We start from the raw sequence: 144179 nt of genomic DNA on the forward strand, positions 1-144179 counted from the left end.
GGAAGCTTGATGGAGGCAATGCTTTTCACCTGTCCTGAACAGTTAGATCAGCACATTTGGCCCCCTGGAGCTGCAGTATTTTTCCTGTCTTACTGCTTGGGACAACTCTTGTAACTGAGGAGGGAGGAAAAGGCTGGTCCACACCAGCTTCAGCCCTTTTGGACATCCAGTCACCTGCTGAAGCTCTCCTGTGCTGGCCCTGCAGTTCCCCTGAAGTGCTAGAAAGCATTACAAAAGTTATGCTTGGGGAAATATAGGAGGGGTGGACACCTTTTTTTTTTTAAAAGCATTCAACATTTGGGTGAATGTTGTTTAACTCAAAGTTCTTAGAATTCAGTTCTTTTTCCAAAATTACCTATGACTGTCCTAAAGGAATTAATTTACCACATAATTTTTAATAAAAGGCATTTTAAAAAAAGGCAGCTTGTAAGGAATTGCTGGCATAATTCTAAATAGAGTTCTTGCAGAATAATTACTGTTAAATGCTATGTACTCAAGGAACTGAAAATATAACTTGCAGGCCCAACAGTGTGCTTTGAAATATTAAAGTAATACTGTAAATGAGTGATAGACAAGGTCCAGTCTAGGGTAGTGCAAGGCTTAGGCTATGCATCTGGAAGTTTCAGAATCAACCCATGTAAAACATACAGCTGGAAACCTACATTAGTACAGCAGCATATTCCATCAGTTTTATGGCACATATTTAGCAAATGCTGAAGCATGTGAGCCTCCTATCCCCCCTAGCTGAGGTCCCTGGGAGTTCTCTTCATCTCCTGGGAAGTGTTTTTGGGCATCTTGCAGGAAAAAAATACAGTAAGGTGTGTTCCATCCTTGAGGAGTCCATAGCCTGACATTGGTGACATGCTCATTAAGGGTGGAGAAGGAAAGATATGGGAGAGGATAAAGGGTCACCATGAAATGATGGTCTGATAACACAGCCTGGGCACACTCACAGTTTGATGATTTATTCTCAATCCTGTAACTTGCAGCAATCCCCCCACTCACTGCTCCCAAAGTTCCAGAGGCTTCAGCAGTTTCCACAGTAGGCAGTCAATGTGATACATTTTTCAGGAAAATATTTTTGAAAGTAACAGCAGTGAAGATAATTGCTGTTGGAACCTCAGCTATTGCATTTCTTACCTTATAGTTTCCTTTAAAAATTATCTCCTAATCCTTTCCAGGGCTTCATCCTACCAACTAGCTTCTACATTCATCTTAGAAGTGCTCAGGGTATGCACTTTTTAAAATTTGAAATGCTCTTCTTAAATGTAGATATCTTAATGCCCCACCTCCTAGCAAGTACACTCTCTCACACAGGAGCATGCAAGAAAAGCTTTGAATTAAGCTCCTCACTCCAAATGAATCTTTAGTGTGTTTTTCTGGCAGAAAGGGAAGCTGTTGGCCTGTGAAAGGATGTCACGTGGTGGTGAAACATTCAGGGCACTGGTAGATTCAGCTGCATGCATGACTTGACACAGAATCCAAGATCTTAGAATTCTAGTGCTACTGTTTATATGGTTAACTACTCTTATAAAAACCTTATTATTGAAAATAGTAATAATTATTATTGAAAGAGAGCTGAATATGCCATTTTGTATTGCTCCCTCTTTAAAACAAAGCCTGTTTTTTCTTTGCCTGAAAGCATTTCTTTCTAAATAAATGTCATGAATCAGAGCAAGACTTTCTTAAAACCAGAAGTATAAGAGAATGGGAAATTACTTTTGCCAATAATGAAAAAACAGGTATTTTTTTATAATTTCCCTTTGCTTAAGAAATGTCTTTAGAGAAATGAGTTGGAAATTAAAGATCCAGCCAAGTGTGAGCACTGAAGTGCACACTTGTGTTCAAGCAGGAGTCATTATGGGAATTGCTCATGTACTTAAGATAGAGCGTTATGCTGCACAGCAAAGTGAGCCTGCCTTTCTAAATTCAAGACTATATTTATTTTCTTTATTCATTTCTTGTGGGTTTTTTCTCCTCTTATAATGTGAAATAGCTGCTTTTGAACCTGACTTAACTAGCACAGCCTTATGTACTGATGCAGGCACATGCACAAGCTCCTGTGTGCAGATGACCCTGAATCTTCTTGTGAAAATGGGGAGTAGGTCTACCCAAAATGTAACCTTTACCCAAATGCTCCATATATTGCCCCTTACTTGTTCTGTTCATGGAGGGATAAAGAAGGTATCACCTCTTCATGTCTGGCTAATGATCTGGCTAAAAGTGAATATCAACCCCATCACAGGAATGCAAAGGACTGAGATGCTGCTGGCACCTGTTCAAGACCAAATCTCCTCTGTGGCTGCTCCACCAAGGTCTTGCCAGTCCAATAGGGCTCTGCCAGCGGGGTTCATGTGTGCACCCTGAAAAGCAGCAAAACCACCTTGCTGGGTTAAGATTTAGGGCCTCCTGGAAAGCCTGAAAGCTGATGGCAGCTCTTCCATCAAAAGTACTGTGAAGTGGGCTGGTTTGCCTTGCTGCTGGTGTTAAGGGACCTATGGAAGGATCTCCCTCTTTGCTGAGAAATGTGAGTGATGTTGGGATGGACAGAACTCTGGCCCTTTTCATTCCTTGCACTTTTATCCATGCGTATTCCTTGTTCTGTTGTTTCTGCTGTGTGCAATGATAGGTACTTCCAAAGAGGCAAAAGGGCTTCTTTTCTTATGGATGTGATGCCTTAAGTTTCAGCTTTCCTATTTTCCAGAGTCTGTAGTGCATTGGTATATAACTCTGAAGTTCATATGAAGTGTTAGCAAGTTTTCTTCACAGTTAAGTTAGACAAAACAACCCTCTTTCAGCCTGAGAAACAAGGGCACTGTTGCAGCTTTGGGCCCAAAAACTATAAACAACAGCGAATTGAGCCGAGCAATGTGGGAGGATGGGACTTCATAACTTGAAGCTGTAATTGGACCATTAACCCCAATATGTAAATGGGGTTACAAAACTTACAAAAGTGTGAAAACTCATGACCCGTGGTCCATCTTGGGTGTAGCCTTGGCTGGGCTCTTGTACTGCCCAAGGTGTATCCTTTGGAGGCCTTTTTACATATGCCTACTTTATTCCTTTAACACTGTCTAGCCTCTGTTCTAGGTGGCCTCTCAAGGCATGAGCTGACTGAGAGACACTCCAACATAAAACAAACCCCGTGTGGTGTGGTACAAATGGTTAACAGCAGCCAACACTCTTACCTAGTCACAAACATATTGGTTACCCCGCACCAGAACTATCAAACCTCTTCATCTGACAGCCTCACACCAGAGCTCTTCTCTACTGCCTGATAGTCCATCTCTTAAACTGTTGATAAATAGCTACATGTCATAAACCCTTAACTAACATTTTTAACAGTAATAATTTAAAAAATTCATTGATTTCTTGAGTCTTTTGATCTGCTGTGGGCATGTGTCCTAAAGACACATTCCCTTGACCAATGTGGTTGTATTAAAGGTTCTTTAAAAAGTTTAATTGACAATTTTTCCATGCATTGAGGTTTGAGGATAAAGTGAATCAAATCTTGGTTGTCTGCAGAGAAAGGATTCATGACACAGAAGACAGCAATTCTAGGGGATGGATTTTTGTTGGAGAATATGTGTGCACTTCCTATTTTTGTAAAGGTGCTGTCTTCTTATTATTTACCACATATTCACATGATTTAAAAAAAACAACAACAACAACAAAAGGCAACCAAACAAAAAAAACCAAAAAAACAATCTACCTTCTACCGTATCAGTGTAGTTGTAGGAACTTTGATATTTTGGTGCTCTTGGAGTTAGTTGATATAAATTACTACTGGTGGGAATAAGACTTTAAATATTTTCTAAACAAGAGAGGTGTCTGTCTCTAAGGATGTGGGTGCACAGATGGTGTATGCAGAAGGCCAAGATGTGAGCACTGAGAGACTCCTGTCCTTCAATCCAGAGAAGTACTCAATGTCAGTGTCTCTTTTCCATGGCCTCAGCCAAAATACCCCAAGCTTTGGGGTAAACTGCAGAAGTTACCAAATCTGCTGATCTTCTGCCTAAAGTATCTTTGTGTGACCCCGTGCTAACAACGCTTTAGACTTGTGCAGAAAGTTTGGCATTTCGGTGGCAGGCAGGCTTGTAATGCCTTTTTTGGAATTGCTACAAGTAAGCCAAGGTTAGTATGTCTAATGAAACACAAATGAGGCCTGAAATCAAACACAGGGCAAAAATAAAGTTATAGGTACATTAAACAAATAAATAATGTTGAGGCATACTTGTGGGATTTCCATGGATTTCTTGGGTTACATATCAAACTGTAAAAGTAGGTTTAGGTTAGATATTAGGAAGAAATTCTTCACTGTGATGGTGGTGAGGCAGAGGAATGGGTTTCCCAGTGACGCTGTGGATGCCACATCCCTGGGAGTGTTCAAGGTCAGGTTGGATAAGGCTTTGAGCAACCTGGTCTAGGGGAAGGTGCCCCTGCCCATGGCAGGGGTGTTGGAACAAGATGATCTTTAAGGTCCCTTTCAACCCAAACCATCCTGTGACACCACTAACAGATGAAAATCATGGTATCTGTTCAAAGAGGTGTGGAGGAAGGAAATGCATATTTGTAGTGCAGTCTTACTTACTGAGCTAGAAGTATTTCTAGAAATATTTATATTGAATTCTTCCATGGCAGGAAATTCTGACCTATGGTAAATGCATTGAGTTCATTTATTGTGAGGTTGCTGAATTTAAAGGAGGCAAATGAGCAGCATCATGCATTCAGCCTTCCTCTGCCAGGCACTGGCAAAGGAGACTTATGCAAATAAATAAAGAAGAAAATGCCTTCTTATACTGTAGCCACATGCACTGGACACCTAACTTAATTTGTACCTTTGTATTAATGTTTTACAAGAGCAAAGGTTTAGTCTGTATTGCTGTTGGAAGCCATTGCTTTTAGACAGAGCCTCTGCATTTATAGTATTTATAAAGTTGGAAATAAAGTGAATTATGGAATTCACTATGATGGAATTAATCCATATCTCTGTCAGAATTTCTCAAGGTAATAAAAGTCTTTTGTAAAACTGTACCTGCTAACAGAGCATACAGACCAGTACTGTCTGTATGATCCATCAAACAGGCAGCATTCCCCTGCTGCCTGCTTGTGGAATTTGTGCTCCTGCAATGTAGTACATAGGTTTGATCTAATTCCCACTGCAGTCAACAAGAATGTTCTGACCTATTATTTTCATTTGATAGGTGGTTAAAGCTGCACTCCCTTAGTCCTACCATGATAAGTGGGTGATTGGGTAAGGAAACAAACTTGGAGGTAATCCTAAATTAGACAAGTTGAAAGAACAAAGGATTATTGTGATAAAGCATCAGTTGAAATTATTTTTTTCCATCTAGTTGGGCTTTTTTAACCTAAATTTAAATTAGATTTAAAAAAAGGTGATAGGGTGATGAAGATAATTTTAGAAGCTGAGGATTACAAGACAACTTGCAGAGACTGAGGGCCAGTTCCTCAGGCAGAGTAACTGGTATAATGTCTCTGAAGATTTCACCTGTTGCATCTTAACATTAGCTATGTTGATGACATGTAAGCATGGGTAACTCTGTATAAATCTATTTTTCCCCTATCTTGAATGGGAGGATGTGTGTGACAGATGTGCAACATGAAGCATATTAATGCAATGTAAAATTTGACAGGAAATAGTTAATGATTCATGAGTTCTGCAAACTGTGGTACCAAGTATTTAGATGCCTGTTTGTCTCTGTTTCAGTGCCTAAAAGACAGTACCAAAATGTACTGTAAACAAGAGATAACCTTCCATGAGACACCTGTGTTAAACTCCTCCTGGGAATTTGTCTTATTACCAAAAGCATTAAAAACAATATTCGAAGTGACAATCTGTCCTTCTAGGAAAATGCCAAATAATAAAGAAGTCTCTCCTTTCCCCCCATCTTCTTTTTTTTTTTTTTACTGATTAAAAAATACTTCCTGGTGCAGTTGGAGAACTTGGCAGGCAGTCTGCATTTCAATTGAGCACAACTGCTGCCTTTTCTTCCCTTGGATTCTCCTCTCAGCCCAGCTGTAGGAGCTTCCTCCCTCCGCTGGCTCTGCTCCTTGTGCATCCAGGACCAGGTGGAGTCTGGGGCTGTGGTTATTTATATCAAAGCTTTAATGCTCTTCTTCTGGCAAAATGTTATGGAATTTTTGCTTCCCAGATCTCAAGTCTTTTACATTTATGAAATGTTTATTAAGAGACAGTAATAATTATTAAGAGACTTTAATAACATAAAGACCCAAAATACACTGAATTTAAAAAGAAATAATAAATGATAGCCTGAATGGAAACCAGAACATGCCACATTACAATTGTACAGAGGGATGTGCTCCCTGCTGTGTTGGCTGGTGATGGGATTAGTCATAGCTAGAAAGTTATCATTGGGAGTTTTGTGGCAAAGGCACTCTGCAACCAGTTGTGAAGTCTCAGAGGCTGTGTTTGATCACCAGGAGGCAAGGTCCCCTCAGTGGTGTTGACATTACACCTACGTAAGTAAGTCCACTGGCACATGCTGCTTTCCTTGGAAACCAGCTTTTCAGTATTGCATTCTAAGGAAGAGTAAGCAATAAAGCAGGCAGGCACCTGACTGACAGCCCTAGCAAAGCAAACCAGGCAATTTCAACTTGGTTATTCCTGGGCTGTTATGATTTCAAGGTTAGGTTATCTCCTGCAGTTATTTCTAGCATTGTTCTCTCTTTGAAATTTGCCTTCCTGCCCACTCCAACACACACAACAGATTACTTGGTAAGGCTGCAAAGAACACTGACAGATCCTCCTGTCTGTGTGTACAGTTCTCCACCACACAGCTCACTTGAAGAGAAGCTAGAAGTTGTTAAGCACCTGTTTCAACATGGACAAAAAAGCACAAAGGAGCACAGCTCTTCTGATCCAGCACCAGTTCAGTGCCTCAGAAACTTCTTTTTATAACAGCCTCCATACAATTGTGCATTTCATATAGTAAAAATAAGCTGAATTTTATTTACATTATTTTTAGATTCCATAGGTCTGTAGCCCAATAAATTCTCTCCAAAAATTGCTGCTTGTAAAACAATAGGGGGAAAAGGCTTCCTTCGATATATTTGCTTGCTTTCAGAAAAACACAGGACAGTTTTTGCCAGTATGTGTGTGAAGATCCATGATAATTGATTCAATTGCCCTGAAGTGTATAAGGCTCCCTTCTTGTTTCTTATTTTGCTGTTTATTGGGATTTTTTTTCTTGTTTCTCCTCTCTGCTTTTTTTTTTTATCTGTAATATTTTACTTGTGTCATCTTTGCAAGTTTTTCTCTGGAACAGAGAGGTTTAGAAATCTGTTTTAATGAACAGATTAAAGCTGAGATTTTCTATCACTTCTAAAGCAAAAATTATCAACAGTAATGATATGAACAGTAGAACTAAATATTTCAGTGTTCTTGACTTCATAGGGGCATAGACTAAAAGAAACCTCCTGACTCACCTAAACTACTCCTTGTTACTGCACATGAATGTCATAAAATCTTTTTGAAAACATACCAAGTGGTATGTAAACTGTTTAGATGTTTCTTGCCAAATCCTTTTGCTATACAGCTATTTATGTTGTTACTCCATCAGGGACTGAGCTCATTCTTCCAGGTGTATACCTACCACTAGGGAGAGGAGATGATGCATGTTTGAAAATAGGTTCTGTAATTCCTCTTTTTTTATAAGATTAATAGAGGGGGAAAAAGTTTGTTTTAACTCTATTACATTCACACAAGTTTGTGAGCAGTGCCCTATACACCTCTTGCCAGTCTCATGCTGCTGAATCTCTGCCTTCCCATGCCAACTGCAAGGGAAAAAACAGGACCAGGACCAAAGGCAGCACCTCAAGAAAGGATCCACAGCTCACTCCTCCTATTAGTGATTACTAAAATCTAAGTCTACATAATTTAAGTCTCATAGAATTATAGAATTATTCAGGTTGGTAAGGACCATTATGACTGAGTCCAGCCATAAATCTAACACTGCCAAGTCCACCACTAAACCATGTCCCCAAATGCCACATTTGAATGATTTTCAAATACCTCCAGGGATGACAACTCCACCTCTACCCTGGGCAGTCTGTTCCACTGCTTGGTAACACTTTTGACAAAAAAAATTTTCCTAATATTCAATCTAAACCTTCTCTGCTGCATCTTGAGGTCATTTGCTCTTGCCCTATTGCATCTTGCTTGGGAGAAGACACCAATCCCCGTCTGGCTACACCCTCCCTTTAGATAGTTGTAGAGAGTGATAAGGCCTCTCCTGAGCCTCCTTTTCTCCAGACTAAACAACCTCAGCTCCCTCAGCCACTCTTTGGAAGACCTGTGTTCTAGAAATCTTAATCTCAGTTTTGCCCTTTGCCCAGCAGATGATGATTACCAGGTGATTACTTTCATTTTTGCCGAAGCTTTCTGATATTTAGGCACTTTGACCTCCGTGGCATTTGATGAGTTGATTGATGATCTGAAGTCATCGCTTGGTTTTTTTTCTTCAGACTTTCTTAAAAGAAGTTTTGATAGGTGTTCAAACCTACTTCAGGTAGCTGCAGTAAGGAAGCTGTCCATGCAGGCAGAATTGATGTAGATGAGGCTGTCAGTGATAGAGAACATGTAACAGAAGGAAATAAATGAAAATGGCCATTGGTGGAGCTGTGAATGGTAGAGCATAGGCTGCCTAGGGATTTAAAAATACAAATGAAGAAAATGTTATTAGTTCACTTGAATGTAAAAAGAGAAGAGTAAGTGGTGATGCTAAAGGGCTAAACATTTACATTTGTGCTTTGCATTGAGAGAAACCTAGTAATGTAGAAACTGCAGGATGAAATCAAGTGTTTCAGTATCTCTCATAAGAGAGCAGCATGCTAAAGAGGAGTTTCTTGACTTGCAAATTGACAGGCTGAAATGACTTACATCTAGGAGTTTCAGAAGAGTTGGCTGGATGGGTCTCTCAGACAGTAACTTCCTCCACAAATAGGTATCTGAAATCATGGAAGAGATGAAGAGATTTGACCTAAACTTAACATTGCAGCAGCATTTTTAGAAAGATAAATTATAGTCTAATTCTGGAGAAGAGAATGGAACAACTAATATAAAAACTGGTAAAGAATGAACAGGGCAACTTGGTACCACACAATAGTTCCCACTAGCCAAAACCTTTCTGGAAGTTTTCTTCCAGAAATCAGGAGTATTCAAGCAATGTGTTCTGAACATCATTTCAATTGATGCCATACACTGTTTACATTAGGACCTAGAATAACCTGATTTAATGCCAAATATGCTGAGTGTATTAAGACCTTGTGACTGACAGGTCCAAACCAGACCTCAGTATCAGGTATGTTTGTAACTGTAAATACCAATGTGATCCCTAAATTTATGAAGTAAAAAGTTTCAGGCAGTATCAATAGAACCTACCTTGCCCTGTATTTTACACCGGAGATGCTTTTATGGTACCTTCCAGCTGGTCCAAGAGATCTATCTGGGAATAATGAAAAGAGCCAAAAACTGCTTGTAATGTGTCATAGGGAGAAAATACCTGCCTGAAGAGTAAAGTAGGAGGATAGAAGGTGACTACACTGCAGGTCATTAATATCTCCCAGGCAAAAGGAAATAAAATTGAAAAAAATTCCTCTTGATTTTGAAAAATGTGTAGCATGTTATAGGAAATAGAAGTCAGGACATTTCATGTTTACTAGAGGCTTTTAACTGGGAGGATAAGATTGAGAGCTTTTAATGAGTTGTGATGGATTCTCGCCAAGAAATATCTTAAAGATACTATAAAACTTCTCTGTGATATGCTGGTTTATTGGCTTATATCTAGGGATTTATGACAACCAGATTTAATGACTCTGTTTAAATGGAGCATTTTGAGTAAAAGTGAACTGTCAGTTTCAGAAATGGATGAAGAGTGGCATGGGGAAACGCTGTGAATGGGGAGTCTGGGTGGGTCTGTGGGAGAAGACGGAGGGGAGGAGGAGAACCAGGGAGGACTGGAAGTCAGAAAGGAGCTGGAATTTCATCAGCAGACTCCTGCAGAACAACAAGCAGTTAGGAAACAACGCTGACAGTGTCAGACAGCAGACAAAAACATAGGAGCCTTTCAGTTTCACTGAAAGGGAGAAGTGCTGTGGTAATTCCTAAAGAGCACTTTGCTTCCTCCCAGCTTGGGTACAAACCCAAACTGCTGAAAATTCCACTTGCTTCTCTGTTACTCCACAATGGACATGTCAGACACTTCCCAAAATTACAGAACTAAATCTTTTGAAGGATGCTTTCATGGACATCTTCTAAAACATGAAGATTAAAATTAACTCTGACTTCACAGGGCAAAAAAGGGAAATTCCAAGAGAAAAAATAATCCCAAACCCATTTATAAGGTATGGAATCTCTTGGTCAGCCTGAACAGTACTTTGTGTTTTTCTTTTCTTTTGCCCACTCTTCTTCCTCCTTGTGACTGAACTTTTCATATCACAAAACAAGTGTTTCACAGCCCACTTTCTGTTTGAAGCTAGTAGGAACTAACCATTCCTGTTGTTGTTCACAGACCAAAAATCTCATCTAGAAAGTGAAAGTTATTCTAAGTGTGAGTGGAAAACACAGAGTAAGCTTTGAGCTCAGTACTTGTTAATCCTGCTTTGATTCTGACACTTGCCTGTAGCACTACATGCCTCATGACAGGAGCTGAGCAGCAGTTTCCAACCTCAGTACTTTCATATCGGTGCTTCATAATCTGTCTCTGTTATTTATTGAAGAAATTTAGGGTAATGACATAAATGACTTCTCTCAAGAGATTAATTCCCCCTTTTGTTTGCCAGGTTTCACTGGAAAAGAATTCAAAGCCTCCTTACAGAACTGATAGTTCAGGCTTGTCTCTGTTTTCATTCTTTAAAGTTGCATGGTAGGGATATTGGGTATTTTCTGGTGAGAATAACTTCTAAAAATATTCAGTATTTTTTAATGTGAACTAGCTTTTAATTTCAATAGAAACTCCTGTTGAATTTGCATGTACTCAGACTGCAAAAATTACTATTTCCATCAAAAAGCATTCATTCACAAGCACCTTTGCTTCCTGAACATTTTTAGGAGATAAAACTACAGAGCATAAACAGAGAAATGAAAAGTAAATAAAACTTGTAAACAAAAATATTTATGTACAAGGCAAATGCAATATTAGTAATGTGGACACTGAGTTAATTTAGCTTGTTGGAGAGCTCTGCTGAAGTAATTTATGAGCCTGTAACTATGTAAATATACCAGCATCCTATGTTAAGCCAAATCATGAGTATCCAGTCAATGAAGGACTTAGAAACTTAAGTTCTTTACTGTGTTGAGGACAAAACATGATTTATTTAAGTAGGACACAGAGTCCTTGTTGTTACCTTGCCTTTGAACATTGCTACAAATTATTAATGCCCTTGTATTTTGCTGACAACACGATATGTGCAGATTTTCCAATGTTTTGCTGAGGATCAGGTGCATTACATCACACAGGTGGAAAGACTTTTAATAAAGCATACAACTGTGTAACTAGATGAGTCTCTGTGCAATCAGTGTTTGGAAATGGGTAGGTTCCAGGAAAAGCTTTAATATCCAAGAGGGTTTTGAGATGCATTGTTGTGATAACAGCAATTGGTGTGATGATGATTTTATTGAAAACTGGTGTCATTGTGGACATTATGCTCAAAGATCACTGGTGGAAAATCCCATCAGTGATCATTAGGCATAATGAAAACAACTTGTGCTGATGGTGAGAAATTTCTCAAATTGACTGCTGTAGATACCTTTAGTGTTGATTGGGAGAGTGGGCAGGAGGGTCTGTTCTCAGTTTCATAATTTGCATGTGTGTTCTGCAGGACTCTTTCAGGAAAATGTCCACCTGCATCTCTGAAAATTGAACGGGGTGTTCTTGTGTCATTCATTTCTGATGCAAGGCTTGTCTGGGACTCTGCTGTTCTTGTCTCTGAGCTGGTGACACAATTCAGGGTGAAAACCTGCTGAGCCTGTCAGGCTGGCCAAGATTTTGGGCCTTACTGGTCTGACATGATCCACTATTTGAAAAATGTAATTGGATGTTTTAGCTGTGTTCCTGAAGCCCTGCTGTCTGAGGAGAAAAAGTTCTAAACACAGTTCTCTCCTTTTAGCTGCTGCCCTTACCTTGTCTATAGGACATATCACATAAAATCAGTAAGTCAACAACTCACACAGCTTAAGCAAACACTATTTTACAGCTGTTCTGAAGTAGAGGGTAGATGTAGACCTCTAATAAACTGGCTAGAGATGGAGATACAGAGGTTTTGGCACTTCCTGAAATTAATTTAGACTTTTGAAAGGCAGTGCAAAAGTTTGGACCAGTTCATTTGTGACTAGTAATGAAAGAAGAAAAAAAACCCAGCTATCTATAACAGTGTCTAAGATTCCATGTTGCCAAACAGGATTTTCAGATATTTGTAATCTTACTGTAGCTGTCTGTGGCAATGTAAAGAGTCATTTGGAATCAGTGACTGTATAAAGGTATTTGTATAGTCCCCACGTGAAAATTTACCTACCCTTGTTAGTGTGCTGCTGCTTAATATTGGTTTTGCATATGCAAAAATAGGATGATGCACTCTTATTTGAATGTATGTGTTGTGAGCAAACTCACTACTAGATTAAATGGTCTTGGGTTCATCATTAATGTTATTTTGGAGCAAACTGTAATGTTCCTTTTTAATTCTTATGACTACTGAAACCCAAGGGTCAAAGGTTTGGAGAATATTAAACCATTCCCATATCAAAGTAACTTGCAATTAAATTAAATCTGTTTCTCCACATAAGCCAATGATTTGGGATATAATAGTTGCAGTTTCTTCCTACTCTTCCTTTTCTTTTTCCTTGGTGAAATGACATGTTATAAATTATATATTACAGTATAATGACAAGTAGTATCCCTTAGTATGCACAGCCAGGGCCATAATGTATAACAGATGCCTCATGGAGCACAGAGACACAGAAGGAAAACACAAAATGCAACAATGGCTTTGAGGGAAGAAGGGGGATGACTCTCCAACTCCTTGTCTGTATGTGAATCACTGTACTGTTATCAATATTTCATCTTTTCTCTACTTAAGAGCCTATAAATACTTCCAGGAGCACATCTATTTGAGAAACCAGTGTGAGACCCCATGGCAAACGAATTTTGGACTAGTTCTCAGAAAAAGAACACGTTTCAGGGCAAAGAGGGAAAAAGGTGAAGTTCACCAGCACTGTAGGTAGTGGTACACGTGGTTTCTGTGACCTCTGGGCCTTCGAGAAGCCACTGGCGAGCAGCAGGAGTGTGCTGGGTGGGTGGAGGCTGTCCCAGGTGTCTCTGAGGACTGAGCTAGACTCATTGCTGCAGGTCACACCCTCAGGGAAGTTTTGTTTCCATCACTGACTGGGAGGGAGCAAAGGAAGACTTGGTTACAGTTATTCCCTGTCATATCTACGGCTGCCTCGGGTCACTTAAGGTTTCTGAGCACCAAGGGTATACTTGGGAGTGGTACAGCAGTTCCTTTGGGCTGGGATTTCAATTACCAAGAACTGCGCCTATTAAAAAACTAACCTTCCTTCAGGAGAAAAAATAACAAGTATCTTGAAGTCAGAGAGCTTCAGCAGTAATGTGTGATTATTTCAAAGGATGTAGTGATAAGGAAGTTATCTTTTCATGACAATTTTCTGCCCCCAGGAAAGGGATCCTTGGCAGGGATTTGGCATTTAGTATTGGAGTAGCTGAAGAATTTAGGTTTGCTCTGCATATTTACAATAATTTGTCACCTTCTTTAAGTAAGGAGTGTGCACAGGGTTAATGGGTTCAGTGGCTCTGTTGAACATTGGTAATTTAAGGACTGTTTAAAACAAACACTTTTCAAAACCTTTTGAAAAGTAAATTAGTCTTTGTCTAAGAATAAAAACAAGTCTTAAATCTATTCACCTGAATTAGGCTTAAATTAGATTTTAGTGTTAGGATTAAGAAGAGATCTCATTGCTTTAGTTTCATCCTAAATGAATTTTTATTGAGATTTTGATGTAAATTCAGTGCTCTACAGAATGTTACCATAAGTTTGAGCATCACTCATGTGCCCTGTAAACCCTCTAGAGGTAATTGCCAGAGATTAAAAGATTTAACTGCTGTGCTGTAGTAGTAATGGTTGTAAAATCAAATAAGAATTTTTTAAAACCCAAACACAAACCTAAAACAAACAAACACATAAACAAACACAGCAACAACAACAAAACAAAACACAACAAAATTAAAAGTAAAATAAAAAAACAATCCAAAACACAACCTCTTGTCTCTTTTTAAAAATCAGTGTTCTGCAACCGGCCTGTTACACTGCCTCCAAATAAATATTTGATGAGTGACTGAATGTTAACTACTAGGCATTGGTATCGGCTTCAGTATTGCAAAAATCTTCAATCACAATTTCCCTTCTCTCTGAACGTTCATCCAGCACTCAGCGCTTTTGCTCTTGTTGATAGGGCTCCTCTTCCTCCTTTGTGGTGATAACTTTCTTGGGGATAGGTGATAATGTGTACTAACAACATTGCTACAAATTTTGGCTTTTAAAATGCACCGAGAGGAACAAGAGGAACGTTTACCCTTCCCAAGAGGAACGTTTACCCTTCCCACCCTTCTAAATGTTCCCGTTACTGTTGCTGGCTTTGAGAAAGACATTCCTCTTCTAATCTTGCATCCACATTTCCTCCTCAGAGCTGCTGTCAGGGAGCAGCGAGAGGCTGCAGACCTCTTCTGCCCGGGGCTGCTGACAGCTCGTGTGGGTGATACAGAGGGGAAGGCAAATAGGTGGAAATGGAATAGGAGGCAATCATCAATATTACACCTGCAGGGTGCCTAACTTCCAGAAACATTGCAAAGGAATTGATGGAAATTAAGTGAAGGCTCCATCCACTTCACACTTCATTTTCATTAACTTGGACTTTACTGCATTTTATACCAAAAGTGTCCATTGATAGACTATATTCCTAGATCAACCTCATTCCTTTCAGGGTTTTTCTTAATATAGTGGAATCTTGTTTGCATTCTACACGATGAGACAGGGTCCTGCTTAGCAAATTTGTTCAGCTTTTACTGTGTATGGAACAATTTTTAAAAAGTCCACCTTGGAACCAGAGTATTTCTAATAATTAAGATATGGAAAGTCAAGAGGAAAACACAAAACAGAACCCTTCTCCATTTAACAAGCTGGATTGCATCTGTTTTCTCCCTGGTTTCTTGGTTGAACTTTCCCAAAATTTCAAAATTATATTTTCCAATATCATGACAGGAGTATTTCTGTGTACTTCATCTTGAGTTTTCTTTCTAATCTGATTGTATTGCAACACACTGCTGTGTGTATTAGACTTTGTTTGACCACCTTGCCTTGGGTTAGGCCTAAGATATCCTCAGTATGTCATTTTGAAAAAGGCAAAGAGATAAGAAGAGTAATTTTAAGCCTTTTAATATTTACAGGTACATTCCCAACATTTTGGCCATCATGTCTTTTTTTTGGTGAGAGTGTGATGGCTGAAACCTCTGGAATGTGTCTGTAAGTAATCAATGCCTCAAAATGCTGGGGCTTATCTGCAAGCCTTGCTTGAAGGTGTGCACTCAGTATTTGGAAGCTCTCAAAAACATCTTGACGTCTCATTCCCTCAAAACTACATTTTAGACTGACTGGTCCTGGATATGTATAGACTGTGTATTGCTTTCTGCCTAGGGCAGTGCTGCTGTAAGATATTCTTAATATCTGTTTATGTGTAAGGGCAATCTACATGTCCTGTTTTATAATACATATATGTATATTTTTATTGTTACTATTATTATTATTTTCCCCCACAGTTCAGGCATATTTTTCTTATATTTCCACCCGAGTAGTCCTTACTATCTCTTGTAGACCTTCTTTATTCTCTCTGTGTTTCATAGGCATCCCTTTTCCCCTGCTGACAAATCAACCTGAAGTTTGAAATTTTACTGTCTTGCTTGCTATTGTGCTTAATAAATGTTCTGTGGCTTTAACTTACTCTGGTATGAGTAAGCGAAGAATCCTGTCTCCTTCCTTCAAGGCATCAGCTGTGTTGAATAACAGGGCTCTCTTTTCTCCCCTTCCTTTCCCATCATGTCATTATTTGTTATTACAAGAATCAACTTTTTGCTTTTTCAGTATTGAAGAGCCAGAAAAAGAAAGAAATCAGACAGGGATTATCAATGAAGCTAAAACACTTTATCCTCTTAAAAAAAATAATCTGGTTTTAAGAGCTGCTTTTAATTTTAAAAATTATGCCTCCCCTGCAAGAGATGGAGTAGCCATGTTTTCTTCTGACTACTCTGGAGCATCAATTGCCGAGCAGTGTGAAATTTTTGTTTCACCAATACTCTTCAGACAGTACAGTGCCAGTAGCATGCATACATAAGTGGAGTACTGGAAGTGCTTTCACTTGGCTGATGAGGGCTATGCGCATCCAAACTGGTGTAAGTGCTGATTTGGATGGTGAATTACATCCATATGCATTTCCTTGGAAAAAACAATGCAGCATAACTGGTCCTAAATCACTGGTGTGTTTCAGAATAAGTGGCAGTAATCAGGAGCTTGCCAGCATCGTGTTTGGGTGATAAGGTGTTCCCCATGAGCACCAGGGACCCTGTCACTACCCTGTGCAGATTTCCTAGCTTGTCAATGTAGTTCAAACTTCAGTGTGGGCTGTGAAAGTTGCTCTCACACCACTGGGATTTTTTCCTAAGTCTCTCTTTTCCCCAGAGTTTAGTCCAGTCACTGCTGACATAAACTGATCCCCTCTAGACTTGAAGGACCGTTCAAGAGCCCATTTGGTACCAAGGCGGATGTCAGTGACTTTTCAAATACATCACCTGAAGCCTGCGTTTAGAAATTAAAAACTTTGTGTTCCTATAACATCTCTAGAATAATTCACATAGAAACAATGTGCGTCATCTTCTCTAATATTTTCCAGAACAGAATGGATAAGACACAGCAGCTTGTATTTTCCCTGACCAGCAAAAGTAAAGAAGTCCCATCTAGTATGTTGATCCTGCTGAAATCTTTGATGGAGGGAAAAAAAAAGAGGAGTTAACACCTGTTAAGTTCAGTTCATGACGTTTCCTGAGCACTTTTTCCTCTTCCGTGAGATTTTATCTGAGTTATATCTACTAAGCAAAGTGTAAAATGTAGCAAATTCAAGGTAAAATGGAAGGAGTAACATAGGAATATGAAATGGAAAGAGCCATTACAACAGTGATTAGTAATCAAGAGAACAAAGTGTGCTTACTGTCAGTTTAAGGCTTTGTTTGGCTTTTCTGGCAGCTGTATCTTCTGTGGTTAAATAGAGCAGATTTGTAGAGTAAATGTGCTCACTAATGGTGTAGTTCCTATCGAAGCTTCTGAGTAGTATAAGGTTAGAGAAAGTACACATTATGGTGAGTACTGTTAATAAATACTGACTCATCATAAAGGAAATTAAAGTAGTAATGAGATGCATTTGAAAATCCAATTATGTGATTCTCTCCGCTGTTATCCAGCAAGGAGAAACTCTAGCAAGCCTCCCTGAAGGTGCTGTCCCTTATCACCACAGAATGCATCTCGTAAATTGACCATGGTATTAAAGATACATTTGATCTTCCCCTCCCTGAACAGTCCTGGGAAAGAGAGTGAATTAATAACTAAACTCTAGAGGACAGGCCATTTTTTCCTTTCATATTCAAGATGGGGAGCTCATTTGCCAGAAATTATAGTATAGACAACTTCAAGAACTGAAGCTGTGAGGGAGCTGTAAGAATCATTCAGTCTTGCTTGCTTCAGCTTCCTAATGCAGCAGCAAGATCCCTGTTTTTCTGAGCACTGACCTATGCTGAAGTCCACCAACCTGTCTGTGCAGAGGACAGGACAGGTTCTTGAGTGGCACTCAGATGTGAATTCTCCTGTTGCCAAAGCACCTTCAGGCCCTGCTGGCCAAGAGAGCCAGAGATTTTCACTGTTAATCAACTACACCGTATCCATGTAGGCAGAGCCAACAGGAGTCTGGCCAATGAGCTAGATGTGAAATAATTAAAATTTACTGAGTGGTTTAGATTTAGTCAGTTTGAATGCTTTTCTTGTCTGATTTTTGAAGGCAAGTTGTTTATCCAAGTGAAGTGCTTTAAGATACAGCGAGGAGCATTGACATCAGCAGAGATCAATGAAGGACGAAGAGGTCTATTTAATCTAGGAAATGAGTGACTTGGGTCTTTGATCCTGTTGCATCCTCGTATTCCCAGAAGGTTAAATTTAGTCCTGCATACACAAATTCTGTTTGACTAAGTTTACTTAGGTTTTAAATATTTGTGGGTTTCTTTTGTTTAGGTTCTCTTGTATAACAAGAAAAAAACCCCAACTGTTACCACATAATTAGGCTGTTGCTGTGTAAGCATGTGTAGCTCCTTTCAGACTTGAGAGGAGAATATGCAAATTCAAACCCAAATGCATTTCTTTAAACTTTCATACTGTATAAAAGAAAAGGAAAACACCCTCTGACCCATTGTATACAAACCAGCCTCTGAAATGGCATGGGGGAAATGGCTCAAATTTGAATTAGCATGAAATAACTCTTGTTTGGCTCATGTTGCTGACATTACTTCCATTCTCCAGAAGTAAAGAAAACCTTGTGCAGCCTAATGCAAAGGCTTGCATTTGGTTCAAGATATAAAAATGTAAGGTAAGCCTTAGAGAGCATGAGGATAAGGCTGAAGTTTCTACCATGCTGAAAGACAAGATCAGGAAAAAATTTCATAATCCCTTGTCTAGGAATGTTAGTTGCTTTGGTGTAAAATAAACAAAAGTCAAAGCAAGAGGGTTTTTTTTATTATTTACATTTATCTTAACTGCAGCAAGCCATAGCAGGTGCTAGCATGAGATGAGCTTTGGCGCTTCTTGCCACAGACTCGCTTCACCGTGTGTCATCAACCACGAGTTTTAAAAGTGCCTGAATTGAAATATCCACTACGGCACAGAAAATAAAATCGAAAAAACAGGGAGAGGAAGGAAGTCCCATCAGGGAGGCAAAAGAACAGCCCTTGCTTCCTTGCACATCCCTCTGCCCCAAGCCGCCGCCACTCTCCCTCTCCTCCGTGCGCGACCCGGGCCGAGCTCAGCCGGGCCGGAGCAGGGCGGCCCCGCACGCCTGCGATTGCTCCGGGGCCTCGCCCCAAGTCCGCACCGTCCTTGCAGCTTTTATTTTCGTAATTTTAAATTTATTATTTCAACACCCCCGCCTCGGGCTGAACGGGGGGCGCTCCAGGGGCCGGGTGCGGGGCAGTCCCCGCTCGCGGGAGCAGCGCTCGGTGCCGGGGCAGCTCCGCAGCCGCTCTGCAGCCGCCGGGCAGGTGCCGCGGCGGGCCTCGGACCGCACCGGCGGGGAGAAACCGCTTCTGAGGGAAAAAAAAAAAAAAGTTAAAAAAAATAAGAAAGTTCAATAACCAAAAACTTAAATAACTAAAAAATAAGACGGCAGCGGAGGGGCCGGTGCCCGTGTGCGGGAGCCCGGCGCGGTGCCGGCGGGGCGGAGCAGCCCCGCTGACCCCCGGCCGGGCCGGTGCCGGGGGCGGGGAGCCCGGGGCGCCCCGGCGGCCCCCATTGGCGGGCGCGGCGGCGGCGGCGGGGCCGGGCCGTGCGGGCCGGGTCCCGGGCGGAGGGGGCCGGCCCTGCCCCCGCGGCCGGCGGCTGCCCAAGGTTTAAAGTGAGAACTTTCTGCGGGCGGCGCCGAGCTGCACAGCCCCGCCGCCGCGTCGCTCCTGTCCCGCCGCAGCAGCCGCCGCTACCACCGCCTCCCCCGGGCGGGCCGTACAATCCTCGGCAGTGTCCTGAGACTGTACGCCCGCCTCGGGGGCGACCCGGCCGAACCGGACCCCGCTCCCCGCCCGCCGGCGCCCGCGGAGCCCCGCGTCCCGCGGGCAGGTGCTGAGCGCGCCCCGGCCCGGGAGGCGGCGCAGGAGCCGGCAGCAGCCGCCGGGATGACAGCTGACAAGGAGAAGAAAAGGTGAGGGGCCGCGGGCGAGGCGCCGTGCTGCTCGGGCCGCTGTGTCCTCCTTCTGCGGCTGCCCCCTTGGGCCGCGGGACTCCCCGCTCCGGGGGCACTGCCGGCGGGACGGCGCGGCCTCGCCTCCCCCCGCCACCGCTCCTGTGCGAGGGCTCGACCCGGAGCCTTTGCGGGGACCGGCTGCGGCGCGAGTGAGTGTGAGTGAGTTAGTTGGCCCAGCCCGGGCGGGGAGAGGGGCCGGGGAGCAGCGCCGCGCCCGTTCGCGGTAACCGCGCTCCGTCCGGGCCGCCGCCGAGCCGGGGAGAGCCTGCCCGGGGAGCTGCCCCCGCCGGCGGCACCGCGGCCCAGAGCGCGCCCGGCCCCGGCCCGGCGGAGGCGGCCCCGGCCGTGCCGGCTGCGGGCAGGTGCACCTGGCAGGCAGGGCCAGCCGGCCGGTGTGCGGCCGCTGCCGTGTACGCCATGGCAGGGCTTGCTATCAGCCAGAGCAGAGGTAGTAGGAAACTATTTTTCAATTAAAGATAGTTGTACTATTTTTCAGCTGAAGGTAGCAGCACTCTTAGTAAAACGTGTTTTATAACTAAAGTCGCGTGGATGAAATTGCCAGGCTGTGTAAATATTTCGACACCTCCTCTCTCCAGTCCGAGGCGCTGGCCGCGGTGCATCTCCCGCGGGGCTCCTCAGCTGTCAGCGGGTTTTCCCGGAGGGCCGAGAGCTCCAGGAGTGCCCAGCGCCTCGTTTGCTGCTGCCCTTTGCGAGAGATATAAAGCCAGCCATTCCCACACTGCCAGAGCGACCCTTCCAGAGGGGATCAAAGTAACGCACTGGTAGTTTTGTAGTTCATCAAAGAGTGTTTTCTTGTTGGTTCTTGAGAACAAACGTCAAAATAAAACTCAGCGGTCGGTCCGTAACACAGAAGTTACAGGTGGAGATTAAGAGAAGAATTATCTACTTGTTGCTCCAAAGCTATAAACAATTCCTGTGGGTGCGAGAGGGCACGGACATGGGGAAAACTAAGCAAGTGAATGAAGGTCTATGAAGTCTTGTGAAAGGATATGTATTCAGTCTGTTTTCTACAGCAGGCAGGATCCGTCGATTATCAGCACAGGTTACTGTTCTGGCCATAGATTCTCTTTATAAGCAATGTGGTTTATAGACTAAGAATTTTATGTTGTTATTTGTCGTGTGTACTATCCAGTTACCATGCATTAAACTTTAAACCCTGGGTTTTTGTTTGTGTAATAGCTCCTTTTTTATTGAGTCACCCTATGACGATGTAGTAGGGGAGGTATAGCAGTGTAAATCATACCTTTTCCCTGTAGTTCTGTTTTCCTCAGTTTATCAGCAACTAACGTATTAAGGTTAAACAGTTGCTTCAAGTGTATTTTGTTCTAGGTAGAGTGCAGAGTACAAAATATACGTACGTTTTGTGTCTTTGGTTGAAAAAGTAAAAAATTATAGTACAGTACAATGTAGTTAAAAATGTGTTAGTTTATGAGGCAAGAGGATGAAATAGTGTGTATCTTGGAAATACACTGCATTCATTGTATCACCTCTTTTTAACGGGGCACTCTTAATCTCTTCAGTTTTAACCTCTTGCTTTCAAGCAGAGTGAGGGATTGAGCACTGTCTAATCTTGCAGGACAGCACACTGAAGTGGTTTGGGGAAATACTCTTCAGATACTACACAGGCTTCACAAGACTGAAGTCTGAACCCTGATCCTGACTCCCTCACTGCTTTTAAATATTGTGACATTCAGTGACAATTTTTCTGTTTCTCTCAGAAGTAGGCTAGTTGTTATCTGGTTCATGGGATTGTTGCGTAAATTCATGTTTGTGGAAGAACTGGGAGAGTGTCATAGGAGGGATTTCAGATAGCTGGTTTGTGCCTCTCTGTCAGTGTGCTGTGGATATCCCTACTGGGGATGTACCCTATGTAGCCTGTTGAAACAAGATAGTTTTGCTCTCTTAATTTTCCAGTACTGTTATAGAGTAGGTTTATTGCCTTGAGTTGGACAGTTAGTGTATTGTTTGCTTGATCTCTATCCAGATATGCAACTAGGATCTCTAACCTTACTTGCTAATAGCATTTATAAATCACTTTCACGGAGAAAAGGTGGGGCAGTGTTACCAGATTTCCAGGCAGCTCTGAAACTATGTTGAGGAGCAGATCTCTTACTGTTAAACAAATGTTCTAAGGAAGATAATCTTTGATTCTCTTAATGGTCCCTTTAAGTTGAAGAACATCCTCAGGTCCTCATTTGAAGCTCTGTTTGCTAGCAGAAAAGAGCAGTTGCTTTATTTGGAACAAATGTTATGGCACTTTCAGCAGGCTGATTTAAAGTTAGTCCAAGATTCAGAGCTGAAATTAATATGTTTATTCTTTTAACTTATTAAAAAAAATCTACACAATATTAGATACTCTCTTAGAATGCCAGAGGGAGAGGAGGAATCAAAGGGCATAACACATTTTAGCATACAATGAAAGCTAAGGGTAAAGTATCTGATCTGTACAGCTGTGCAGTACAACAACAATTAGTAGGTAAGTCCCAATGTAATTCGAGCAGTCTGATACAATATCTTGATGTGGTTTTTAATGATTTGCAAGACAGTTACTTTGTTAGGAGTGGATGTTGTGTTAAATGAACGCTTCTGGATGGACCACAGTGTCTGTTTGAGAAAAGTTTGAAGCCAGGCTCAGGACAAGTCAAGTACCACTGAGAAGGATGCATCATTTGGCTTCACCTTTTCAGTTGTGTTGTTACTTGGGAAATTCTGTTTGTTTTCCAGTTGTATGAAAAATAAACCAATTTTGCTCAGAGTGTTTCTGTGCTAGTGGTCCCCATGTAATTACACAGTATGTTTTGTGACCATAACCATGTAATGTTAAATAAATCTGTTTAACTTCTTCTGGCCCAGATAGTAAAGAAATGGGATTGCCCCCATTAATTGTCTAGTTAATAGACTGCTTTCGTTTACCCTTTTACTTTGGGCTTTATTTGATGTTGAGCCCCTCTAATGAGGTGCTTTGTGCCTCAAATTTTGCTGACCTTTTTCCTTCAGGAGAGTGGTTTTGCCAAGCTGAGGTCACTCTTGGCTGTTCCTCCTCAGGATGAGGAAACTGTCCTGACGGCACAGCTCTCCAGAGCTCAGGTAGTTGCTCGCTTGTAATGGATATAATTTGGATGTCAGGAAATGTGAGCATTTGAATGTGCCAAGGTGTTAAACTGCAGATTTCAAGAAACATACAGTCTCAGTTTTGTTCTCCCCAGTACATTTTCTGTGTGTCACTATTGCCAGGTATACTCCCTGTTGCCTGTTATTCTGTGATGGTGGTGACAGATCATCTTGTCCATTCTCTTGCCAACCCAAGTTTGTCCTTACACTCTTTTAAACCTCACTTTATGTACTTTAACTGATGGAGGTTAGAACACTTTCCTTTGCAGACTATTTCATAGATTACTCAGCTCCATAAAATTTTTTTTTTCAAGTTTTATTATTGCTCAACATCACCCCATGCATAGCCCACATATTTTAGTTACTTCTGTTTGCTTCTGTGTTCACATCTGCTCTTGCAGTTTTTCTTATTTGGAGTTACGAAAAAGAAATGTGATCTCCTGAATTCCTGGTGAACAATCTGTTGAAATTGGCTGTTTAGCACATATTTATGGTGTGTTAACATTAAGCAATTTGTATTTACGTTTCAGCACCACAAATTCAGACATTTCATAGCTTGCAGGACATCTTGAATGATCCTGGCCACTCATAGCCCTCCTACTTTGGCATTGCCCCTTCTGTTTCTGTACTCCCTGCCCCTTCTGATTTCTAGAGATGTCTGGCTTTTCTACCAGAGGGTGGCCCAAGGGTACAGGAATGAGGAGGGACAGGCTCACACCTGCCCCCGGTTCTGCCTTTGCCTGCAGTGACATGGAGCAGAGGTTGGGCTGAGCTCTGGCTTGGTGACCTGGCCTGCTTGGGAACTGCTGTCTTCTGCTGCCCAGCTCCTGTGGTTTCATCTCCACAGAGCCAAAGTATTTCAGCTTGATGAAGACTGAAAGGCTTTTGCTGTGGGAATGGTGTGCAGTGTGAGTGCCTCCCAGTGTGCACCGTCCTCCCAAAGTGATCTGAGCATCTGGGAATTTGTGTTTCGCAGGGTTGCTCCAAGGGCTTGCTCTGCTTGTGTTTAGTGCTTGGCCCTAGAGCAATTTAAAAATCTGTCAGCCCTTCATAAACACAATCTTTGTGTCATGCCCTTATCTCTGCATCTCTGTCACATTTGTCTTGTGTGGGTCATTAAGAATGTCTTGCATTTTAGAGATACTTTGCTAATAACCAGTTTTGCATTTATGCTGCGAATTCAGGAGATCCATCGTGAGTATCAAAATGGATCTCTCTATATCTTTCTGTAATACTTTTAACTATGATGGATTCATAAACATTAAGTATTATTGTTTTCAGGTTCCAAGCCGGAGCTGCTGTTAGGTGTGGTTTGAGCAGAACTCTTCAAGCATTAAACTTTTTGCTATTCTTAGGATAAACATTAGAGTAAGGAAATGAGCAATACAAAGGCAGATTGTATTTAAAAATAATTTAAATACTTGGAATGGTTTTATTCTGCTAAAGCTCTTTGTGAAATGCTATTGTGTTAATTACTCCAATATTCATAGTGACATGCATATCTTAATAGTTATAAATAGTTCTACTCCTAGTAACTGGCACAAGATGGACAGAACCCTTCTCTTAAATGAAGTGCAGGTATGAATATTAATGCATCTGGCAGGTTTTTTCTCATTTATCATTCTTGTGCTCAATTTGCTTAAAAGACAATATAATAAAGTAGTTATCTGGTGAGGATAAAACCTTGACTGCTTATATATAAAAAAAATAACTTCTTACATTTACAGACCTGCTTTTTATGAGACACTTTCTGAAGTGTGTAAAATGGGTAACTATTTTATTATGCATTTGGAAAGTAGCTTAATAAAGTACAGTAGGCCAATTGGCTGATAAATAAGTAGTGTTCCAAAGTAGCTCACTTAATTATGTTCTTCTTGAGATCAAATCTAATTATGATTTTGTTTTTTTCCTCTGTGACTTCATTTAGGTCTAGAAAATTTTGCTGAAACAAAATCTGCCATAATAAATTTTGATTAAATGGGCATATTTGGGCTGAAAACAGTTAGACATGTAATTTAATTTACTTGACTGTTATTACAAAGCATTTGGATTTGGATAGCATCTCTATTGTGCTTCTCTGTCCATTGCTTTATGTGACATAGCAAATATTCAGTATTTATTTTATAGAAACTCATCAAATGTTTTGCCAGACAAGGAGCAAAGTTGCTTTAGTTGAATCTTTATGTCTGATCTTCAGTCAAAGAGGTGCCCTGGTCTTGACCCTTTCTCTGTGTGCTAATATGTGGAATCAGCAGTTTTCTTTGATTTAGGGGAATGTTTAGGGTGTTGCCTCCAAGAAGTTCGAAAAATGCAGAAACTTTACACATACTTTGTGTTAGCCTATGGGTGGACGATTAATACTGGCTTATTGAAGCTTATAAACAAATTGTGTGCATTTGGGCAGGAGGAAAAAACACTTTTTTATTTTGTTTGTGCTCTCAAGTAGGACAAAACCAGGATAATACAGCTCCTCAGTGGTTTTTATTCCTAATGTAAATATGTTGAACCACCCCCCAAGTTACAAATGCTGCTTCGTTCTGCTGTGTATGTATTTATGCACTGATTTGCTTTCAAACAAACATTAAGCAGCATTATTAAGTAGTGTTTTAATCTCAAGTATTTGTGGAAAATCTGTAGAACCAAAGTGACTGTTTGCTCAAAGAGATTTCAGCAGCATATTGTGTTTCCAACGAGAAGTGTCTCTTAAACTCCGTCTTGCCAGTGCCTGGCTATTCCTCCAGTCCCTACTTCTTGAGCATCTCCCTAAATCCCAGCTCTGACCTGCATGAACAAAACCTCCAGGCCAGAATTTGGACAGACTGCAAAGTAGGACTTTGATGGAGAGAACAACCGGACTTTTATGGGATTTGGCTGGGATTTGTTTGCTTGTTTTTTTCATATATATGAGTGAACAGTGATGAGTGCAGGGTCCTACACTTCTCTCTGTTGCCTGCCTCATTCTTTAAATCCTCTCCCCCAAACAAACAAAACAAAACAAAACAAAAAGAAAAGAAAAAAAAAAGTAACTCCTAGTTGTTTTCACCTCCTTCTACACAGCCCTGGCAGAACAGAAGGCTGAAGCACAGAAACATCCCTTTATATTTGAATATGAAATATTGTGTGTATTAAACTACTTCTACAAATAACAATACTTTTGCAGTAACATTTTGGAGCTAGAAGAGTGTGAGCAGTCTCATTTTGTTTCGGGAAATTGTGTTATCTAAGGAAAAGCTAAAATTAGAAGTGATGTGAGGAGGATTGTGCATGGCAACTTTTTTTGGGGGGGGTGGTGTGGTTTGGTTTTGGTTTTGTTTTTTTTTTTTAAGCAGAGCAGCTCTCCTAATGGATGAATCATGTGGGTGTAACTTATGGCACTTGATAGCAGGCAGTCTGTCTGAAGGTATATGTGTAGTAACATTACTGGGATCATTTCAAAATTATTTGGAACTACTGAAACGTGAACTTAATCTATTGTAAATATTTGTTACTCATTGTCTAATATATCAAAATATATGTGGTTAGAGTTGGGCAAATGAAGGTAAGATATGAAGTGCAAATTTTGATCAATGGTACCAAGTGGTGGAAAAGCTGCAGATGCAGTTGGTAAATATTTTCTGTAAAAACAAATATTTTCTTGGAAAATAATTTTCCAGTGCACAAGGGAAACAAAAGCTAGTGTTCTAGTTTGAGCAAGACTAAAATGAAGGGACTGGGTTGTGAAATTGTCAAGACATATGGAGACTGCTGAAACATTTTAGATTTGGGTTCCTTTTTATAAGGTTTCCTGTGTTGCACTATGTTATTAATTGAAAACCAGATGTTCTAAATTCATTTGAATGAGACTTAAGTAATTATTAGTCTCTTGTTAATTTAAATATTTTTATTTTTTCTTTGTCTTTCTTTTCTGGTGTTAGACTTAATTGGGTTTTTTTCCAGATCTTTACTGTACTGAAGTCTACAACACACTGGTTTGGTGACTTGACCTCAATCAGATTCCTGTCTTCCTTTCAGGGGAAATCTTCAAATTTGTCTGCTAAACCAAAATATTAGGTATTCTTTTTACAGTATTTACAAGGCCCTCATCACTTAAAGCCTTGAATTCAAAACAGCCCCAGTCTTTCAAAAACTGCAATTGCTTAGACAAGTTACCAGGTCTGATGAAAATATTTAGTCCTCTTTGGCTTGGGTTAGGCAGGAAGTGTGACTTGGCAATGACAAAGGTCTTCTCTAGCTTTGGTTATGTGAACAGCTTTTTAAAGACTGTAGTATAATTGAGAACATAGCAATGAAGGCTCGCCATAACCCCTCACTGGCTCCTGACACAGCAGACAAGAAAGTCAAATTATGGGAGAGATGAAAACAGCATGTTTACAGAATTTCTAACTTGTTCTCAAGGGACTGATAATTTCAGAGCCGTGTTCTCAAAAACCTGCCTGCATATGCTGAGAGATAGACATGTTTGCCTTTCCCAGGAAAGCTATTGCTTTAGGTAGCAGATATTATTATATCTTGAAGTATAGTCATCCCAGGTGATACCAACCTTTGGCCTAGTACACGTGTTTTCTTTACATAGTCAGCTTCTGAATCCCTTATATGTCTAGTATTTAGTACACAGAAGGTGGTTTGCTGGTTGGTTTCAGTTTAAGAACCCAGTTCAGTGGCCTGATTAAGTTGCATGAAATCTTAAAAATGTGCCCTATTCTTCTCTTCTTAAAAGGGAAAACTGATGGTCATTTGTGGTGTCAGAGGACTTATGAACTTTTTTTTAATCTGCATGGGAAAATATCCATTAAGGGCTCATAATTTTGGTGCAAGTTGTCTTATGGTGTTCAAAAATTACTGTATAATTTTTTAAACTTTAGATCTATTCATGCTCTAGTAAGATAAATATTTGCTTAGGTAATAAGCTGAAGCAAGTATGAAGTGGGATTGGTATTAGGCAGTTTTTATAAAGGTGGTGAAAGTATACTTTAAAGAACATTCCTTGTATTTTGTTTCACCCTTAGCATATCTAAGGTATTTACTGCCATAAAAAGGTGCTTAAACTGCTTAAGCTCGTGGTATCACAGCTGTAGTCATTTGCACTTGCATTTGTATGATAAACTACAAAGCAATCCTATTCAGCCATTGTGTTTGGGACATTCTCTGGCTGCTGTTGGTCTTCAGGCCCTGTCTGTTCATTCACAATTGTATCACCCTCTCTGCCAGTAAATTCTAGGTATTATTGGGTACTTATTGTCAAAATACTTCAAAGATCTTTCAGACGTTAAGAAACCACCCCCTCTGTATTTCTACACTTGTAAATGGGGAATGTTGCTAGGAATGTGCCCAGCTTTTAGCTGTCTGTGCAATTTGTATCCAAAAGTCGTTGCAAATAGCAAAGTATCTTCTGAGATGATAAGCATTGTTGCTCCTGGTTAGATTTTTGTGTGGCATTATGATGAAATAAACTTGTTAGCTGATGGCAATGACACTGTCTTCAGACTCTCAGGTATTTATGGTGAGTATTGACTTAAAGCTGATAGGAAGTTTGCTTAGAACAAAAATGCCTTTTGAGTGATCTGTGGAATGTCAGCGTCATACGTGGATGTGTGAGAAGAAATTCAGCATTAAATGGCTTTATCATGCCACTACTCCTTAGGCAGTTTTTCTCTGGAGTACAAATCCAGTGACCAGTTAGAACTATACTACACTCCAGGTTATTTATTTTTTTTTAAGGTCTCAGTTGCCTCCCCTGTGTTTCATAACCTGTGAGAGAAGATTGCAAGTTGGTGAAAGTGCTTTTGGTATTTTCCTATAGTTTTTGCCAGATGATTCTTCTGGAAAAGCTGCATTTGTCTAATTCAGTGAAGGTGGAGAGCCTTTGGGAAGGGGTAAGCATTTTGGAATAGCCTCTGCATATTGCCTTCAGCATATGGTCTTGGAAGAACAGCGAGGCTTTGCCTACTGCTGGCTTTTTCTGTTCCTCCTCTGTCGCACAGGAAAACCATGACAAATGTGGCTCTTGGTTTACTGCTTCCAGTTATCCCCATATTGATCTGGGAGACAGTTCCTGTTGTCCTGTAAGGTTGTCTCGCACATTGAAGAGTGCAGAGAGTTTGAGTTGGGCAGTTCTTGCACATGGGATGGCTGAGTTTTGCTTGCAGAGCAGGAAACCAATGCCTCAAGACAGATAATTACGCTTGTTCTTAACAAAACTGTGTTATTTATGCTTTTTAGGGAAGGTATACATTTGGCGGTGTTGACCACCTTCATTGCATAATGCAGCACTTTTACATGCGTGGTTAGGTGGAAGATGTCACATTTCACTGAGGGAGCATAGCTTGCTTCAGCTGCGGGTGGGCTGGTTTTGTGCTGCAGCTGTAAGATTATCAGTTTGTGTTAATAAATCTGGTTCTTGGGTCTTCTCCCCTGTGAATGATTTGAAGGATGTGTTTATTGCCATTACTAATCAGAGGGACATTTTTATAGGAACATCCTTTCTGTGCTCAAGTTGCCTCAATGCTTCTACTGGCTTTTTTACGTAACAGCAAAGCCGTATTATGTTCCCAGTGATTCACAAAAGGGGACTATCCCGTTCTCTTAGGCATGTGCTGGCTTGAAAATGAAATAGAAGCAAGTGCAGATATCTTCAGGGAAACTTTATGCTGGTGTTTCGAAACAGCCATTACTTCCCATTTAGGAAAAACCAACCCCCCAACCCTACTTTTGTTTGTCAGCTGCATGACTGGCCCGAACAAAGACTCTGGCATGGGGACCTGGGCCAAAGCGCAGTGAAGCTGAATAAAATCATGTTTTAGATTCTGTTTCTTGAGCTTGTTCACCAGTCTTAGTAGAGCTGGCTGTGAAAGTCGAGTCTGGTTGTTGACCTGGCTGCTGAACAACAGCTTTAGCAAGTGGGTCTGGCCTCTGCTTCTTCTGTCTCCTTTCCCCTCCACATCCTCTCTAAAAGCCCCTTGCTCAGCCAAGCTCTTTGTTTTATGCTGCATACTCAGGGCATTGCATTGATAATGGACACACCACACTGGACAGTATGGTGTGGCTGCTCACTGTAGTTATCCTAGCTCCCCAGTCTGGAAAACTGGGATGGTAGCACATCCTTCCTTCCACCCTTTGTGTGTCTTATTTATTTAAACTGTAAACTTTTAAAAATGGAGCCTTTCTATTTCTATGCCTAACACAATGCTGTAGATATGCTGACAAGAAGCTTGTAGAATAAACCTAACTTGAAAATGCTTTAATAGGAGGTTGTCAAGTGGAAGGAGTTTGGTTATCTCTCACTCCTATATTACCAGGTTAATTGCTTTCTTTACTGCACCACTTCATATTATCCCTCAATATGTAGGTTACACCCACGTGCTGGCGGGTGACCTACGCCTTCGCTTGCTTCACCTTTGAATTTGTCCTCCTGTCATATAAGATCCATGTGCAATTTAGACGCCCCAAGCAATTGAGAAGGTGGGGGTGTTGGTGGCGGCAGCCGGGGATTGCAACATCCTGAAGCCTTTCAGGGATGATAAACCCCTTATTCTTTCAGATTTCATCATGGAGCAGGCAGGTGAGCAACCCACGGGGCAGTAAGAGTGAAAAGGAGGGTTTGGCCGCCACAACAAAACCGGTCTTTTCTGCAGATGGGGAGTTCAGCAGGGTTCCAGCAATCATTTGCTCTCAGTTTCTTTGAACAGAGAGCTGTAAGAAAGTAGAAGAGTGCTGACACACAGGGTTATTGGGACATGGGTTTAGAGGTCAGCATATACAATCTCATTCACAGAGACTGAAGCCTGTGGATCTTCATTCAGTTAAGGCTTCTCTTACATACGGGTGCCAGGGTGGGCCAGAAGACGGAGCCCCTGCAGTGTTTAGTGTAAAGAAGAGAGAGTGAGAAAAGCCTAATGTTTCAGACAGACTTGGCAGCTTTGCACACTGTGTGCAGGCCCTGAAGAAGGTAGTGCAAGAGGCTGTGTTATCTGTGTAACACTTCTTTCCCTTTGCCTACCAGATCTTAGGACAACATCTCCCTGCCCCTCAAACCTAAATGCCACTGTAAACATGGTGTAACTAAATTCCAGCTTCTCAAACAGTAAATATGAAGCAATGAACCAGAGTGACCAGCTCTATTGCTTTCTGACACCTTTAAAAAGAAGTATTTTAAAGGAAGCAGATGACAGCAAATGGTGCTTATTCAAATAGGAACTTTTCAGAGTTCTTCTAACGTGGGGAATAAAATAAGCAGGGAAGAAAGTCGGCATTGCAGGTCACAGTAGGGATTTTGGGTGCGGTGATGGCTAATGTGGAGCAGAAGTCCACCTAAAGGCAGAGCTGAAAGAGGAAGAGTGCCTGCCACCTGACCTGTTAAAACCTTTTGAGAAGAAGCACTGCCAATGTGAAGTCATTGCAGAGCATTCCTTCAGAGAGAGTCATGGGATGAATACAGTGCAACTGTAAAATTATTTCATGTTATATTGCATTTTGAGTAGGTTACAGCCAGGGATAGAGCCTACTGAGTCATTTGTTGACCTGTGTGCTCCTGTTGGTTTGGTTTCCTAAGTTTCTCTTTGTACCTTAATTAACAGTTGGAGTGCTCTGGCTTTTGTACCAAAAAACCTCCATATCCATAATATCTATAACCTTTATCAAAATGGAGTTCAGTTCCTGCCTCAGACCTCTGGGTATGGTTTCGTGAAAATACCTTTGAGGAAAATAAAATGTCAGCTGTGTGTGATAGAAACCTTCATCCCTCTTGAAAGAGGGTTTCATTATCATTTCACTTCAAGCCTTAGCTGGTGGATTAAGCAAATGAAATACCTTTGCAAGGTATGAGGAAAGTAAAACAAGCATCTGTTCTTATCTGTTACTTGTATAGGAAATCAGTTCTGATTTACACTTGTAAGAAGGAATATTTGGTGGGCAAATGTATTTCATTGTGCTCTGTTTGCCCACATACCAGGAGATGTTTTAGTGAAGCTGTGGAATATGAAATCAATATACTGAAGGAAAATAAAGAGAAGGCTTCAACCTAGAGGTATACTTGCTCCTGAGAGTCAAGACAATCTCCCTTTCCACCTCAGAGGAAGTAAATACCTTCTTGTGCTTGTGGTTGGAGGTATATTATAGTTTGCTGTTGCTGAATATAGATTGCATATAGGAAGTCTGGAGAAGGATTATGGCTCAGTGAACTACTTGGATATCAAAAGAAACTTTAATAGGTGATGAGACAGTGATTAGATGAATTATCCCCTTCTAGCTTGTTTCCTTAAGGGATCAAGGTTTACACGGTTATAGTGTCTCTGCCTCTATTTCTGACAGAGCTGTAGAGATCTCAAGGATACTAAATAACTGGAAGCAGGTGTTGTAATGGCTACAGGGAAACGTTGCAGCCACAAGTCCATTTCCCTGTACAGATGAAAGACTTGCTATGGCTGAAGAAGTCCAAGTGCCAGCCAGCTACCAGCTTGCAGCTTGCTGTGCTACAGGTTCCAGGATCCACCAGGAGTCTGCAGAATCTGGAGGAGTGTGTTTTTGCTAGAGCCCTTGTTGGCACAACAGCTTGTTGCTTTTGCAGCGTGGTTCACTAGTTAACCCTTGTGGTGTTTTAAAAACTTTCTGTGAGCTATTTGCCTTGCTATTGGGCAGAAATAGATACAGATAAAAGTCTGCTTCTTACTCTGGTCATTTCCAAGTGTTTCAGTGTGCTTAGACCTTACTGGTTTTGGATGAAGAAACTGCTGTGCTACTACGATTATTACTAACACTCAATACTGTGGGCTATGTAGACTGGCCACATTAAAACCACCAATGTATACTTCACTCAGGCCTTGAGAAGTGCAGCTAGACTTGTTTCTGCTGGATGGGAATCTCTGACTTCAGCTGGAGAAAAAACTGCACTTCTCAACAGCTTTAACTCTGGATCCGGCTGTAGAAAGATCTGTTTTGGTTGGAGAGGCCCAACTGTGTGTGCGTTGGTGTTGATTGTCGGGGTTGTGATTAATTTTGGGCATTGTTATACTGGCAGTAACAATGAAGGCATTGTCACCACTAACATTTTCACTTTCCTGTGTTGTTGCAGTGCTTGTTTAATTATTTTTGCAAGAGCAGTAGGCTATGGGAACCTTTTCATGTGCAAACCGCATTGAAGGCGGGAATCTCCTGTTAAGAGTTGCGTATTTTTGTTGTTCCCATAAGCAAAGGTAATGATGAAAACTTTTAAAATTGGTTCATTGGCTTTGGCAATCAGTATCTACTGAAGATCTCTTATACTTCTCAGAATCACTTCCCCCAGTCAAGGCAGTACTACTGCTTGGTTTTTGTTTGTATTATGTATTTGCTGGAAGGAGAGTGCTATTGTGTGTTTTTGAGGGTGATTACAAACATAAAATAGATTCTCTTGAGAACGCTTTGTCTACTCTCATCACAATTGGTAATTGTTTCTTGTTGTGTAAGACTCTGCATGCTGTGCTTCTTATTTGGCACTATGTGTGTGTGAACCTAAAACTGGATTTCCACCTCCAGCATTTTATCACTGATGTTTTAAAGGTGAATCCTGGAACAAAGCATAAAACCTCTCTGAACTCATGTACTGCTAGACAATGAATGTTTACCAAATTAAGGCCAATTTTTTCTGTCATATCAGAAATCAAGTTTGCTACATTTTAGTGGATGTCTTCTCCAACTAGGACCTGCGTGAGGTAGCTTTCAAAAATGAATAAAACCACCAAACCCCACTCCCAAAACAATTACTTTTGACATTGAAGCAGACTAAAATAGTACAGTTATGTGCAAGATGGGTGTCATCCTTTTGCACCAAGTGTATTTTCATAGGTCATTCCAAAATGCCAAAGGAAAAGGAATCCATAATCTTCATACATCCTATTAGCAGAGAGCCTTGAGGTAGAGATGGGCAAGATGTGTGGAAAAAATGAGGCTTCTGCCAAATGTTTTCTTTGTAGGCCACTTATTGTAGTTGAAATTACAGGGAGCATAAGAGCAAGTGATCTATTAGCAAAGCCATGAAAATAAACCATTTGCCACTTCTAAGAAGGGTTGGACCAAAATATGCCTCAAATTTTAAAAATAAGTGAAAACTTGGCCAAAAGTAAGACCCGGTTTTTATCTGCATTTCATCAGGTACATGGCGTCCTGGAACGCAGCCCACTGGCAAAAGCATGGGGAGTGTTATCCTTTGCAGCACTGGGAATGTTCTCTGCTGAATTTGGCGCCAATGACCGAGCTTTGCTTGTTAGCTGAAGTTCACACAGACTCCTTGCCAGGCCTGCCCAGAATGCTGTCTCCTCTGACTTCCTGTGGTCTTGCATAATATTTCCTTGCTTCTTGTATAACTGCGGCTCATTCTGGTCACTGCCCAGTTTATACGGTCGACTTTTTAAAAGGCCAGTCCTGCAAACGTGCGGCCGAGCCATGTCGGCGGCGGGAGGTGTCCCGGTGGTGACGCCAATGGAAGCACATGGAAGCACCCTTCCACGGGGAAACCTCCGGCAGCGGGGGCGTGTGTCAGCGCCGACATGGCTGAAGGCAATAAAGGTGGCTGCTGCAGCCTCGTGACGAGATAAGCGTGAGGCACAGCTTCAGATTGAGTGCACCTCTGAAATACGTGCCGCGGTGGCTCTGATTTCTGTGACATGCGCAGGCCTTTATTGAGGGTGGGGGAGGCAGCGCGCAATGAAAACGCATTTTCAGAGCGCTCTGAAATTGTTGGTGTTGCTGATGGTCCCTGAGTTAAACGTCCTTACATTTGCCTTGAAAACATGCTCCGGGTATCCAGAGTGTTAATGACAATGATAGGAATTTCAGAAAACAGTATTTTCATGCTGATGGTTTTTAATGCTTCCACACAAGTTGTTTCTGCAATTGTCTGTGGTTAAAATATACCTTAGTTTTGCACTGCTGTTGAAGCAAGTGTATTTAATAATGTTTACCATTTACTAGCCTGGATTATTTGCATGTGTTTTGAAAGTGTATTTCACAGCAGCTTGTGCCATGTCACTGCGTTTATGCTGATTATTTTCTAAATATTTCTGTTTGCACATGGAGCTATATGTAGAACACTGTGTGTACTTACAGAGCTTTGTCAGTAACTCATTTTCAGAAAGATGTTTGTCTAACTTGACACTTTCTACACAGTTTACACATAATTTTCAAACTGTTACTCATGTTCTTTGGCAGACCTGTTCCTGGCATGGCTTTGGAAAGCTGAAGAGTAGAGATGACAAAATAGTCACTTTACTATGTTTGTAAACTTACTCAATAGACTGTACTGATTTTTTTCTGTTCTAGTTCCTAGGTCATGTATGATCTTCCAGTTAAATACCATCTGCTTTGAAGAAACAGAAGAATCATTTTAAGGGAAAGCATTCATATTGACTTAGTCATCACAGTCATGTGAGATTGTGTTTAAATTGTCTCATACTATCACCTTTTCCGCGAATCCAGGTTGTCATAGAAAATGTCATGCTGCCTACACATGACTGACTTCTTGCATTACTGTCTTTTAATCTGATTAATTTATTATGGAAAACGAACTTTTACTGGTTAATGTGTGTTGTGATACAGCTTTTGTGGTCACTTCAAGGCTGTAGTCTGTAGTCTGGTTTGTTACCTTGTATTCTTAGGATCAACATTTTAATGGCTACAGTCCAGCTAATGCCATACTTGAAGAATTGACAGAGTAATAGAGTGGTGATACTGCTGACATCTAGGAAACCATTTTATAATATTGGGAATACGAGCACTTCTTGGGTGTGTGTATAACAGGTACTGCATTTTTGACAGATGGATGCAAAGCCAGAAATCCTGACTTGCATCCTGTTGGCTTGACCAAACAGCTCTAGCAGCATGGTTGCCAAATCAACCAGGTTAACTTCAACATGTTTTGACCAATGATGGAGGAAAGCAACAAGCTTGCTCCACAGCAATGGAGTTTGGAGTCCTGCATAAGCCATCCAAATATGAATTGTATGGTAAAAGTAGACTGATGATGGAGTTGGCCCTAAGATTAGGGAAGACACATGAGAATTGCAAAAGGTGATGGGCTGAGCAGTGTTCAACCAGCTGGAGAACACATTTCACTGTCAATAAAGATGGATTTTCTCTCCAAATGGAAGCAGTTAGAGAGATATTTTAGGACCTGACAGTCCATTTCTTTTAATAAGAAATATGTTCCTCTGATGTACATCATTTTAAGTGATTTCAAAAAAATTGTTTTGCCTTATAAAGTCAGAGCTAGAAATCTACTCTGCATATAGAATAAGAAAATTTAGAAACTCTTGTTCAAAAAACATGGGGTGATCCTTAGTCCTTTTTTTGGCAGTGTTAAAAAGGCACACGTGCTCTCTGAATCCAAATGTAGCCAAGTGTTGGAGAGATCCACGGTCACATGGGCATATTCGCTTTTCCTTTTTCTTTGATGAGATAGAAATGTGCACATGGGCATTGCAGAGGTTTGAGGGTTTAATCCTCAGCTGTGCAGGCAGGCAGATACCCACTGCAGTCAGTGGGAGTTTTGTCCCAGTAAACAGCTGGGGATTGTTCACTTGTGTACATGTCTAAATGTGGGTCTCAGTCAAGTAAACACGCGTGTAGCCGTGCGCGCTAATCTGCTCTCGGAGCCGGGAACACCCCGCGTCCCTCGCGTCACCGGGGACACGGCCACACCTGGAGCTTGGTGCAGCCTGGTGTTAAGGACACCCGTGGCCCCTCCAGTGTGTGTCCTGCCACAGGAGAGGAGCGATAGGTATCTCTGGGGGCACAGCAGCCTCCGTCACTCGGCTTTTGGCACACGGAGATACTGCTCTCCTTTGGAGGATGTGTTAGGGCAGATACTCGCTTCCAAAATGCCTGTGCTCACAGATAAAGCACAAGGGAGCAGCTCGCCTAGCACCGAGTGTTTTCAGCCTGCATGCCTGCTCCTCCCTGAAGCTGAAGAGCTTGCTTGGTGTTTCTCAGGCTGAACTTTTACATGAGCAGAAATAAATTTCTCATCTAGGGAAGAGCCTGTGTAAAGGCAAACTGGGAGCAGCAGAAATGCAGCTATGCTCACAGTGCCAAAGAGTGTTAGAGTGCTTCTCGTGAGCTGTATGCTGCAGCTGGCAAAGTGACAGCACCTGGCAGTGTGCAGGGGGAATGAGAGACTTCTCATACAGGTACTGCTGTGGAGAGAGAGGTGCTGATATTTATTTTAGCTTATTCTTATAATTTAGAGTTTTTTTAATGGCACTTGCCCAGAGGTTGTAGTCTGACAGCGGGGAAAGTGAACCTGGTGACATTACAGCAGAACACACTGTGTCTCATGCAGTGTGACTTGTATGCTGTCATTAGGGACCTGTGCACATGAGGGAATGCTGTAGGTGTGTAACAACAGTTGTAATACATACTATAAAATCCAGTCTCATTAAGTACTGAGGACCTCAGGAGTTTTGGAAGAGCTTCTTCTACTGCCTGATGTAGTAATTCAGCATACTTAGAGGATAGGTCTAATAACAACAATTAGTACATTTGTATGTTTAAGTATGCTTAAAAAGCTTAAATGAATGTGGTTTGAAAAAGTGAAATGAAAGAACAGTAAAATTAAGATTAAAGTCTAGCATATGCTATGGTGAGGAAGTATAGTCTTAGCCATACTCACAAAATATAGAGATCTGAAAACGTTTCTGGCTGACAGATCTGTCAGAACAAGCAGAAGTGAATAGTAAATGTTTACTGTTGCTTGTGGTGTATTGGGTTTTTTGTTTGAGTTTTACAAAGTTTTCGTTAGAAATGTGCTGTGCAATAAAAATTATTACCTTTTCAAAATGTTAACACAAAAGTCCTAGAAAGAACTATAACATCTTACAAAGTTTTCACACTTCAGTTTCTCTAAATAGGGGAGAAAAAAAACCCCAGATTTTTTTTTGTTTGTTTGCTTTAGCAAGTAAGTGTGGGAAAAATTTTGAAAGAAGAGCTTAATGCAAAGGGAGCTTTAAGAGAAGAGAAGAGGCGCTTTCCTGTTGCTGGTACTAGAGCCCCTGCAGGCTTGGTGAGGTTGTGTTTTTGGGTGGAGGTGGCAGCACCGATGCTGCCTGGGCGCTGTGGAGGAGCCGAGGGCTCTGCCCTTCCTGCGGAGGGAGCTCTGCTCAGCAGCATGGCTCTCTCCTGAAGGGACTGCTCCAGGCTGCCTGCCCAAAGGGAGGGCTGCAGGACAGGACCAGGAGCTGTGAAGGCAGTTCTTGTCTCTTGAGTGTCATGCTGGCTTACTGCAGCAGGAGTTTCAAAGGGTTCTGCTGAGGCTTGGGTGTGTGCTGGACTTCAGTCATCAAAAGCACCCGTAGGCACCGCTGAGGTTTAACCAAACAGACTTTCCTGGGGTCTGTGCTCAGGGGAAGGCTGAGAGGCACAGAGACTGGGAGAACATTTTGGGGAAGCATCTCTGCTTTCTGAGTCCTCCTTGAAGTGTCTGCTGATTGAAGTGGGCTGATGGGAAGATGCTGGGCTGCATCAGCCTTTCACCTTGCCTGCCAGGGATATTGCTGTGTATTCCTCTGTAGGAAAGGGTGCACCAAGAGGACAGAAAGGGTTGATGAAGGGGAAAACCAGATTTACTTTCATTCTATCCAAATCAACAAAAAAAACCCCTCCCACTGATTTCAGTAGCCATACATGCTTTTTTTGACCAGACATCTCATGGTTGTATATCTAATTTGTTAATATGTGTATGAACCAACTTTTAGTCTGATGTTTAATAGATAAGGGCTCTTACATAATTCTGGTTTGCCTTTTTTTTTTTCCCTGAGAAAACAAACATTGGTACTAGCAACTATAATTATTACATGCCACTTATTCAGGCTTTTCACCAAATTACATATGGTTGTTTCCACAGCAAAAGACATTTTTACATACCCTTAGTACATCACTAGCCTTGGCCTGACTCTGGGGGATTACAGAGATAAGATACCAACCATGGTTAGCATCATCATCTGATAAACTGGAGCATCAGTAGGGTGCAGAACTATGGCCATGAAGGCAGAGAAAATGGTATTTAGGGCTCTTTAAAAATCTTGGTTTAGGGATTGCATAGGAATGACAAACAGATTTTTGCAAGGTTTTATGGGGACACCATTGTTAACTTTTGCAATAATTATTGAACTGCTTTCTTGTTGCTTGAGAACTGGTACCCTCATTTGTTTGTCTCTGTTCAATCATTGGAGTGAAGCACTTGGTAACAAATTGCAGCATAGGGAAGTACTTAGGTTGTTTATTTCAAGCAACATTTGAATACTGAAAACATGTAAAATGAAAGGCGAAGGTTAATGATTTAATAACAAGGTCCCCAGGACCGTGCCTTATGTCTAGAAGGCAGTAATTTGTATTTATTTCCTGTAGGGTGACTTTACTGGGGAACAGCATCTGCACTTACATGCAGATGCTGAAACTCTTCCATGCATCTATTACTATTTAAAAGGTACAAAGTCTGTGGTGGAGACTTTAGAGATGTCAAAGGAGAAGGAGTGAGGCACTGACAGACAGGAGAGTGCTGGTGTAGGCAGGGAGTGACAAAGAGAGGAGATGGTTATGTGCCCTCCAAAAAGCTGGGGGGACACCAGGATGGTTAATGAAGGCAAATAGGCTCTGTTTAGGGGAGGGATGTTTATGTGTTTGATAGAATTGCATATACAGCAAATCGCCTTAAATACATTTTGTGGTTACAACTACTTGTATACAAAGCAAAACCATAATTACAAAGCTGTTCTTGTTTTTGAAACGTCATGTGCCAAACAAGTTGCAGATATTTGTAGGGCATGGTAATGTCAAAGATCACCTGAGTGTGAAAAAGATAGGCTTCTGGGTGGCAGCTGTACTCACAAACCAGCTGCGACTAAATTCTCATTTGTGTCACGTTGTGAAAGCTCCATTTTCCCCAAGTATTTGAGGCTGGCTTCTGCAGAACCTGCAGCAGATGTGGCGGGCGGTGGGTGGCTGTAGACAGGGCATCTGGTGGAGCAAGAGACTGGCGGCCTCAGGCTCTTCAACACTTCTCTGATGCTGGTCAGGCTGTGCAGTATGTGCAAGAGCATCATTAATGTCCCTTTGTTCTTCCCTAGTGCTGTATGAACAGCTTGGGGCAGAAAAAAAATCTCCTTATGTTGAGCTTGCTGCTGATGACAGTGTCTTGTGAAATTCAGTAGTTTGTTTTTGCCTCTTTGATCATGCTGATAGCTTCTTCTGGAACCACCTCCATTATATTGACTCTTTTACTTTTTTAAAGGATTTCAAACAGTTCAAGGAAAAGTGTTTTGTTGGGTTTTTGTTTGGGCTTTTTTTAAATTTTATTTTATTGGTTGGTTGGAGGCAGTATTAGAAGAGTGAGTCCTGAGTGCAGTTGGAATGGCAGGTTCCTAGACAGTTCAGCACACACATCCAGCAGCCTTCCCTCTCCCACTGATTTCCCTGATGTTGTTTGAAGATAAATTATAGGCATGAAATAGTGTACAGGTCAGATGCCGAGCACGAGAGCCAAGGGCTTCAGCTCTGGCCGAGTGGCCAAGCTCCCGCCAGGCGTCCCCCAGGTTAGCTGCAGGGTATTGAACTCGCTGCTCCAGTCCAGCTGGTAGAGCTCACAATCTCAAATTACACAAAATTCTTCACTGCATCTCTGCTCAAAACAAACAAAAAAAAGTGAGCACCCCCAAGTCCTTTTGTAAAGCTTGGTAATAGTTCACAAATAATCCTAATACATTAGGGGGAAAATACACTATTTATAGCAAAATATGTCCAATGTCTGCAGTAAGGGATTGGTTTTGTTGTGCTTTCTCAGCATGTTTTAAAGAGTGTAAGAGCAGTAAATGGTGCAGACATGAGTACTAGGACTAGCTGAAGATGTGGCCATTTTGTGCTTTTGCCTGCCCTGTGCATGCCCTGTTCAGTACTAATGGGACTGAATGGGATGTCACTGGCCACAGAACTTTTGCTGTTATATATAAACTAAATTTAGGGAACTTTTAGTGTTTGTTATGCACAGTGAACCTCTGGGAAAGCTTCAACCTTTGACCTCTGTAGTGGGTTATGACAGGGAAGATTCGTAAGAGCTTGATTTAGACTCATCTCTGGAAGGCTGGTTAAAAATACTCAACTACCATGTTCTTCCTCCTCCCCCAACTCAGTAAAGGTCCTCTTAAAATACATACTCTGACACTTCATTTTTGTCATTTCTTTGGGAGCCCTGTAGGGAAGGCTGCTTGTAAGGAAATGATTAAATTATATTCATGTTTGTGCTTTAAAATTGCCTTGGTGGTAGTCCAAGAAGTATTTTCTTGCTCTTCCAAATTTCCATGTGCTTTAATATTAATCTATTTTCATCAATGTGACCTGCCCCAGCAGTAACATTTGTAATTGGGCATGTAATGTTTGCTGAAGAGACAGAAAAACTAAGCTAAGTTTATCTGAGACTTTTAAAAAAATCTTATTCTGAGAAAAATGAGGGATTTTATTAGAAAATATAAAGACATTTGACAGTACTGGGGTAATGTGTCACAAACCTGAATAATCAATAAAGAAATTATGGTAGCAGAACTCATTCATTTTGCTTCTACAAAGTAGAATGTTCTTTCTTTGAAATACTTTGTTACCAGCTTTTAATTTTGTATTAGATGTTAATAAACATTTGTGCTTGGGTTATGGCAGCAATTTCAGACTGAACAACTGGTAATGGCATTATTTATTGCCTTTGAGAAAGAGCCCTTTTATGTGGGTTGTATATCATAAATTAGAACTATCCCAAATATCTAATATTAAAGAATATATGTATGTATGTATATTTAATGGTAACATGAGTGGTCTTCAGACCAAGTCAGAATATCTGGCTTTCAGTTTAGACTTTGAAATTCTGGTTTTCTAATATGGCTTTTTTGTTAAGTCCAAGTGAAAGGCTATTTCATAAAAGAACAGAAGTGACTGTATTACTTTTGTTAGAATGGTTATTAATAATGACTAATTACTTGCACTTTTAGAGCAGTCAATAATATTTTGTTGTTTTTCTTGCAAAGTTCTTTGTAATCAAAGCCATTAAACTATGGTTTAAATGGGGAGCCCGCTGTTTGCCCAGAGCAGCTGGCTCCCTACATTAGCTTCTATAAATAAATTTATTATTTTAGATGAAAGTTATAAAGCAATCTGTTTACCTCTACTGAAGTAAGTAGAATAGCTGAAAACATCGGTAAAAAAAGGATGAAGAGGAGCATTGGAAAAAAATAAAGTCCTCCAAGGGTTCTCTATGCTTATTTATTATTTTAATCAAGCACAACTTCTCTGTGGTTTTGTGGTCTTAAGAAAAATGGAAGGAGGGAAAGTGCTATTTCACTCTTCAGTTGACTGAAATGTAGTATTTTCCTTGTTTAAAATATTCATTCTCCCTGATTGTCCTGAGATGTTTTTGGAAACACACAGAACTGAATGGAGAAAAAATATATGAAATATGAAAAAATATATGAAATATGAAAAAATACAGAAACTTGCATTAAGTGTGTGGAGAGAATAAAAGCATTAGCATGAAATCTGTTCTCCTTTAGAAACACATATTGGTTAGAAACAGAGACCTCAGTGCTACATATGCTGAAAATGTGGCCTAAGAGCTTTAATTTACCTTGGTCTGTCAGTGTTAATGGACAGAGCAAGTGCTGGAGCTGTTGTAAAACAAATCTGTTTTCCTTTTGTCTGCTGTGCCAGATAATGAAATAAAAGCTAAATTATCACTGATAAAAGTAATTTGCAGAAAAGCATTGATAAAAATATAACAACAGAGCTTGCCATTAGCAGTTTAACTGGATAATGTTTACTTGTAGCCTACTTTTGTCCTCTGGTTTTTATTGTCTTCTCCCCCTTCCCCAGTGAGGAAGGGCCTTTTCAGTAGAGGCTTCAGGCAATAAAATTATGGGTATAGTGAATCCTGGCATTGGTTTCTGAGGGATAGCTCCTACTTTTTCCTCTTCTTTTTCTGTACTAGAGTATTGCCAAGTCAAAGTTTGTGCACAGTTTGAAGTGCAATTATTAGTATAATTTTATCCATCCCACCTTGAGGAATGTGTCTGCTAATGACAAAAACTGAGAAAATTATTTCTGTCATTGCAGCGCTGGTAGCTCCTACCATGAGTTACACAAAGCAGTTACTGTGAAGGTCTTCATTCTTGATGTTCAGGTGTGAGACACATACTTTCCTTTCTGTCTCTCTGTATGTCTGTGACTTTTTCTTTTTTTCTAAATATAATATTTTAAGATGGAGAAGTTTGAAGTTGTGTCCCAGTTGCTCACAAAAATTCAGGAATGGGAAGGCAACTACTTCTCACCCCCCTTTTGAGTTTGTGTGTGCATGGTGATTCTGATGTGTACATATATGAATGTGCACACACATCTACAAACATTTAAATTTTACCATTTTCTTGTAAACCAGACTTACCTCTTTTGCATTTTTTAAATGCTTGGACTTCTTATTACATTGGCAATGGGTAGCCAGTGTCCAGGGTAAAACATTAGCCACAGGGTATGTGAAGGATATTTAGTGTCTTGCAAAAGCTGGACATGCTCACTGGTACATTTGTAGTTTGTAAAAGTATTTATTTAAAGACATTGAGTTCTGAGTGACCAAATAGGGAACTGCTGCTAAACTCTAGCTGCAGTACTTAAAGTATTTTATAGTTGCAGCCTGGTCACTGCTGTACAGTGCTTGCCAGTTTGCAAATGTCAAGGACAGTTACCCTCTCACATGCCTAAATTACTTGCTCCTGACCATCCTTCAAAATACCTGCCCTTTCTCCAGCTCCTTCTCCAGCTATTGCTGCCAATTTCTGTTCCCCTGTGTGACTGCAAGGACTGTAATCCTTGGGAAGGCTGGGTCTTGTTGGTCCACACAATCTGTGAAGTATATTAACTCCCTCTCCTTACCCTAAAAACTAAGACAATGGCACCTGAAAAGGTGGGGAGAGTCTTTTCTTGTGTGTAGCTGTGCAGATTATTAGCTGGAGAACATAATCTTGGTCAGATAATTCTTTACAGGCCCAGGCTAATACAATGTGCAAAGATACTATTGTTTTAATATTTTATTATGCATTAATATCTTGATATTTTCATGTGTAATGTAGGAGAAAATATCATGTGTATCAACTTTCTAAAGTACTTTTATCTGACAAAAACCTTTCTGTTAATCTTGTAAGCGATATGGGGTCTGTATTGTACTGTAGTGCCTTAGCATTTATTGTGGCTGAAGCTGTTTTTAGAAATCTGTAATGTTATAGTACTTTGAGTGTTACTTCTTTATTATGCCCATTCTCTGGGTAATTCTTTATTCCCACTGCAGCTTCAAGGTGTTTGGAAAAAAGGGTAGGGTGCTATTAAAAATGTGTTTATGGCAGAGCAAGTTATTGAATTCTTTTTTGTCAATACTGGTCAAATACATGAAAGTTGTCTTCAAAGGTGAACTTAGTGGCATAATATTTAGATAGCAATACAATGGAGTAATAACAATGCCATACTGTGAGAAACCCTAAGTTCTAGTTGACTGATATAAATGCAAATTTAGGGCAATAACCTGAAGGTATGGTGGCAGAGGTCTGTTTGCAGTGTAGAGCAAGAGGCAGGCAGGATGTGATGCACAAAGTGATTCTGTTCATGGCATGTTAAACACACCTTCAGTGAAGTTAAACTTTGAGTAACATCAAAGCTGTATTACCATGGCTGGATAACAAAACAGTGTAATGTGTTGGCACTGTGCTTACACCTGAGAGAGAACAAAATGGAGCAGCAAAACTGAGGGAGTGTGAATGCCAATGTAGATACAGGGGAAACTCTGCTGTTTGTCATTTTTACTTACTTATTTGTGATCTTGTAGGTATGATTGGATGTTGAACAAAGCAGGTTTCACTGCAGAAAATGGTCCCCAGTTCCCTGATGACAGACTGAAATAGAGAGGTAGCTCCCCAAACTACTGAAACAGTAGCATGAAAGGAAATAGGAAAACAACACCTCTGGTGAAAATTCAGTGTAAAATACAGATGGAGACGCAGAATTAAATCCTCAGGACAGCTAGCTAGTCTTAGGCTAAGCTCTAGTTTGAACTTCCAATTCACCTTCAGGGAGGAGGACTCAAGGTCTCAACTCCTCCTGGCCTGTGATGGGAGTGCCAGAAGCACACTAGAAAATGAGCCCATTTAGGTTGTTTAGGTGAGCAGTTGGACCAGGGATAAAGCATGTAAGATCAGAGATATTTGGGCAGACAGCCATGAAAAGAAGTTTACTCAGGCCAAATTGGAAAAGGCTTTTCAATAAATGAAATGGACTCTGCTTCACAGGACAGGTGTTCTCACTAGGGGAGCACTTAGGAGGGCTGGCAGTGGCCTTGCAAAAATAAGGGGTAGCATGGGGCTCACTGAGCAGGTAGCCATGGGAACTTGCCATGGGTGAGGATACAGCAAGCTTGTGAGCAGAAACATGGGAAAAAATACTTGAGCATACAGAAAATAGGTCCTGACATAAGGTTTGTTTTAGTTTTTTGGATTGTAGGGTTGGTCTGGTGTTTTTTTGAGGGCTGAGTTGTATCTGCACAGTTGAAGGTATTGCTTAATAGAAGGTACATTTTCATCTTCCCTTTAAAGTTTTTATGCAATATCTTTTCCTCTTCTTTACTGAATCCCTGTGGGAATAAGAAGTGTATCTTTCTTGATGAAGCTACTGTGCGGGCTGAGCCCTTTTGTTCTTTAAATGTGTTATTCATGGAGTTAAACAGAATTAATCTTTGTCCTCCTGACAGTTCTCAAAGCCTGGTTAATTAAGATGATCAGTGCTTGCATAACTAGGACTTAACAAAGTCCAGATGTTCCTGTATTTCAGGCACACCTGCACCTTTTCCCCTTTGTGAAGCAAGACACTTAAGGTGAAAAGTTCTTGACTCCTCTCTTTATCTAATTCTAGGCCTGCACTTGGAAATGTTTTCCATATTCTTGAAGTTTTTCTGCACTCATGGGATTTTTTTTTTTTTGGTTGTGTGCTTTCCCTTTCCTCTCCCTAAATCTGCTGACGGCACTCCCAAATCTTTATCCCATTTTCTGAATTGTGTTATCTACTTCCTCCAGAGATGGTTTGATAAAAATCTGATTTCCAGTTCTCTCCATGTTTCAGGCTTCTGTGTGGAAGAGAACATAATTTAATGAACCTCTGTTTGTGGTGTTTCTTTGCTTTTTTATATGGTTTTCATTTCAAATGCTCCTCAATATTTTATTTCTTTTTCTCTACTGAAATAGATTTGTATTGAGACATTGGAAATTCTATATCACAGACCAGTTACAGATTCATTCTCTCATGGCCTCTGGAATTATGTGAAACTCCCAATGTTTTCTATAAAGATTTATAGGAAATTTTTTTTTTTTTCCTTGCAGAGCCCTTGTTTTGTTTAAACTTTTTCCAAAACTGTTGTTTCTACCTACTTTCTCTTTTAAATTTTTATCCCTCTTTCTTGGTAGCCAAGTAACTGATGTGGATACTTAGATGTTCCTTCCCATGCTGAACAGTCACTGCCTCTTAGTAGCTGATCTGGTGTAAGGAGTGTGACATGTCTCAGGAGAGTCTGAGAGAAAAGTATTTCCTGTTTATTGGCATTAAAACAACTCAAGAAATCATAAAACTTACTTTGAAGAGTTGTGTTCCAATCTCCCATTGGTGCAAGTCAGGATAACTCCATTGAAGTAAGTGTGATGAGGCAAGAATTGATCCCAGGACAGGTGTGATGTGATTCTTTCGAGAAACACTTGGGAGGGGAGACCTTGCCTTTGTAGTATCACAGGCTAGTCCTTCATCCTGAGCTCTGCTGTGCCCCTGTGTCCTCTTCCTTTGTACCACAAGTATCATTGTTTGGATGGAGTTTCAGGTGTTTTTTGCTGTTCCTCCTCTCCTCGGGTCCCCTGTTAGTGCCTGGGGAGGAGTGTAAGTATTGGATCCCTGCTCTGAGTGGGAGTCAGATGGGTCAGACATGGGACATCTCATGTCAAGTATGTTTTTCCCAGTGTTCTTGTTGCTGTTTTGTTTTTAATGCTAAAATGAGGAAGTGAGGAGTTTAATACTTCAAGATGATAATTTAAATAAATGCAGCTCCCAAAAACATGGGAAAGACATGTTTTGAGATTGGCTTTGCAAAGCTGTTTTAGTCAACTGTACCTCAGAGGGTATGTGGCATTCCATCCTTCCCATGTAAACACTGGGGAGGGAGAGGTCACAGAAACAGGCTTTGCAGCTGCTGCCTGTAAAACTCTTTGGGTTTTACTGTCCAGAGCAATCTGTCTGTAGAAATATTTGTGCCTGGCCCAGTGAGCGCCAACGGTGCGTGGCAGCGAGTCCGAGTGACAGCAGTGACTCTGGAAGCACCTGAGCAGTGTCTTGCTGTGTACTGTGGAAGCACCTGAGCAGTGTCTTGCTGTGTAGAGCTGCTGCCTGGGGAAGGCAGAAGGGGAAACAGCATTACCAGAGGCAAACACTGCATTTTCTGGTAACTGGGGTGGGGAGTGTTTGCGTGTGTGTGGGTTTTTTTCTCCCGAAACCCCACAGCTTATCTTGCTTGTTTCTCTGTCTCTCCTCTCCCCTCTGGCCAAAATCGACTCTGTAATTCTTTGCTCTTTCCTGCTTGGCCTGATGTTTTCTCATGTTAGATGTTGGGTTTGAATTTGTACCTAGTTTCTGAACAGAACACAGGAGTGATGCAAGACCTGTTGGTTACGAGGTTTTTCACAGTATGAACAGAGAAATGAAGTGGTATTGGGTTGCTACACCAGTGTGCCCAAAATAACTTAAGGCTTTTAAAAATAGGCAGTAAGAAATAAATTATAATGGAGGAAAAAGAAAATCTATACAAATATTTTGACAGTGAAGGTGACTGACCAGTAGAGCAAGTTTCTAAATGCTGCAGTGGGTTGGCTTTGGTTCTCCATCCTTGAAAGCTGCTTAAGTTGGTCAGATTGTTGTTTTAAAGAACTGCTCAGATTCAAATTGTATTAATTCAAGTGAATCGTGCCACCTCTGATCTACAGGTTAGACAAGTTGTTGGCATTCTTCGCTTCTGGGCTGATGAGGTTTGACGCTGTCATTCATCCTTCTCCCAGAGCTCTTAGCAAGCTGGAGCTTCAGAGAAACAAATCTTCATTCAGGTTTTTAATAAAACCTGCTGTAATCACAATGAACAAAATCCCTGTGTCTGCCGAGGTACAGACCTACGCCCTACCTCACTAGGAGTTGGAGTTTAATTGAAAATATAGCAAACAAAGTAAAGCCTCTTTCTTCTTACATCCACGTCTTACATGGTGGATTGGTTTTGTTCACTGTGTTTTTAGAAAGGTTTTGCCAGGCTTTGTTGGTTAAAGCTAAACAACCTGTTCTCAGCTGTGGTAAACATTTATTGGTAGATAACAAAACTTTATTTAGTATCAGTCATGAAAATCACCTGTTTGATTCTTAGTGATCTGAGAGATTGGTTTCCTCTTAAGTGGAGAAACTGTGGTTAAAATATTCATCCACATGCGTTTGTTCTGGTAATGGCTGTTGTCTTACAGTTCTTGAAGATTTTCCCAATGTTTTCTTGAAAATCAACAGAAATTGAAGTCCATTATCTGTATGAGCAAATGATAATAAGAACAAGGGAGAAAAGTTTATATAGATGATTTTTATATACAGTCATGAATAAAATGACTTTTAAATTTTTAAAATGTGTAATAAAATCAGTAGTATGTTCATGAAGTGTATTTCTCCAAGTATTTTTGCTTTATAAATGTACCATTGACTAAAAACTATGTTAAATCGAGTCATATTTGTACAACTTAGATTGTCCCCAATAGATGTTACTATACCTTGCTCTTTAATTATGACTTGTTTTCCATATGCCTCAGTCTTAAATGTATTTCACAGTAGCATAATGCTGTTCCAGTAAAAGAGTTATATATTTATTCATGTTCTGTATTCTGTACTAAAGGAGCTTTTTTTTTCCCTGTCTGTGAAGGGGTAGATGCATTTTTACAACTACCCTTGGCCACAGCACATGTTCTGTACAAAGGTAGCTAACTGCACTGGCAGACACACATAGTTCAAAAGAATACATTAGCGCAAGAAGCGCCGTTCCCTTTTGGATTCAGCTTCCATCAACATGCCTACGTGGTGCTCTCTCTGCGCCTGCCTCAGCCCTCCCCTGCCCTTCTGCTCCTCGTGGTTGTTTCTCAGCCTACCTCAGCTTTGGCCTCTATACCATCCCAGTTGTGTTTTCTAACAACAAAACCATGACTTTTTGCAGTGAGTGCAGCTTCTTTTCTTTTTTTTTCTTAATTTTTTTCCTTCTTTTTTTTCCATTTTCTGAGAAAGCGGTTAGGTTTTGGGAAATTATGCAGTTCAGTTGATTAAGTTACATAATTTAGGGAAAGGATGAGAAGAATAAAAATTTTATTTTCCAAGAACCACTGTAAGGAGGCACAAAGTATGTTTACAAAACACTGTTGGTAGTTACTGGGTTGAGAGCACCCTCACTCCTGACTTGGGAGATTCCATCTGTTTTGTGTAACTCCTGTGGCCACTTCTGTGTGTACTGATCCAGCTGCATGCATTTCAGCATGTGCATCTTGGACATTCTCATCAGAAAGTTGGTTGCTGTATAGTTAGAATCAAAACAGTGAATATTGAGGTACCACACCCTGACAGTTCTAATAGCCCTCCAGGACCTGCCTAGTTGGGATGTGTTGTTAAGCTTACAATTGTCAATGGCCTCATATGAAACAAAAAAGTCTTATTTCTTTTCTGGAAGAATTGAGTTCTTCCTACCTGTGTTTTTCATAAACAGAATTTCTTACAGCTGACTCCTGCCTCCTGCCCTCTTGAGGTGATGGGACCATGGTGGAGATGAGAATCAGGCCCAGTATATCCATATGTGCCTTGTTTGCTTAAACTTAAGGAGTGCAAAAGCTCCAACAGGAATAATGCCAAAATACTGATATGTTAATTCATAGTTCTGAAGTAAAACCCACAAAAAATGTGGCCATGTGAATTGACTTTTGTATATGTACATAATTTCTTCCTAGCTTTGCTGCTTCTCGTGTTCATATTTTTTTCCTTTTCCCAGAGTAACCATTTTTTAATTGTAGCTACGTAGAGGTTTAGGAATTAGTAGACAGTAGGAGCGGGGAAGCAATAAAACAAGAAACACCAGAAATGAAAGACTGCATCCAGTTATTTACCTTGTGTTACAATACAGAGTGCCTTTATATCAGTTCCCTTTGAAAGTTAGTGTTTAGTGAGTAATTCAGGGTGATGTGTCAGAGGAGCTAGTGGCCAATTCCCGACAGAACCAAGCCTTAATTTTTAAAATATTTTAAATACTGCAGTTGAGTGTTGAGGGGCCGCAACTGTTTCCTCCTCAAGTACTGGAGTTTCGATGTCCCTCATGGGTGTGGAGGGGCAGGTCAGCAGTGAGAAGGCTCCTCAGGACTTTGCCAGGAGCTGAAGGTGTGTGTTTTGGGGTTACTGATTGCCCCCAGGTTACATCACTCCAGGCTCTGATTTTAGCTGTAAATTTAAAGGAATTGCCTAACTTGGCTGAAGTGACTGCTGCTTTTCTGGCCGGGTAGCTGATGTGGTCTTACCCTTTGGTATCAATGCTTTTACCTTGTAGTAAGCAAAGAACAAAATTTACCCCAGCTCAAGCTACTAAATTTCGATTTTTATTGACTTAAACTAGTGGCAGACTTTTGAATACTAATGAGAACTCAAAATCACAGCACACAAAGTTATCACCGCTCCAGTTTATCCTGATTACTTAGTTAGGAGTAGAGAGACAATGAAAGAGCTGCTGTATAAAATAACAGCCCTCTGAAGAGAAAGCAGGGGCTGAGAATGAGCTGTGTCCCAGGATGTTTGTACAGACAAAACCCACACCCCAGAGGGCAAAAAATGTAGCCTGGCCCTCAAAATCTGCACTTGATCATTGTTGCAGGAAGCGGAGGAAGCTGTGTTACAAGGAATGATCAAAATTTAGAGCATCTGTATTGTTACTTTCAGGAATTATTATTCCCTGCTTGCCAAAGAAATGGCTGCTTAATCTGTCTTTCTGGATATCCATCATCTTGGATGGCTTACCATGGATGGCCAAGAGATAGAGAAGGAGAAATCATTAACTTCCGTCATTACCAAGTGCACATTAACATGGTTAAAATCCAAAAAGTAAAGAAGGGTCAGCATTATTTAATACAGATTTTATTGCAAGGGCTGTTTTCTTAACTTTAAAATTAGAAGATTTGACACTTCAGGAGGACAAAGCATGACTCATTAACAGACAATGCTGCAAAATAATTTTAGTGAGTGTTTTGAATGTTCTCTAAAGGAGACAAAACATTTTCATTGAGAGTTGGCCCCCTCTGGAGTCTTTAGAACATCCATCACAGAGACCTCATGCTTGAAACAAGGTGACACAAAGTGGGGGAATTTCTGTTGTGCTCTGCTGCATTTCTACACAAAACTTATGAGTAAGGGTGCTGTAGTGAGCATCATCAGAGAGCAGCACAAAGCCTCAGGAGAAGGAGCTATTCTTGTGCTCCCAAGGCTGGGGCTTCACCTGCTCAATCTTTGCTCTGTTGGAAACCTCCCTGACTGTGATGGAGACAAGCCTCTGTGAGACTGGCTTCCAGTTTACAGCTGTCTGCTGGTTTCAGAGACCCATTTAATTATGGATTGTTTATTGCTTCTTTTCCTCTGGCTGCTGTTTTACCTGAAATATTTTGTTAGTTCTAGATGAAAGTGGTAGGGAAAAAAATCACAGCTGAAATGCACTGTAGTGGACTGTTTAGCAATTTTTTCAATTGTGTCAATTGAAAAAATTTTTCAATCCCTATAAATGCTTGTTATCATGTCTTTACTAGCCAATACACTTTTAAATTTCAATTTTACTCTAAAAATTAGGATGTCTATTTGAGTCAGCTTACATAGAGAGCCTGGAGATGCGTAAGAAGAGTGGTGTGGAGAGGTTTTACTGGATGGCCTCTTACATGGCTCTTTTTGGTGAAGATTTCTCCATAGTTATGGCTTGCTGATTTCTTTTCAGGGGTTGGAGAACCTACCACATATTGAAGGGTGGGCTGTTTATTTTCCCTGTGTTGTTTTTATGTACTGAAATATTGTAGTGAAAATAGCTGGGTGGGGTGTAATGAATGTTTTCAAAGACCTTCCTTTGAAAGAGGCTTTTTTTCAGTCTTTGGTGGTCACCACCCATTTTCCTGTGCTGTGCAGGCCTCTCTCATTGTTCCTACCCACAAAGGCTCCTTGTGTGAACCTGTCAGCAAATGCCCCAGCACAGCGAGCTAAAATGTCATGAGATAGTGGTCCAAGCCTGCTGAAGCCCCAGGGTTTGCACCCACAAATGTTGGTGGGTATTGCCCAAGGGACAAGACAGAGTTAGATCATAAAACTTGGGATTTGTCAACAATGCTCTGTGTGACTCTCTGAAATGTTTACAGTTGAGAGGGTTTGGGGCTGAAGCGTAACTTCATACCATTGATAGCAAAGTCATGCCATGGCAATGTTTGTCCCTTAGGCTTGAAATCAAGCTTAATTGAAAAATTGTCCCTGTTTACCTGCAGTTGTGCCATCTTGTTAAATCATGCCAGTGGTGGTTTGGTATGGGCTGGGGATGTGGTCAGTGCCCCATTGAAAAATGAGGCTGGTTTTGAATTTAAGTGGGGCCCACCTCCCTCACCCCCCACCCCCAGCCTGCAAATTGCACTTCATTCACCTTTAGCTTTAACCCGCTGGTGAAGAGATAAAGCACATCCTTTCATATGTGTTTTTTAGAGTGGGTAAATAGTTGGGTTATCTGAAAACAGATCTTAGCAATACCTGCTGAGCCTTTGAGCAACAATGTGTATGGACCTCTAGATTAGCTGTCAAAATTGACTGATTACTACAAGTAATGCCCCAAGATAAGGATCTGTAATCTCTCAAACACAAATAATTGATAGCCATCTGGGGTTGTGCATTGTCATAACCTACCTTATCCCCACTGCTGCATGCGATTCCAGGAGAGAAAAGCAGAGTGATACATTTATCACCCACCAAAAAAATTTGGCTGATTTAAAAGGAGGTTCAGTTTTGGTCAATGTTGAAACAGACATTTCTGTTGTGTTGTTTAGAGTGGTTGGTGCTGGGCCTTCTTTAGTCTGCAGGTTATCTCTGAAGCTTGCCTTGTCTTGGCTGGTGTCAGGGTTGATTGCCACAGGGAAGGAATCTTGATGGAGCAGAGCAGTGCAAAACCAGTCTGGGGAGAGAAGACCTGAGCTGAGACGAATGGCTGGCCCACTGAGATTTGACTTTCCTCCTTGTTTCTCTCCAAATGTCTCTAATATTTTTGAGAAGATGGCGGATGTGTTTTGCTGGTCTGTTTTAAATGTGGGCTGCAGCAGCTTTACAAAGGTGACCCAGAGCTGTTTCTATGAGCAGCACTGGTGCTTTCTGAGCATGCAGGGACTTGGAGCAGGATACTGCACTTCCTGAAAGCTAAGCCAGAGTGAAGTCATCTAGCCCGAATATGGGCAAAAAGGCAATGCCACTATCTGCTCTAATAGCTGATCAGCAGCCTGGCATTCTCTCTGCATGCTGCGGGCCTCAGGTGGTTACATGGAGCTGTGCCTTGCCCTGACCACAAAGCATTTGGCACATCCTCTGAGGTACCAGGCCTGTGCTGCAGGACAGGCTGGCACTCTCAGCATCGTAAAATAATCCAGGAAGAGATTAATGGCTGCCGAAATCCTAATACTTATCTTTCTGGTCAAGGTACTCATAAAACCAGAGAAAAAAAGGAAGAACATAAATCCTTAGACATTGTTTTGCTTACTATGATTAAATTTATCAGACTCTGTTGACATATTTGAACCTAAATGCTTTTAAAAATGTCAGTGCTCCTGCAGGCTCAGTGAGGTTGCAGCAACAAGGTTTGCAACATTGAACTTCCAAAGTGCTACACAGTTGCTGTGATTACTTAAGTATTTACAGTGATACCTTAAACTGCACTTGCAAAGTGTTTTTCTTTTAGTGGCTGCATTTAATGCAGTTAGTGGTATAAAAAAGATGTCAGTGCTATAAACATTTTAAAACTGTATAGGTATAATGCTTTTTCTCTTAGCACCACATTTTTTTTCTTTTTTTTTTTTCACAAATCAGTGCCAAGAATGTTAATGAAAATAAATAAAACACAAACCCAATACATTTTAATTATTATTACTAAAGGTACAATCAGAACTTCAGACACTAGAGAAGTTATAATCTTATGTGTGCTTTTGAGGTACAAATAAATTTATCCCCTGTAAAGAAAACCTATTCCTGGCTGTGTTACTGTCAGCTGTGAGGGTCTTGGAGTGATATGGACTTAGTGAATCATAAATATGTTCAAAGGCACCAAAACTTTGGTATTCATTTAGGCCTCATCTCTTGATACTGTAATTGTAGTAGGCAAATTCTCTATTATAGTGCCAAACATCCTAATGAGAATGGAAATGAGTTCCTCACTCTTAATGCAGACTCTTCCCTCCTCTGTGCCTGAGACACTCAGATTTCTCATTTTCCTATCATCTCACCTTTGGTTTTAAACTCTGGTGAAGGAATTACGTCTATTGCTATGGCCGTGGGCGCCAAGCTTTGCTGAACTAGCAGGGATTTGTTATTTAATGAGTATGTACAGAAACACAAGAAATTCCTCACACAAGCCAAGGAACTCATGGTGAGTTACTGTAAGTTAGGGCAGTTTTAAAGGAAGGGTGGAAGATACTTCATTTCTTTTTTTTTGTAATAGCCCTTTCTGTTAGTAGCCTTTCTTGTTACCTTTGAACTTTCACTTCCTTTATTAAAAAATTCCCCTTTTGGCATCCTTTGAGTTTATTTTGTCTGTGTACTTGGTACTGTATCCCAGTGGGCAGCAATGCTGCTTTAGCACTTGCCCTCCATGAGCACTCCACGTATTTCCAACTGGTTTTGGGTTTTTTTCATCTACCTGAAAATAGCTCTGTGTCCTTTCCTTTCCTTTTGCTCTTCTGGTGTGCTGAACCTGGGCATCTGGTATCTTGTCAGGCCTTGGAAGTAGTGATTTTTACTGGAAAGAGGTATAAGGAGGGATCTGCATGGCACTGTGTATGGGTTTCCTTCACAGTTTTCATAGTTCAGCCTGAGTTCGTGGGGAGTGAGTAAATTGCTGCTTCTAGCACTTTTTATTTACTGAGGGTCATTTTTATTACTTTAACTGAGGGAGCTTTCAAAAGCACAGCATGCCCTCCAGAATAAACTGCTTGTCAGGTAGAATGGTTACAAATACTTTTTAAAGGAATTTTAAGGCTAAGTAAGCATGACTGCTGGCTGCTTGGTGTCTGCAAGCACATTTCTGGGGCAGTCAAGTGGCCTGGTTCTGAGATAGCTATGGAGTGCCTCACAGTCAGCTAAACTCCTTTTTTATTATTCTGGTTCAAATCAGTTAGGGATTTGCCAATCAAAAGTAATGCAAAATATTAACTCAGTAAAAAATGTATTTGCTAGTTTGAAATAAATATTTTTTGTTATCTAAGGTAGTACTGCCTGTTAAAATACTTTTATTGAGTTTTTACAGGTTTTAGTTTGAATTTTTTATGCTAAGCATCTGATTTTTCATTTATCTGTACTGTAAAGTATTTTCTTATCTTTGCATGTGCAGAATGTATTTTTCTTGTTCTGCAAGTTAGCATTTGATGCTTTAACTCTAAACCATTCAAAATGAGCATTTGCTAGAGAAATTACATGTGACAATTAACTGTGGATTCTTGACCTTTAAAGTGCTGAAGCTAGAAACATTTAATAACCAGCCATTGGATATAAAGTAATATGCTTGTTGTTTTACTAGTTTGCATACATGGCAGTTTGAAGCAAAGTCCAAGGGTCACCAAAATCATGAAGTAAACTCAAGCGGGTCTGTCTGAACTGCACAATTCAAAGTGCTGTCCGGATGTGTCACACAGAACGTAGGTACGAGTGAAGGCTACTGGCTTACTTGAGAGATATTTTTCTGCAAGGTGTGCATTTCAGTTTGTCTGAAAGCTTCTGTCATCTGGAGCCTGCACAGTGGGAGTGTAATTCAGTGCAGTTGCTGCACTGCTGAATCTTCAACAAGTGTGTGTGTGTACAACCTGAGTATCGACCCACATGGACTCGTGAAGAGCAGCGAAACCCCGAGCAGAAGATTGCTGTCCTGGCAAGTTTCCTTTGCCACCAAGGCCACCAATGTCCTTAAGAGAAGGGAGGACCCCTGATGCTGACTGCCTGGCACCCTCCTCAGCTGCGTGGGTACCGAGGGCTTTGGGGGGGTTGGAACAGCCTGTGGGAAGGACCAGGCAGATGGGTGGGTGGAGGTGGTGGGCAGGTGTTACTGGTGGAGATGAAGTACTGCTGGGATTTAAACTGCAGAGAGCAAATACACTCAGTGTATTTGCAGTGGAAACGCAGTGGAAACTCATTGTATACACAGTGGAAACAGGACTGAAACCTCAGCTCAGTCTCTGTCTCCTGGGCTGAGGAGGACTGTGTAGACACCTAACCAAACTTTGGATCAGTAAGTGACACTGTGTGCTGAAGCTCCCAGGCAGGGGATGATCTGTGTGCCCCATTGTTTGTGGGGCTGATCCTTCTTGTCTCTGGTCACAGGCACCTTCTGAGGATATGCTGCAGCAGGACAGTGGCAGCAGTGCAGCCTCTGGCTGAGGCAGGCTCCCTCAGCAGTTTTCCTGGCTGCTGGAGCCTGGAGCTGTCACAGCAGTGGGCACTGGGAAGGCAACTCCTAAGCTGACACAGTAGTTTTGCAAGATTGTTTAAAGCAGATGGGTTATGTGGGGCTTCAGGTTTTGCCAATAAGTTGCTGTCCCTGAAGTTTCCAGTCCTGCAGTAAGAGAGGCTTCAAAAAGTCAGATTATGATCTTCACCCCTGGTGTGCAAGACCTTTGTCTGCAGGCATTCCTGCTGATTTCAGTGAAGCTGTGTTGCAAGGGTCTGCAATGAGCAAAAGAGATAGGAATCTGGCTCCTGGGATCCATGAAGGCATTTCTATATCACCTGGGGTGTTTTCATTCAGTGGCTTCAAGAGGTCTGTTCCTGGGCATGGGTGTACCCTTGGGACTAGTTTGGTGTTTGGATTCTAGGAAGAAGCATGGAGAACTGCTTATGAAAATTTGGAAGCTTCACCTTGGGAGCGCAAACAGTTGCCAGTTGTTTGTCATCTTTTCTCACGTGCATTGGCCTATAAATTCTATTTTCAGAGTGCAAACTAAATCCACCAGGAAGGAGTGGGAAATCATGTAAACAGCTGTCCTGAAGATACAGTGCTGTACTTGTGTTCTGTGTCACAGAACTGCCTGTGCCTCTGGAACTCTTCCATTCCCAGTGGCTTGCACGCCCATAAGCAGTGCAGCACTGGCACATCATCCAGCAGCCCTGGGAGAGTCCTTGCTGGGAAGCAGCACCTCCCTGTTCCTTCTCAAGTCTCCTGACCACCATTTATGTAGCCAAGACCTGAATGGAGTCACCAGACCCATTCCTCAGCTTGGCTTCCCCATTTCCAAAAGAAATTTAAGCTTCTCCATTCCTTTCTTCATTTATTGGGACCAGTTATGCTTGTGATTGCAGTGAGAGTGCATGTGCAGCTCAGTGGAATCTTATCCTGCCTGATTCTGGGACTCCTGAAGGAGCAGGGGTCCAGGAACTCTCTGGAGGCTTACCTTGGAATACCCTGGGGCTTTGGACCAGTGTAGGGTGGCTTGATTACTGGTGGCTTTCTCTGCTCTTTCCTCTGCACCTTTGGAATTCTGTCGGAGCGAGCGAGGTTTCTGCTTGCGTTGCTTTCTCCAAGCGGTGACGTACGCGTGTGCTCTTTTTCTGCCACACAAGTGGGTGGTTTATGTGCTAGGAGGGAATGATTCATAAATTAGCTAGAGCCCAGGCCTTTTCTCTATTGCCTGGGTGATGTGTGAAGGGGATGGATTCAGCATCAGCCTTTCTTTCCTCCTGGCCTTCAGTCATGCAGGTCGCAGTCACTTTACCGCTCTCCAGCTATGGGTGGTCCAGCCTCAGCCAGGCTGAAATGCTAATCATGTGGGGGCTAACTGCAGAGAGAATTATTAATGGTCTGCAAACAAAAATAATGAAAATGCTGCTTTTTTCAGAATTCTGTGACTCAACTGCAGTTTTGGGAGTCTTTTGCAAGCAGGACAAGTAAAGGCAGAATGACCATCTTTGACATGGACATCCCTGGGAGGCACAGCAAGCAAGCTTAGATGGAGGTCTTGCGTGGGGAAGTGATATGAGGGTGTTTTGGGTCTTGGTGGGCCTATGCTACAACAGCAACACTACTTGAGGATGTCCTGTGTGAGGGGAGATGGGGAGGAAAATTGAGGTGCCACAAGGGGAAAATGCTTAATAGGCAAGTTATTTGTTTATTTAAAATTACAGTGGAAAATGCTTAATAGGCAAGTTATTTGTTTCTTTAAAATTGTAATGGATGAGCAGAAAAGTCTTTTGAAAGCAGCCAGGCAGGCTGATTCCTCCCGTTTTCTGATGTGAGAAAGCTCTTGTGTGGTGTGTATAGAATGGAGATGTCTCTCTGCAGAGGACCTTAGCAGGACAGTCTGAAGCAGTGTTGAGGGAAAGCATCTGTAACAGAGAGAGAGAAAATCTTTCTCTGCTTATAGTGTTAATTATTAGAAACTGTGAGCAATCCATGGTTATTGAAACCAGCTTGTCTCATTAGCCACACTTCAAAATTATATTTACAGAGGTTAGACAACTAAATATTTTTCTTTGTGGCTGCAGTGGTGTCATGAGAGACCCTCTCTTATACAACCTGTTTTTACTGTATAAATTGTGACCTGACTTTGGCCTTGTTTCCCAAAGTTTCATCATTCAATGAGGAGGGACTGGATCTTGTTTTGCCCAAGTTGGTTGTAATGTGAAAATTGTGGCCTCTAGATTTAGAACAGAGCTCAAACATTTATGGTTGAAGTTATATTTTTCCAGCAGCAATTGGAAATGCTCACAAATACTGCTACATAGTTTTTCTTCTGTTTTGTTTTGTTTTGCTTCTACTCTTTTATTTTCTTGGTATAATTAGAAACTGAGATTTGTTCCCAGTCTAGCATCTCTATGGGCACAGAGCAGGCACATTTTTCTTTAGAGAGCAAAATGTGTTTCTGAAAGTACCATTAGTTTATGTATTATACCTGACTCTCCTGTAGCCAGTGCCTGCCCCAGGAGAACGTGGGGCATTTTTTGTTGTATCTTCCCAGATACTTGTAAGAAGGGACTTTTTTTTTCCACATGCATGTAGCATGACTCTTACTTGGCAAGGAGAAAAGGATTATGTTAGTGTCACCCTATGAATTTTCTTTAGATTCAGACTTAGATGGGTTGGTGTTTGCTTCAGCAATACCCTTGAAGCAATTATTGAAGTTGGATCCTGCCATTATGTACTGAAATGTGTGTAGGTCTCCTCCAGCACACGCCTCCTGTAACAGAGACCATGTTACAGAATATTCACCTTGGGCAAAATAATTGTGAAAGAAATTTGCTGAGGGCTGATCACGGATCTTGAGAAGATACTGTAAGAATCTGAGCCCCTTGCCCTGTTAGCACAGCCCCTAGTGAACACCTGTCTGATCCCACATATGTGCCCAGCTTTGTGTGTTTGGCAGCACAAGGGCTTTGCTGATGTGTTGTGAGCTCCCTCCTGCTTTAAATGACGATGTTGAGTGCCCAGCCTCCTTGAGTCCAGCAAACACCTTATTGTGACTTTACTCTTGGCATTTAATGCACGTCCTGGCTGGTTTTCCTTCTTACTAATTTATGAAGCTTCCTGTGGTTTCAGTGCTAGAAGCTTTTGGAGACTTTCTAGGTCTTCAAGAAGCAGTAATCTTCTTTAGAATACTCTGCTATGGATTAATACTCCTTTTCTATTTTAGGCAGTTTAGCATGAGACCAATCGTGATTGAAACAGTTTCTAGAATTAAGTACTGAGATTAATACTTGTTTTCCTCATAATCTTCATGTAACAGAATATATTTATTTGAACTCCTGGTTTTGATAGGGTGGGGTTTTTTTGGTTGGTCTATTTTTAGTTTACAGGTTCATTATTTTATATTGATGTTGGAAAAAACAAGTTATAAGCTGCTTTGTTTTTGGGAGCCTCGCTAGTGGAGAGAGGTGCTGCTGGTGATTCTAGAAATGAATGTGCAGCCAAAACAGCAAAAAGCAGTGGAACTGTTCTGCTTATCACCCTGTTCTGTGCTCAGTCAAGTGGCACTGGTGAAGTGTTGCAAGAGTCAGCTTGAAAAGAAATGTATTTTGTGTTGGTATGACTGTGATCCTCAACTGCAAAAACCTCAAGTCATGTAGGAACCTGTAGTATCAGCAGAGCTATGTGGGGTTGAAATAGCTCATGGTTTTAAATGGATTCAGATGCTTCATGTTCTGAAATATAATGAAATTGTACTTCATTAAAGAACCTTACAGTCATTAGAGCTCGCTCTTAAAATGCCCTAACCCAGAACCATTATAAATTTATTCCTTGTGCTTCTCACATGTTCAATTTAGCTTTATGTCCCTTAATGGCTTAAATTTGCATACTTGCTTCATAAAATGTCTTCCCCTTTATTTCCTGCCCCTGTTTTTTACATGGAGCTCTAATGGTTATGGTATTTTACTCAAGTAGGAATCTATTTTCATAGACACTGGAGAAATGGTGATTTCATTAGAACAGCTTCTCCAAAGGAGGGCTATCTTGCAAGCAACCGTATTTTCCATTTTGTGCCCTTCATGGTCCAAGAAAGATGGCTTTCTGGACAAGTTTTGGATTAAGAGCTGAGACAATTCTATAGACTAACACAATTTGATACTCTACTACTACTTTTATTTTAATGTGGAGTGCAGCTATTGAAAAACTCCACAACATTGTTGTATCTATGTCACTGCCATATTCACTGTAATTATTCTAGCTTTAAAAATGGATTTCCACCCTGTCCCAAAGTAAGTAAATTTATATTGAACAAACAAAAAAATTATTTTTAATGTTTCCTGAATGCAAAAGTAGTACTTTACTATTTCCTGAATGCAAAAGTAGTACTTTACTATTTCATTTTGAATCTCTTGCCTAAAGCAGATCTCAATTCTGTTGTACTGTGTGGGGATTCAGGGCATTCAAAGGCTGACTCATGTACAGTCTGAGCCCTTTCCAGCTGTGGCAGTCCTCTCCTAATTCCCATTCAAAAGGGCACAAATAGGTATTAAATCTTGGCCAGTTGATTTCAAACACTTGACAGAATGGATTCATTGCTGAGAAGATACACTCTTGTAAATGCCTCACAAGTTGGGAATTGCATTTCAATAAATGCTCTTCCCTTTCTCTTCTTTCCCTATCAGGAGCAGTTCCGAACGGAGGAAGGAGAAGTCAAGAGATGCAGCAAGATGCAGAAGAAGCAAAGAGACCGAGGTTTTCTATGAGCTGGCACATGAGCTGCCCCTGCCCCACAACATCAGTTCCCACCTGGACAAGGCATCCATAATGCGCCTGGCAATCAGTTTCCTACGGACTCATAAGCTTTTGTCTTCAGGTAAGATCTGGCTAAAAGAACTTAGGTGTCCAGGCTGCATAATCTTGGTAAGATTGTGCATGCTCTTCTCTGACTACAGGGTTACCAAAATTACAGTTAGTGCAGGTTTTTTGCCTCTCTAAATAAAACCCCTGAGAACTCTTGAATGTGGTTTCTTAATCTCAGTTATGAGATTTTGAGCTTTTAAGAGTTTAATCAGAATTCAAACATATGCCTTAAGCTTCCATGCTGAAACAAATAATTTTCATTTTGGCATGACAAGCATGTTTGTGCCTGCACATTCAAAGAGCAGCTGGGATGCTCTGAAGGTCCAATACTGTGTTTGAAAGGAGTAATTGTGCTATCCACTGGCAAAGAGTAGTAGGTAGGTTGCTTAAAACAAGCTATACTAAGATAGCTAAAACAACTGCTAAATACTTGATGTGAGTGGATTCTGCACAATCAGTTTTGCTCATGTTGGACTAGTAGGAAACGTGAACAAGCAAAATTCTTATACCCTGTGAAAACTGATAAAATTAGGAACATTCTTATTTGCCCCCTATACTTGAATAAACACTTTGATAGAAATATGTGGCTTGAGTAGCTTGTAAGATCAATGAAAACAACTGATGTTTCCAGAACTTGTACACGGTGACCTATGAGTTTCAGAATACGTTAAGAAAACAATGCCTGCATTGTTTGTGAATGGTAACCCCAGAATTTTGTCTTTTCCTTCATTAATGGCAAGACTCCCAATAAGGTCACAATTGCACTTCCTCTACTCAGAAAAGTTGAGTCATACAACAGCAATTACTTTAATAAATGTTATTAGGAAGCATCTCACTTTGTGGTCGAATTTGCTGTTGGTTTATTGTTGGTTAGCCTGAAAGATATGGCAAATTCCATTCTGCTTCTTTGGGCTCTGTAATTTCTTTAGCACTTTTGGCTTTTGCTGAATCCTACTGTATAAATGTAGCTATTTTTATCTTAGCTTATAGAATGTGGTTTCATCATGTACTCCTGTGAAAAGTTTATATGTGCTGAACAGTGTTTGGAAATCATCTCTGATTTTGTCATGTAACTAATACTTGAAGAAGTTGCGTAAATAGGTAAATGTTCTTAAACAAAGCCAATTTGTTAGTAACTTTCTCATAAAAACACAGCCTCAGCTTTTCAAATATTTATATGGCAGGAACTGAAGACTGACACACCATAGGAAAAGTAAACTTCTGAGAGGGTGTAACCAATAATATTAAGTAATGTGCATTCCTGTAAAAATTGACATGAAATAGTCAGATGCAGTCATCATCGGAAGAATACATTTGCTAAACTGCTAAGATTAAAGTGAACTTTTCAAATGAATTTACATTTCTCAGTAAGAAAAAGAAAATCTACTCACAAATACATTTATTTTGATGATTCTATAGCATTAAGGCTTAGACTCATTTGATAGTGATGACAATTCAGTATATGTGTATAATATTCATACATACACACAAAGATATTATATTTCTGAGACATATTTCTGTGACAGTGTTTGAAAAATAATGTGATTCATGTAGAAAATTTACATTTTCTTGAAGTTCCACCAGTACCCAGCAGCAGAAAAGAATCTGAAAATAAAATGTTACAGTAGTCACAGGCTGTGCTTTAATATGTCATACTTTCTCTATATTTGTTTATTTCGCTATTTGCTTAGCTTTAAATCTGATGGAGTTCCTCAGTCCAAATATTAACTTGGAGTAAATCCTCTCATTAAAATTTGTGTTGTTAGTCAAATGCAGATTTGTCCATGGCTGCATCTTTAGGCACCAGAGGTGTAGATAAGGGTTTCAAAATCTTAGATGCTTCTATTCTGAGGAGTTGAACTTAAGGAACTTTAAAAGGATTTTCTGGAAATTTTGGGTATTCTTTTCTAATAATGAAAATACATTATAATTAAAGAACTCGAGTCAGAAAACCTTGTCTGCTGCTCATCTCCTATTCTGAGTATAGCTAACATATAAATTAAATTTCCTATCTTTGTAGACCTCTGAATAATGTCAGAAGGCCATCCAGTTTAATTCAGAGTGGTAGGTTTTTGATCTGGAGGCTCACAGATCAAGAGGTTTGCTGCCTATCCTGTTTTGACGAGTGTGAAGCAAGATGGAAAATGGGCTTGGGTGATGTTTGTGCTCATTCTGTTCTTGCTTCTGCTTTGGACCCTTTCTGAGCCCCAAGCAAAGCTGCAGCAAAAGTTTCAGGTGTGTGTTTAACAGCCTGGAATTTGACCATAAACATACTGTTGCATTTGAGAAGTCTGATTTGACTACAGGGAGCATGAGGAACACTGCGTCATCTCTTGATGGATGAACTGGGAAATGGGGAGGTGGAAGTGCATGGAAGCAAATGTCCACCCCAGCCTGCAAGCCCCTCTTTGCTTTGTGTTGTCTTTATTGAAATGGCTTGGATTATTTGGGCTGGACACCTACTGTAAACTGGAGTTAAATGAGTGTATTTGTTCTGTCAGTCATTTGGACATTGAAACAACATTTGCTGCAGCTTGAAAAAAATCTTCAAAATGGGATAGAGATAAAACTACTGCTTGATTACCGTTTTTCTTGTTTCTAATTTAGTCCATCAAAACCTACTAGCACACCCTATTTCATTTTGTGTTACTGTTGTGGGCACGATTCTCAAACACATCTCTCTGTTTAAAGGCAATTTTGCCTGAAGCAGAGAGAACAAGGCCTTTCCCAGGATTGTACCCTCATCCTTCTGCAAGCTGATGCTCCAGGTGGGATTTTGGAGATGGCCATAGGCAACTTGCCAGTCTCACTCTGCTGGCATTGAGTGTCTCATGCCCTTTCCTATTATTCCCTGAGTCGGAATAGGGCTTTTCACTTGTGTAACTCAGGCTGGTTTATTAGCTGTGTCTGCATAATGATCATTTATCTGTTGGGAAGCCAAGACCTAGGGAAATCTATGCCCACATTCTTTCAGCAGGTGAATGGCAGAGTCCCTGAATCTGAGCCCTCATTGAGAGCTCTCCCGCTACGTGCCTCGAAAAATCCCGACTCCTGGATTGCAGAGTGCACGTCTCCTGCAGGCCTTGTAGGGCCCTTGTATCCTATCATAATAGGAAATAGCTGGTTGTATATCTCAGAGTTCAAAAGGGTAAAAATACCAGGTTTGGCTTTATAAAAGTTGCTGCTTTACTTAGTAACACATTTCCCTTTGATTTTCACAGTAGGCAATTCTGTGTGGGAATGTTGGAGAGGAAGCCTTTAACATTTAGAAATGCAGGCTGTTCGTCTGACGGCCTGATTGAGATTAGTATCACAGGAAGCAAACTGAAACAATGGCTTTATAATACTGTTTCCATGTTGTGCACAGAACAGTACATGGTATAATTGGAATGCTTAGTAGAAATATTTAATTATTATCATCTTAAATATTTTTCAAGATGTCTCCTAATTCTGCTGGCATAATACATTTTTACCATCAGCACATTTAAATGTTTGGGATAAATTTACAACTGATCTTTGTTCATTTCAAGTAAAGGTTTTGATCCCATAAAGTTGCTGCTGAAAATAGGCATTCTGATGCTTATCAGTAGTGGAGCTTTTGGATTTGGGATCTTATGTTCTTCAGTGTGGTCAGAAAAACTGTTAGCAGTACTTTTCCCATATTATTTTCTAGTATAGCTAGAAAAGTAGGCTAATGCTTTTTGGGCAGCTAACAGATGGCAAGAGAGAAAAAATGGCTTTTGCTAAAGAATGGCTGCCTTAGTTAACAGCTAACACTGTGATAGTTGCTAAGGCTGCCTCAGATATTCTCTTTTTGTCTGAATATGAGGAGGAGAGTCCATTTTAGGAAGACTGTATGCACACTGCCAATAATTTTAAGTGTTTACTTGAACCATGCCAATGCTAAAGGTGTTACAGGAACCAAAACTCTTTAGTACAGTGAGTTTCTCTGTGCCAGGACGACAGACTTTTTAATCAGGCTAATCAGGCAAACGCAATTTTATTGGCTTGCCTTAATCCCATCCCAATTGTGTGGTCACCCGGGTGTCTTTTCTGTGCAGAAATCCAGCAAAGGAAACTGGCTGGGAGTTGTTCTTGTCCAGGCAGACAGCAGCAGAAATGGGGAGGGAACAGGGATACAGACAGGAAGTTGTTTGGGAGAAGGGAGGCCACAAGGAAGCCAGTGTGAAGGTTTCAAGGGAGGGAGACAACAGAGCCGGAAAGCCAGCAGGGAGCAGAAGGGGAAAAAATAGCTTTTCTCTAGGCTTTTAAGAGAGAGGACAGACTGTAGGGAGAACTGATGTGGGCATTGTTTTTGAATGTCTGGACAAGCTGCATCTAATGTCAGACCATTGTGGCATAAAACAGTGCTTTAAAAATAGCATGTCTACTGGATGGCTTTTATTACATTGGGAAAATAGTTTTATGCCAACCATGCTGCTAGGGATGAGAGTGAGTCGGGTGCTGAGTGCTTCAGCTTCTTGAAGTGATGTCCCTTTTCAGGGAAGGTGCACCCAAAGGTCCCATGGGACTCAAAGCCTGGTCTGATGGGGTGCTGAATTCCCAACATTCAACACTGATGGCTGCAGGACTCCAAGCAAGTTCCTGGGAGCAGCATCTGAATGATCTGGCTAGATACAAACTCTGCAATCAAAACAACACTAACATAAGTGTTTTCTTTATCCAAGATTGCTTGTGCACTTGGAGATAAGAGCCCTTCAGGAAGCTTCAAGTTTAAGAGTAGCTTTTTCTTGATGTATCTAAATTGAAAGCTTTTATTGAACACATTGAAAATATCCCCTTGAACAGGATGTACTGCCCTGTCAAGACAGAAAAAAAAAGGGGGGGGAAAATCTCTTTCTTTGATGGAAAACAAGAAACCAGGAAGAGACAAGTCAGTCTCAAAGCTGCTCCCTCTGATGCAGGATGAAGCTGCTGTTAGATCTTCCCTAAATTTTGCCTGCTGGTGTCAGGCAGGTTTTGCAACCCTCCTGTGGAGTGGAAGCTGCAGCCTGGTATCAGTTATGCACCATGTGTGAGCCACTTACTGGTACTTACAGGAACCAGGATGAGACAAAGCCAGGAAAATTCTGTGCAGGTGATGATGTGACCTCCAGTAGAAACATATTTTATCATTGTCTACCTCTGAACTGACCAGAAAGACCCCTTTGAGTCAGATCAAAGGTGTTGAGAGGAATTATAGGCTGTTTGCTAGGAGGTTGTTTATACCTGCACAGTTATTTTTTTTAAGGAGAAGCCTGATTTTTGAGCCTTCAGGCCTGTTCCAAGAGGTTGGACTGAAGGAAATGAGCAAGCATCTACGGAAAAAGTGTTCTTAAACTTGGGAACAGTGCACATCCTGACAGTGAGAATTAATCAAAGCTTGTTTACAAAAGTTATTTTTAGCATAAAAGGTTATCATAAACACTGCAATAAGCATTTGCCATTACAGTTCAAAGTTTCTTGTCAATGAATAAATTCTATTTGGCAGTTAGAAAATTTGTCAAAATAAATACTTACCAAAAATTTAATATAGACTGAGACATGGACTGAAAAATACTGTATCAAAATTCAAGAAGTACTGCCTTGGGGCAAAGTGAGCAGTGGATGACCCATCAAATGTTGGGACATGGGACACCATTGCTCTGTTCCTGGTTCCCCTGTAGCTCTGACAGTCATCCCAGGAAGGCCACAGCAACAGTTTACGAGGCTTTTTGACATGTTTCAACATCTCCCAGTCTTCCCTAGACAGGGATTCTCCTCCTGTATAGGCTTTCCAGAGTTACATGAACACAACCTTGGCTGGGCTCCATCAAGTAGCTATAATATGAACAGCACTATTACAGCACTTCATTCTGCTGAATGTGCTGTTAATTTAAACTAGAATATTTGCAGCCCAGTCTCCCTGCTATGTCATGGTGTCTGAACTGAGGTACTCCCCATAGTTGAGGGGAGGTAGAAAATGTTGTAGGGAAAAAAACAGAAACACATCCTTATTTCAAAATTTAGCTTGCAGCTATTTTGAAATGCAATGCTAACAAAAAAAAAACCACCCCACAATCAAACAAAAAAACCCCCCCACCCCCTAAAAATCATTATAAACTGAGTCTCACTGTTACCTTCCTTCCCAAAGACCTGCAAAAACCTGGCAAGTCTATATGAGGTGCTGCTCTCTGGATAAAGTGACCTCAGACCTACTGGAAACCCAAGGCTGAAGTTCTGCTCTCATTTTCTGCTCTCACCTCCTCATGCTAACTTCCCACTTCCCTTTGGTCCCAGCTTTCTCAAATATTTTCCATCTGAAGCTGAATTTTCTTACACTAATGCTCCAGTTCAGCACCAAGGTAAATTAATGAAGACAATTTAAAGCAAAGTGAAAAACAGTAGGGATTTCAGGGAAGAGCTTGCAGTAGCCATGCCATTATTTGTTTTGCATCTGCAAAACAGATTCTTTCTGAAGCAAACCAGATTTTTGCTAGTGGCAATGACAACTGCTTCTGATGTATCACTCTCCTAAAGTGTGTGTATCCTCTGTATATTAGTAGTTAGTGTTTTCCGCAGCAAAAGGGAATGTGCTCTAATGCTAACGCTGCAGCCATAGGAGGGACTCCTATTTATTATTTATATTACTATAATTATACCAAGTTACCTGATACAGGGCATACCAGGGGACCACAGTGCAGCCCAGCATATTTCTTTGCTGCAGACTTGGGATCCTCAGGTAGCTGATCTGCTTCAGCGGGTGAGAACAGATGACACCTTCTGGGGCAGTGTTTGCAAAGGACCTGGAAACAGTCGGAGACATGAGCACCTTTGGGGTGTTCCCCAGTGCTGGAGCTGCACTGGGTAGGCTGCTGTGAGCACAGGCAAGGGATAGGTGGGCAACAGCAGCAGAGTGGCTCTGGAGGTACTTGGTCCCCACCTTTCTGTGCCTGATAGCACTTGCAGATTCCTCACCTTTGAAACGTGAGCACACCCTATTAAGTACTACAAGAAACACATATCTGCCAGCTCCCCTTTCCTGCTGCAGCCAGACTGCTGAGGAGAACGGAGAGGGTGCAGTAGGGTTTATTGAGTTACCAGGGAGGCTGGAGCGTGTCTGCAAAACACCTTGGCCGTGCTTTTGGGTTAGGTTAGATGGGGTGCACAGCAGCACAAACAATCTTCTCTCCCTCCTCTCTGTCCACATCACAGATGCCTCCAGCTGGACAAAGATAATTTTAATAAAAACAGTGTACTCTGATCCCACAAACCCCCGTGACTACATGCTTTAAAGCTGACTATATCTTTAAGTGCTGTGCTCAGCTTGGACCTTAAGGGTTTGAACCTGCAGCCCTGATGTGAGTGATCCATGTCCTCTGTGTGTGTTTGTATAAGTAATATAATTTATATACAGGGAAAAGCAAACTTAATCATCTGATAATACAAGTAAAGTGTTTGTCTTTCACTGTTGGAGGCATTTAAGAATACAAATGCTTTGAATAGCCTTCCTGCCTTTGAATGGTCATGTTTTGTTAATGCAAACTTAATGAGCTGGGAAAAAAAAATGGAAAGGAGGGTCTGGGGTTAGAGCTGAAAAGTCATTTTTTCTCTGAACCCACACTTGGCTGATTGTCTTGGGCTATAGCCATGATCCCTGCTGAATAAACCATTTGTTTGCTTCCGGAAAAGTAAAAAAAGACCCTTGACATTCTTTACGCAGCAGAAACAAGCTTGGGAGCAGATGGTCACTTACCTCTTTTTTTTTTTTCTTTTTCCTTTCCTAAATGTCATTTTGGTCAAAGTGCGTACTATTCAAATATATTATTGTATATTTTCTGTATTTTAAATGCTAGTCCTGATGCAATTTCCTGAAGTCATTTGCTTTGTACTGAGGAGGAACTGGCCCCTGCATGTGTAGCCTGAATTGCAGTGCAAGGACGTGAAATGAAAATCCCCAGCCTGTGCTGGCCATCCCCAGAGAGCATCCTCTCTTCCCTGCTGCCAGTCTTGTTGAGAGGCAAAGGGTGATAAACCAAGTGCTCTCCATAACTCTGGGCTGAGTCCCTTTCTTCCCTTGTGTGCACACTGTGTGATGGGCTGCTGCCAGGTGTGGAAACCCAGGGCACCAGGAGTATTTCTCTGTCTGCTCTGAGGTGCCCTGACCCCCAGGGGAGCACTGACTTTGACCCTCATTCATGGAGAAAGTTTCCTAAACTCCAGAATAGACTAGAATCCACAGAAACGTGAAATAGATTATAGAGAGTAGTGTAGATGTATCAATTAGGTGGGAAATTTAGGTTTTGGGATTTTTAGTACGTTGTGGGTGGAAGGAAGATGGAGGGCACAGGGTGTCTATCCTGGGTTTCTTCCTCGTGCTTCTTCTTCCTTCTTCATGGGTTTGGGTGTAATTTTGTAATTGGGTGGAAAATTCCACATTGCAGGCTCTTTGGGATCAGTTATTGGGTTAAAAGGGAAATAATCTAGATGTCAGTTCTTAATTGGATAGTTTAGTCTTAAAAGACCTTGTAACAAGAGGCTGTTAGCCATTTTGTGCCTTCTAATCAAAAGCTGCTGAACTCACAATAGTGAGACTGTTTCACTGATAAGAAATAATTAACACTTGAGTCCAAACATGAGCTACTGTCTCAAGTGCATTCAGACCCAGAGAAACTAACAACTGGTACTGCCACAGCCAGGGAGGGATATTGAGGAACAGGAGGATGCAGCAGCAGCAGCAGCAGCAGCCAGCATCGTTTTTGTCACCACTTACCTGTTCCAAACAGTGTTTGCTGGGCTCTGCATTGCAACTGCTCATCCCTCTTGGTTCGCTTGCAGTCCATCCTCAGGCACTACCAGCTGCAGTCCCAGGAGCTGTACAGATCAAACTTATCCTTTAATCATCACTCATTAGTGCTTCAAAGTAAAAACTGCATTAGTTTGGCTCAGCCTCTTCCCTATTCAAAAAAGCAACAAACCCAAACCATGTAATGTTTTACAAAGCAATGCCCTAGTCCTGCTTCTAGACTTCTTGCAAAATGAGTATTTCAACAAGAAACATGAAGGAATATGATCAATGTGCTGTTTCATGGACGAAAAGAACAAAAATTAATGACTTTTCTCAAGTGCTAACAGTATATGTACTACAGAACAAACTGTAAGCTGAAGCTGCAACATTAAATCATCAAAGGAGAGCAACTACTCCAAGGAATTTGTGTCCCACTGTTCTTGCAAGTAAGGCTGATGCAATTATGGTTGGAGCCTCTGGATGGCAAAATTGGTGGTGGGCCCAGCCCGGAGCACTCTTGTGCCACGAAGAAGGAGCACAGAGAGCAGAATCGCTTCAGCTCTTCCCTCATCATCCTCACTGCCATGGACTCTAGGGCACCTTTGATCTAGAGGGAACTTATCCATGGCCCTATATCTTGGAGATGCTTATTCTGCTTATTCCTTATTCTAAGACAATAAGGTGGGGTTTTTTTCTTCTTTTCCTTGCTTTTTCCCTTCAAAATCAGAGCCTTACCATGACATTTGCAATGACTGATCACAAATGTGCAGGCTAACTGACAAAATTGTAAAGATAAGCTTACCACAGCATGTCTGAGGTATACAGACCAGATACAATATCTGTAAGTGGCTTTGTAAAGCATAATTCCAGAAGTTTCACATGAAACATATCAGGAAATTAATGGGCCAGTTCCTACACAGAAATTTTTCAATACTAGCTGTCTGCATGTCATTCCCTGACAGCTTCTTATTCATGGAGCTCAGACATGCTTAAAAGAATAGAAGGGAAAATGGCATTTGTGACTGGCATCAGGGGGAGCAGTTTTGCCATGTGCTGCCTCCCACAGCACTGGATGGGCCGTGCGGAGCGCACACGTCAAGGGCATCACGGTGCCATCGATTGTCACTACGCTGCAGCCAGAAGGTACCAGGAACGCGAATGACCAAAAGAAAATAGCTGTAATAAATATTCTAGCACAGCTTCAGATTTCAGCTGAGCCGTGGCATGTCTTTCCCAGAATTTAGTAAGGTGCCCTGGGTTCATGAATCTGCACAGGCAAGCATCTAGGACGCAGGCAGAGTCTGAGGCTCTCCGTGCAGGACAGGGGAAGTGTGGGTGGGTGATGAAACTTGTCAGAGTTTGGTGGAGTAAGGCATAGGAAGTCCTGAGGTCTGCAGATGAAAAAGCAGGTATCAGTGAGATGGATCTGTGGTTTTCCAAGGAATACTGAGATTTATGGGATGACAAAGAGATTCACCCAGAATGACTTCAAGGGACCAGTTTTCTACTTTTTCTATCCGAAGCAGTGTTAACAGATGTATCTGTACTGAGTGAAGAGGCCTATTTAGGCATTTTTTGTAGGAGCTGTATTTCAACGTTTTAGAAAGCCTGACCTAATGGAAGAGTCCTGTTGGTGTTTGTTAGGGATGCACAGATTTATGTACCTTCTGTAAAACTTGCCCTCTACCTTGTGTCTGTTAGGAGGTACAAATGTTGCAAGTTGCCAAGAGAACACACACAAAGAAGATGCACTTCAGTCGTCTGCATCTGCAGGTGTTAGTGACTGAAAACATGTCTTGCAGAAACATGCTAAAGGTGAAGAGAGGGTCTTGCATTTGCCAAAACATTTTAAAAAGTATCTCCTGCCTTTCTAATGATAAGGGCATCCTTTTAATATGCCGTTCTGAAAGCCCCACCAGAAGAGATTTGTTGAAAGGAAATTTTAACAGCAGAAAAATATTTTGTTGCCTTGTAACCTGATGTACTTGCATTGAAAAAGGCTGGCTGGGGTGCTGAAGTCTTTTAATGCTTTTTTTTTTTTTTTTTTTTTCTCAGTATGTGCTGACAATGAGAATGAACTAGAAGCAGACCAGCAGATGGACAACTTGTACCTGAAAGCTTTGGAGGGATTTATTGCCGTGGTGACACAGGATGGAGATATGATCTTTTTGTCTGAGAATGTCAACAAATATATGGGTCTTACCCAGGTAACTTGTTCCCTTATGTTTTCCTCTCTTTGTAATACAGTTCATAGAAAGAACTCATGTCTAAATGCAGAAAACTCAGCTGTGTGTCACTGCAAGAAAGACTGGAAATGAAATGTCTTATTTCTCAGGCAGGTACCCTGCACAGCAGACTACATGGGTCACAGGTTCCCTCTCCCTTCCTTTCTTCACAAAGTTGTAGTGTCTTTGGTGACTGCAGAGTTGCCTTCCTACATCTTACTAGGGAGATGAGAAGGCATTTATTCTACTTGTGCCTTAGACAATGGGACAAAGGGGATAGAGCTGCTCTTTTGGGTCCCCCCTTTTCTGCTTTGTGGATTGGGAGTTTTGTCCTGTGCCGAAAATAATAAGAGGTGTTGACTCTTAACTGCACTGTGCAAATTCATAGGTAAGAGAATCATTCTGGGGAGAAAATTAGGAGTTATGCAGAGGATAAACAAAGGGAAGGTCATGGGATTTGTGTCTCTGCGCATCCTGTCGATGCACTTAGTTCTAGTGACCAGTTTCATTTCAATTGTATTTAAAAACAGATAGATACTTTCAGTTGCTTTGATTTGCTATTTAGCTCTTACTTTCACACAGGTGGAACTCACTGGACACAGCATTTTTGACTTCACTCATCCATGTGACCATGAGGAAATTCGAGAGAATCTGAGTCTGAAAAATGGTAATAATGAAAATACAAAAATCCATGTTTGTTTTTGAAATAACCAAATGAAGTAAATGGCTAGCAAAAGAGATCTGTTCATCATGGTAACAGGAATTTTCATTCCTACAGTAATCATTAACTGCTATTCAGTGCTTTACAGATTCATTTTGTTTTGCCAAATACTGCTTAAATATGATAGTACCAAGAAACTGTTTGTTTAGTACTTTCCTTTCATCAAGTTTAGACAGGTATCATGTTTTCAGTTGTAACACTGTGGAAAGATTCATGTGCAGCAAGCTAAAACATAGGTTTAAAATGTACAAAGTCCTATTTAAGTTCCACTTAAAGTTTTAGGTCTGAGCTCTACAAACTGCTCTGCAATGGTCCAAGCATCTTTGATGGTCTCTGCAGGTAAATGATCTGAGAATTGGGCTGTTGTTTCTGTTGAATCCTTCATGGGTTATAAGTAGAAGAAATCAAGAAGGAAAATGAGAAAATTAATTTGCCTTTTCCTTATACAGGTCCAGGCTTTGGAAAGAAAACCAAAGAGATGTCAACTGAGCGTGACTTCTTCATGAGGATGAAATGCACTGTTACCAACAGAGGCAGAACTGTTAACCTCAAGTCTGCCACATGGAAGGTACAATATTTGAGCCAAATTAAGTGGGTTTGGTTAGACATTTTGATGTGGAGAGAAAGTACATCCTAAGTTTGTTTCTTGTTATTTCAGGTTTTGCACTGCACTGGACAAGTTAAAGTGTATAACACTTGCCCTCCTCACACTCTGTGTGGGTATAAGGAGCCTCTTCTCACCTGCCTTATAATAATGTGTGAGCCTATTCAGCACCCTTCAAACATCGATATCCCCCTGGACAGCAAGACCTTCCTGAGTCGCCACAGCATGGACATGAAATTCACCTACTGTGATGACAGGTATGCTCCACTGGCTTTTCCTTTCCAGAGGTGTTTTTATCTTCTTGAACAAAACAAGCAGTTCTTCCAAATGTCTTGTGTGGACCTGGTAAGCAAGGACCAGAAGAAAATTCAGCCTGTTACCAAAATGGCTATTTAGCGGCTCACTTAATCCACCTCAAAAATTTCAGTTTGGATGAAACTGTATTCCTGCTGTATTTCCTCATCCTGCCAAGTGAGGAATTCAGTTTTGCTGGCAGAAGATGAGGCAACTTAGAGCCACAAATGTCAGCTTCTTGGGGTTTAACAAACTGAAGGGTATGCAGGATTCCTGTTCCCGTGTTTTAGAGCGCATGTCCCAGGGCACGCCGTACGGACCTTAGTCAAGGACTGTTTTACAGTTGGTTTGGCCCAGGATGCTGTTCTCAGTTAGCTGGCAACTGCTTTATGCTCTACATTAACCAAGAATTGCTAAGGCATCCAGAGTACCTGCTGCCCTGAAATGGAGTTGCAGCCTCTTGCTCAATGAAAAGCAAACAGCCTTTATTGGTTATCTCCCTGCGCCTTTTAGTGACGAAATGAAGGGGAGGGGAGGACCTTGGATCAGGCAAGGGGTTTGTCCTCTGCTCTCCACACTTCACTCTTAAGGGGAAAAAAATGGAGATCCTTCTAGTTTCCACCTGCCTGACTTGTCCTGAGAACTCCATGGCATTTCATGCCATCTCCTTGTCTGTGTACTGTGATAACCATCTTCCATGCATGCAAGAGAGCCAGAGATCCCTTCCCATGAAAGTGTCTTCCTGTCCCCCATTTGCCCAGAAGGTCCTGTCTTTACTGCTGTGGATTTGGGTTTTGTATGGGTTTTTTTTAAGTTTAGGAGGTAATCTCTGAATTTAGGATAAACTTTTCTGCCTAATGAAATTGCTTTTCTGAAATTCAAAGATGCTAGGAACCTCTGAGGCCTGGACAGTTATCAGTGAGATTATAAACATGCTTGCAACTCATGCAGAAACTCACAGGACCAACATCTTTGTTGATTTCTTCAAACTTCGAAGGTTTTTTTAAACTTTGCTAAGTAAGATTATTTTTTTAAACAATGTGATGAAGCAGCCACATAAACTTGCAGTGTTAGCAGCTGGGGATGAAAGCAAGATTACAAGAGTGAAACTTGTGACTGACCTTCTGAACTCTCAGAGAACTGTGCAGAAGTAACTAGAAACGGTCTCTGATGTAATCACAATGAGACTTTTTCCTTTGTTAATATTTTCAGCATCAAAACATTGAGATATCAATAGGATTTTGCTGCTGAAGGGAGGGACTCAATATGATAGTGACTCATTAAAAGCAATGTGCTCAGAATTACTGGCCATTCAGTGGCAGGCTGCAGGAGTGTAGCAGAGGATTTTACTTTATTGCAGCATTCACATGTCTCTGCAAGACTTAATGCATAAGCCATTATAAAAGAGAATTAGAGGGACTGATGCTATCCCATTAAAGATACACATGCTTATTTTAAAAATAATGATATATTAAGCCTTGTCTTAAATAGTGTGCATTTCATTTACAGGGAAGATGTTTCACATGGCAGTGAAATACAGCAGCTTCCTCTGGAGGATTGAACTTGTAGGGATTATAAAGATTTTTTTCTCCAAAACCAGACTATAAAGTAGCACATCTTTTACTATGTAGTTTTGGTTGGATGTTTCATTTTGGTAAAGCTGCAAAAAGATAGCCAGGGCAGAGAAGGAGACTTCCCAAACCTTTCAGGTTCTTTGCAGCAGATCCCCCTGGCCCCTGCCTTCCCTCCCAGAGGGATGCTGATTTCTTTCCAGCAGGCGACACATCTCTAGACACATAAAAATGCAAAACACTCAGCTGTTCTTATCAAATTCAGTGCTGCTACACAGATTGCATTGAAGGAGCAGCTTATGCCAAGAATGTAAATCCAGGCTGGGGAGTGGAGGAGGGAAGGCAGCATGTGCCAGTCAGGTGCCTGAACTCTTTTCTATGTACTCTGTCCTTTCTGCAGCGATGCAGCAGGGCTGACACAGCTCATTGCTCCATAAGGGACAGTGTGCTTCCAGTTTAGGGCTGCTATCATGGAGGGCAGTGTGCCTCCTCTACCAGGCTTCTGCAGTGCTCCTGGTATCCTCCTTGCAGTTCATCTGGTGTGGACAGGTCTGCTTCCAGAGAGCATTAAGGTTGTTTTTTTTCAAAGCACTCAGTCAAAGAAACTCTCAGATTTCTGAGTATAATCTCCCTAGGAAAGCTCATTGTCTGTCACAAAGCAACATACAAAATATAGGCTGGCTACCTTACAGCATTTTGTGACAAAAACTAGTTGGCTTTTCCTTAGGAGGGTATAGGTTAGATGTAATATGAAGCAGGCAAGACTGGCCATCATTTAAAACATGTGAGACAGTAGCCCATATAATTTGCCTTCCAAAAATAAATTATGTATGTGGGCCTATGACTTGCCAGTGGTTAGGTGGGATATGTTAGTATTCTTAAAACAGTTTTTGCAAGGTGATGAGCCTGTAGAGAAAGGTTCATGGATATGAATAATAAATAATGGTTGTTCTCTTAAATGCTTGCTTCAGCCATTCCTGGAGAGTGATTTGAAACTGTTCCCTTGCTCCACTTATCTTGGCTAAGTGGTTTACAGGAAGGATTATTTTAGCTGTAATACAGAAATGCTGATCAGTGGTACAATTTAATAATCCAAGTGAGGGTTTAGTTCAGCTGCACAATGCTTTTGTGTCAGGAAGGATTGCCAGTGAGGGTGTTTTAGTCAGAAGAAAAGGCATGCCTTTGTACAAAGCAAATTTTGTTACCTCGGTGGCATTGACACTTACTTTGAAGGCATGGCTTGCTGTGGGGCATCGTATGTCCCTGATTACTAGAAACCAAGTTATTATATAACTTTTTCTTCTTTTTCTTGACTGGGACATTTTAATGGTAGAGTTGAAGAAGAGAAAAGGAGCAGTGGAGGATATGTGGTGATTCAGAGTAGGATGGTGCAGGAAGATGCAATGCCATAGCATTGCCATCCCATATCAGTATTCATGTGGGATCTAGGCTGTGCCCACCTGAGAGGAAACTGAGATTTATTATGTTTCCAGTTATGTCCCAGTAAATAAGAAATACACAGGCACAGGACTTGGATGAGGATTTAAGTTAATTTGCCATTTGACCTCTACTAGGGGAATATTTTTAAGTTAAATGGGAATGCAGGGAAGCATTTGAATGGACTTCCTGTTCTTTCATACCTGCTTAGGGGAAAATGCAGTATGGAGATGACTGAAGTGGTGATAAGTGAACCCAAAGATCCACTTTTGACAAAACTGACTTCTAGTATATGTCATATTTAAGTGTAAAATGTGACCTACTTCTTTTGTTAATAACAAAACCTTGATTCAGGTAGACAAAATTAGTGGGTGTGACAGTCCTGGTGAAGATTTTCACATACACATGTAGGTTTTTTAGCCTTACAGGGCAGATACACCTGACCAGGCCATCCATCCTGCTCAGTACTGGCCATGGGTCCCAGGATTTTGCATTTTGGATTTTTTTTTCCATTGGCTATGGTTAGAATAGAAGCAGCCATGAATATTTTTGAGAGGAAATTTGGTTAGTTGGCAAGATTGCCCCACTGCCTGCTCTAGCAGGCTGACAGAGTGCTTTACCCCAGGAAGTGTCTGTGTTGGGCTTTATTATTTTTTCCTCTCTTTTTTTAAAACTCATTCTCCTTTAAGTATAACTTTGTTTTGTTTGTTCCTCTCAAGACCAATTTAACTTCAATAACTTGGTAACAGTTTGAATACAGAAAGACTTTGTTAAGAGATCCACACCCTCACACACACAGTCTGCACAGGGCCCAATGAATATACACCCAGCTATTTTTTATAAGCAGTAAACATTAGAACAGTCTTTCACAGAGCTTGACTTCTCAGGCCTGATGGTTCTTACCATACTATTTTAACTCAAGAAATGGTATACAATAAAAAGCTCTGTGCTCCTATAAAGGGACAGAAAAGCACAATTTTAGGAAAAACAAAAATACTTGAACTAGCTCATCTTGTAGGAAATGCAGCCTCGAAGCAGTGGGTTTTGATTGCTTTGCCATGTTTTAAAGAGATAAAATTAGGCAAAATTGTACAAACCTAGAAATAGGAGTCAGATCACTTGTTTCTTAATTGTGTACCCTAACCACAAAATTTGCCTTTATTCCATGTCCCAAAAATTCAATATTAAGATACTTATATATATTGTATATTTAAGGGAAACTGAAATAGTGCTCAAAACACACTTGAGTAGTGGCAGCTGGGACAGATCTCCTACTGCAGATGGCTATTGCCCACCTCTTCACTGTGTTTTCAGAGATTTTGACTTCTGTACATCATGATGACAAGTTTAGCTCAGAAAACTGAAGTGCCAGTCTGGCAAAAATTAAGATTCCCCCAAAGGTATTTGTGTTCTCAGAAACAAGTTGGTAACAGGAAAATAAACAGCCTCACAGCCCACTTGTCATCTTCTATAAGAAATTATTATTATCTTACTAATGAGTATTCTACAGATGCAATGGAAACACAAAGCCTACCATGACAGGAATGCCATCCAAAACCACCGTACGGTTTGTTTTCTAATTTTGTCATTCCACAGCTTGCACAAAAACCAATTTTCTGTCCGGTCTCTAAACAAAAGTAGAAGTCTTGTGCCTGAACTCAGTTGTGTAAACGATACTTTGGTATTATGGGACGTAGGCATATTCCTGATTTTCTTAGCTGTGTACTCCTCCTTCCCATAGCTCCGTGGGATGCCTTTTCCTTTGCATTTAGTCCTCTGTGTGTTCACCTGGCCTTTTGTGTTGCTAAGAGTCTCCTGTGGAGAGTACACAAAGTTTAGAGGGTGCACCTCCCTGGCAAACCTCAAAGTAATGCTCAGGTGAGGTTTACAAGGATCTGTGCCAAAGCACTCGCTGCCTCCTGGCCCAGGGGCTGCTCAGGCTCTTGGCTTTGCCCAGTCTTCTTCCACACACATCTTGGGAGAGCCACAGGATGGTGTGATGGATAAAGGGATAGCTGCCCACTCCCACCCTGGAGCATAATGTGGCATGAAATACACTAACCTGATTTTCAGCCCTGCACAGCCTGCAGCCTACAAGAGTTTTTTTAAGCTATTCAGGGTCAGCAGCACTGTGGGAGCAATAAAGGAGGGTGTGAACTGCCAATTTATGCATCCAAAACTAATAGAGATAACTACTGGAGAGAGAGTGTTTTTTATAAAATAGTGGTACTTAAAAATGTATTTAGGAAACACTGCCAGCCAGTTTTAGGGGGTTTTGTGAGTGGGAAAATAGAACATTATACAATTTTTTTTTTTTAAATCATGTCAATTGGAGGAGTCTTCAGAGAGAAGTAGAATGAACCTGGATAGTGTTAACAGATGAACAGAACAGTCAATGAGAGTATAGGGGCTGTTTAGCCACTTATTATTATTTTTTAAAGTAACTATTTTAAAACAATTACTCTTCATTAGTATTTCACTGTTACCAGGCGTGGGTTTAGAACTTATGTGGGGTTGCGGGTAATTTTTTTTGATATCTTATTTTTATCTTTTCATGTAATAAGAAGTTGCTTGTAGTAAAAAGATACTACCACCACTTGCTAACTTCCATCCAAGATTACATTAGATCTAATTAGATTTGACATTGTCACATCAGGATTGCACCATAAGTCATTCTGTGCCAAGGAATGACAAGAAGAGTAATTTTATAGTGAGGGTACTCATTATGGACAGCAAGGAGCAGTTTGAGAAGGGGAATTACAGGACTGGGATACATGAATTTTGCATAGAGTTTACCATTCCCATATGAGAAGACTCCTTCAGCCTGCTGTAATGTGTATTTTTTGTTTGCTATCTCAGTTCCACTGCTGACTTCCATGAAGGCTGTAATGTGGGTTTGGATTTGCACTGGTGCTGCTGGGTACATGGTGCTTCTGTTTTTTCCCCATTATCTTCATTTTGTTTTCCCTCTCCCTGCTCAACCCCCACTTGGCTCTCAGTTCCCAGTGACTGGATTAAGAGTAAATACTCAACTTCTTGAATTTTAAAATCCTTCCCCTTGCAGTGAGCTCCAAACTAACTGGAATGGCTTTATAGTATTGAGCCATTATATAGCCAAAGGCCAGAGTTTCTGATATTAAAGACCATGTATTTATACTGGTCCTGGCAAAAGCCTCTGGTCACTTATACCAGTGTGTCCCAGCTGATTGTGTAAAGGCAAGCAGCAACTGTATTTTGTGAGCCTTAATTTTATTACAGCTCTTTCAGTATTTGCTGTTTTCTCATGATGATTCAGCTTTGATGACCAATTCCCTGTGAGAAGTACTTTTCAGTAAGAAAGAAAAAACAATTGTGGTTTCAGAAAAAAGGTTAGATTTGAGTGGGATGCAATTTAAAAGCTCAGAAGCTTGTCAGTGAAGAGAGTAAAGAAAAGTCTTTGAAACTGGATTCAAACAATTCCCTTTGTTGGTCTAATTTTAAATGTAAATAAAACTGGAAACACAAACAGAAGAGTAAGTTTTTGAGGGGAACCTAATACAAGCTACAGCTTTTGTTCATCTGAAGTATTATAAACCCAGGTTCATTCCATGGAAATCAGGACAGAGAATAATTTTCGGAGTGACAAAACCAAGGTGTCCTGGGGCTATGAGCTGTAGAGTTCTGTGGAGGTGGAGGCAGGGAAAAGCTGACTCAATACCTTGGCGTTCAAGCCATACACAAAATAGTCCCATTTTATGTGCCTTCCTTGCTGGAGGGGGATCCAGGAGATGAATGCCACGCTCTTGCTCTGTTTGTTTTACAGTATTTACATGTCTGTCTTGTAAAGACATGCTTGTGTCTAGAGGACTGGGCCAAAGCTGTCCTTCCAGGGAGTACACAAACCTGAGGATGTCTTTTAAAAGTAGCAACAGCACAAATCAAATGTGGTGGCACATAAAGCCATTCTGAGAGAGTGGCATAAAACCTGGGCTCTGCCGCTGACAGCTGTGAGGTGCTCCAAGATGTGACCATTCCTTGCAAACCTCCCAGATTTTAAAGATTTATGAAAGTGTCACAATTAGTTTGTGTGCTTCTGTTCTCTGTATTACAGATTATTATAAGAATTTCAGAGGTAGGAGGATGCAGCCAAGACTGTCACTGTCTTGTAAACCAGAAGATAATCTTTGCTTTTGAATTAACTTTTATGTACTTTATTTTTAACTTACCGTGTTTTCTGTAAAGCTGTGTGTGATGGTATTTCCAGTTGAAATAAAGCATTTTTCTGCCACCCCCTCATTAGAGAAAATTATTTGCACAATTTGATGACCTATTTTCATTGATTCAGGAACTTGTGAAAAATCCAGCCTTGCCTCAAAAAGACTCTGAAAAAAAGGTCCAGTTTTTGAGATCATAGCTTTCTTTGTGTAAAATCCTACTTAGTTGGTGGTTACTTAGTCACCCAAGAAACCTAATCCATATGTCAGAGTTTTCAAATGATTGAGAAAAGACTAAGTAGATGAACTTTTTTTTTTCCTTTTAACTGCCTGTAATTCTCACCTGGCATTTTTATTTATTAAAAGCAGTGCCCAAACCTTTTTGTGTATTTTTTTAAAATGTACACGTACTTTTAAACCTGGTGGCACCAACCACTACCCCCCTCACAGGTATCTGATTTTCAGTGGTGGTTGTTGGGAGTTTCTGTATGTAGTGGGCAGCTTGAAAACTCTGTCAGTAACAAAAGTTGATACCTTCTATTAAAGATAGGATGCAATAGGCATAGGAGAATTTGCAGTGCACACACTGACATCCTTAGGAATTTTTATTCCAGTAGTAGGACAAGGCAGTTTATTTTTAACATGGAGATATATCAGAATGTGATCAGAAGTCCTCTATACTCCTCATGTGTTTGGAAGCTTAGAATTTCTCGTTTTGCTTTTTTAATTCTGGTAGTTTGAAGACTTGAGCTGATACTGCCCTGCACATGTGAGCATAAGACTAGAGTGACCTCAATTTTAAATACTTGCTTTTTTTTCTTGAACAAGAATAACAGAGTTGATTGGATATCATCCAGAGGAGCTGCTGGGTCGTTCAGCATATGAGTTCTACCATGCCTTGGACTCGGAGAGTATGACCAAGAGTCATCAGAACTGTGAGTCACTTTCTTATTTTTCTATGTTGTCTGCATGTCAAGCATAAATTGTGGGTACCTCAATACATAGTTAAAAATACAAGTGCATCTTGTGTGCAGATACTCTCCAAGAGCAGTATTTACATCAGGTAACTGTGCTTGTCTAGCTGAAATCTGCTGCTGGTCCTTCCAGAGGGTCTGGGTTCTGCCATAATTAAAACTGGATGTTAGAGGGAAGAATTACTGTCTCTCTAAGGTACAGTGCAAGGTTCAGCTGAAAATTTGAAAAGTTGAGTTAGGCAATTCTAGCCTGGTGAGAGGAACATTTCCTGGTGGCCAAGAAAATTGGGATTGTTCAAAAAGAAAAAAGAAGGTATTGGTTGGGGTGACATAAATGTGACCTTCCAGTACCTGAAAGGAGCCTACAGGAAGAATGGAGAGGGACTGTTTACAAGAGCATGTAGTGACAGGACAAGGTGGAATGGCTTCAAAGCAAAAGAGGGTGGGTTTACATGTGATATTAGAAATAAAGTCTGTAGTATCAAGGTGGTGAGGCACTGGAACAGGTTGCTCAGAGAGGCTGTGGCTGCCCTGTCCCTGGAAGAGCTCCAGGCCAGGTTGGATGGGGCTCAGAGCAACCTGGTCTAGTGGAAGGTGTCCCTGCCTATGGCAGGGGCTGGAACTAGATGATCTCTAAGGTTCCTTAAAGATCCCAAGCCATTTTATGATTATCTTTCTCATGTGCTGTTGGCCTCCACAGACAGAGCTAAAGGGAAATAGGAAGAGCTTATTGCAGTGGTTTTTTGAATGTCTCTCTTTTGCTACCAAACAACAACTATCTTCTCCATCCAGAGTAGATGTGCAAGGAGATTTCTTTAAGGGATATTCATTATACAAATAATTCCTACTGCCAGGAACAGCTGCTTCTTGTTATTGTTATGCCTATGGGAACTGCCAGTTTTAGCTATTCTTCAAGCAAAGTATCTGAATTATTCTGGGAGCAGAGATCAGATCCAAGATCCCTCTCTTCAGCAGGCCACACAATTTCCATCTCTTTCACATCAGATGTCTTAGAATAATTGGATTTAAATCTTTAGTCTCTGTCCTTAAGAGTTAGTGCTTTGGCTGGAGACAAGGTAGTGCATTAATGTACAAATGACATTTCCCACCCTTGGCTGTTGTGGCCCCCAAACCAGTTTATTGGAGAGTTCTAAGCAGCACATCACTAAAACCTCTGCAGATGCTCTTTTAATAGAAACAAAGCAAAGCAGCTAGACTGGAACCTACAAGATCAAATAACAAATCCCACACACCTTGTAGTTGCTGTGATAAAGGCCTCTGTCCTCAGGAAACAGCCCATGACTTAGGTCACATCTATAGGGAATTGCCCACCAAATAGACTTACAGAAAGTATTTCTGTACTTCTCAGAAAAAAATTGCAGCAAAGAATAGTTGTCTGACCTTAAGGGTTAGCTCCAATGGCAAAGATTCAGGACAGTTTTAAACTGAAATGTTTCTTGAAAAACTGTTTGGCAGTGATGAAAGTTGTGAGCTGTAAACCAGTGTTGATATGAATCATCCTGTTTCCAAAGCTGCTTAAAAGAAAAAAATAGATCAGCCCATACTCAGTGAGAGTTATCTGGGCATGTAATTTTTAAAATTGTTTCTTAGGTAATATGTTAGTGTTTTTACAAATAAAAATATTAATAAGTGATATTTATAGATAGGATGTTAATATATTCTGTGCTGGGCTATTGAAAGTCATCCTGTGAAATCAGGGTGTGTGCTGAACTGGTGCTTTTGAATCACTGAGCTGTATTTCTAAGAATGGGACACTACTGGGAGGGAATAAAATGGGAGCTGGAAATCCATTTGGTAATGGGAAAGGGAGGGTGAGCAAACCCATCTAGTTAATGAAATGGGAGCACTGAGTTACTTGTCCATGTAGAGATTTCTGGAGAGTTTCTAGTACCCACCATGACCAGGCATTAATAGATGTTGCTTCTCACTCCAGCAATTCAGTTACCCTCACATAGTGCAGTGTGTGTGTCCAGATGCCATCTGTGCCCACTGTGTCCTACAAACCTGCTGCAGGGTACAAGGTCTGATCAAGAAACAGAATGAGGGCAGCAGGAAGTCTTAGAAGGATGGTGTTACACCAGCAAAAGTCCTCAAGGCACTGCACAGGTTATAAGTGTTTAGGATCAAACTGTTCCATAGGATTTATGACAGCACAAGATCAGCATGGATTATCTTTTTACTGTTGGAAGCACAGGACCAAAGTCTATTGCTGTGATGAATGTGATTTCCCACAACAGAATCATGAGTTTAAATCGCCAGCAAATCTGACCCATTTAGTTTTTTCTAAGATAAATAGTACCCGCATCTTCTGGGACCATCAAGTAAGAGAACAACCCCAAAGACAAAGTGACAGCAAGCTGTGACTTGACAAAACACACATAAACCCTTCAACTAGGAAATGCCTGGGTTCCATTATGTGTGCCATTGAGATGCTGTGTAATGCAGGGTTAGCAAGCAGGTACAGAGCTTATACAGACCTTGCTCTTCCAAGCATGTGGCTATACAGAACTTACTCATTTTCCCTGGCCACATCCTTTTGTGCCTGGAAATAGCCACCTCAAAATTCATGTTCAGCAGACTTGCATTTATTAAACAGTAATTTTTATTAGAAGTATGCTATGTATAGAGTATATCTCCTTGCAATTATGCAGTCATCAATTCTGACAGTGCCCACCAGTTAGCAGAAGTTCAGCAAGCATTGCAAGAGAATCATGGTTTTGTGTTCTATTAAATTTGTCCTTGCCTTCCCCCACTCTCTCCACACAAAGATAAGGAATATAATTGGAGACTATTTCATTGACATGTAACTAGTTCTGTACAGATACAGGTCATGCATACTTTTTAAAATGTAACAAAAATAAAGAGAGAAGTGAGAAGTTCACTCTGAAGGCAGAACCTTAAATGTAGCATTGATAACAAAGTCAGCAGTTACAAGTGTATTAGTAATTTATGAGATTACCCCCTGGAGGGATTGTGCTGTACTTTATTATATCAGAACATGACATGCTTTGAATAATAATAATAAAAAAGATTAAAGCAGTAAAAAGCTTCTTTGTAATGTAACAGGCGCCTACACTGTGACTCTTATTGATGAGCTGATGATTAGGAAACAGTGTAATTATGTTTCACAAGCAGAGCAGAACAGTCCAGTCACTAAAACACTTTGAAATGAAAGCCTTTTGATTTTGTTCCACCAGAAGTATTTAATCAATAAAAGTAATGTTCTACTTTGTCTAAATAAATTAAATGAAGGATGATTAAATACTCCTAGGAAGAAAACAAACAAACTTCAGAAATAGAAGGATAAACACAGCAACAATTATCTGCAAAACAGTTGTATTTCACAGGCCTGGAGTCGTACATTTGTATGGTGGCAATGTAGGAGAGGCTGACAATAGCTAGCTTCTTTTAATGGCCACACTCACTAGGAATTTTTCTGTAAAAAGACCATGGTATCAATTTTCCAGTCCTCCTGAGTCAAATTGCATTATTTCAAGGGCATTAATTTGATGGCATACTTCTTTTGGATGTAAAAGCTGTTTAAAAGGAAAGGTTGCCAATGTGTGGTCAAAGGTTTTGTTCAGCCAGTTCCCACTTCTGCTGCTACTCCGTGTGAGTATGTCTGCTTACAAGTACAAGCTCTTATTAGTGCAAGTACTGCTTGTCTACTCTAGCCCAGATTTTTTTGCCATTGATTGACATTATTTTTCCTTCACTGACAGCTTTGAATTACAACAGATAGGACATCATAGAACCTTACATCTCAGAAGTCCAAAGCTCCACACTGAAAACTTGTTCTCTGCAAATATTGCAAAATATTGGGCGATAGCAGGGCAACATATTTCACCCTTCAAACATTTAGAAGCTTTAAACCCAAGTTGTACTATTGTCAGTTTATAGTTTGAGAAACACAGAATAGTTCAAAAAAACAGAGTTAAATGAACATTACTTGATTTGGTCATATGGATCTTGGTTTCTTCTAGGCTGCTAATTCCAAGGTCTTGCTTGGAACAACACAGTTCAACCAGAGGGAGAAATACAGTAGTTCAGCTTTTTTTTTTTCCCAGACAAAGCAGTTCTGTTTACCATTCTTACTTATTCCTTTGATACCTTTGTAAGAGTGATAGTACTACCATAAGGTCTTAATTTAAAAAAAAAAATTACTGAACATAGCTTTTAAATCACCTGATTTTTGTATTTATTGATTACCTTAATAAGGAAACTATAGTTTCCTCAACAAATTCACTTTTCTACAGATAATTACCGAGACACTCCTACAACAGCAACTCAAGAAACATGCAGTCAGCAGGCATTATTTTGAGTTGAGATATTGTATTAAATTTTTTTAATTCTACATTCTGATCTGAAGATTAAGACCATCTCAAAACTCAATGCCAGAATTCAAATTTTCAATCTTGAGTAGAAACCTCAAATGAACAGCCCCTTTCATGTCTAAAATGGATGAATGTTCCCAAAGTTAAGCACATCCCTTGTCCACAAATGCTTTAGTGCACTTCTGCGTAATGAAAGCTCAGAAGTGGGCGTATTTAAAACAAGTGTTACATGTTGTGTATTCCTGTCCTGATGCATTATTTATATCTCTGCCCCCTTTTCTCAGTGTGTACAAAAGGTCAAGTAGTGACGGGCCAGTACCGTATGCTGGCCAAGCACGGGGGATACGTATGGCTGGAGACCCAGGGAACGGTGATTTACAATACCCGAAACCTGCAGCCCCAGTGCATCGTCTGTGTCAACTACGTGCTCAGGTGGGTTCAGGGCACACGTGTGCATTCACGTGCTGCAGAAACGCAATATTTGGAGGAACTTTTCAAGGGTCTATTTATTCAACATTGTTGTTCCAAAATCAGTTTAGTCATGTTTGTTCAGTCTTGTTTACTGATGTTAGACATCGATCAAAAATGTGGCGTGCCTGTTCCCATACACGCTGTTGAAATACACCACAGCCTCTCTGCTTTGCAGAGTGGCTGCTGTGGTCATACAGCAGAGTGTATGGTCTGCACCAAAGATTTTATTGTGCAAGACAACTGCTCATGTGTTTTGTTTTTCTAATGCTGTGACCAAGAGATAAAACTAAGTAGTAAGTCTATCGTATGTTGCTAGGAGAAGCTGTTTACAGCCTTAAAAATCAGGACCAATCAGAAGTTTTGCCTTCATTTGGCAAAACTCAACGTTTTTGCTCCTAGTTGGGGCCAAAATAGGAAATACTTATTTGAGTGATAGTCTGGGTCATTACAGCCTCAACTACATCCCTTTAAAAAGCAGAGCAACAAAGCCCTGAGTATTCCCACAGAAGTCCTGACCACACTCTCTGCGTCATCCGAAATGGTGGTGCTCAGCAACGCTGGAACTGTGCCTCGCCTGTCGAGAGCCTGGCACGCAACTGAAAGGCCAAAGTGCTCCTATAGCCCCAGCTTGTGCTGCCTACTTTATCCACATCTTTCATCTTTAGGGTACAAAATGCCTAAAAGCTGTTCTCTCCTTAGTGAAATTGAGAAGAACGATGTTGTGTTCTCCATGGACCAAACAGAATCACTCTTCAAGCCTCACCTGCTGACAATGAACACTGCCTATGACAGTGGCATCCCTGCAACAGAGAAGAGTGACTTCTTGTTTACTAAGCTAAAGGAAGAACCAGAGGAACTTGCTCAGCTGGCACCAACACCTGGTGATGCCATTATTTCCCTGGATTTTGGTTAGTATTTGTGTAAATTATTTTTGTGCAACAAAGAACCACATGTGAGCCTATATTTAGAAACTTAATAGACTTTGTTTGCTGTGTGTACAAATTGTGAGTAATGGCTAAAAGAGCCCACATGCTCACACCAGTGGAAAATTTCTGTGAATGAGAGCAGGATCAGGCTTTCTTGCTGACTAAATAACGTGCATTAAGTCTATGCCAACTTATTGTCATGGCAACTAGGAGCAGTGTTTACTTTTAATGAATAGCTGCAGTTATATCATAACACTGCACCAGCTAAAAGTATTCATTAATATTGTTAAAACCCCATCCAGGAACACAGAAGTTTGAGGAAGCCCCTGCCTTCACCAATGCTGTTTTGACACCAAACAAAGCATGGCCAGTGGAAGTGAAAAGCCACCCTGCTCAAGGTGAAACACTGACGATACCATCCTTTACAATGCCTCAGATTGCACCTGGCAGCAGTACTCCGAGTGCAAGCAGCAACAGTAGCTGTTCCACGGTAAGAGGAGCTTAAAAAAACATGAAAAGCATGTTGTGTTTTGTATCCAAATCCCATCAATATATATATACAACATTTTTGTGTTGGCAGTCCTGTCTCACTTCTTATTAGCAAGGCCCAGAGTATCTCTATTCTTCCTATACTGCATCATGCCTTAAGAATTAATAGGAAAGCTATGAAATGGGAACAATATCCTGGCTTCACACTGCAGTCCTCATTGTCACCCAGCTGTCCCTCTAGTAATTACTGTAACATATAAAACAACTAGTAGGAGAACATGCTACCACCTTTCATGGAGTTAGCCTTATATAAAAAGCCAATATACAATTGTGTGGCCACTGGAATCATTGCCCCAGAGCCATCCTCCTTCTGTTAAGTAGAAGCTGTAGCTTTTAGGAAGCTTAGCCAAGTCAGGCTTTTGAGAGCAGCTCCTTGGAGTTTCCCACTGAAGAAATGAATCTGCCTCTGTGGCACTGCACCCAGGAGCTGGAGCCACTCTTACCAGAGGGCAGCCAGTCTTAAGAAAAGCACAGAGATATTGCTAATCATCTTCTTTCTTGACAAAAGTATTTAATGGTGTACATTTCTTGTTCCTGGTCTAAGCTGCCAAAAAACATTTAAAATAGGATGACAACTAGGTTCCTGTAATGGGTGCCTACGTTTTGCCCTGACAATCTTGCGTCAGAAAAGCTTCTGATAGAAGTGGACAGTTTTGGGTTCTGAGCACACTAAATACACCATCTGCCCATTCACTTTTCATAGGAAAGATCTGTTACTGAATAACAGCATGGTATAAATGACATGATGCTAAGCCAGTACTGTGGTTGTCTTCCTGCTTAGAACAAATTGTTATTTCCATGCAGCCCAGCAGCCCAGGAGATTATTACTGTTCTGTGGATGAAGATCTTAAGATCGAGGTGATTGAAAAACTTTTTGCCATGGACACAGAATCAAAAAGTCAGTGCACCTCCCAGGTAATGAACTCTCTCTTCTAAAAGCCACCAAGATCAGTCTCCTACTAGTAGACAGTAGTAGGAGCTGCATGTTGTGTGTGCTGATATTGGGATACAGCATTTAAATTGCATTTGCCCATGCATACCAAATCTTTGATGCACATTAACAAAACAGTGCACTTCCAAAAGCTGGATTTCAATCTCTGTCTCTAACTCTCTGAAACACGAGGTTTGGAGTGTCACTGTGGTGGTACTGCTCAGAAGATAAGATCACCAGAGAGGTTTCAAAATTTGGAGGCTTCTGTAGGTTGGATAAGGAACATAAGCAGCAGCAATTTGTTTTTAAATGCAGCCAAATGACTAATGAGTAAACATCCTTTCTAGAACAAAATACAAATAAACTAATTCTTGCTAAACACCCAAATGAGAGAAGAATGCCCCTCATAGCACACATCTCCTTTAACTACAAAAATGAAAACTCATTTTAGATACATGCTTCCTCTTTTGCCTCTTGGAGGTTTTCAGAGAGACCTGAAAATTATGTACACATAAAGTAACACACAGTCTCCATCTCCTGCATTCTAATAATGATGTAAGTGTAGAAATTTCCCCTATAAATAAATAAACCCACTATTACAACATTACAGCAAGTGAGCTAGTGAATAAAAGGTGTGGGCCTGAATCAGCTTGCTTAACTTTAGATACTTAATTGAAATGCTTTGTGAAGAGATTATGCTTTATAGTCGAGAGAAAGGAACAGGCACTGCTGATTGGTAGTGCAGACCTCACACTCATCTCTATTTATTAATCCTACAGAAAGTTTGGGATGCTGCTGCCCAAATTAGGTACTTCAATTTGCTAACACAATTTGCAGACTTAGGTAGGCTGTAATCCATGTTCTGAAGAAATTTCATCTAAGTCTGGACATAGAAATGAAAGCAAGAGAAAGAGCAGACAGATAGGAGAGAAGTGTGGAGCAGGATGAAACTCACTGCAAGACTTCACCTGTGCAAACTTCAGTATTGTCAGATTCAGCATCTGCTTGCTCAGGTGTGTCCCACCACATCAGCTACTTTGGTGGGAAAAACAAGTATTATAGAAGTGCTGCAGGAGTGTTATGAGCTGACTGGGGAGCCAACATTGATTATCCTCTCTGTTCGGCTCTGGTCAAATGCCAAGAGAAGTGAATGTGGGTGTGACTAGTCCTCCTAGGGAAAAAAGAATACAGATTTAAGTGTGGTAATGTCCTTCTGGCTAAATTTTTTCAACCCTTGCATTTTTAGACACCTTTTTTAGTATAGCTGCATTATGAGAAAGCTGTGCTTTCTATTTTAACATGAAAAAGCCTGAGGTTGAACTACATGCCACATGTTGTAGAGTCTTGGCAGACAAGTTATTCAAAGCTCAGTGAAACAGCATCTCCTTCAGATCATAGTGATGCTGGAGACTGCATGCAAGCTGCTTTAACAAATATTGCTCCTCTGGGAGGTTTTTTCCTTCAGTTTGTTGTCTTAATTTTGCTACTGATGATACGATGAACATGTATGCTAGCATAGAAATAAGACATCTTTAAACAGGAGTTGGCCAGTTCCATTAGGTAAATTTGGCATACTGTGATTTTTCAGCTTTGCACCTATTAGTATTCCATATCACACTAACTGCCACAACTATTACTAATTTATAGTTTCTTTATGAACTTACTTCATCTTTGCACAGACTGACTTTAATGAACTGGACCTTGAAACCTTGGCTCCTTACATTCCTATGGATGGAGAAGATTTCCAGCTCAGCCCCATCTGCCAAGAAGAAAGTCCTCTCTGTGAAAGTGCACAAAATACCCAGCAGCATCTAAGTAGCATGAGTACCATCTTCCAACCCCTCGCTCCTACTTCACAGAATCAGTTCCTCCCAGAGAAATATTGCCCACAGCTATCAAATGAAAAAATTAACTCTGGTCATGGGTCCCTGTCATCGGTGTTCTTCAACAATATGAATAGGTCAGCACTGCCACCATACCATGACCAAGCCAGCACTCCCCTGTCTTCAATGGGAGGAAGATCAAACACCCAGTGGCCACCTGATCCCCCATTAGAATATGTTCCTGCAAAATGGAGACTCATGAATAAATACTCAGGATCCCTATCAAGTTCCCCCTCGGGCCCACCGATAACTTCTCAGAGAGTGCCCATATACAAAAAAAGGTATGTGTTTCTGTGGTAAAACTATGTATATTTACCCAAAAAATATTTTGGGAAATGAGAAGGGTCGTAATCTTGAAAATTAATTTTTCTCAATTCAGCTGAAACTATTTGTTGTGATAGGCATCAGACTGCAGCTCTGGGGAAATTAATGTGGTGCTCTCCCAGTGGCAGTGAGTCTGGAGGAAGCAGAAGTGGGCTAATTTTTCATTGCCTGTAAGGATAGGCAAATGAATTTCCTGCTGGTCCAGTTAAAATTACACCAGTAATTTTGCAAAGCATGCTTGACTTTATTTAAGAACGGTACCAAAAATTTAGTGGTGCAGCAGTAGCAGGGACGGACACACACGTACTTTTTACCTTGCATTTTCTGCACAACAAAAAATGGGGAAGAGAGAGGAATGAAAGTACATTATTGCTGGCATATGTAAATACTAAAGCCAAGACTTAAATTGCAGGCTCTATTTCTACAACGTTTTTGTTTGCTTTCTTACACACGTGAACAGTATGTGATGAGATGTAGATCACAGGGCACAGTCCTAGAAGTTGCCTCATAGCTAGAAGTTTCTCTGTAGGCTCTTGACTTTTCAATGTTGCTCATACTGACATGTTCAGGAGGTATATAAAATAGCAATGGTCATTTTTAAACACAAAGCTGTGCAGTTTGCTTTTTGGGATTTCTTGTTGGCAGAAATACCAGTGTCTGAATATGCATATGGAAAGAAAGGGTTTGTCCCCAGTCAACAACTTGTGTGTTCATACTTAGTATGTAAAGCAAGGGAACATGCATGGCTCTCAAATCCAACTCTTAAGAATTACATTACTTTCTTTTCCACAGCATTTTTTGTCTGCCTGGAGATCCCTAGAGGCTCTTTATGCTAAACTTTCATAAGTCTTTGATCCCAAATGTCAAAAGTTTCTAAAGATGGTAGGATGACTAATAACAGGAAATAAAAACATTTGATGTTTGAGATCTGTCCACTGGCAAGTCTCAGACACTTTAAATGTCTTTAAATGAAAGAAGAATCTGTGTAAATGAACCAGATTATTTCAATTTGCCTTCCTGTGCACTCACAAAGATCTCCTCTTCACAGGCCCTTGGATGCTTTTGGACAACGAGATATAAACCCAGCAAGACTTGCTCTGTCTAACAGTTTGAAACTGAAGCGACAACTGGATTATGAAGAACAAGCCTTGCAACAACTGAGTGGGGTAATCATAAGAAATGCATCCCCTTCACAACTTTGGACTCATCATGGTCATCAGTGTAATTGTTTGTTTTGCTTCCCTTCTCATTCTAGGGAGATCCATCTGTCATTAACCCATCTCACTTAATGTGGAAGAGAATGAAATTTCTCAAGGGGGAAAACTGTTCCTTGGTTACAGAAAAGAAGTCTCTCAGCACAAGCGTTCTTACTGGTAAGACAAAAGAAAGTGGTTTTGCAATGTTACATATTGAAACACCATTTTAAGACAGGCTGAATAGGGAAAAAAGCTCTTTCAAAAGGAAATGTAAATAAGCTCTGTAAATATTACAGTAAGCTAAAATTAAAGACCAAGTTGTATCGCTAAGGGCTGAACAATTTAAAGGTACATTTGATAAATACCGTTTAGTTGGTTTCACGCATGTTCACACACTTGCTTGGGAGGGAACAGAAAACAGCTTGATGGAGCTGTGTTTACCTCCTGCTGATCCAAGGTGTGAATATCTCACACCTATCTGAGATGTGAATATCTCACATCTCATAGATAGAACAGATACTGTTTCTCTACAACACTGTGTTTCCTTACACAAGCATATCTTGACTGCAATACTACTGCTAGAGCTGGAGCTATTTCTAGATTTCCTTTGTGATAAGATGCAGATTTGCCTATGCTGTAACACCATCACACTGAGGTTCACTTTGCTTTGGATTAGTATTATCTACTATAATTATTGCACTGGCTTCATTTAGCTTCTTCTTTTTCCCTACTATTTAAATAACAGATGAATTTTTCTGTAACTCGAGAGGTCTGAGCCAACCAATGAATCAACTGCAGCAACAGCAGCAACACCATCAACCCACCTGTGACAGTCCGGGTGAGAATTTGAAAGCAGGAGCGTTTCCCCCTCTGTTTTACAGTTCCCATTGTCAGGACTACAGTGTCCAGCCAGCTCATAAAGCATCAGGTAAGAGCTGTCAAACACAGAGATTGGAAAATGTTGGTATTTTGTTCCAATACTGATTCCATTAAAAAAAAAAAATGTGGAGGAGAAGGATGATAAAAATCAAAATACAGCACAAAAAATCAGTTTTGTGGTTTAGTGTGAAACTGTAATGCTTACATTTGTAATACATCAGAACAATATTTTTACCCTCCATTTCAGTTAAAGTTAACACCTTTTGACCTTGGAGGACCCATCATCCTCCATCCATACTCTTGTCTTGTGATAGAACTGATTATTACATCGTACTAAACAAATTTGCTGCAGCATTGATATGGAGGCTTTGAAGGTTAGACTCTTAACATGTGTCTTCTAAATGTTGAAATAAGTAATAAAAGGGGACATGTGTCAGTTCCTTTTAATACATGAGAGGAGTGGCGTCAATTTAGAAACCATGTCTTTTACTACAACTTTTCTCATCTGCACCAATAGAGTTTTTCTCAGAACAATCTCAGTTTGGGGGTGGAGGTGAAAAACTGCACTTGTTTGTGTGACACCCTTGCAGCAGTTTAAGGAGGGGCAGAGCACAGGTTTGCTGTGACACCTGGAACCGCCGGTGGTTTGAGGCATATCGACATAAAAACAGAATGAAACTGCTGTAAACAGAAGAGGTGGGAGGAAACCCGTGCCCTTTCTAGTCTCAGCACCTTCACTGCTGTGTTCCAGGTCTGACCAGTCGCCTGCTGGGGCCCTCCTTTGAACCCTACCTGCTGCCTGAGCTGACGAGATATGACTGTGAGGTGAACGTGCCTGTGCTGGGCAGCTCCACGCTGCTGCAGGGCAGCGAGCTGCTGCGGGCGCTGGACCAGGCCACCTGAGCGAGCCCGCATCGCCCACGGCCCGCACTGCTCAAAACAGCTTCTGGTTTGAAATATATTTTTGCAGGTAGACAATTTCTAATACCAGTACACTTTTACAGGATTTTACTTAGATATTGAACCTGTCCACATTACCAAATAGTGGCCTTTTGAAGTTACTCACTTTATTATTCATATTAAAGAAATACATCTACTGTATTTTCTCTATTGCAATTAAAGTGGTGTTTAGAGAGTTTGATTACCCTCCCCTTATCTCATTACCTGTAATTTATAGTCTGAATATTTTTTTTTCAATTTTCATGCTAATAAAAAGCTGTGGTATAAATGCCTCATCATGTGATACTTTGGCTGCAGTACTGCAAAGATATATTTTTATTGCCAAAGATGAATGAAACAAATTTGATCTCCAACCACAGTTTTTTGTTGATCTGCCAAATTAAAATCCTTTGAGTCTTTCTGTTTTCCAGCATTTATTTTATTGTAACTTTAATAACTTTTGGAAAAGCATACTAAGGAAAAATCCCAGCCTTCTGCCTCCCATCCCTTCCCTTCATTTTTATACACTTTGTTGAAAGAAATGTGAATGGTGAAATGCAATGTTTGTGGGTATCTGTGAAAGTTGCACGTTTTAAGCTTTTTTCCTCAGAAGCAAGCCACATTCTCAGCTGCCTTAACCTGGCTTAGCTCTACAGCCAAGGGAATCCTACAGATTTGTCCCAGTGGAGGATTTAGGCATGTGTTTTCATTTGTGTTGAGGTTTCTTGTTTGTTCTTTGTTGTTGCCTTTATTTTTTACACAAAACAGATTTTTTTTTTAATTATTATCTCTCTCTGGGTCAGTCGTTAATCATCTCTTGGTACTTTTGCTATATCTATGACACAACTACTTTAAGAGCTGTTTCTGCTAGGAACTTGTAGTATTTGTTATGCTGTTGCTGATATTTCAGGAATCAGAGCAGTGGCCAGTACTAACACCTCTGATTAATGTTACCCTTTTCCATTTTATATGCCAGCTAGAAATATAATTGCAATATTGAATCAAAAAATCTCAAAATAGTATTTTCCAGAGTATTAGGCTGGCTCAGTTGTAATTAGACAAAAAGAATTAGGGATTGCATAGTGAGATGAATATCCAGCAGGGACGTCCCTCATTTTTACTTGCCTTACATTTATCAGTAGCTAGAAAGTCATTAAAAGGCACCCAGACATTTTCAGAGCTCCTTTTCAACTATCATTAATTGTCATGCACATATTTGAAAAATAGGGCTTTGAATGCTTTCAAAGGGTTTTGAAAGTTTAAATTACAGCATCTCTAAACAGTAAAAAATAATACAATAAAAGGCCAGGTGAGCAGTTCTGACTTAAAAATACATAAAAACTTAGATCTGTGTTGGGATCTATCTTGTTTCCTCCACTGGTATAAATCACTGTAGATTCACTGAAGAAAATGAAACAATGGCAAAGTACAAAAGGTAAAAATCTGGCCCAGAAACTTAGAACAAAAATATATTTTTGAGACTTCTGAGTCTGATGAAGCCTGGTGTATAAAATTGCTTTATTTCATGCACTGACACTTGCATAGAGAGAGCCTTGGGTTCATAGAGCACTTCAGAGTTCGCTGTGCTAAGCAAGTCTTAACCAGACATACTTAGAAAAGCTGAAGACCTTTTATTATGGGTACATGATGTAAAAAAAATATACTTCCTATTGTAGGCAATCTTTCAAGAGTTTATTACAAAAAATAATCTACTCGTAACATGAAGTAATTACTGTGTGAAAAAATTTATTGTAAGCATCAACATCTGATGAAAATTGGTCATCCACATTTGACAAATTTGCAGTGGCACAGACTTAAGGCTTCAAGGATTAAAGACACTTGAATACTGCTCTTCTGTTTCTTATTTGTGTAGTTTCAGCATTAAAAATGTTATACCCTAACAGTTTACTAAAACACTCTGAAAAAATATTATATGTCTTAATATTAATCATACTTTTTATCATAATTATTTCATAATCTATCCTGCTGAATTCTTATTGACAATATTATAACTGTATGGGAACTTTAACTTGATAAGGAAATGTATTTTGACACTGATACCTTATTAAAGTATACTGATCCTAAATTCTTTGTGACTCATTTGCTATGAATTTGTTATTTGTTGTATCATTGTAAAACAAAAGTATTTATTAAATTATTTATAGAAAATAAAGGTTTGCATTGATCTTTGAAGACTGAAAGAACAATCAAATGTTACCCATGTTTGAGAGCTGGGAAGGAGCCTGCCAAAAATCCATACTATCAACTGCCTTGTAGGGTTTACCTGGCTTCCCTCAAATGAAGAAGTAATGCCCTGCAGACCACTGCCTTTCTGGAACTTGTCCTGTGGCTCAGACTACTGCTTCTATTTCAAAACCGAGGAACCTTTTGTAATGCTACCCTTACAAAAAAAAAAAAAAAAAAAAAGAGAGAGGAAATTAACTCCACCAAGTCACAGTTTAGAGGCTGAATTTCCACAGTTCCCAACCTGAGTTTTGGTGGAGAAACAGAAGCCATCATATTCTAGCAGTCTTGGCAAGCCCCTGACTTATGGGCTTTCCCCATCAAATCCTTCCAAGCCTCTGCTTCACCCTGACAGTAGTCATTAATCCCAATGCTGCTGTTAAACAGGCCAATCCTTTTCCATATAGAAAATGCCAGTTTTGCCTGAGCAAAACACATAGTAGGAGGACAGACACATTAAAAAATTAATTTCCAAACATGCATCTAAACTTCAGTGCTGCGTGGAAGCTGTTAATGCTTGATCCTTCTGATGCCTTTGAAACACGCTGTGCCTACACAGCCGGTGAGCTGCTCAAGCAGCAGCAATTCTTGTGAAGAGCCTGCAAAAGTGGGCTATCATTACTTATCATTTCTTACACTGGACACCCTGTAGGAGTAGAAACCAAATCCTCACCTCTAAATCTGTTGTAATTAACATTAACTGTACAAAACTCTCCCTTTTAAAGTATCCACTTAGTCTTTGTCTAAGTGTCCCTAGGACTAACTCAGATCCTAATCCAACTGAGTATTGAAAAAAGTAATTGGAAAAGTAATTGAAAAAACCAAAAACAATCTCTGAAATAGAGATTAACCTGTTGAGATCAACTTCTATCTTTTGAAGAGTACAATAGCTAACTGAGAATATAAATTAGGGCTGTCAGGCATTATTTTTTGGGATGTCCAAACAGCTGATTGCTCACACAGTCATACTTAAGAGGGTTCTGCAGTCACCATTCCCACCTTCAAATAGCTGAAGGAACAAACATATTTGTAGTACCTTGAGCTGCCTATTTTCTTTCCCCCTCTAAACACTTCCCCCAGCTAAACACTTCTCATGTTAGTGAGTTTTAGTGGGTTTTCCTTACATATATGAACACTCTGGGCAGCTAAACTCTGACAGTACAATTTACATACCCCAAAGACCCAAACCCTGGTCAGAAACACGATGCAACCTATGAATTAATAGCTGAGTTTTGTTCTGCTGAACAGGGATTTATGGCAGCTTTTTAATTTTATTTTCTCCCCAGTAGGCCAGCAGAAGTGCTTATAATTCAGCGTACATCATCTTTCACTGCCTAAAAGCACCATTTCTTGGCATCAGACTTTGTATCTCTAACAGCACAGCACTGATCCCAATGTTGTTGTTGTTCAACACTCATTACATTCTACTGAAAAATTGGCCTGTTTTGCCAAGCTCTCACGACTTGGGCTGGTCTCAGCTTCTGGCTGACTATCAAGTCTACCATCCTTTTAAAATGATCAAGCAATCATTTTTCCTAGAACACAGAATTCACTCAGGTAAGATTCATGATGTTTATCAAGGAAATACTTATAACAAAATACAATAAGAAATTCTCAACATGTGATTACTAATAAAAATACAAGAAAGCCCAGAAAACTTGGGTAACAAAGTCCAATTGTTCTTTCACTGGAGACACAGGCTCCTAAGCCATACTGAGATCTGCAGACACTACGTGATTCATCACACTCGTTTGGAGCAGCAGGCAGAGCACACAGAAAACTAACACACAGATGCTCTAGTTCTAGGTGGTAAAGGTTTCATCTGTTACTTCTACCTGAGGAGCTTTATAAAGTTATTCACAGACATGCCACATACCTCTGTGTGTGTGTGTGTGTATATACTTTAATTTTTTTTAAAGAGCTATAGTGGAGAACAGGAAATATTCTTCTACATCTAAACAAACAGCCTATTTTTAATTTCCCCTCCAACTCCTAATTATAGGCTTCCCAAGGGAGAAAGAAATACATTCTAAGAAAAAAGCAAGTCCTTAACAATATTTTATTAGGACAAGGTCTGTCACACATCCCTGTCCTGCTCCCTTAGCACAAACCAACACACTGCACAAAGACTGCTTTTTTGGTTTCCAGGGGCTGTTTCTGAGCCCACTGTTGCCCACAGGGGAGGCAGGGTGGATTCTTTTTGCTCCAGGCTCATTTCATTGATATTTCCTTTGTTAACTGATACAACAAAAGCATCATCAGAAGGCTCCAGTAATTCAGACATAGCCCAGTTTTGGGTGTTTGCATTAAAATTGTATTTGAATATACAATTATTTTTTTTCAAGTGAGAAACAGCCACATTTTGCTATTATTTGACTGAAAGCCAGCCTGAAGTTTTGGAAGCTTGTGATATGCCACAGGTCTCACATGGAACATTTTCCTTGAAGTAGTCCTAAATTCCTGTAATCAAGGAGTTACTTAATTCTCTTCAGTCATGCCTTCCAGTTAGGAATGTGGTTAGGATGTCTTATTAGGGAACATCAGTGCATTCCTGAGCCTGGCTTACAAGGACTACCTGCAAGCCAGGCAACACCAGCATTGACATGCTGCAGGCAGCAGCAGCTGTGTCACACCTTGGGTACTATCTGATGTGGAAATTCCTGAATCTTAACTTCACTTGTGTTGCATCTCAAAAAACCCAACTCCCCCAAACTCCTCACTTGAAAAGTCTGTGTTTAGGCCTTGGAATTAAAAACAAAACCCATAAGCTAGATCTTCAAAGGCACCAGCACCAGAAACCAGAGTGACTTTGTTGCACCAGCCATATTTTAATATTTGGGATCTGGCTGTTGATCTTTGAAGGACTGGCACTAGCTCTAGGGACTGAAGCTGTCTCCCCACAGTCCTGGGAAAAGCAAACCAGAAGAAAATACCTTAAGCATTGCCTCCTCCAGGCTTATTGGTGTCCCTCTCCGTGCATAGTTCCAGGACCAAAGCACCTAGATAAAACACAGCAGCACAGCACCACCACCTTAATGGCTTGTTCATCGATCAAACATCAAATATCCTCTAGTCTCTCAAAAGCTGAATGTGTCTCTTAGCTGCAGCAACCACCTGCAGACATTGCTGAGTCTTGACTACTGTCCTTTCCTCTAACCCCGATGTGTTCCTTCCACCAGCCCCCAGTCCATGCACAGGTCTATGGTTTCAGCATTCTGATTTCTGCCTCATGCTGCCTTCCCCTTGCCCAACTCACCTTCCCTTCCTGACAAACCTGCTCCAATCTGTCCCATCTCTACACAGCCCTCATTGCAGGCAGCAGTTTTCAGCAAGGATTTTGGGACTTGCAGTGTGGGTTCTTTCTCATCATGCCCTTGCCTTGGCTGCCTGTTTGATACAATGGTCTGCCAGACTCCCAGCCACTTTCACCCAAACCTCAGCTTCTCTGGCTCTTGGGTTGAGCTCATGTTAAAATGCCCAAACCCCATTCCCACTCTAAGCAGTGGGCATAACAGATCACAATCCTTTCCCTGACATGAACACAGATTTTATGCTCCAACTTACAAGAAGTTAGTGGCATCCTCCCAGGAGTTGCAATACTACCCCTGAGTCATTTCAGACATTCTTCCCAGCCTGTTTCCTTCCATTTGCTATTCAAGCAAGCAGTGGTAGGGTATGAATGAAAAATGTTCTGCTGGCTCACAGAAAATATACTGTCTCTTTTATCAGCCCCTTGACACAGTGCTTCAAGAAAAATCACAGTAAATTTCAGATGCACACATAATTTATCTTTAAGTTTTCAAAATAAGAGCAGAGCTGAGCAAGTTCCCCAGATGGCTGAACTCTGATCAGTAAAGCCAGAACAATTTCCCAGCCATAAGAGGAACAGGATGGGTTTACTCTTTTAGTCCTATCAGCACCACAGAACTAACACTAGTGGGAAAAGAATCCATATTTGTGGCTCCCCAAACCTTCTTCCCATACAAATACTTGCTTGTTCAGGACAAGAATTAACCCTGAGACAGAGAGGTGCACACACTCATTAGACTGCTGCCAAATGCTGCTATGCACTTCACAGACACCAACAAGCTCACAAAGGGTTTGATTTCAAGGTCCAACTTATCCATCAGTATTTTCAGCCCTGAGAAATCCTTATACACTCACTCCAGAATTTGGCTGCCCAGAATTTGGAGAACCCTGAGATGCCCCAGTGATCCATGGGGATCTCTCTCTGTCTAGTTATAACCTATAAGTCGGAAAAATCAAAGGTTAAGACTCACGCAGGCAAACCAAAACCCACTTTATGTCCACCAGAGAGAATGACAGGAAAGTGATTACAATGCAAATTCAGCAGAATTTTCCAGAACAAAGTTCTTTTTAAAGACATTGGCAGGAATGTATTTTCCCAGTTACAACCGTTTATGCAGCTGAATTATATTTTATGTTCTCTAGTGGGAAAAGAACATCAAACAAACCCAGCAGCCTGAAAGTCTTGCTCTCCTTTTCTCAAGATGTTGGTAAACACCAAATTTGAGATAGAAGAGGAAAGCAGCAATACAAAAAACCCACAACTATCAAACCCCCAGACCAAAGCACACAGCTCTCGGACATTATTTTGTAGCAGAAGTTGTGCAAATTTCTAAGTGGCAAACCACAGAGGTTGCCTCATAGAATGAGCCTTATGATCAATAGAAATACATATTATTTTAGTTCACCCTTCCTCCACACAGCAGCCCACAACAGCATTACACTGGATCAAACGAAGCATAAAATGGGTGTTGTCACCATCCATTTTTAGATCCGTTGCATGACGTCCGTTGGCTTTTTTCCTGGAAGAGCAGGCAATAATAATTGTGTCTATCACTCTACTGCTAACACAGATAGTGCTGTCCTTAACTGCAGCCCCCAGAACACACTGGAGTTCACAGAAATCAAACCAGTGGAAGTTTACTGGGAAAACAGGTTGCTCTTCTTTACTTTAACTGCAGCTGCAAACATCATGAGTTTTCCTGTGCCTTGCTCAACTACAGAGATGCTATTTTTTAACATACTTACACCTTCTAACACAGGCTGTTGTACACAATTTCCGTTTTAATCTTTATTTTTAGTCAGTTTTTGGAGTGCACAGCATGATCTATTTCAGAGCCATTCTGATCACCACAGAAATCTCAAAGATACAAGTGACACCAACACTGAATAATTCTTGGTAAAATTCCCTCTTTTCTCTTAAAACCTCTCTTCTGCAGAAGAGATTGCTTAATGACCTTGAACAACTACGTGGTGGGTTTGCTTTTATCCAGCACCCCTTTTTGCCTTCCCCAGATCCACAGCAAACAGCCACCCAAGCACTCTGAAAAGTAGACATAAACCTGGCTATTTTAACCATCAATTGCATCTTAATATACTTAATAAACATTTTAACTTCTACTTTCACTTTTAGAGGAACTTCTTCAAACTCCCCCTAAACGTTCTCCTCCCTCATTCAAAACAAAGAAAAAATCATCTTAAAGTCACTAAAATATTTGTCTGGTTAACCAGCAGAGGAACCAGGAACCCATGAAATATCTGGAACTCGATGGAAAGACAGGAAACAGGGAATATTCAAGTCAACAGTATTCTCATTCTTCTTTCTGCAACAATCCCTGCTGGGCAGGGTTTGTTTGCACTGAGGTTTGTATTAGAAACACACACACTTAGCTAAATTACACAAATTCCACAAACCTATGCTAAAAATAATAAACTGAGTGAACAGTGCCTGTGCCCAGCGCTTAAGAGCCACAACAGGTGCCTCTGGATGGCAGACTGCCATGATGGCCGTACCCAAAACACTTGTCCCAAACCTGCTCAAAGAAGTGATCCTCCTTCTTCCCCCCTTCCCTTTTTCCCATATAGTCCCCTCTTCCCATGGAAACATCTCAAAGAGTGTTTTGATTCTTATAGGCAAAATCATGTCCTGACTCATGCCTAGGAAATAAATTCCATGTGCCTACAAAATCTATGGTACAAAGTGGTTGCTAAGGTGCCACCATCCACAAGACCCTGAAAAATGGGTCTTCTGCAGCCTATGGCAGGAGCTCATGCTCTCCACAGGCACTCCTGGTGCTGGCATGGGAGCAGCCAGCGTGCTGCATGACACACAGTGGCTGTGCCCAGCAGACACCGCTGCTCCTCGAGTCATGGGCCAGAAGTGCAGTGGCTGAGGAAGCTGCACATTTCATGTCTGTCTCCAACACAGGTCACCTCTACAACACCCATCTACTTAGGTTTAAAGCAGGTAGTGCACAGCTCACTTATATATGGAGCAAGGGGGTAAAGAAGCCTGGCAATGCATTAGTTCCGTGGTTCATGGAAATACTTTGTGGCTGTGTATAACAGAGCAACATCATTCATGGCAAAAGTTGCCTAACAGGAAATTGCCCCAGGAAGATTTCCAAACTCCATGCATTCTAATTTCACACTAAACCCCCAAGCTTCACTGCCCAAAGAGCAACAACTTAGCACACGTCCTACACAAATATCCTACCCTGTTCTTCCCAGTGAGCCAAACCATAATGACAGCAACTGGCTAGGGCTGAAAGCAGCATGACAGGGTCCCCCCCAGGCACACCTGTGCTCAGCCCCTGACTCATAATATTTCACAGTGATCACATATCTCTCCAATTTACAGGAACCCCCCAGCCATACCCTTCCTTTCCTCACTACCAAGCTGCCAAATTTTTCTCCTGAGAGAACACCTCCAGGTCACTCTTCCACAATGTCCAACAGCATTCAGAAATCCATTTTTTAAGATGCTCCTACTGGAAATGCAGACCCCACAATTACAAAAGGAGTTCTGGGATCTTAACTTACTAGTGTGACTAATCTTTGAAAGCAGTATTTTGAAATACTTCTTTGAAATACACCGAAACATTCAAATTACTTCTTTTTTTGTTGGGTTGTTTTTTTTTTTTTTTTTTTAAGTGAGCGGCAGAAGATAAAGGACATGGACACTCACACAGTCACATGCATCACTAACACTGTAGTTGGACAGACCTAGTTTTGACAGTATGAGATGCATGCAGAAATAAATCAGTTCATACCCAAAGAGGAAGGGGCTTGTGGGACTAATCTCTGTTAAGAAAACTAGGCATTCAAACCCCAATTTTCAATATAATATGTTGTATCTGTACAGCAACCCCAGAAACAGGAGACTGCTGTACCTGTAACACATAGTGTCAGTAACTGAGCTAATGCTGAAAGAGTAAATTCACTCCCTTTCAGGACTTCCATCAAGATCCAAACAAACAGGTATTTTTACAATAACCAAGGCAACAGGACAGAGTGTATTTGAAGGCAGAACTCAGCAGGATACAGAGGCCTTTCTGAAAATAATGCTGAGTATTCTCTCAGATTTTAAAATGGAAACATCTAGTAGCCCATCATCAATTTCCATGTAGTTATAACATGTTCCTGCCCAACATATCTTTCTACTGATAACTTATTACATCTTCATGTTTCTCTGCTCTATTAAAAAAACCACAACCAACCAACCAACCAAAAAAATCACCTGACAGGCTCATTTGGATTTTTTAGCTTCTTTGTGTCTCCTGTTAAGAGCTACAGAAATGTAATTTACATGCTCTAAAAAAATGAGCTACTTTGAAAACTTAACTTTTTAAGCAGCTCAGAGAAGATGTCTGTCATCCTTTCATTTCCAAGCAGCAGTTTGTGTAGATTTTAGTACAATCAATTCATGTCCATGTCATGTTTCATTTTCATGCTTCATTTTACACGCCCACTAATCAGACTAATGAGGTTGAATGTGAAGAAATCCCTTTGTTTCAAACTGAACAGCTTCTGAAACCACAGTTAGAATGGTCTTTCTTTGCTTATTCATTTCCTGTTTGCAAGTAATAGCAAAAAAAAAAAAGGCATTACAAAATTTTTCTGCTAAACCCTAAAGGCAGAAAGCCATCTCAGTACAACATCCCCTGTAATTTACAGGAGCTCAGGCTGTATATTCCTGTAAGGGAGTTACAGTGCTTTCCACTTTCTAAGCATGCATAAATGAAAGTAAAATCTTATTAACTGCTTTGGTAGGGTCACAAATATGCTCTATATGTTCCAAAGCAGGGGTTTAAGATGGTCCAGTGAGCAAAGGCCTGTCTGCAGGCAGCAGGGAATTTGTGCTGTGCTGGGCACCCTCCCACATGGAGTCATCGATTGCCCCACACCTGTGTACAACATATCTAGGACCTGCCAGGAGCTTCCTGGGAGCTTCCTGGTTCCTTGGCCCACCTAAACCATCAACCACACATAAACAGATAACCCAGTGCATGAGACAGAAGCCAGAGGTGAGGAATGGAAATTCCTACTTGGAGATTCATCCCAGGCTCCAATACAAACCCACCGGTGCTCCTCAGAGCTTTTTGTCACGCGTCAGTGGGAACACAGAGAGATGCACCAAGAGACTTAGAAGGGAATACACTCAATTATTGGACTATACCACAAAAGGCAACACTGTCTACCCTCCAATAACACTGATAAATTTGAAATCACAGTCTAAACTATCTTGGCTTTAATTTGTTCATTCTGAAGTTGGGCTACTTTTTTTTTTTTTTTAACATCACACACAAGCAAGACTTGTTTCTGATCCTCTAAATGCCTGAGGAGCTGCCCAGACCACATGCTGAACAAGTGATAAGTACATTGCAGAGTTAGAGGATTGGGGAGCATTCCACCAAGCTTACTGTGAGTGCCACTAGACCTGCTCAGAATGAATATATAAGGTTCAACTGTAGTTCAGAGTTCTCTGAAAGAATCTGGATACACCTGTAAAGGGGCATGGAAACAGAGAGGGGCAAGTTTCTCTTTTTAGCCTGTAGCTTGATGACAGCACAAGCAGCACAGTGCCATGGTTTACATCTGACTATGGTCCCACTCAAAGCACAAACTATCTCTAGACAAAATCCAGGCAATCCATTTCCTCCTAAACCTCTAAGTCGAACATAGAAACACACTCCTGCTACAATACATCCCAGGCTATAACAGAAGCTCTAAGTCTTTCACAGATCACCCAGAACATCAGTATGGCTTCAGGGAATTGAGTGGTACCAATTACTAACACTCCTGTCCCCAAGCAGTCCATAGAGAAGGGATGAAGATGTCAGAAGATTTACGACTGCACAGCAGGAGCCAACACTACTCCATATGCTCTCTGTCTAACCTTCAGCACAATCCTTAGGGAAAGGAGGAACACCACTGGTGAGAAGACAAAAAAGGCTTTTCACCTCCTGCTCATTCCCACTCTTGGAACAAAAACACTATGAAGTAGGTGGTTTTGTTCCAGGAGTTCCATCCTCCATATCAGCTGGAACCTGGCTACAAAAACAAATGTGGAAGGACTGGGGCAGAGTCCATGGTGGGTTACAGCACTAGTCTGATGGCTGCTACCACCACAGCATGTGTGTGTGACCAGAGCCTACAAGCACCCAGAGCTACCAGATATTTGAAAGTGTTTTTGTTTCCCACCTTCATAGGAAACAAACCTGAGCCCTCAATAGCAGTACCTTGGCAGGAAAATAACTGAGAGCTGACAGATCTGAAGAATGCTGTGGAGAAAAATAATTTTAGCTTTCAACTATCTCAAATGATTCTCTGATGTTTAATTAGGAATAATTTAAGAGCAAACAAAAAGCCTGAATCCTTTCATAAATACTTCATAGGTATATGCTAGTTATTTCAAACAGGAGCTGAGTTCTAGCATGGCAGACTCCCTTAGAACTGGAGCTGAAGAAAAGCAAACTAATCTGTTAAAGAAATAGAGCAAAATGGTGTCAGATTTCTTCCAAAACAGTGGAATTTTTTTCAACAAACTGGTTAGGAAGCTTGAACAAGGTATATGACTAATGACAGACAGTGATCCTCCACAACCAGCCCCAAGATACAGGTGACATTAAAAATCAACATGAAGCTTTACTGAAGTCTTTAAACACTGTACTGCCTCCCAGACATGGGAAAAGAATAAAACTGCCTGAGCAGCTTGGGTTTGGCAAGAAAAAGAGCATTAATTAAGGAGTTGGGTTGTTCCCAAATTGTGCTGCTTAAGAAGCCCCATTATACCTGCTGTACAATAGGTGGGATCCATTTTCTTTCAGCACTGCTGATGTCAGATGTTAATTGAAGACCATGTAAGAAGTACTCCCCTAAGACAAACTACCTTCTGCTGAAAAGATACCAGTCATGCTGCTAGGAGCACTGCAAGGGAAGCTCACTGAGCATGTGCCTGAAGAGCAAGAGATATGACAACTCATGCTCAAGAAACTTTAAATGTGGAGGATGTAATATGGTATAGAGCCATCAGGGACACAGGAAGAGCAATGGAAAAGGATGATGGCACTCCTCAAGGCAAGGGAGTGCAGCCTCTACCATCCTATTACACCTCCTGACTTCTCTCTTTTTTTTGGCATGATCTGTGTTTTACCAACCTGAAGAATGTCCCTTCTGTGCTGCTGGCTGCTGTCCCCACACTGAGCAGAGCAGGAGACGGTCACCACCTCGTGAGCATCCCCAGGCACGCTCACCCTCCCACAGGGGCACGGGGGGGGACAGGACAGAGCCCCCGGCCTGGGCGCAGCTGTAAGGGCAGCGAGCCACACGCCAGGGTGAAGCGGCAGACACGTGGCCTCTCCAGCAGATGTGGGACCAGCCTGTGGAGACCTCCCTGTGTGAGGGTGCAGCTGGCACGGGGGCTGCCCCCACATCCTGCCCCCACCATTCCAGCTGCACGGCCCAGCTGGGCACTGCTCGGCCAGGGGGGAGCGGCACGCGCTGGCACGGGAGGGACGGCGGGCACGGCAGGGAGCGCCAAAAAACAGCACGGAGAGATGGAGAAGTGAACAACAGCACCCCCACCACAGCACTGCACCCCTTCACAGAAAGCCTATGCCCCAGAATGACTCAGGGGCTCACCTTCCCTCTCCATGGCCACAAGAGCCTCCTGGGTGCACCAAAAGTCACCATGGCAAGTGACAGGAACATCAGTTGTAGCAGCGGGACTGAGAAATGGTGACCAGGCCAAATAACGTCCAACAGCAGCTTTTCCTTTATTTTAGCACCTGGTCTGCAGCTGCAGACCTTCTGAGGGTGCTGAGGAAGATCCTGAAGGTTAGTCTGGAGGAGGCTACACTCAGAAATTGAGCACTTGTGCTGCATGGGGAAGAGCAGGTTCCTGGCTGCTGACTGTGGGAAGGAAGGAGGCTGTGCAGCCACACTGGGAGGCACCCAAGGTGTGGAAGATGATGGGGCTGGGGGACCCTGTCTTCCTTGCTTCACTGGTCCCTTCAGATGGGAAGATCTCTGGTGCAGTGATCTCTCCATGCTAGTACCTCCAAGAATGGTACCTTGAAAGCATTTGTGGCTCTACAGATTTCCATTGAAATATATTATACTGAGCAAGAAAGAGGAATTTTAGTCACAGAATGACAATATAAAGGAGCTATTTAAATCAGCCTCCACCTCTAAGCACACTTACTACTCACCAGTAATGCTTTCACCATACTGGTGTGCACTTTTTGGCTCAGCAATGTGTTACATCAACATTACATATGAATCCCACAGGCAATTTCTGGTTACCTCTTCATGCCCAGCCCATCTTCCCTTGCATCTACAAAACCAGCATTTCACCAGAAGTCTGCTGACTAGAGCACTTCCTAACTGGAGGGAAAGCATCACAGCTTCACCCTCCTCCCCCTGCATCTCCAAGGGCAGAGGGCTCTTCCTGTTGGATGGACAGCCTTTCTGCCTACAGCACTTGTGTCACGGTAGCTAAGCAATTACTCACAGCTCAGCTCCCAAATCCTAATCATAAAGAGTGGCAGGGCTGAGTGCCTGAGCATCAGTTAATACTAGTACATATTAATTTAAACCACACAAACTACAGCCTGATGCACTGACCACCCCGGACACAACGAGGAGGTCCAAGGCAGCCAGCAGACACCCTGCCCATTGCCCCAGGCAAGTTAAAATCCCGAATTTCATCTAGAATCCCAGTCTTGTAGATGTTCCTTCACCATCTCCCAGCCCAGCTGCTGTTCTTGCAGTTTTTTAAATACTCTGGAGGAACCATGGTATCTTTCTAAAGGAAGTTCAGCTGCACAAAAAGAGCAAAACTAAGTAGCAGTGCCTCAATTCCACTTCAAAACTAACAACCCCACAGAGCCTGGACAAGTAAAATCATTTGCAGAACAAATGATAGTCAACAACTCACCAGCAGCAAAGGTCACATTGTTATGGTTATTTTTCATGCTTAACCCCTCCTATCTCATTTGGTTTTCCCTTCCATTTCCTCAGATAGTGTAGTCTGACCTCAGCACAGAGACTTCAGAATTTAATCAATAGACATGAAAGACCAAAAAACTGTTTCACTGATTTAAACATAAAGCATCAACCTTAAAACCATCCTGAATTGTTATCCACCTTAGGAAAGCAAGAAACAAGAGATACTGTACTACAATAGGGTTTTCAGCTACAGCTGTTAAATAAATTTTAAATTTCATTTCACTTTTTTTTTTCAATATTTTCTGCAGAGAAATTGTCAAGAAATGCTATACAGAATATCATGAAGGGTACACACTTGAAAACAACAGAAAAATAAACCCTGAAACTCCCAGATTATCATCTCCTCCCTCAATTGCTTTAGATCTAAACAACATGCTTAAAGGCAGAATCTTTGTGCAGTGGGAAATATACAGAGTAATGTGCTTTAGTGATTATAACTGGGGGTTGGGGGGAAGACAGGTTCCTCCTTTCCTCCCATATATTTCAGGTGAGATTTTGGACGTGAAAAAGTTTACACAGGCCAAAATTTGTTACTTTTTGGGGAAGAGAACAACACGAATACACTATGAAACAGACCAGTAACGTTTAACACCAAGAACAATAACAGAACATCACAATGTCATCTCATTTATTCCTGGAGTTTTTGTTACATCTTCTCACCCATCCACTCTTCATACTTATGCCAGGGAAACACAGAGCAATAACTTGTGTATATTTTCATTTACAATCTTTGCTCAATATAAAACCACTTTTTTGCTACTAAAGTGTTCTTACCCATTCTTTCAGGAAACATTGACATCAGCAGATCTGATCAGGGACAAAGTCTCCCCAATGGTTACAGAGTGTTTATACTTTCAGTAAAAAAAAAAATCAGGAGACTAAGCCCTCTGGGATGAGTAAGCAGAAAAGAACATCTAGACCAGTGCGGCTATGCCATATGTTTCTTCATTAAAACAACTGTGCAACACTGAGTCAAAAACACAAACTCTATGCCTCTCCGGTAAGCAGTGGGGAAAATGACCTTATTTTTCTATAAGACTTGCCCTTCAGCAATTGTCGTTTGAAGGACAGCAAACCACAGGCAAACAAACTCAATCATCCCCTAAGGATCCCTGAAATAGTTTAGCCCTGATAAAAAGTTCTTAAGGGGCTCTTCCCAGAAGCACGCATATTTTTTCATAAGCATTTACCTAAGAAAAGTGAAGCAATGCAGCACACAAATGCCGGTTTATGTAAGCCCATTCATGTGCAAACATGCACATAAATACCAAAGGCTGAAACGTGGGATCTCATTCGAAGGTACTTAGAGTGCAAACAAGATCTTAACACCTGAGGTTCTGGGGACTGGAACTTAAAACTCCCACGGTGAGAAATCGCTCTTGGTCATGATGACATACAGCTGTAGTCAATATTTGTCTTCTGAAGGCATCGAGTGTTTTGCATATATAAATGATGACAATTTAATTAAGTAAATCTCAAACGTGCATAAAGAAAAATTATATTGAATTCAGTTATAGATACATCGCACAATATGTAAAGCTTGTCCACTTTCAGTTTTATATATTTAAAACATTTTAAAACCTTTATTCCTTTTTCCCCCCCTTTGGTCTGTGCTTCTCGACTTTCCTAGACCCCACAGGAAAGATGAATTTCACTGACAGAGTGAATTGTTTACCCTTCTCAGCCGATGACCAAACACAAATGGGCTCTGCTCTGGAGACTGTGGAAATGCAGATTACGACAATATGGCCTTTTGAGCTAACTTACAGATGCAAAACCATCCCATTCAGAACATTTGCAGTCATAGTATGAAATGCAAAGAAAACAAAACCTCATTACATTTTGCTAGCCATAAATACGAGTTTTTAAAACTCGCTTCTGAATCCATTGGAGAGAACAGAGCACTAAAGCCCCTCCAAAACATTTCCCTGCATGGCTTACTTATCTTCGGGAAATTAACAAAATCCTCATTGTGATAACAGCTGATCATCATTGCAACTGTTCCCACAATCACCAAGATACCTTCTCTGGGCTGTTTTTGAAGGAGAATCATGAATTACAGAAGTGTGTGAGGGTTGAAGAAATATTAGACCCAACATTATTGTACCTTTCCACTCCATTGTACCTGCAGTGAAGTACCTGTGACCTTCCACTGTAACCTTTTGTTTTATTTCCTCAACAACACTTGCTAGCAAAGAAATCTCAGGTCCCTGAATTTCGAGTACCTGTGATGAAAGAAAAGCCTCTAGGTCACATTCCCACAATCCAGACCTAGACTATTTGAAACGGATCCATATGCCACTCCTGAAAGTGATTTTGATGAGCAGAAATTACTGACTAATGATGCCCAGGAGGTGTTTTCCTACCCTCCGCAAAGCCATTAGCATCATTTTCAAGATTCATTACCCACTACTGACAGACCCTTCCATCACCATAGCATATTGTTGCAACTTACATTCAGTCTCATTTCCCCTCAATTTTATGCCCTTGCTCCCTAGAAGGATGCCAAAAATCACTGCACCATACCACAAAGAAACTAACCTTGCCAACAGGTCGACAGCAGCTGCTTCTGAACATCTGGCTTAACCTGTTGCCAGAAGCATAATTATCACCTATAATGCTTAACTTCCTGAGATGTTGGCAAGAATCACAATTTCTGGTGTGTTTGCTTATCCGTATAATGGACAGCAATCATCAGACATGAAAAGACACCAGAAAAATTCCTCCCTTCTAGACCTAGGTGGCAAAAGCTGCCATCTCAAGGTATGACTTAATATGCATTTTGGGCACAGTATATTAAAAAACCCAAACCACCAAACATGATTCTTTGAATACCCATCTTTCTCCTGGTTCTGGTGGCAGTGACAAGAGGCAGAAGACAGATTATTACACAGGGCTACTCAAAGCCACCACTGAAATGTCCTGAGACAGGGCCTGTCTTTAACTGGTAGCATGTACAAGGGCCTGATAAAACACACAGTCACAATGAAAAAAAGATCAAAGATCCTTCAACTAGTTAATTTATTGCTAATTTTTCCTATTTGGTTTCATGCTGTCATCCTTTGTGTACCAGAACAAAACCTCTCTGCCATCTCAAAATTTTCACACTCCACATGGGTTTGACTTTGATAGTCCCATGGGTTTTGAGGGCGTACTAGTACCAATATTCCTCCTGAATTCAGAATCAGGGTTTCTCCTGTCTGGAATATGTTCTCGGTGTAACATTTGATATAGTTTAGATCATTTCTTCATCTGAAAGCAAATTTATGATAGATAAAAAACCTAAGAAGGAAAGGAGGAAATTAATCTCTAATACTGCTAAGAAGCTGCCAGATAGGCAATAACTAGGCATGTTACATTATTTAACACTTATTGGCAAATAAGGTAGAAATTATTCCACCCTTTCACATGTCTTTCTGTCCAGTAGGCAGGTTTCTGTCCAAGTTCTTCCCATCTTTTCTGAACATGAGCCCTTCTTTATCAAAAGTGATCCTTCACCAAGCTTAAATATTACTCACAGTTCATGGCCAAAAGCTTGCCTGTCTTGAATTCACAGGCACCGTGGTGTCTCCATAAACCATCCTTGGTTTTACCCATTAGGTCATCTACTTAACTTCATACTGGGGGACAAAAGGATGTAAAATTATTGCCAGAGCAATTCTTTTACCTCTTTCCCACTCCAAATCAACTCTCTCCTACGTATTCTGTGAAAAATGCAGAGTTGAGATCTACTAGCCACATTTTAAAACTGTACTCTTTCTTATTAAGTATGACCATTAGCTTCTCTCTTGAGTTCAGGATTTTTTGCAAAGTTGAAATATTCACCTCCTGTGTTTTGGTTATATTCCAGACTTTTTAAGCTTGAATTCTTTAACCATGGTTTGCTAGGAATGGGAAGTGAGCATGCCCAAGAGTAACCTCCTTCACCCCTTTGCCCATTGGGGATTCTCATACCTTACAAGGTGTTTCAACACTATAAACCACTTAAATTAGTCTAGCTATTCTTCCTTTACTTACTGATTCTAGAATGTCTTTATATGCAATGACTTTTGTAAGTGTTGCCAAACAATTGTGGAGACTTCATTAGTAATCCTATCTGCTTTGTCATAAATGGAAAAATTGAACAAAGGGTTATTCAGTTCCAGCCAAAGTAGCATTCAAGCAATTTTTAATTTTATTTAATCCACAGCTGAAATATAAGCTGAAACATAAAATGTATTCATGCAGACTTCTGCTTCTGTGACTGAAATTTATCCCTTACACCAATATGTAGCTCCAAGGTAGCCTCAGAGAGGAAATTACATAGCCCGTCTTTGCTTTAGCTTTTCAGGGAGTAAAGTGAAAATAACCATTGGTTGTTATTGAATAAGATAAAGTATTTAGAGACAAAAGTGCTCTATGTAATAATTCTCATTACAAAGTGTACAACTGCTGTCCTGCCTTTGATATTCACAGCAAGCATTTAAAGGCCATGAACTTGAAGAGCACACTGTAAAAGTCTTCTCCCACATGCAGCTGTCAATGTGGAATAAGAAAAATACTTCTCAAGCTGTTTTGATTATGCATATCTACAGGACACAGGTGAATACCCATGTGACTTACCATTGATTTAAACACAAAGTAAGTGTGAATGTGAGAAGCACACCCAGATTCCAGTTTACAGTCAACTTGTACAACCTCTTTCTAAGTCAGGTATTTCAGAGCGTTCTGTCTCTTTACCTATCTGGTTATTTCCAAACAGAGCCCATCTCAAGGAACTTCAGTATTTTACACAAGAAATAACTCTTTTTTTCCCCCAGAAGATAAATATTTTACTGGGCAATGCCAATAAAATAGCAGCTCAACAGGACCAAGAACATCAGATACTGATCTTGTAAACCTATGGCTTTCAATTCTGCCTCTAATTACAGAATAGCATAGATTCAGTAGAGCACAAAGGCATTTTCTTGTGTCAACAGGACCATAGCAATGTTCAAATACTTCTTGTGCTTTGGTTTAGTATCTTACCATATATCTGTTGCTTTTTGTATTCATGTCTCAATCCTGATTCATCTTCAGTGAACCGGGTGAACTTGATTCATGCCTATGCAGATGGCCACATTCAGGTTCATTGGCACATCTCACACACCTAAAAGATCACCTGTCCCCTGCCTCTTGGCTCACTTATGTTGCTTAACCAACCTGTATTGTGCACCATGTAACAAAATATCTTCCCTTTCCAGGAGGCCAAATACATTATCTGCCCTTCACTGTTCATATTGACTTTTCTGTATTAGCACAGTGTCTCTGTCAGCAAGGAACAGCAGGGACCTCAGCACTGTGTTCAGGCAGGCAAGAGCACAACAGGGGTTCTGGTTTTTAACCTCTGCTCTGCCTCCACAGTGCTGCAATCATGGTGGGCAGAGAGCTGTACACATCTCCAAACACAGTGTTTGCCCTTCAGCAGACTGAACCACAGCTGCATTTGTCCCTTCCCCAACTCTCCAAGGGCTTCCTTTTCTCAAGAAGAAAGACTAATACCACTGGTGGGAAGATCCAAGCTGGGAAGAAAAGGAGAAGTACAAAACCTGTATATTCAGGAAACGCCGTTCACCAAGGTGCTCAGTTTCTTGGTGAGAAGATCAGGAATGACAAACTGAGACAGGGGAGGAGAGAGTGATAAAGAGAACACAGCAGGTGAAAAGGAGGGCTGAGATCTGCTAAATCACTGGGGTGTGTTCCAATCCCACGTGGAAAGTGTAATCTCTTTTTCATTTAAGTTGAATCCTGGATTTCTATTATGCTTACTGGCAAACTGCATGCAAATTCCAGAAGTTCATACCAAGTACTGCAACTGATGGATGTCTGTACTGGAGTGATGGGAACAGACACTCAAAGACATCAACAGGCTAGTCAAGAGCTTCCAGGAAAACACAGTACAGACTTTGACTCAACAATAACAGCTCTGCTGTTATTCACAGGCTTCCTGTGAATCCTCACACATGGACAAGTATTTAGAAACAAAAGGCTCTAGTTCAGCCCACTGCAAGTGATATACGCATGCTCTGTAATTTCCATATCTTGTATCAACAGGTCTTTTGATAAAGCTGCCTTGAAAGGTGAAGTGTGATTGCCACAGATTAGTGGGTTTTGGTATAGTCAGCCTCAAAGCCTCCCTCAAGCTATCAACAAGAACTTTGTATCTCTGGGATGTAAGCTTTCCTCACTCAGGCACAGAATAGATCAGGCTATGCAAGATGAGCAACAGTAGGATGCTGTTTTAAAGCTGATATACGAGCAAAAAGCAATGTTGAAATGCAAACAAAATTAAGTCTTTTTGCTCCTCTCAAGACTTGTCACTAACTAAAAAAAAGGTGGCTTCCTCCTTTCTGGGGAGGAACAGATTTGATGGTGCTGCATCTGTTGTGGTTTAATTCAACACTGTTCTGAGCAGGACAGAACTGTGCATCTTTTGCAATGCAAATTTTCTTCACCTCTCAGTTGCCTAGATCAGCCCCATTTCCAGCTCATGATATAATATTCCAATAACTCTGTTTCCAGAGTTATTGCTTTCTGCTAACAAAAAACCCCAAAAAAACCCAAAACAAACAAAACCCCAAACGAACAAACAAAAACCCAAAGCAGAACAAAAAACCCCCACCATCATTGATGTAATATTTAGCTCAAAATGCTGTTTATTTTAGCTTTTTCTAAAATGCAGAGCCTTTCAGAATACTTTCTCCAGTCATGTATGGTAATGGAAATGAGACCACAGAGGAATAAGCTACAATAGTATTAAGTCACCCTTCTGCCCACTTCCCTCTACAGTTTCTTCTAATGCTACACCATTAGAATACATGTAACCACGAGTGAGTGGTGCTTTGCAGCTTCAAGCAGGCACACAAAGTATGGAGAATCCAGAGAAGCAAACACCCTGCTCTAATCTCCAAGGAACATTCAGAAGACACAGGTGGTTAGAGCATGGTGCTAATATCACCAGGTTGTGCATTTGATCCCCTTCCAGACCATTCACTTAAGACTTGGACTCGATGATCCTTGTGGGTCCCTTCCAACTCAGAATATCCTGTGACAGTCTACCTTAGACATGTTTTTCACCTTAGGTAAAAAACACAGGTATCACATTGGAAAAATGGTTATATACACTGAAATCTTAAAAATAATCAAGTAAGGAAATCAAGCTTATGCAAATGTGAACATGTGCTATTAGTCCTTCCTTATATTGCACATAAGTAATATAAGGAAGGAATAATTAGGTGAATAAGAGCAACTGCTTACTAAAACAGTAATAAAAATTTTATTTCTGTGGAAGCAGTTGTATAATATAGGGTTGGGTTATCCATGACACAGATGAGTTTCTGAGATATCAGTGGGTGACAAATCAGGTAGGAAGAACCAGAAACTACTTGACTACAAGGCAGGAGTTTCTCATATCATCCTTATCTTTTAAGATACCTTGCTAGTCAAGGAGGATGTGCTCTAAAGCCAAACAGTCTAATGTGTTGAAGCCTGAGAAGAAATTTGCAGCAGAACAAGCTGAACTCAATCCCTTAATCATTGGGTCATCACTGCTTACCAACACTTACAATATAAAGATTTTATGTGGCAGTTTAAAGAGGAAGCCCAGCTAGTGGATGAAGAGAGGTTAGTTGCATACTGCAGCATTACTTTGCATGGGACTTTATACCAAGGGAAATGGTCTATAATGAAAGATCCCAAGATTTTTCTTGCATTAGAGAAGTGGGGTCCACATACTCCCACCTTGCAAGTAAGAAGCCACAAGCAGAAGCATGAAAATCTACACATTTGCCACTTAAGTCTAGATTACATATTTTCTTACTAATTTCACCTCATCATAAACTTTCCACCATAATACTGAAAGAAATGGGAGAGTTACAATCTTAAGGGAAACTCCCAGCAACTTCTATCTCCTACAGTTCAATCTTAAGGGAAACTCCCAGCAACTTCTATCTCCTGTACAGTTCCAAAGTGTGGACAGCAGCACAAGCTGACTAATGAAGCAAGGCATTTGGACTGCAACTGCAAATTTCAGTCCCAAGATCAAGGATACACTGGCACAGGCCAGACAGAGATTAATTCACCTCACCAGGTCAGAAGGCATCTTGGAAAATAAAAATCCTACTCGTCACATCATCTTGCTCTGATGGGGATGAGGGAAGATGAGCACAGTGAGAAGCCTTTTAACCTTCTAATTTGCTTATTTTTTTCCTTTTGTAGGACAGAATCCCCTGCATCACCTTGTTTGTTGCTGGAAGACTATCCCTGCCACACAGTTGCTTCACCTATCCTCTGAGAGCACTGCCTTTGCTATAGGCAGGCAGATGTTCTTCCTGTCCCAGGAAGAATAGATACTGGAGAATGCTGCTGGGATTTTTCCCTAAACATCCTTAGGAAGTAGACCTCAAACAGAAATGTTGTAACTCTAAGTACCAGATGTAGCTACGTGCTGCACAAATATGTTTTAATGATTCCAGATTAGGATGGCACCAACCAACTTTGAGGCAATTTACATCATCTTAAAAGTAATGAATGGGGGAGGAAAAGTAAGAGTGAAATGATAACCTGCACTTTGAACATTCAAGCAGCAAGCACAACAATATCAAACATGTGAAATGCTTTGGAACACAGCTAAGGATGAATCTCCAGGTTTCCTCTGCCTACAGAAAACTGTGATGCAGAAAGCTAACAGATTTTACACAGTTGATACTGAGCTTTGACATGGGCTATACGTACTTACATGTCGAGATTGCAGAGCTGATAAACCAGGTTTATAGAAGAGGGCCTCTTCGTATTAATACTGCAATCCACCCCAAAGATTTTTTTTTGTCTGTGTGCTCTCTCCTTACAATGAGAAAGAAACTTAGTCCTAGTTCTGGAAACCAAACCCAAATGGTGCCTTACATAAGATCTCTAGCTTCATATTTTTCACAATATATCTTCAAGAGCTTTATTTTTGCAATACATAGAAAGTACTTGAAAAGCTGTGACCTGAAAGAGCACAGAAGTTCACTGTGACGCTGACATCTGCTTAACCTCACACCTCTATTTCTGTTCCTACTACAGCTATGACTGTCTCTGATTTTAATCAGTGTCACAACCTTTCATATTAGCTCTAGAACACAGAAACATAGAACAGAGAGGGGAGGAAGAAAAAATATGGCAAAAAAATTGCCTTCTCTATTTAATTATCAGCATGACCCGTCTTTAACCCAAACACTATGGTTAATAGGTTTCCTGTAGCCATCATGTGATTTGCAGTTCTTGCACCTGTTGGCATATTTAGGCATATATTTTTGAGTTAACAGCCAGTGTCTCCTTCTAAATTAGCGACGACTACATTTTAAATTGCTTAAGTCAACTTCCTCAAGCAACCACAAAGCAAGACGTTCTCGTGGGAAAAAAAAAGAAAAGAAAGAAGTGCTAGACATCAGTTTTCAGCTCAGCAAACCTCAACTAAACCCACCAATTATTTTATCAGAAGAATGGAAAAGCAATTAGAAGCAACCTGGTCAAAATAGAGAATAAGAAATATAGAGTGGGATAATAGGGTCACAGGTGGAAAAATATCTTTATCTGTATCTTTATCTTCACTTTGAAGTGCTGTTGCTTTACCCCAATTATCATAGATAACAAGTTCTCTAAGGGCAAACATTCTAAAAACACTCAGAACAATATAACTAATTCCCATTCAAGAAGAGAACAGAAGGCTTCTGGCACAAGGCACCTCTCAGAGCTGCTTTAACAACTGTCTTACGTGTTTGCACTTGGAAAATAATATCACCCAAAAAATACAAGTTGGGGTTTTTTGGTTTGTTGGGTTTGTTGGGTTTTTCACGAAACAACAGAGTCGTTTACTCTATTCCTCCTTTCCCTTGTGCCTCAAAGCATTGTTATTAAAATAGTTTTTATCTTCCAGGTTATGTTTCAGGATCAAATTTTGTGATCGTAGTTTATATTACTGCCCAAGTAATACATTTTGATCTCATCCTCATCTCCACTCATTCCTTTCTCAGACCTCCTTGATGGGGCAGAGGTGGATTTCCACTCCCTGCCCAAGCAGCACACCCAGCTCCTTTCCCACCAAAGGGGCAGGAGAAGGACTGTGTCGGGGGGGGTTTCACTCAAAGGTTTTGTAGGTACCTTGAACATAGTGTCACCACACAGAGTGGTTACCAGGCAGTGACTGTGACTGCATGACTGCATTTCTTTGAGACCATTGCTACAAGGACATGTACCAAGCTTCATTTGTGTGTCTTCCACTAATATTCATGGTTTCATATACAGGAATGAATGGGAAAGACACCCTAATACCAAATACCATGACACCAGCACTACCAGTTCAACTGTATTTTTGGGTTGTGTAAAATACAATCCTTTGGAACAGGTAAGGCAGTGTGGTTTTTGTTGTTGTTGTTGTTTTTTGTTGTTGTTGTTTTGTGGGGTTGTTTTTTTTTTTTTTGGCATGGACAAGACCCAAGATACTGACTGTCATTATTAGATTCTGGCTTGCAGTCAACTGATCCTTTTGTATGTCCACACCAAGCTTTTGCACGAGCTCTGACTGGGCACAGCCCTCAGCTCAGGCTGCTCAAATTGAAGCAAGCACGTCTTCATAAAAGGCTGCTCTGTACTAAACACGCAACCGCCTCCCAGCGTCACATGGAAGAGAAAGAAACAAATTGTGAGTCTTTCCTCCAGCTCAGTTTTTTATTTGGAAAAGAAGCCATCTCTGCAAAAGCTGAGGGTGAAAAAGCAAACTTGTTATCAGGTCTGACTTTTGCCCAGGCCAACAAGGAGTTTGGTAGCTTGTAGAAGAATTTGGTAACTAGATGATACAGAAGTGAAAGAGGGAATCTACAGCTTTCACCTTGCTACAGAAAAGAGCCTGACAAATAACTAGCAGGATATGCAACCTAACTCACCACAAGGACAAACCTGGGAGTTTGCCATCATCATCAGATAAAGCCCTTCAATTTTTGTGCAGAAATTGTGTTAACTTTCATAAATGCCTCCTATCTCATCTCCACATGAAGCCATAGACTTCCGTGTATCATTACTGCCTCTATAACGTGCTAGTGACAACCAAGATGTGGTTATGTTGCCCCAGGGTTTATTGCTTGATTTCTGTTTTTGAAGTTGCTGTATCTGCTCTGAGTACTAATTATGGTTTTGTACTTATGGTTTGAAGAATGATGCTAAAAAAAAAAAGCGAGCAAGGGCAGAATTGCTAATACAGAAAAGCAGTTACGCTGGTTTGCCATGGGTTTCACTATACAGTTTTGACAAGGCTGATACATGTGTTTCTCAGGCACTAGGCACATTGGGTAGTCATGAATTAAACAGCTACAGATTTGGGGTTTTCTTGCTTACTCACATTTTTTCCTGTAGTTGTTTAAGAAGTTGAAAAGAAAACCTCAGGAGCGTTAGGTTATGTGATAAAAAATCCTTTGCATACCTAGAGAGATGGTGGCAGGAGGGGAAGCACAAATAATACTCAGCCCTGGCTAGTGACAGGAGCCATGAGCTCACCACAGCCTGATCTTCACAACCCTAGAGGAATACAGAGGCACTAGGGCAGAAACCCAAATTAAGAAGAGACTCTACCTAGACCCTTCCTGGGACTGTCCCAGCAGGACTTCAGGCCCAGTGTCCAGGCATGAAACCCATCAGGCTGGATCAACACTAGAATGCCTTTTGGATGGAGGGGAGTTGCTGCCCAGGAGTATAGGACACATTGTGAAATACAGGGGCAGAGCAATTTGGGATTGCAGGCCACTTCCTACAGGATGTTAGGGAAGGCGTCAGGGGTGGAGAAAGGAGTGGATTTAGGTGATTTGGGATGAACAGACGGGAGGAAAATAGAGAGACAAAGGAATATAAAAGATTGGTCACATGTAACTAGTTTACAGGAGCAGGGTGCAGCCTTTAATAATGCCTGGGAATACATTGGTAGCCTTGCTGCAGGCTGGGCCTGGAAATGCAGCTGCCTCACCTATGCCAGGCTGCTGGTGATTTGTCTTCCCCTAACACAGTACTCTTTCCGGGATTATTATGACTTGCACATAAACTGTTGGCACTATTCTATACCATAGGTATGTTTCATAAAGTACTCTAATAAAAGAGGGACCTATATGCAACATATTATTGTTTCAGCATCTTGCCTTCTCAAGTTCACTCTGACTTTTAAAAAAATATGCAATGGCTACTATATTAATAATCCTCTGGAACTTAGATTGAGGCAATTCAACTGGGGAAAAGAAGAGTCATGAGAGAGTGAACCATCTATTATTCACAGGAAAGAGTAAATGTGTTCATTGTTCACAGGCAAATCCCGGACTAGGATCATGAAGGACCTCCATATCTCTTTAATTTATCCATTATCACATATTAAGGGCCATAGCCCTCCTTCAGAGATGAGGAAAAGTAGACTTTCAATACTGAAAGCAGTTGGAGAAGACTTTGCCTGAAGGGTGTGCGGGCTATATAAACAGGAAAGGAAACACAGGCAGGGAGAGGCTGAGTGCCTTTCCCCAGGTCATGCACCAGAGCCTTGAGGGAGCCAGAAATAGCACTCAGGCTTCCTGAGCCCCTCCATCCCACGGCACACCTGGTCTCCCACGCAGTTAGCCTGCAGACATCAGTCTCAGCTAGAGACACCCTTTCAGGCGTCAGTGCTTCTGGAGAACAGAGCAGCAGCAACCTCACAGGAGCAGCAGCTTTACTCTTTTCAGGAACTGAAGTTTTAGGAGAAAGTACTAGGACGAGACATATTACACAACAGTGATGATATTTTTATATTCTTCACTCCAAATCGATTGTCTGTCCTTTCCTAGATAGCATTTAAAGGATTTGTTCTTCACTGTAAACTCATAGTTTCTCCTCCCACGTACAAAGCTATTTTTAATCACTGGACAACATCACCACAAAGTCTAGTTATTTGTCTGCTAAAAAAAGCTCCCATTTTAAGCACTAATAAACCAAAAATCACAGCACAAAAAGAAATCACTCTGCTAGACAAGCATCAAACACAATACACAGCATTATTGTTTGCCCTTCCGTGCAAACAGTGGAGACATGTCACCCTGGAAGTCATTCTTAGTTAAGCAACTGAAGTACAGAAATACTCATTCTCCTCATAGTCCATGTGATAAGAACTGCATTGTCTGAAATGAGTGCTTGGAGTCCCAGGCCTGTTTACCCACAAGCAAAATTTATCAGGTGAGAATGAGATGTGTATTCACCCTTCTTGGCCCTTTTCTACCAGAGGCAGGGCAGTGCTTGGGTTCCTTAAGCAGCTCAGAAAATCAAGAGTGCAGGCAGTGGTGTCTCACTCAAGAGCAGTGTCTGCATCACACCCACCCAGCAGTGTATAAACTCAGTGCTCTATTTCATACCCCCAGGACTGTCTGGCTGTGTTAATGCAATAAGTAGGCGTTTCGGTTTCCTTGTTTCTACTATAGCAGGATTTGGGGGAGGGTTTGAATTTTATCCTAGGGAAATTGTATATAAAATTTGTTCTTGAGTCTCTGGGCTGCTTTCTCTTTCAGAGGGAGCATACCTCAGCTAAACAAAATGCCTCCTCCCTCTCTTCCAGGTTTGAGCTAATTACACATCCATATTATTCAGTATTCACAGGGTGCTCTGCCTCTTTGCAGCAACAACAGTCATATAAGAACCAAAAAACGTAACCTTTGTGAATTCACCCTGCCTTGGTGCATGCAACCATGCACCACCAGTGTTGCTGGGAACATGTCCTGCCTCGTGCCACCTCGTGCTATTCTGCTTCTGCCTCCACCCTGTACATTTCCACCCTATGGCTGAAGCTAATTCACTTGTAAAGCCTCCAAGCCCAGCAAGCAGGCTGCTGTCACCTGTTTCCCATGGCCTTTGAGCCCCTTTGTCCTTGAGGTTCAGTTGTCAAAGCTGAGCTTTCCTAGGCATGTAGCAGACGTGGCACAGCCTGGGTTACCACCTCCCCAGGAGAGTGGGGCAGGAGGAGAGGACAGCAAAGCACAGCTCTGTGCCTAGCTCCAGCCTTGCACCGGGCAATGGAGAAGGCACCAGGCAAGAGAGAAGGGCACCAGGCATGCCGGGCAGGCTGCAGCCTGAGCAGGAGCAGGGGAAAGGCTCCTCTCATCCCATTTCTGTTTTGAGATGTGTTACCCTCATTTGGCAAAACCTCGCTATTCTCCTCGAACACCAGGCTCCTCTGGGGCTGAAGAAGGAAGGGCCAAGTGTTTTGATGATGCACGTAGGGCCTGGAGTAAACCAAAGTGAATTAACAACGCTACACCTGGGCACTGAGTGCACACGCCGCCTATTACTCCGAGGCTGTGAGCCAAATGCCATTAACCTCCGAGGCAGATCATTATTAGACCATAACACCCAACCTGTCATGTATCATTGTTTCATTAACACAGTTCTGGAAAGCCTCTAATAAAGTCAGGGAAACTGTTGCCTCAAAATTAGCAGAGATTACAAGATCTTCCATGTGGATACCGAAGAGAAGAAAAGGAAGTTTATGATAATAATTTTAAGGGCATTAGAGATAACTGTGATAATTTTGCTTCTGATCTAAAGCCCACTGAAGGCAGTAAACAGGCTCCTATCCTTTTCTTCTGAAACAGTGATTTTATTATTATAAATATGATTCTCCCCCACTCATTTCTTAAATTAAATTAGAGGTTGCCCAGCCCAGAAGAAACCTGTAATGCATATGCCAAAATATTTGCATGGCTGACAAGCTCTGTCTTTGAATCTTCATGAAAGGCATATAATTGTGTTTAATGCAATTTATTTGTCATTAAAGAAATAAGCTTTGATCCAAATGTCTTTGCAACAGAGATCCAAAGATCCAGGTCTATTTTAAAGCAATGTGTATTTAACATTCATTCCTTTCCTTATCTGATTAGGAAATTTATTCCCTAGTAGATTATAAAAATATAACAACAACAAAAAAAGGTTATACTTACGTAAGTTTATTAATGTCTTATAATTTCTTATGCCTGGGCTAGTTTGCTGTTGGATTATTTATTGTTTTAAGAAGGATCATTTTCATCCAACTTACACAAAAAAATCTTCAGAACAAAGATTATTGACTACTCCACCCTCCTAGCAAGTTTAGATAGCATCTAACCAAGTAGGTTTCCAGTGTTTCAATGGGTGTCCCAATGGCAGCTGACAGAAACCCCCAGAAATTTAACTGAGGAAAGAAGGACAATGAGAGTTTTGAAAAACTTTAACTGAAACACTTTTATGAATTATTTTGATGACAGTGCCAGCTTGTCTGCATTTAAACATCTATGCAACATGTGCAGGGCCAATGTGGTCATGTTACTTTTGTCCACAGAGGAACAAGCTACTGGTTTAAAGGTTTTCTCAGTCGGTTTCTTTTTTTCCTTGTTTTTGGTGTAATCCAGATATGAACAAAGCAAATGCTCCAGAATGTGATCAGTTTAAAAAAAAAAAAAAAAAGAGAGTGAGGAAAAAAAACCTCACAACAGCCTCCCCTCCAAAAACCAAAAAAAACCCAAACAACAACAACAATAAAAAAACCACCAAAAACAAACCACCAAAAAAGGCAAAAAAAAAATCAAAAAAACAAACAAATGAAAAACTACCAAAAAAAGATAAAAAAAATAACAAAGCCATCTCTAACAGAAAAAAACCCTGAGGTTTTTGTCCTCTGCCAAATGCCTCCTGGAAACTTTCTGTGGAAGTTAGAATAATCATCTCCCAGAATCTGGCCCCTAGTGAGAAAGTGCAGTCTGCCAAACCAAGAGGGGAAAGGGTAAAAAAAATGGAAGGAAATTCTACATCAATTGTGAAATAATGCAAGTCATCCAACTTCTTTCTACATCTGTGAAATATTTCTTTGAAAGGAGAAAAGGTACTTAGAAGTCACAATTGCCTAAATACAAAGAGGCAAACTTTCAAACTGATTCTTATCCACATGAAATTTAGTTATTGAAATGTTTAAAAATCACTGACCCACACAGTAGATGGGCTGATCTTCTGTCTACATCACTGTCTGCAACCTGGGTTAATCTGTTTCTGACCCTGGCAAATACCAGATGATGGGGGGAAAAAGCAAGACTAGTGCAAGCATATGGTGACACCTCACTGTGCCAGGATCAGCATAATTCACAGGTCTCCTGTGAGACTCCTTAATCCCACACTCCTGAACCCATGTGAAGTTCTTGTACCTCTAGCCTCTGCACAACTGCTTAGATGACATTACAAACCATGTCCCCTTGCTTTAAATCCCAAACCCACTAAATTTTTTCACATTCCCTGGATCTCTGATTATAAGCAGCAGCAAGAAAATCCCTTTTCATCTTCTCTTTCCTTGTGGCATCAAAAGACTGTTGTCCACCCTTTCTCAGTAGCTTCTTTCCCAAGAAAGGAAGTCCCAAGCCTATTTGCTGTCCAGAAGGTGTTAGGTGCCTTTGACAATTACTGTTTCTGTGATCTGAATCTTCTCTAGCTCTGTTCTACCTTCCCTGATGTGGATCAGATGCCCTTAGACATGTTCTGTGCTGATGGCTTTTGACTACTTATCCCATTTTGTGAAGCCTTAGCACAGGCAACAGTGAAACCAAAAGCCCTCCCTAAGATCAGTAGTGAGGCAAGCTGGGTTTTACACTCATCACTTCCACAGGGTCTGGCAAACAAATAAATGCATTCTTAAAAACAAACTAGTACCACACTCCCAAATTCTCTCTGCACCAAAAAAATTCCAGGAATTCCAGATTTTCATTCCAAGTCATATGATTTTTAGTGAGGCTGAGTCAGATATTTTAACCAAGCAATTTCTTTTTTAAAGAAGAGAAGACAATCTGACAGCAGGCCCAATGACAGATTAGTTTAATCCAATTTCTAATGGTACCATGCTAGTTTGAATTATTATTATTATTATTATTATTATTATTATGAAGATTCTTTTAGTCCAATTAAAGTGGCATAAAAATTGTCATGCTATAAAGACAAAGCTACTTTAGAGTGCCTGCACAGTAGAAAGCTCAGTCCCGGTGAAACTGTCTCTAGAATACACTTGTTAGTTTAACGCTACATTACAAAGGGCCTAAAATAAAATGTCAGGCTTCTAAGTGCAAAAGATCTGTTCTGGAAAGTCTGTTTTTCCATATGTTTTTAAGGAATAACCAGCACATGCCTTTGAGTGTCCCAAGAGGTAAACTTGGGTTTCTGTCCCCAGCTGGAAGGACAGAATTATCTGCTTCTGCAGACATTTTCCATTCCCTAGGTTCACTGAGCTCTTCAGTCATGTGTGTAAGGAAGTGGAAACATCAGAGTATGAAATGCATTCTCCCTTGTCCCATAATGACCACTGGCTGGATCCTGCAGGAAGATCCAAAGGCTCGTTGCTACTGTCAGACCCAGCGGTGGTTCAGGATCAACTGTGCTTGTGGAGAAGTAGAGCCCGGGCTGGCAAGTAAATACAGCTCCACCAGAAAAACATCAGTAAGCAGAGTCCCAGATCCGCAGGGTCTGAGTTACAACACAGGGCCAGCTTCAAGTCCTTCAGGTCTCAGCCCAAGCTCAGGGAACACTGCATAAACCAGGAAGCTTTCCTTGTAACTGAAGAGTACAGGCCCAGGCCTTTGGCATGTTTTTTAGGGAATGGTTGTAGCTATGATGACATTTTAAAAAGCTGTGGAAGCCCAGTCACAGATGCAGAGATGAAGCATTCATAGCATGCATTCTAATAATTTTTGTTTACACAGCTTGGGGAAAAAACCTAACTATAACTAATTCCTTTTTGTGTGGGAATCTGCTCTGGTTTAACTCAAAGGTCATTTTTAAGTCTGTGTGCATTTACAGTGCTAGACAAATATTTGTCAAATATACAGGCTGCTGGTCTCGTTTGAAAGATAAAGGTTATGGAGAGAGGAGGGGAAGGGAAAAAACCCAACCAATGCAGAACGTTGAACTGAATGAACCTTAAGGAAAAGCATCCATCTGCCAGCGAGAGACACATTCCTGCTAGCAGAGACTGCCACCTTTTGGGGAACAGCCTCAGAGGCCGAGCAAAGAGGCTGCTTCACCTTTCCCACAAATTTCCAAGCTTGGTTCTGCATTTGCATGTATGTCAGAGTCAAATGGCTTTAATTTCTCAACTTCCGGTAAAACTAAAAAAAGAACATTTACAAGAGGATGTCTGAGCTCTGCTAGTTTTTTTCTTTCTTTCTAAAAAAGCATGGTATACTTTGTTCAATCTGTTCATCTCTGCTGCTAGTATTTTCAAATCTCAAAATTACTAATGATACCATTTGAGCTAGCAGATCTCAATCAAATTTCACAGAAGGGTGAAATACCTCAGATCCCAAAATCCCAACTTGCTTCCTGAGAATTAGCAGTTGAGAAAATGAGGTACATTCAGATTCGTGCTTCAGCTGAGAAGAGCAAAGGAGGAACTTAGCTAGGACCCTTTTTGGCTGGAAGCAGCCTGTCAGCCTGGATGTGGCCCTCCAACAGCCACTGCAAATACTCTTTTAGCCCAGTGCTGACCTCAGACACACAAACACTGGGGTCACTACAGTAGGTAAGCAAGAAGCAATATCAAGAAGAAGATCAGAGATCAACTGGATTAAAACATCATTGACTCTGCTACTCTTTTGCTGATTGACTTGTTCATGCACAGGGACAGAGCCCACAGGGAGAAAACTAAATACTTTCCACTCTTCACATGTGTTTTTATGGGTGTTTTTGGAGCATGTGTGAAACATCATTGTTAAAGACACCGTCTTAGGATTTTTGGATATGTTTTATCTGCAGTCTGACATCAAGAAAGGTCACTGTGTTTAAAAAAATTTGAAAAAAATAGGTGTTTTTAAGGAAAACCACCTTACTACATCTGTGAAGTAGAAGCAGATTATTCAGTAATTTCTGCTGCCCTTCTTGCTCACTTAACAGAGAGGCCTTGGGTTTTATTTTCCCTTTTAAAATAAATATCTGCCCAGTTCCAATCCCAATTTGACAGTGACCTCAGGGATTTTAGGCTCTTATAAGAGTTCTGACAATATGCAGGAAAAGGAAAGAGCCTGAATACCTCATAGAAGGACAGACTGCAGCCAGAGCTAAGCCAGACCATTAGATACCAGGGGCTGTGCAGGAAACTATGTGTCACATTTTATCTCACAGCACAATCTGTAGCTGTGCCCCACTCCAATCCCTCTCCTTATCTGACTTTTTCTGGTTTTATAAAAAACAGTCTTTGCACTGACACTGACTCTCCCTCACTTTCTCTCTTGAACAGGGAACCCTGCAAATCACAAATCAGTCTCAAAACACAGCAGAAATCTTCTGTACAGCCCCTGGGGGCAGTGATGCCAAGGAGTACATTTCACAGGAGTCTGCACTCCAACCAAACTACCTTCCAACCCTCTAAAACCCTGTCTTCTATCACCATTCTCCACTCAGAAGAATGAAAGGGCATTGTCTTTCAAAAGGTCAAAAGCACCTATGTGCTGTTCTTGTACTACCAAAGGGAATAAGGCACAATACTGTGCCTTCATCTGCTGTATCTCCCAGAGCAACCTTTCCCAGCTGCTTCCCTTCCTGTCCTCTCCATCCTGCCCCTTGTCCCCAAGTGGAAGAGGACAATGGAGGAAAAAGAACTTGGATGCAACTGTACCAGCCCCAGCATATCAGTGGAGTGGGAGCTAAAAGACACTCTGGTCTTCCTGTGTGGATAATTTTCCTTTCCAGCAAGAAAGGGGAGACAAGAGAAAAAATTTAAACACTTGTCTCACATGAAACATTCTGAGAGCTCACAAGCCCCAGATCTGGAAACATCAGAAGAACACAAGATATCTCTATATAAACCATTACAAGCTCTCCTAGTCTTCAAAATGCAGTGATATGTGTTAAATGCTACCAAAAACTGGCTGACTACTTATTTCCATTTTCTGTGCTGAAATACCACGGTGGCTACAAGCAACTGAAGCCCACATAAATTAGAAGCCCAAGGCAATTTTTCCAGCAGCTATTCTAGATTGCATCCAACCAGAACAGCACTTGCTCCAATTTTGGTGTTAGCCAGGGTTCAGGAGAACAACTGAACTTAAAGGATTTCTTCCACCATAGCTGAAAGTTTAAAGCATCTTAGGGAAGTATGCTCTTTAAACTCTTAATTCAGCACCTCTGAATTAAGGTTTGAGGCCAAAATAATCTTCCACGCCCTACAGACTCTGGAAGGAACATGCTCCCACCACCATGGCAGAATGTTCTCAGACATCCACTTGTGGGGGTAAAAAAAACAAAATCAGGCATTTTCTTGTCTTAATAGACAGTGGAATTATTAGTTGCACAGGAAGAAGACAGAAGATAACTTATTTCACCCTTGAAAAGTTAGTCTTCACAGAGACAGACATTCAGAATACTCTTTTTAAAGTTGGATAGCTTTGAAGATTGCTGTCATCTTGGTGAGGCAACAAGTATTAATCAATTAATTTCCTTTTTCTCCTGGGAAAAGATAAAGAGTTTTCTACATTGGAATTGCTGTAGCAAAACCAACAACACACACCAATCCAGAGTGCTGAAGAACAGCATTGGGAATATGTGACAGCTAAAGGCTTGAGTGAACTTTTGTTCATCAAAAACACAAGAACTGGGGTAATCCCAAGCTTCCAGGATTTTATTATGAAGTGCCCAATAATGTGACCACAGATAACTAAAAGATTAATTTGGCTCCTTGAAGTCTTCAGCCTGAAAGCAGGTAGGCTCACTCTGAGAAGAGGCCCCTAAAAACAAGTGAAGTAAAAATAATTGCAGCTGTTGTGGCCTCCTTGAGATGCCTTCAGCCCTGTCTGGACTGCACCCCTCCTACAAGTCTGACTATCTTTTGCCTGTTGGTTTACTCTCAATGTCAAGGACATGTTGATTTGCTCAGGAATATGGATCAGAACGTCAAGAATCTCTCCTCTGATTTTTACCATGAAATTAGGTAAAAAAAAATATTAGGAGAGTATTATAGTAAAGTAAAATAGATTTGCTCCTAGGCCAGCAGAAACATTCAAATCTTTCTTGTCCCTAAAACAAATAGTAAGCTACTCACCAAAATTTGTCAAGTCAGGCTTTAACAGCAGGATAGCAGAGTATTCACAGCCACATCAAGTTTGTGTCATGTTAAATCACCTGGGAAAATTATTTTTTAAAAACCTTGATAGATGAATAAAATGCATTTTTGTTTGTTTGTTTAGACACCAGAATGAGGCTGGATAAACAGTTCTGGAGCAATTTGTCAACCTAGCTAAATTTAAACAAATATTTCAGCATTATTTTAGCAAAAGAAAACTTTTAGTCCTTAAACCTTCTTGTTGCCCTGGTCATATTACTAAAAAGATGTTACTTGAAACATTTAAGCAGAAGGCAATTCAAAATCTTCATACATGATCAGCTAGAAGATTTAGGACACTGCATACTAACACAGAGTAAGATTTCCTATGGCATTGACATCCTCTGACATTGAAATTCCTCCCAAAATTCAGCAAGGTTTGGTCATCTACATCCCTTTGGCTCCTTGGAACTCTACCTTGTTTTGACAGATTCAAAACAAATGCTTCAAAAGGTTGATTTATTTCTAATTTTCCATCAATTCCCCTTGTTTCTAAAGGAAGAGAAAAAATTAAAGAAAAAACCCCAACACCTAGAAGACGGTTGTTTACCCCGGGGTGAAAATAGCAGCAAGTATCTTGAATTATTTTGAAACTTTCTAGTGATTTATCCAGAAGGAAAACCAAGCCCCCACTGCGGGGAAGGAAAGAAGGGGAAAAAAAAAAAAAAAGCAACTGATGGCCTCCAAGAGAGGGCAGTGTCAGACTAGGGATGATTCACAGGAAGCATTACAGTTCCACCTGTTTTCTGCCACATTTTACTGTACCTAGCTAAGAAGCTTGATGTTGAAATACCAACATCCATGAAAAATTTTTGGGTAAAAGTCTTGCAACTTACAAGCTGGCCTGCTGCTAGTTCCAAAGGAAGGAAAATATTTCCATTTTACAGATGCTGTAACATAAGGAATAGTGCTTCACACAGGGATTTAGTCCAACAAATATGGCTCATAAATACTGCTCACCTTTAAACACACCATCAGTTTTATAGAAGCCAACTCACTTTTCTTCCAAGTTCACCAACAGCAATGTCATAATGAGATACAATCACACAGATTCTTCAATATCAAATACCAGCATAGCAAAAATGATTATTTAAAAATTTGCAATTTGAGTAACATATCTCCTCAAAGACAAAGGTTCTCTGAGGCTTTTTTTGTTTAGTTGCTTTTACGTCACTAGAAGCTAGCTAGCCTATGCTGGTCCTACTGTCTATTTGTCCTTCTGAGCAGAGGCTTGTCTACCTAAACAACTGGAGAGAGAAAACTACACTGGACCAGAGCCTTTTCTACTTTTCACCAAAGCCATGGTGTCAGCCCCCAAATACAGCCCAGTATCTTCTTTCTTGCCAGTGAACAGACTGGCTTCTAGAAAGATGCAAACCTTTCCACTAATTCCTACCACTTCACACACCTCCAAAGCTTTATTCCCATCCTTTTAATACTGATACTTCAGCCAAAGCACCAACTGACTGATGGTGCTCTCCATGCCCTGCGGAGACACCACATGTTGGGTGATTACACTCAGAAGACAAAAATATTATTTCCTAGCTGGAAATAACCCAAATTGTATAAGCCATTTACCTCTACTCACAGCAAGGTTGAAGGCAGAGCCAGTTGCTGGCATGCAGGAAACAGCACCCAGAGCTCTGGGCACCAGAGGCCACGCTGCTTGTGTTGGAGCCATGCAGAGCAGCAGGGCACTGGGGACAGACACAGGCTATCCCTCAGGAGTACTGCAGAAGTGCTTACCAAACTAGGGATGGAGGAACAGCTGTAAGCATGGCACTACTTCAAATTATTTAAGTAACAAGACCCTGATTCACATCCATGAACCTCCTGCTAAGACCCTTAGTCTGGCTGCACACCTGTGAGATTCATCTGCTCCTGCCCTGCAAGTGGCAAAGCCCACAGACAGGTTCACCAGTCAGAGAAACTGGAGTCCAGTGAATTTTGTCCCTTCAACCAGAATCACCCTCATCATCTCAGAGATGCACCTCATACTTTTCCTATACCTCTCTCCCTAAAGCATTCACATCTTTGTTCGTGCTAGTGACCAATTTCAATGAAGTTCAATTTCATTAATTTCACTAAGGTGGTGAAAAAAGTCATATGCCCATATTTTTTCTCTAGTGAGGTTGACCCATGTGGAGTCAGGAGTCTTAGACAGCAGTGAAACTTTCAGGGCCAGAATGCAAAAAAATGAATGCAGGGGGGAGATATCTTAATGAAAATTCAATTTCTTTAGTGTGATTTCAAGGTTGCATAAGAAAACACATAAGGATCTATTTTCTTGCTTCCCTCACTGAGGAACTAAAAATCCTTAAGTTGCAACAAACTCCACCTTTGCTGCAAGAGAATACCACCACAGGAAACCCCAAACAACTTTTATCTAAGGTGGTGCCCAGTGTGCAGACCCAAAAGGTTTTGTGTCTGAAATGAGACTTTTACAGCTACAATATGCTATTGGTCTCTACAGTGATAATCCTCTTGAGTGCTTTTACAAGCCAAAAGAGCTAAGCCAGCTACCACTGAGGTTAACAGAATGATTTTCACTGGTTTCAGTGAAAGTTAGCCTCAGTGCTACATGGTAAGGTCATTGGACAAAAGCATCAAGGCAGGATTTTAAAGTTCTCTGTGCAGTAATAAAGTAACAACACATCTCAGGATATTATGGCTTTTAAGAAGCCAAATTCCCATTTGAAAACCACACATCCAAAGTTTGGTATTTCAAGTCAATTGAAAGGATTTGAGTCCATGAAGAGTTAAGCAATTTGAGTTCCTAAGCTTCAAACAAGTAGGGAATCTCAGAAGTGTAGTAATTACCCTAACCACAGCACCACAAACACCTTATTTTTAAGAGAAAATCCAGGAACACAGGTGTCTATGCAGACAGGTGCATTTTTGCAGAAAGGTAGTATCTTGCTTTTAAACATGCAACACCTGTCAAAGCCAGCAGCTATACAACCAAGCACACACAAAAGGATAATTGAAAAACCTTATTGTAATTTAGGTTAAATGGATCTTGGCAAAGAAAATGGAAGATGACAGAGAGCACTAGGATTTAAGGTGTGAGGCTCTTTGGAGGAGCCTGTGTTCAGACCTGGCTATGATCAGCGGCATCCCAGGTTCAAACACTTGCCTAGTCAGGCAGCAGTTCCTACCACTGAGAAGAAGCAACTTGCATGCACAAACCCACACTTTTTACACCTTATTACTGTATTTTGGAGAGTCATTCTCAGAACTGTAATGCAAGTGGAGACCTACCTCATTCTGTGAAACCTACAAAGAAGTTTATAAAGCTGAAGGCAGTAGGCAGTATCCAAAATTTTTATTGCTGCAAAATATAGCAGCAGCCTATGTCTCAGAGGACCTGAAAGCCTCTTCTCCCCACTCCCCCAAACACAGAGTACATACATTACACCTAGAAGCTGGCTACTCATGACTGCTAACAAGTGTTGCACTGGCCTTTAAGCCAGGTCCAAATGGCCTTGGAGCAAAAGCATCCAACTGAGATCAACAGGAGCTCTATATTCAGCTAGCAGAACTGCACCAAACTCTGCCACAGACAAACTGCTCCCTAAAACCAGTGGGGCAGGAATCCTAGCAGCTGCCCTTACTGACAGCCTCTTTCCTCACCTGTTCAGGGTGACAAGGGGCACACCTGAGCACCCAGGCCCTGCTGAGCACCTGGGACACTGCTGCAGCTGGCCAGAAACTACTTCTTCTCTTCCTATCTCACCTCACCCCTCAGAATGGCAAATTGAAAATCATTCTTAGCAAGCTAGTACAGGTTTTCTATCTGAGCAACACTTCTAGGATTGCATTGGTGAAAATAAGCAAAATTAACATTACACTCTTCAGAATATAAAAACGCACCCACAGCATCCTCCTCCCTGTTACAGAAGAGTTGAAATCACTCACCCTTGCCCGGCACTGAAGGTCTCCAAAGTTTCTTTGTGCCTCGCTCGCAGGGCCAGCCGGCGCTTTCCCCTCACGGTCAGGGCGGTGTCTCAGCCCGCCCCCGGAGGCACGGCCGGCCCTGCCCTGCCCTGCCCTGCCCCGCTCCGCTCTGCCGGGCCGGGGCGGGGCCCCCGCCGCACCCGTCCCGGGGCACTCCCGGAGCACTCCCGGAGCACCGGGGCTGGCCGGCTGAGCTCGGCGGGGTCCCTGTGCTGTCCCGCCTTTCCGGAGCGCCAGCAGCCGCCGGCTGCCCGTGGCTGCGCTGGGGGCACGGCGGGAGCCAAAGCTCCGCTGCAGCCCCGGCCGGCCGAGCGCTGCCGCCTGGGACTCCACGCCGTGGGCCATCTCCCCTTCTGCTACACTGCCCCTGTCCTCGTCCCCTCTCCTTAGCCTTCCACTGCAGAGTTTAAAAAACAAGAGGAAGGGTTTGATCAGGTTTGTTAAGCCTGTGTAGAGGTAGGAGCTACCTTGGGCTCCAAACATCCATCCGAGTTCTGCAGTCGTCTGTGCAAACTTTTGGCAACCAACCCTAAAGCCCCCTCCAGCTCTGAGTTAGAGAAATTTCTGGCTAGAGGGCCCCAGAACGAAGTTGCTAGATTCAAAAAAAGTTTCAATTAACTAGTGAATCAGTACCTTCCTTCTGCTTCCAGATTTGCCCTTTGATTTGTTGCAGCTTATGGGAGAATGCCAAATAAAATATGTGAAATGTAGCCTTGACTGAATTAACAAACTTTTTGTTTTGCCAAGGTCAGTAATTCCCAACGTGGATATTAATAAATCACAAATTAGCTGCCAGAAATGTGGGAATTATTATTACTGTCAATCATGAATCTGGGGCTCTTCATGTGGCTTACGATATTTTAGCTTAAGGTACAACCCTGATAGTACAAAAGCTTTTTTTACATGCTATGGTCTCTTGAAATCAAGCCAGCTGTAAAATACTGCCCACTTTCAGGCTTAAAATAGCTGAAACCACCATTTCCTGTGGTTTTACATGAAACCATACACTTGGTGATGAGTGTGCCTAGTGTTGTAAAATAAGGGTACAGGGCATGGCCAGGCAAATTAAAAGGGGCATTTGTCAGCCCAGAGAAGGGCAAGAACTAATCACAGCTCAGAAGGGCCTGAAGAAGCGAGGGAGGATATTGGATTTTTCTGTCCTTTGCTGTATTGCTACTTCTCATGACTATCAATGATTATTTTCAACAGCTTTTTGAGCTGCAGGTCCCAGAAGCTAGGCAGCTACACAGAAATTGCCACTTAAAATAAATTAAATATCTTGCTTTCATCATTATAGGAATAACTTTGGAAGTATAGCATGGGTACCCACAATGGTTCAGAAAGAACCTATCAGGGGAAGGCTAACCTATTTTGCTCCTTGATTTTATGATTTGGGGATATATTTAAGACTATTTAGTGTTACCTCCTGTGTGCAATAACTAAAATGCAGGAGATTTTTTCTTCCCCTCCCCAAAAGTTAGCACTGAATGAGTGTTAAAATCATGCTTTTGTGCAAACTCTCTATTCTGAAATTTTCAGTGGTCTTACATCCATGCCTGTGAATTTGAATTAATATTGGATAAAAATGGATATCACCTCTGCTGCTGATGAAAACCCAGGGGTTACCAACAATGAAAATAAGTATTCAAAGTTGATCATGGTACTATAAATCATGTTTCTATACAGGTTATGTACAGAAAATGTTGTCAGATTCAGCAGAAAACAAGACCATCTTTGCCACCCAGTTGTCTGGGTGACATTCTTATTATTTCAGTGAGAGAAGAACAGAAATTTGAAAGCAGCTTATTTACAGGTCTTACTCTTGAATAATTTTAAAAAATAAAGTTAAATCACTGCCTCCCACAGAAATACTAAAGCAGTGAGGGGGCTTAAAGTGATTTTCCTGTTTAAACCACAGTGCAAAGAGACTGCAGACTGAGACAATGCTTATTTAAATAGAAGACAGTAAGGGATGTACATGAGGATATACGGATGAATTATGCTCTGATCCTAACAATCCTGAAAGTTTGATAAGACTGTACCTACTTTAACCTGACATACCATATGGTAGATGACTCTTTACCTTTTCTCAGCTGGAAATATCCTCTACTGAATAACTAAAGTTGTATGGAAAGGGTCCAGCCATATTCTCACTAGACAAAATACCTTTTATTTGGGCTGTATTTGATACCTTTCCTTATCAGTATGGAAACTTTAGAAGTCACAATACTTCAGCTACAAAGAAGGTATGCAGTCCCCAGGACTTGCTGGTCTACTGATGACAGACACAGCCTGTAAGTGCAGAGGGTGGCACAGCACAGAGGACAATGCTTCTGTCCCAGGGGCACAGATGGCCCTGAGGCAATGCAAGGTGCCTGCCCAGCAAGGGAGTGAAAATACAGCAGAAAATTAAATTCTCTTGAGCACCTCCTTTCAGGCTAAGAAACTCAGCTCTGAAATCTCTCTGTGATTTTTTTTAAAAGGTGAGCCCAAGTCACTAAGGAGATAAAATGGAACACATTCCAAAATGATTCCTTATTGGGCATGACTTTATTTGGATAGATGAATGCCCTTGCATGATGCCAAACATGTTGGTGATATGATGTCAAATCAGTCACAGTCTTCTTGAGGAAATCAGTTCATTTTCCATAATTGGGCTCCTGTGTGTATAACAGGTGAAATCCTCTATGTATGATTGGTATAGTGAGGGAAAAAATAATTAAAAAGCAGAAAAATAAGGGCAAATAGAGTATAATAAGTTGCATTTTTAAAGAACATTTTTTTCTTATTTTTGTAATAATGCTAAAGCATCTTCAAGGATGTTCTGGAACAGAATGGGGATATCTATGTGTTGACAAAGATGTAGGTTAAGGAAAGGAGTGACTGAAGATAATGTAGGCACAGACTTACAAGGCATACTGGAGCCCATAGGAAAGTGTCTAGGAGCTTAACTCTCATTTATGGTTATCATGTTCCTTGCCTAATATGAATTTAAAAATGGATACTGATGGATACTGAATATGGGCCTATAGGTAAATCTTCCAAAAATCTCACCTGTAGGCTTTTGAAGAGAGAATTTGTCAGCAATCCCTTGTACAGTACTCCCTGTGGAGTTGGCTAGGGGCCACTAGGCAGTAAGAACAGTGTATCACACTTCTTTAAAATGTGACATAACCAATATCCTTTTGTATCTCAGACAAGGAAATTTTCAGGAAATTTTCATGGAAATCTACCTTAGACGGGTGGGGGGGGGGGGGGGGGGGGGGGGTGTTACTGTCTCCAGTACAGTCAGAGCACAAGTTTTAGGGTACTGTCTAGTCATCACCTAGAAGCCAGTCCCATCCTTTTAACTGACCAGAAGTAGGCTGACATTTCAGCATGTGAACTGAAAGCCAAACCTCTTGTTTCCAGGTTTGTAGGACTTGCTGCAATATATAGAAGTGGGTACATAGATTTCATATCTTAGAAAATATTTGGGTTTATAATAAGTCAATCAAATTGTTCGTTATTGAGTTTGAGGAAGAGGAGCAGAAGAGGAAGAAAATAAAGCCAGTTATTATGGTGGCTAACTAATGTCCAAGGACAGGGTAGGCAGGATGTAACAGACTCTTCTTCCCAGGTTTTCCATACAGAAAATGTGAAACCAGCTGTCCCAATTCAAGGGCCTGGACACAACGTCCACAGAGATTCTGTCCTTGGCTGACTTCATGACTGGTGTGTTGCCACAACAAACTGATGCTTGTTGTTGGCAAGGTCGTGTTCTGTCACATTTCTGTTTTGACTGCTGGGGCAGTATCCAGGCTCCTTGAGGGGACAGAGCTTACCACCTCCATCACAGACCATCCTACTCAGGTACTGTTTTCTCCCCTATAAATAGATCTATATGTTGTAGGGAAGCTTTCTGCCAGAATTTGTGTGCTCCCAGACTGTCCTTGTGCACAAGCAAATGAGCTTTTTTGCTGGGAGGCAGGTTTATTGGATCAGAAAAAGCAACATGAAAATGGCTATCCCATTTCAGTGTTCCTGAAGAGTTTCTCATCAAGGTGTTGCACTGAATCTCATAGATATAATTTATCCAGGAATCTCTGCACTATTCTCTATTCCCTACTGTAGATATACCAGCATTACCATTTCCCAGCTGCAAACTGGAATTTCTTGCAGGAACTGGTCACAAGTTCACAGTGACTTTGTGATACCACAAAAGATGTCTGTAGTAAGGTAACGTGAGGCCTTCAACAATCTTACAAAAGATTTTCTTCTTTGTTATTCAGGCATAGGGAGACAAAGTTCTTCTACTGTTATTAGTCTATATAAACTTTAAGAAAAGGATCTATCAATTACAGTTTATAACATGTAAATAAACACAGCACCTCAGTTGTTTTTTGCCCTGTTCCATCTATCATACACACTAGTGCAAAGGGAGTATATTTGCTCAGTAGGTGATCTGTGGAGAGCTGGATGACAGATACAGTGAAGATAAGAAAGACTAATGGAGTTACTGAGACCACTTCCTGTTGAATCATTTATCAAATGTTCTGTCAGTTTACAGGTTTTCAAATCCCAAAGTACACTGAAGACAGAATGATACACAGTTCTCTAGAATTCCATCATTAGTTCTAGATGAATATATTAGTTTTTAATTGCTTTTGGTGCCAATGATCCAATTACCTAGTTAAACTATTATTCTAGTTACTGAATAATCAGTAAAAGAGCAAGAAGGGATAGAGGGTACATGTGTATTTGCATATTTACCTTGTGCTTTCCATATGTGTATTTTCTAAGAAGACACTGAAATGGAGCTATGGCAGTCTCTTTGCTTTAATTAGTTAGCTTCCCTGAATTCCTTATGGAGAATGCAGATATCATAATGCCTTATATGCTTTCTAATTATGTATTTGTTCAGCAAGTCTCAAGACATCCTCATGAATTTCTTTCCTCATAAATCTTCAAGAACTGCAAAAAGGATTTTCATCTCTGTCCAGGGATCATACCTTGCAGTGCAGTCAGGAAATCAATTTGGTTTTGCTGAATGACTTAATTGGTAAATGGGAGGCATAGGATACTGTTTGGCAGACATTACAGTAAACCTCCTACAGTAAATAGGTGCTTACAATATCCCTCATTCTCCATGTACCCAAGACCTTTCAATTTTAAACATGCTCTTGATTTACTGATTTAAAATATGTCTTCATATTCAAACCAGAGAAGAAGCTAATATCACTTCTTCTTTCACCCAAAGATGAGCCTGCTACTTCCACTTACAAATTATGGTCTCTCTTGCTCTGTTTCACTTTCCTTTTCTCTCTCCAAACTTGCTGTGGCTTTGCCACCAGAGCTGAAGTTAACACATAGCAGGACAGTATATTGTTTTCATCACTTGCGCTGCAGTTATTGCCAATTTTTACTTTCATTTCCTTTTCTATATAAAGTTTCCATAGTTGCAAGGGCACAGTAGGGTACATAACTGCATATGTTCCAAGAGTTAGAGATGTACGTGCCTGAGTAGCAATTGTCTCTTCACTATGTATTTCAATATCTGAAGATATTTTCTCAGTAAAGCCCCATGCATCTCATATGAGCATCTATGCTGAAGGCCAAATTTAGAGTAGGATGTCAGTTATAAGGGATTGTGAGTAGGTGCAAAGAATTCCAAAGGAATTACAGAAGCTGAATTTTGGTAGTCAGCTACTGAAAAATTCCTACAAAATATTTAATAAATGGGCAAATCAGCAAATGGTGTTGTATGTAGCCACCAGCTGTTTCAGACCACTCAGGTTAGACAACCTTCCAATACACTGGATCAAAGCACTGTTATTTGGGAAAAATGGGATAGGGCTGGCAAAATATTTCCTTACATTGCAGCTTTTAGGCTGTTAAAGTAGCCAGGTTGTCTTCCTCAGACACCTCTTAGGAAATAAAACATTAGCTGCTCTGCAGGACACATGCTATTGCTACAGATTGTTTTGCAGTTGGGTTAATTTGTGGTTAAAAAATTAATCAATAACATTATTAATGGTATGGTAAGAGGAGTTATCTCCTCTTTACATATGGGGAATTGAGCCACTGGCTAAAACAAATGATATATCCAAGCTTAATCTTTAATCTTACACCCTGCATGTGCAACCATCCTTCTTTGCTCATATTTTCTCCTTCCAACTGCAGCAATAGGTAAAATAAAATTCCTCTTAGAAAGGAAACAAGTATCAAAATTCTCATGTGTGCATTGCTTTTTAAAAGCAGACAAAGGCTTCCTCTATTGGTGCCTCCTCTATTTAGTTTTTGATCAATCCCCATGAACTTTTAAAAATTATTCTAGCCAACTGTGCTTCACTGTTCCTTTTAGTGAATTTTGATGACCACTCAGAATATACATTTGAATTTCCTGAAGATAAGCACAAATGTATGTACATACACCCTGGCTGTACATAGATAACAAAGACAATGCTACTTAAAGTGTACTGAGAGAAAGTAATCTAATTTTACCATGAAATACATGATTTTGTTTTTTCTACAGCTTATCTGATAAACTCAGGATCTGTTCCTTTGCCAGCACTGGGATACTTCACTTTCATAAGCTGATTTATTACAGTTTCTTTTCTTTGTGCACCAAGAAAAGAGCTCTTCAATTTTTTACAAATAGTGAAAAACTATTTACCTGTAAAATCTGATTACCATGTACAAACCTACTTACATATCTACATATATGATGTATGACAAAACATCTATTTTAAGATGTTTGTATGTCATGAAGGACAAAACAGGAAATACATATATTCCTGTGACCCATTAGGGCACATTAATTTTCTGAGTGATGGTTTGGTTGAATGATATTGATGTTTTAGTAATTTGAGAAGATATTAAAACCCTCCAGGGATCAGATTACCATCTAGACTAGTTTAGCAAACCTCATTTTCTTCCACGGCATTCCATTGCTTTTCATCATCCACGAATTTTACCTAGAATATTTCACAAAAATTCTGAGGCACTATAGATAAAACAGTGATCTTTTGCCCAAAAAATAATGACATACCCAAATCCAAGTAACTTCTTATATCAGTTCTTTATGGAATGACAGAACTGTTTCATTATGCTTATATTTTGGAGCTCCCTTAATTTCAGACTTTACTCTGTACTCATTAAAATTCTAACTACACTTCAGAAAAGCTAATTTCTTGGAGCCTAGGACCAACCCTACTCACTTTGGTGAAAAGGTGCAGCGTGGCTTTTCCCATGACAGATATTGAAACAATGCTGTCAAGCTGTCTAAGCTTGAAAGAGACTTGAAAGATGAGAGTAGAAGACTGTGCACATTGTGTCTGACTCCTCTGAGTAAGCAAACCAAGCCAACATGTGTCAACAGCCAGCTCAAAAGCCTCACCAGTTTGTTTTTCCTGAAATTTTATATTAACTTCTGCAGTTATCCCAGGTGATATTAGAAATTACCTCTGAAAAAACCATAAAATTATTTGCAAAACCTGAGCCACATTTGCTGCATGTTTCACTGCAGTGAGTGTATCAATCACTGAAGCATTACAGAAATTTTTGCTTCCAAGTCTATTGCTCCATGTTCTAAGCCCCAAGTTTTGTTCAGGTTCTGGATCATTGCTAGAGTCTGTGCCAAGAAAAGGCCAATCCTGAAAGATGAACACATCCTTTCTTCTGTTGGCTGTGGACCAGTGCTATGGAAATTATTTCTCCCATTGCTTACCTACATGAGTTTCACAAGTGCCTGCAGCTCTGTTGGAATATAGGATTCCTTCAGAGACTGGTAACTGACAAAATGTCATTTTTTCCTGTGTAAATGTTGGTTGGGTTTTTCACATTTGAGATACTTTCTACTTTTCTCTCTAGAACCAAATCTTACTGCATTTGTCATAGGCACAGAAGCTGGCAAATCTCTTTTTTTTTTTGAATATTCAGGATATGTGTGTTCAGATGAAACAATTCAGTACAATTAGAGGTTTTAGAAAACTTAGCATCCACAGCGTAGTTACTTGAGAAGCCATCTCCAGCACTCTGAGAACAGAGTGGTGCCACACATTGTGTTAGCAACTGGACCCTTGCTCAAGCCTCATATCACCACAAAGCTGACACCAGGATTTATTTGGATACCTGCTCTTATTATCCTCCTACTCTGGGAACTGGCTCACGATGACAGCTGTACTTAGAAGAACCCCCACACTAATACTACTCACATTAAATGTCAGCCTAGTTACTCAGCCTGCTCCAGCTCATACTACGTGGTCAGAACTGCCTCAGAATGACATTAACATTTGAGATGTGTTTCTGAGTTATCAGCAATACTTCTCCAAAAAAAGAGTTGTTACTTTAAAGAGAAAAAAATCACTTCTCAAGCTATCAAAACTACAACATCCCTTTATATTTGGATATAAAATACTGTGAACATTCTCCATTTCTTCTTTCTAATATATATTTATATACATATCTGTCATTTCTATAAGCTTTTGGGGTGGTGCTTTCCTCTTTATGACTAACTTTACTGAACACTAATATATCTGTCTTGATACACATGTATCCCTTCTCCCAGAACATTACCATATAAACCAAGGTCAGATGATTCAGTTAAAAGCCAGATTGTTCCTGGCACAGCTCTACTTCTGTAAACGGAGCACATTACTTATTTATCTAGCTTTTTTTTTTTTTTAAACAAAGCAGAATTCCAATAAGAGCAATGGAAGCACAAAGTACTTCTCAGTCCACTGGTAGGAAGTTGATAATTCAGGACACACATATAAATAGCAATTTGGGAGATGATGCTTGGCATTTTAGAGAAGCAAGGCAAAAAAAGAAGGCATGAAAAGAAGAAACAAGTCCAATACTTGGACTGAATAAAGAAAGCAAGCTAACAAATAGTTTTAAATAGCACTTGCTTCCAAAAAACAAAGCAAATTAATATCACCAAGACTCAACTCCCTCACGGAGAAGCCCCAGAAACAAAGAACAATGGATGACTCAGAGAGGAGCAAAAGAGCAATGAAATATTAACTGAATATAGACACTCTTGATGTGAAAGGCAGTCTCTGTCTTCAGTCTGCATTTGTGTGTATTGCATGGAGAGGAAGGCAGCACTGCACCACCCCAGGGCACGCATCCCCTTGGCAGACTGTAACCCTGCTAACATTGTGTCTCACAGCTCCCTTTATATTCTCCCTGCAAGTTAGACAGGTCCTAGAGAGCATCTGCCTTTTGGGGATTTTTATTTACTGAAAAATTTAATAAGCAACACAAGATTACCCACCCAACCTTTCCAGATGGCTCTAGATCTTCCTTCTTAGTCCTGAGTATAATTCCTACCAGCACAACTCATCTTTGTCATTGAGGGTATCAGCCTCCTGTTTCCTTACATATTTTCTGTCAGCTAAAATCTCTAGAGAAACTTCCTAAGCA

The 144179-nt window shown here is 40.9% G+C and overlaps 1 protein-coding gene and 1 long non-coding RNA gene across 4 annotated transcripts; one reads left to right on the forward strand and one right to left on the reverse strand.

The window, feature by feature from the left end:
- Nucleotides 1–19719: 19719 nt before the first annotated feature.
- EPAS1 (endothelial PAS domain protein 1) lies at nt 19720–97271 on the forward strand. 3 transcript variants are annotated; one of them, XM_071427713.1, is made up of 17 exons: nt 19720–20047; nt 61682–61872; nt 72682–72833; nt 73434–73518; nt 73849–73911; nt 74022–74140; nt 74231–74433; nt 82500–82606; nt 87285–87432; nt 88171–88379; nt 88700–88887; nt 89751–89861; nt 91557–92041; nt 93133–93250; nt 93340–93457; nt 94026–94208; nt 94911–97271. In XM_071427713.1, exons 1-17 carry the CDS (start codon nt 20022–20024, stop codon nt 95060–95062), a joined length of 2658 nt encoding a protein of 885 aa, XP_071283814.1. In that variant the 5' UTR covers nt 19720–20021; the 3' UTR covers nt 95063–97271. The 3 variants fall into 3 exon arrangements, with proteins under 3 accessions (XP_071283814.1, XP_071283834.1, XP_071283824.1); XM_071427723.1 differs by lacking the exon at nt 19720–20047 and adding an exon at nt 37343–37377; XM_071427733.1 differs by lacking the exon at nt 73849–73911 and having other exon boundaries at nt 19721–20047.
- Nucleotides 53072–70679, reverse strand: LOC139590292 (uncharacterized). The gene is made up of 3 exons (XR_011679295.1): nt 70612–70679; nt 57991–58174; nt 53072–53522 (listed from the first exon to the last, which is right to left on the reverse strand). It is a non-coding gene; the product is annotated as an uncharacterized lncRNA (long non-coding RNA).
- Nucleotides 97272–144179: the final 46908 nt, after the last annotated feature.

This window comes from Agelaius tricolor, unplaced genomic scaffold, assembly GCF_023055355.1.
Source record: "Agelaius tricolor isolate 1412-34295 unplaced genomic scaffold, bAgeTri1.0.p SCAF_1, whole genome shotgun sequence".
NCBI lineage: Eukaryota > Metazoa > Chordata > Aves > Passeriformes > Icteridae > Agelaius > Agelaius tricolor.

What these genes read in the sequence shown, in the direction of transcription:
- EPAS1 (XM_071427713.1), top strand. Translation starts at nt 20,022, where the DNA reads ATGACAGCTGACAAGGAGAAGAAAAG. An exon ending in ATCTTTGATGGTCTCTGCAG is followed by an intron (nt 73,912 to 74,021) that starts GTAAATGATCTG and finishes TTCCTTATACAG; the next exon opens with GTCCAGGCTTTGGAAAGAAA. An exon ending in CATTATTTCCCTGGATTTTG is followed by an intron (nt 88,380 to 88,699) that starts GTTAGTATTTGT and finishes AACCCCATCCAG; the next exon opens with GAACACAGAAGTTTGAGGAA.